We start from the raw sequence: 144,179 nt of genomic DNA on the forward strand, positions 1-144,179 counted from the left end.
GAATGACCTGTACAGAGTAGACTTAAAGATGATGTTTCCATTGGTAGGAGAGACTGGAACCCATGGGCATAGTGTCAGAGAACATAGGAGACCATTTTGAATAGAGATAAGGAGAACCTTCTGCAGCCAGAAAGTTTTGAATCCATTAAATTCATTACCACAAAAGGCTGTGGAGGCCAGTTCATTGTATATGTTTAAGATTCCGATAGTTGGTTCTCAGGTGTTATGGGGAGAAAACGGCAGAAAGGTTTTGAGAAATTCTTCCAACATGTTTGAATGGCGGAACAGACTCAACAGGTTAAATGACATAATTTCTGTTCCTGTGTCTTACGGTCTAACAGGCTTAAGTCACTTAAAGCAGAGTAGATTCAGGAGGAAGTGAACGCGACGGTGCAAGAAGATACCATCAAGCCGAGTGAAAGTGATTGGAGTTCGCCGATCGTGCTTGTTAACAACGTGAGTGATACTCAATGATTCTGTTGAGATTATCGGAAGGGAAATGCAGTGAACAAACCAGTCTTATACCCAATACCAAGGTTGCAGAATTGTTTGGAAAAATTATGATAAGCTACTTCCATCGCAACGTTGGAATTACTTTCCGGTTTCTGTTAAGTACTTTTGTTCGAGTGAACAAAATAACTTTCTGCTTTTGTAACCCCAAACGAGCCGCATCCATTTCGGGCAGGTCAGGCAAAATCCAAGGAACAGTAGAGTCGATGTTTCAGGCATAAGGACTTCAGCAGGAAAGTTTCGTATTTATGCCCAATATATCGACTTTCATTCTTCTCAGATTCTGCCTGACCTGCTTTGCACTTCCACCACCACACTTTTCCACTCTTACTCTCAAGCAGGTGTAGTCCTCACTTTATCCTGTATCATTATAAAGTAAGTCCTTTGGAACGAAAAATGCACCAGCTATTTTTCAAAGACTTATGAACACTGTTGTGGTAGGATTGACTTGCTGTGTTGTCTACATATATGACTGAATGTCCTTTAGCCATTTGTGGATACATGGAGTATATCACAGAGCTCTTTGGGAGACTACAGAAGACAATGTCGTTCATATACATCGCTGGAACGGAATTGACAAATGTGGAATCGACGTTCTCAGTTCACAATGTCAGACACGGATTGATGACACTGAGGATCGTGAATACGAAGACCATATAGGAATTTCCAAGACCATCACTAATGAAGGAAGTGCGAGAATGTTTGGGATGAAGAGGATTTTACCAGAAGTTTGTACCAAACTGTAGAAGCATGGTGGCACCACTGACGGACTAGTTTTAAGAAAAACACAGCGCAGTTACTTTGGATAGAACAATGACAGGAAGCATTTGAGAATGTGGAAGCACTGTTAGCCACTGCATCCGTTTTAGCCATGGCAATTTCTTGAAACCCTTTAAATTCGCAATCGACACAAGTGATTTTTGGGTTGGAGCTGTGTTGTTACAGAAGGATGAATGTGGTTTTGCAAGGCCAATAGATAAATATTGAAAACACCTCAACATTCAATAGAAATAAAAAAAACCTACCACTGAATAAAGTTGTTGAGTTCTAATGTCCTTTCATCATTTTAATATTTACTTTGCAAATAATGCACCAGCGATGGTCATGTACACTCATCATAAGCTTTTGACGTTTCTGGAATGATTGAAGAACAAGAACATCACATTATTCCATTGGAGTCTTACGCTACAGAATACAATTAACATATTGAATATGTTGCAGAAAATAATACTGCGCACACTTCAATCACTGCTTTAAACGAAAAGCAAAGGAGGTTTGCATGAGAAAGAAGTATTAGAGTTCAGTGTTAGATGTACATAGAATAAGCATAAAATGCGTAAATCTAGATTATGGATCTCGCAACAAATGTATTAAATTTAAATAAAAAATAAAATGAGCAATGTTTTCACAATAATGATACTATATTTAAAGAGGGGAATGTTGCGATGTTGCGTCGAGTACTTCTGGACTGGGTGGCAGGATGTTAGAATTTGGTGATTATAAAATATTGATGTTTTTAAATTGCTGAGTGGAAGCAGCGTGCTGCGCCTTTAAAAGATGAGGTGTTTTTTCGATCCTTAGTGATTCAGAAAGGATGTAGGTTTGAATGTGCACAGAGAAACAAAGACTGTATAGTTAGCAATGCAAGCCACAGTTTTGCATTTTTTTGGACGACATCACGTGTTGAATTTAGCCGATTGATTAAAACCAGGGGCATTGAGGCTAAAAACACATTAAATGTAGATCTGATAGATTTCACAATGTTGCACCAATCCTATGTATGTTATCAAGAGTATAAAAGAAAAGGGCAACTGGACAAAGACAGGAGAGCCATTGCCATCCGCGAAGTGAACAGCTTTCAGCTCTTAGAGAAAGACTAACCGAAGCCACAGGTCCCTATCAAATAGGCAGTTCATGTTTCTGACAAAATGATACGATGGAGAAGGTGTTCCTGTCAGAAAGATTCGACAAGAAAGGCACAGAACATGCTGCAAGACGTAGTCTGGCTGCAATTTAGAGAGATTAACTTCGCATTTTTACATTTATGTTGTAACTAATGAGTGGGACTTGCATTTATTGAAACAGTATACCATTAGATTAAATTACTTACAGTGTGGAAATAGGCCCTTAGGCCCAACAAGTCCACACCAAGCCGCCACAGCGCAACCGTCCTCGGCCCATTTCCCCACATTTATCCCTTCACCAAACGCTACCGGGAATTCCAATGGCTCATCCACCTAACCTGCACATTTTTGGACAGTGGGAGAAAACCGGAGTATTCGGAGGAAACCCACGCAGACACGGGGAGATTGTGCAAACTCCACACAATCAGTCGCCTGAGGCGGGAATTGAACCCGGGTCTCTGGCGCTGGGTGCTAATGACTGTGCCACCGTGTTTTAGTTGGGAGCATAGTTTGAAGGGATTTATTCGGTTTGTTAAGAGTTTAGTTATTTTGTTCTCTATTATAAATAAATGAAATTTATTTATCAAATGCAAAGTGTGTGTCGTGGTTTATTATAATTGCCAACTTCTTTCTGCCAGTTTGGGAACTGTTTCCATAGGTTTCAGGTTGAGGTGTTCCTCTCTGGGTGTTTCAGTTTTAGGCTTTTGTGAGGGAGAGGGTTTCGAACTGCGCTTTACAACAACATTTGAGAAAGTGACACTGATATGGAGAGTGTTTAAGGATCGCAGGAAGTTAGAGAGATTTCGAAATGCTTGCATTCAGGCGAGTTAAGAATGGTATACTCGCTGGAGGTGACAACAGAATTATGAAGGAATATACTGGCTGGAACAAGCATCACATATAGGAAGAAGTGTCGATGTTGGAGAACGATAGAGGAATATGTACCGCTATCGAGCTGCTGGAAGTTACAGAGACAGAAAGAGCCTGAACATTTACATTCATAGGGAGGTCTGGAATAGCCGGTGGAGTTCACAAAAGTCGGTGTGTCAGGGTTGCAAGATTTAAACAAAAGTTAGGGAAGGCTATAGGTACTGGAAGTATTTACAAAGATTTGAAACTTGTTGCAGGTGGATGACGTTACAAGATTAAAGTAAATTGTAGGGGCTGGAGAATATTATAGGCATCAGGAGGGCTGGAAGAGTGTTTGCGAGTTAGAGTAATACAAGGACAGTAAATGCGAGAAGAAGTTACAAAGATAGGAAGGAGATGTATGGGCGTGAGGAGGACACAGATTTAAAGATGGTGTAGGAGCTGGAGGAGTTTGTAGCGACAGGGAATGAGGTAGATTTTGCAGGAGGTATGGAAATAGGTCAGGATGTAGCTGCTGGTTAATGATACTGAGGTAAAGATAGGTGTACTTGCTGGAAGATGTCAGAGACATATGTAGCTGTAGTTGCTGGCAGAGGCTGCAGAGACAGGGAGGAGTTTCGGGTTTAGAGGAAGTTCCAGGAACATGGAAGTGGGTGGATGCTTGATACAATGACAACGATACAGACAGTACATCGGGGTTGAGATTAGAGATATAACAGGGGATATAACTGTTAGAGGAAGTTACAGAGGTAAATAGAGAGCAAATGGTGACGGACGATATAGAGGTATGGAGGGCTGTACATGTCAATGCATGTTGCGAAGGTGTGGGGTATAGGAGCAGCAGGAGATGATAGAAACAGTGATGTACAAGTGCAGGAGGAGGTTACAGAACGAGGGAGTTGTGTGGAGTCAGAAAATATCTGGAAGTATGGAGGAATGCAAAAATGTTTTGAAGATACGGAGATAGTGAGCTATGTCTCGGCTGGAGATCAATACAAAGTTGGAGAAGGTTATACGGTCTGGAATAGTTTCCGGGAGTAGGCAGTGCTGTTCAGACTGGAAAAGCCAGGAAGATATGGAGTGGTGAATGGGCTGGAGGAAGTTACAGAAATAGGGTTGGTGTACATGCTTATGGATATTGCAGAGGGAGCGAAGACTGTAAAACCTGCGAGAGTTGACAGCTATAGGGGTATGTATCTGCCTGCAAGATGTAACAACGTCACAGAATGCCGTATGATCTGGAAGAAGTTATGGAGATCAGGTGTATGGATCGGAGGAGGTGACAATGTTAGCGTGAGTGTCCAGACAGGAAGAGTTTACTGACGTGGAAATGCGACATGGACTCGAGACAGTAGAATAAATAGTGAGGCATGCAGATGATGGAGGAGGATAAAGAAATAGGATGTGGCTGGAAGAGTGTCCAGATGTAAAAAAGGGTATTGTTGATGGGGAAAGGATACAGAAATAGGGACGGGTCTAAGTTATTGCAGAGACTAGAGAGATAGGCATGGGTGTGGGGGAACATGAAGTTTACTGAGATCCGAAGGGGTGAAGGTGCTGGAGGGCATTTTAATGCATTCACCGAATATTGGCCTGGCCTGCTCGCGTCTATTCCCTACCACTAGCTGTTCCGTGAGAATGTAGTGGTGAGATTGATTCACTGCCGCCCTGCATTCTCCTCCCTCAAATGATGGACATTACAAGATCGATTGAAAAGTGTGACTTAGCAACAGCACAACTGATTGCGATATTTGGGTTCTGAAGGACATAGCAGCAGGACTGGGGCAGAAGTCAGAGGTAGGGGCAGGACAGCGCAGCAAGCGCTGTGGCTGGTATACTTATAAATGTGGCGAAGTTACCGAAGTGGCCTTCTGACACATCAGAAATCATAAGCAACAGAAGACAGATCGATGAAAGCGAACCCACAACTTAGGAATCTAACCTAATTGATGCATCCCTGTCCCATAGAGTCATGAATGTTGGTGGGCCATTAATCAACTTGCTGGAGGTGGTTCCATAAACATAGCTCTCCTCAATGATTGAAGAGCACAGGACAACAATATAAAAGATAAGGCTGAAACATTCATAACAACGTTTAGACAGAAGTTTCGAAAGGATGATTTAATTCAGGCTCATCCAAAGATCTCCTGCATGACAGACAGCAGTCTTCAACTCATTTGATTAATCTCGTGTGATATCTCCGAATGGCAGGAAGGATTGGACAATGCAAAGGCTGTGGGGCCTGACAACGTTGCATTCAAAGTATTCCTGCTGGGCTACAACACTAGTAACTGAGTGACAATGTGGAAAACCATCTGGATGTGTCCGATCCTTAAATACATGCATGCAAAGACACACACACACACACACGCACACACGCACACACACACACCCTTATAAATAATTACTGCTCCACCAGTCCATTGTAGCTCATTAAAAAAGTGGTGAAACATGTATCCTACAGTGTTATCAAACAGCACTTTCTTTACAACAATCTGATCACTAAAGCTCAGTTTGGACGCTACCAAGGCTACTGACCTCATTGAAGCCTTGGTTTCGAGATGGAGAACATGCAAAAAAACAAAGGTTCATTCTAGTGTTGTGGTCAGAACAATTGCAGTAGTCATTACAGATGCATTTGATCTAGTCTGGCATCGAGGAGCAATGTAAAACTGGAGCCAATGGCAAACAGGGAAATGTCTGAACTGCCTTAAATCACACGATGTTCAAACAATAATGTCGGTGATTAAATGAGAGCAGCCAGCTCAGCTCCAGGCCTGCCCTGCAGCTGTTCCTCAGGGAACGTGTTTGTTAGAAAATTGTGGATGAGAAATGAAAAGCTGAGGCACCATAGTCCTAGATGATGATGGGATCGATCTCTGGTTAGACAGAGACGAGTGGCGGTAGTTTCACTGGAGAGTCACGCCGCTTCATGCAAAGGAAGATTGTCAGATGGACACTCTTTTATATTCACCCCAGTTAGTGGAGGATGTGAACCCACGCCCTTGGCATTACTTTGTATTATCAACCATCCATCCAACTGACTGGGTTAATCAAGCCTGAGAGCAGCTACTTTCGGTCAATGATTTTCAATCTGTCCAGGGATGTTCTTGCGCACAATTGGAACAGGTGGAACTTGATTGTACATAGTGGACAATTGAAAAGTGGATATTACCAAAGGATGTCGAACATTCAATAATGACTTAGATTACTTTCAGTGTGGAAACAGGCCCTTCGGCCCAACAAGTCCACAGATCCATCAAAGCGCAACCCACCCAGACCTATTCCCCGACATTCACCCTTTACCCCAACACCACAAGCAATTTAGCATGGCCAATTCACCTAGCCTGCGCATCTCCGGACTGTGGGAGGAAACCCACGCAGACACGGGGAGAATGTGCAAACTCCACACAGACAGTTGCCCGAGGCTGGAATTAAATCTGGGACTCTGGTGCTGTGGGGCAGCAGTGCTAACCACTGAGCCACCGTGCCGTAATGGTACTTGACTGTTAATAGTTAGAGCGATTCTGAAAACATTAACAAAGAATTTTCCGTCTCGAGTCACAGCCATGGATGAGAATGGCGATCAATGCAGTTGGACAATCCTGCTTGAATACTGACGTTGTGGAGCTGGTATACAATTAATATAGTTTATGAAAGATTGAGTATAAGATGCTTTTGCTGCACGAGTCCATCAACGTTCTTCGAGCTTCTCTCAGGATCAGGTCCTAGGTGGAGAATTAAAAAGCTTATGTGGCATACCATAAGTCATCAGCAAAGATAAACGTATGACGCATGATTGTTGGGCGAATCATTTGTACAAATGTCCAATTGCATTTGGATCAGCCCTGAGCCCTCTGATCATCCATTGACCAGTTTTCCCCATGCATTCCCTACTCTTTCCGAGCTGATTACAACTGGACTGTTTTTAGTAATTGTGAGAATTACTGCTCAGGTCCAGTTTGAAAGCTCTCTTGCCAGGTTTTGGAAGTAGTGATGAGGTTTGGAGAACTATGTATGAATTCAGCCTTTTAAAAAAAGCTATTTTGAACAGATTTGATGACTGCAAGGCGGTGTGTTTACGGATGTGAACATAAATCAACTGTTTACGACAGTTGCTGAATTGTGTAATCGGCGTGTGCACCGCTCATGTAATCGTTGTTCACTTCAATTGTTTTCAGCTGAAAGGCAATGATGTTCAGTTTATTTTGAATATTTAAGAAATAAAGTGATAATAAGTTTTTATTGTGCAATATATAAATGTAACCTGCCATATTTTTCCAACAGACTAATCAAGCAAGAATCAGACACTTTCTGTAAAGCAGGTTTCTGTTCGCAGGACTGTGTCCCAGGCAACATCATTACCTTTCCTGGTAGGGTCCGATTGACAAGACAGAACTAGGAAGATGGGGAGGGGAGTTCCTTGGTAAATATTCAATACAGTGCTCGGGATTGACGTTGGATCCTGTGGTTGCTGGTCGGATCTGCGGCAGATTATGTGGGAATCAATGTGGGAATCAATAAAAATACCATTGAGTTTATCGTCGCCAATCCGCCTGCTGCAGATACACCTCTCCAGTTAATAGATCAGATAGAGTGCACACTGCACAGTTCTTGTGGGGAGGATGGGCCACCATCAAGCCAGCGGACAAAGGGGGCGCAGTGGTAGTCTGGCGCACTGACCTCTACATCGCTGAAGCCAAACGCCAACTCGAGGACACCTCTTCCTACCGCCCCCTTGACCATGACCCCACCCCCCATCACCAAACCATCGTCTCCCAGACCATACAGAACCTCATCACCTCAGGAGATCTCCCACCCACAGCTTCCAACCTCATAGTCCGGGAACCCCGCACTGCCCGGTTCTACCTCCTTCCCAAGATCCACAAGCCTGACCACCCTGGCCGACCCATTGTCTCAGCATGCTCCTGCCCCATTGAACTCATCTCTACCTACCTCGACACTGTCCTATCCCCCCTAGTCCAGGAACTCCCCACATACGTTCGAGACACCACCCACGCCCTCCACCTCCTCCAAGATTTCCGTTTCCCCGGCCCCCAACGCCTCATCTTCACCATGGATATCCAATCCCTCTACAACTCCATCCGCCATGACCAGGGCCTCCAAGCCCTCCGTTTTTTCCTCTCCAGACGTTCCCAACAGTACCCATCCACCGACACTCTCATTCGTTTGGCCGAACTGGTCCTCACCCTTAACAATTTCTCCTTTGAATCCTCCCACTTCCTCCAGACCAAAGGGGTAGCCATGGGCACACGTATGGGCCCCAGCTATGCCTGTCTCTTTGTTGCCTACGGAGAGCAGTTGATCTTCCGTAATTACCCCGGCACCACTCCCCACCTCTTCCTCCGCTACATTGATGACTGCATTGGCGCCACCTCGTGCTCCCGCGAGGAGGTTGAGCAATTCATCAACTTCACCAACACATTCCACCCTGACCTTAAATTTACCTGGACCATCTCTGACACCTCCCTCCCCTTCCTGGACCTCTCCATCTCCATCAGTAACGACCGACTTGACACTGACATCTTCTACAAACCCACCGACTCCCACAGCTACCTGGATTACACCTCTTCCCACCCTACCTCTTGCAAAAATGCCATCCCGTATTCCCAATTCCTCCGCCTCTGCCGTATCTGCTCCCAGGAGGAGCGGTTCCACCATAGAACACACCAGATGGCCTCCTTCTTTAGAGACCGCAATTTCCCTTCCCACGTAGTTAAACATGTCCTCCAACGCATCTCCTCCACATCCCGCACCTCCGCCCTCAGACCCAACCCCTCCAACCGCAACAAGGACAGAACGCCACTGGTGCTCACCTTCCACCCTACCAACCTTCGCATAAACCAAATCATCCGCCGACATTTCCGCCACCTCCAAACAGACCCCACCACCAGGGATATATTTCCCTCCCCACCCCTCTCCGCCTTCCGCAAACACCGTTCCCTCCGTGACTACCTGGTCAGGTCCACGCCCTCCTACGACCCACCCTCCCATCCTGGCACTTTCCCCTGCCACCGCAGGAACTGTAAAACCTGCGCCCACACCTCCTCCCTCACCTCTATCCAAGGCCCCAAAGGAGCTTGCCACATCCATCAAAGTTTTACCTGCACATCCACTAATATCATCTATTGTATCCGTTGCTCCCGATACGGTCTCCTCTACATTGGGGAGACTGGGCGCCTCCTAGCAGAGCGCTTTAGGGAACATCTACGAGACACCCGCACCAATCAACCAAATCGCCCAGTGTCTCAACATTTCAACTCCCCCTCCCACTCTGCCGAGGATATGGAGGTGCTGGGCCTCCTCCACCGCCGCTCCCTCACCACCAGACGCCTGGAGGAAGAACGCCTCATCTTCCGCCTCGGAACACTTCAACCCCAGGGCATCAATGTGGATTTCAACAGTTTCCTCATTTCCCCTTCCCCCACCTCATCCTAGCTTCTAACCTCCCGCAACTCGATCCCCTGACCTGTCCGGACTTGTCCGACCTGCCCAGCTCCTTTTACACCTATTCACTCCACCCTCTCCTCCCTGACCTATCACCTTCATCTCATTCCCCACTGACCTATTGTACTCTATGCCACTCTCTCCCCACCCCCACCCTCCTCTAGCTTATCTCTCCACGCTTCAGGCTCTCTGCCTTTATTCCTGATGAAGGGCTTTTGCCCGAAACGTCGATTTTGCCTGTCCTCGGATGCTGCCTGAATTTCTGTGCTCTTCCAGCACCACTGATCCAGAATCTGGTTTCCAGCATCTGCAGTCATTGTTTTTACCTCGTTGATTTTAACCCTACTGCGAATCCTCTTGCAAGGATGCCTGCCTTGAAGAAGTTTTCCTCCGCTCTCTACAAGAATCTCAGGGAGTCTCTCTCTCACTGCAACTCCCAGGTCATTTCCTCAGCCCTGAAGCTCTTCAACCATGTCCTGAAACAAACTCGCTATCACAGCCACATTTGCTTCCTCAGTGCCTGTCTCCGTAACCAACTCACCCCACACGGACTCCGGACCACCTTTAAACCAGCAGAGTTCGGACCCGAACAGGACAAACAGTACAGACTACAAATTCAAAAACACCAGCAACGGTTCTCCATCAAGATCCTCCGCTCCACGCTTGCAGCAATGCGCCGGTACCTAACCTCTCTACAGTCTGCCCTGCCTCAGCTGAGGGCCACACTCTCTCAGAATTGCAAAGGACCCACTCTGTACTACATCCTCAGGAGAATTCATACTCTCAACAAACAGTATTTCAATTCCATCTCAAACATCAAAAACTGTAAGTACAACAAACGTTTATCTACCCAGCTCCATAACCAGCGCTCCTTGAACATTCCAGAAGATTCCCTTGGCCTCGGAAACACCATTAGCCATGTGGCTGATGCAGCTACCACCCCCACGCTGATTGATGATGTCACTTCTGCCCCCATCATGGCCACTCCCACAGCCACTTCCGGCCCTCACATCATCACTGATGCCACACGCTCAGTGACTTCCACCACCCCTGCTGCCGTGTCTGCCACCACTTCCGCCCACACCAGCGCTACTCACCTGCATTCTACTGACACGCCCCCCACAGACCCCACTGTCACTATCCCCACCCCCCAGAACCCCGAGGGGAACACTACCCCTGCTCATGACTCTACCCCCATTCCCCCCACAATCACATCCACTCCAGGTACTGGCTCCGACCCCACTCCCAGCTCTACACCCACACCAGCTCCCAGCTCCCAGCCCTGCCGAGTTTTCACCATCCCCCCAGACCTCCCCCTCACTGAGGACGAACGATCAGTCCTCAGCAAAGGACTCACCTTCGTCCCCCTCCGTCCACGCATCAATGAATTTAATACACGCCGTGACATCGAACAATTCTTCCGTCGCCTCCGCCTCCGAGCTTACTTTCATAATCAGGACTCCCGCCCACCTTCCGAGGACCCATTCGCCTACCTCCAACACACTGCATCCGCCTGGACACCCCGCGCTGGCCTATTACCTGCCCTCGACCTCTTCATTTCCAACTGCCGTCGGGACATTAACCGCCTCAACCTGTCGACCCCCCTCCCCCACTCCAAATTCTCACCCTCACAACGCGCAGCCCTCCAATCCCTCTGCTCCAATCCTGACCTCACCATCAAGCCAGCGGACAAAGGGGGCGCAGTGGTAGTCTGGCGCACTGACCTCTACATCGCTGAAGCCAAACGCCAACTCGAGGACACCTCTTCCTACCGCCCCCTTGACCATGACCCCACCCCCCATCACCAAACCATCATCTCCCAGACCATACAGAACCTCATCACCTCAGGAGATCTCCCACCCACAGCTTCCAACCTCATAGTCCGGGAACCCCGCACTGCCCGGTTCTACCTCCTTCCCAAGATCCACAAGCCTGACCACCCTGGCCGACCCATTGTCTCAGCATGCTCCTGCCCCACTGAACTCATCTCTACCTACCTCGACACTGTCCTATCCCCCCTAGTCCAGGAACTCCCCACATACGTTCGAGACAACACCCACGCCCTCCACCTTCTCCAAGACTTCCGTTTCCCCGGCCCCCAACGCCTCATCTTCACCATGGATATCCAATCCCTCTACACCTCCATCCGCCATGGCCAGGGGCTCCAAGCCCTCCGTTTTTTTCCTCTCCAGACGTTCCCAACAGTACCCCTCCACCGACACTCTCATTCGTTTGGCCGAACTGGTCCTCACCCTTAACAATTTCTCCTTTGAATCCTCCCACTTCCTCCAGACCAAAGGGGTAGCCATGGGCACACGTATGGGCCCCAGCTATGCCTGTCTCTTTGTTGGCTACGTAGAGCAGTTGATCTTCCGTAATTACCACGGCACCACTCCCCACCTCTTCCTCCGCTACATTGATGACTGCATTGGCGCCACCTCGTGCTCCCGCGAGGAGGTTGAGCAATTCATCAACTTCACCAACACATTCCACCCTGACCTTAAATTTACCTGGACCATCTCTGACACCTCCCTCCCCTTCCTGGACCTCTCCATTTCCATCAGTGACGACCGACTTGACACTGACATCTTCTACAAACCCACCGACTCCCACAGCTACCTGGATTACACCTCTTCCCACCCTACCTCTTGCAAAAATGCCATCCCGTATTCCCAATTCCTCCGCCTCTGCCGTATCTGCTCCCAGGAGGAGCGGTTCCACCATAGAACACACCAGATGGCCTCCTTCTTTAGAGACCGCAATTTCCCTTCCCACGTGGTTAAAGATGCCATCCAACGCATCTCATCCACATCCCGCACCTCCGCCCTCAGACCCAACCCCTCTAACCGCAACAAGGACAGAACGCCCCTGGTGCTCACCTTCCACCCTACCAAACTTCGCATAAACCAAATCATCCGCCGACATTTCCGCCACCTCCAAACAGACCCCACCACCAGGGATATATTTCCCTCCCCACCCCTCTCCGCCTTCCGCAAAGACCGTTCCCTCCGTGACTACCTGGTCAGGTCCACGCCCCCCTACGACCCACCCTCCCATCCTGGCACTTTCCCCTGCCACCGCAGGAACTGTAAAAGCTGCGCCCACACCTCCTCCCTCACCTCTATCCAAGGCCCCAAAGGAGCTTGCCACATCCATCAAAGTTTTACCTGCACATCAACTAATATCATCTATTGTATCCGTTGCTCCCGATACGGTCTCCTCTACATTGGGGAGACTGGGCGCCTCCTAGCAGAGCGCTTTAGGGAACATCTCCGAGACACCCGCACCAATCAACCAAATCGCCCAGTGTCTCAACATTTCAACTCCCCCTCCCACTCTGCCAAGGATATGGAGGTGCCTGGCCTCCTCCACCGCCGCTCCCTCACCACCAGACGCCTGGAGGAAGAACGCCTCATCTTCCGCCTCGGAACACTTCAACCCCAGGGCATCCATGTGGATTTCAACAGTTTCCTCATTTCCCCTTCCCCCACCTCATCCTAGCTTCTAACCTCCCGCAACTCGATCCCCTGACCTGTCCGGACTTGTCCGACCTGCCCAGCTCCTTTTACACCTATTCACTCCACCCTCTCCTCCCTGACCTATCACCTTCATCTCATTCCCCACTGACCTATTGTACTCTATGCCACTCTCTCCCCACCCCCACCCTCCTCTAGCTTATCTCTCCACGCTTCAGGCTCTCTGCCTTTATTCCTGATGAAGGGCTTTTACCCGAAACATCGATTTTGCCTGTCTTCGGATGCTGCCTGAATTGCTGTGCTCTTCTAGCACCACTGATCCAGAATCTGGTTTCCAGCATCTGCAGTCATTGTTTTTACCTCATCTTCACGTTTTGGCGACGATGCATTATGTTATGTAGCAACTCTTGTGCTGAATGCAACAGATGTTAAACAGGCAGAGCAACGAATGACGAGGTGTCCATGAGGAGCAGTAAGCCATCATCAGCAGCAGAACCGTTCTCTGTATAATTCATGCAGTTTACAACCTCACGGCCGGACATATCTTCCACTTTACTGTAACTATCAATTCAAGGATCCAAACTGGTTCAATGCGGAATGCAGAAAATCATGTCAGGAGCAATATCAGACAGGCCGAGATATGAGGGGTCGGCGTGGAAAATCTTTTATTGCATTCAGCGACAAAACAGAATGACCCGCTCAGTAAACAGCATAAGTAGTAAGTGAGGAGAGCACACAGTGATCCTACAACGAATGGTTCAGAACTTTATCTCTCATCTTGTCACATGTAGCCAGAGAAAATGTTGGACAATTTCTGAGACAATTAGAGGAGGTTGCTGGGCAGCGGAAATTAAGTACAATTGATCAGAAGTTCATCTAGACTCACCATATAAATGCAATGCTTAAAGGAACAGGTTATTTCAGCGTGGAAATAGACAGTCTCTTTCTCTCCCACTCATAGACACATACCCTCACATGAGCAGGCACGTACACACACACTCACACACGCAGGCACTCACACATTCACATGCACACACACACACACTTTCACAGATGCACACTGTGACTACTCTGTCACAGACACATGCGCACACATGCACGCACGCACAAACTCTCTGATGTACACTGCCTCTCTTTCTCACACACACAGACACACATACACGCATACGCACACACAACATACATTCACAGAAACACAAAGTCTCACACACTGCTATGACATGGGGTAAATCCTCCTGCTTAATTTAACAGCAGCAAAGCAGAAATGCTTTATACCGTGCAGTAATCTGTAAAAAAATTCTGAGTGTCCAAGATGTATTTAAAATAATAATGATCAAATTTATTTCTTAAATTATAGCAGAGAATAACTAACGAACAACTATTCACAAGTCCTTAGTCTAACTTATCTTTTGGTTTCCCTACTATGACACGACTCTGAAAAGCTCCCTGTAAGATTTTAAAAAGAAAACGTCTTATCTCAAAACCAGGCAGCTTTTGTTTCTACTATTTGCATCTTCCTGTGACTTACTTTCTTTTTCTGAGGAATTCAACTTCACAGTTTACTGATTGATAAAGGTGCTTTGAAGAGAGATAGTTTTCAAACTGTTGCGCTTGATTTGAATTTTTTTTTGTTTTTTTCAGCTACTCCAGTATGTTAAGTTTTGTCTTATTGCGTGAACTTGGTTCTATCACTGTTAGCTTTTAACTTTCTTAAAAGGTATTATTTATTAACATATTCATAACACCGACCTCTTAAGAATCAAAAGAACCATCATAATGAAAAGAAAGCTTCATTTTGTTCTCTACTTTTTAAACATAACGATAAATTTAAGATAAGTTTGCCCATCTGCTTCCCACCTGCATATACATAAAATAAATAAAGACAGATTTCATCTAAACTGGATCAGTGAAATCTGCGATAACGCATCTGCAATTACATGATCGACAGCATGAATGATTTTTAAATTAAGAGTCTGCAACATCATACTCCAATGAAATAATATCATATTCTTATCTAAAGGCGTTCGAAGAATGTATGCAGATAGTGGTCAGTGTACACAACCGTGTCTGACACATTGTTCGTGACATACACATTAACGTGTTATGAGGCTAGTACCAAAGTCCATCGTTCTTTTTCGATTGTGGAGTATTTTCTCTGGTGGATGATGACCTTTTTCGAAAAGCAACCAACTGTCAGTTCAATCCCGTCCTCGTTTTCATGTCGTAGTAGGCTCCACCTCCATTGTCACTAGCATCGATGGCGACTTTAAAAGGTTCTGAACCATTTGGTACAGGTAAAAATGGTTTGGTAGTTAATATTGATTTCAAACGGTCGAATGCCACCTGACATGGTTCAGTCCATCAAAACTTTGTGTTGTTCTCAGCAAATCGGTTGACGGTTCCACTACACTGCTGAGGTTTGAAACAAACTTCCGATAGAATCCACTGAGTCTGAACAATTGTGCCACATCTTTCTATGAGGTTAATCGTGAACATTCCTCGATGGCCTTCGTCTTTGCCTTCCTTGGGGTCGACCTTCTTTGACAGGTCTGTTTTCAACTCTGTTTTCGTGAAATCTGTTTTATTTAAGGTTATCACCTGTTTTACTTATCGTTGTACTTCAAAGAGCTCTGCCAACTGCACCATTTCATTTTTCACGGACAGAGCAAAATCACTAAATTATCCAAATAGACAGCACTGGATGTCAACCCAGCCGCAACTTTGCTCATGAGTCTTTGGAACTTGTTGGGAACGATTTTCATTCCAAATATTTTCACTTGAATCTGATATGACCCGTTTGGGGTCACAAATGCAGAAATTTCATTCTCAGTCTCTGATAAACCTACGTACCAGTAACCTTACATGTAATCCAAATTGATGATATAACTGGCTTGTCCGACTTTCTCGATACAGTCCTGCAAACTCGGAATTGGATATGAGTCGGAATTTGTAACGGCATTGACCTTCCACTAATCCATGCAGAATTGTTGTGTCCCGTCCGGCTTGGGAACTAAGTCGATGAATGAACTTCACTTAATCTGACGTGGATCGATAATGTCCTCTTCAACCATGGCTTCCCGCTCCTTCTGGACCTTTCCGGTTTTGAAGTATAATCCCGATAGGGGTGGTATTTTATTGGAGCAATACATCCTTCGTCTACTTCATGTCCAATGGCATTAGTCCTCCCCACGTGATTTTTACATACGTGTTCTGCAGTGACAAATCTTTCAGCTACGTTCTATGCTCCTGTCACAGACAGCTTACTAACCTATCGCACTCGTCAAGAACTTCTTCATTTTATAAATCTATTTTGAAGCGCTGCAAAGTCCATGTCGTCTCAATTTGATTCCTCACGCTTCGGGGCAGTAACGAACACATGTTTCTTCAGTCCTTTCTCTCCAGTATAATATGGTTTCAACATGTTCTCATGACATGCTCAATAACTTTTTTTAAAATCTGGAATCTTTACTAAATCGTTCACCTGACTCATTTTATTCTCTACTTGATAGCGACCAGTTACCTGGTTTTGAAGGGATCTCCTATTACTTGTAACAGCATTAACATCTTAGCCCCTTGGCAAAAAGTCCGAGTCTCAGAGCTTTTATCTGCAACCTGCTTCATTCTACACTGTGACCTCCTCAGGTGCCGTTTAGCTAGCTCATCTACTCAATTTAATCACTCCCTCAACTCCATGTTAACATAAGTGTGAGATCTCTTGCTTTGGTCCTGTCAATTTTTCTTTCATTAATTTAAAAATGCCTCTCACTTCATGATCGAATATTCTCTCAAAGGGAGTAAACTGAATAGATTCGTATGGGGCACTTCTATTTGCAAACAATAATAAATGGGATGCCTGTATTCCAATGATTCGGGTAATCCAGACAGTATGCTATCAACAAGCGCGCAGCTCCAAGACCAAGGCCTCACTCTCTCAGCGGAGCAGATAAGGGTTGTTTGGCAGTGGCTGCTTGAAGGCTCGGTGATGTTTGTTTAACGGTTAAAACTTGAAAGTTTTTTTTAAAGGAAAGCGCAGAGCAGACCCGGAAGCTGGTGTAGCGGCAAGCTTACCTGGGTAGGTTTTTTTTTCCCTACAAAAGCGCGCAGCTCCAAGGCCTAGGCCTCACTCTCTCAGCGGAGCAGGTAAGGGCTCTTTGGCAGTGGCTGCTTGAAGGCTCGGTGACGTTTGTTGAACGGTTTAAATTCGAAAGATTTTTTTAAAAGGAAGCGTGGAGCGGACCCACAAGCTGGTGTAGCGCAAGCATATCGGGGTAGGATTTTTCCGTCCAAAAACGTGCAGGTTTCAGGGTTTAAAGGTTTTAGTAGGGTCAGAGGAGGGGGTAAAAGAGGGGAAGGTGTGACATTGCTTGTCAAAAATACTATTACAGCGGTGGAAAGGACGATGGATGAAGACTCGCCATCTGAGGTAGTTTGGGCTGAGGTTAGGAATAGGAAAGGTGAAATAACCTTGTTCGGAGTTTTCTACAGGCCTCTAAATATTCCGAGAGACGGAGAAGAAAGGATTGCGAGGATTATTCAGGAGAAGAGTGAAAGTAATAGGGTGGTTGTTATGGGGGACTTTAACTTTCCAGATATTGACTGGGAAAGCAATAGTTCGAGTTCGTTAGATGGGTCGGTGTTTGTCCAATGTGTGCAGGAGGGTTTCCTGACACAATATGTAGACAGGCCAACAAGTGGTGAGGCCATACTGGATTTGGTTCTGGGTAACGAACTAGGCCAGCTGTTAGAATTGGAGGTAGGCGACCACTTTGGTGACAGTGACCACAATTCGGTGACTTTTGCTCTAGTGATGGAGAGGGATAAGTGTGCACTGCAGGGCAAGAGTTATAGCTGGGGGCAGGGAGATTACGATCAGGTGAGGCACGACTTAGGATGCGTGGCTTGGAAAAGTAGGCTTCAAGGGAAGGGCGAAATTGAAATGTGGAGCTTGTTCAAGGAGCAACTATTGAGTGTCCTTGATAAGTATGTACCTGTCAGGCAGGGAGGAAAGGGTCGTGTGGGGGAGCCGTGGTTTAATAAGGAATTGGAATCCCTTGTTAAAGGGAAGAGGGCGGCATATGTAAAGATGAGGTACGAAGGTTCAATTGGGGCGATTGAGAGTTATAAGGTAGCCAGGAAGGATCTGAAGAGAGAGCTAAGAGCAGCAAGAAGGGGGCATGAAAAGTCCTTAGTTGGTAGGATTAGGGAAAACCCAAAGGCTTTCTATTGGTATGTCAGGAATAAAAGAATGACTAGGGTAGGAATAGGTCCAGTCAAGGATAGTAGTGGGAAGTAGCGTGTGGAGGCGGAAGAGATTGGGGAGACACTGAATGAATACTTTTCGTCATTATTCACTCAGGAACAGGACATTGTTGCCGATGTGAATACTGAGTCACAATTAATTAGAATGGACGGCTTGGAGGTATGTAGGGAAGAGTTGTTGGAAATTTTGGGAAGGGTGAAATTAGATATGTCCCCTGGGTCTGAAGGCATTTATCCTAGGATTCTCTGGGAAGCAAGGGAGGAGATTTCAGAGCCATTGGCCTTGATTTTTATGTCTTCGTTGTCTACAGGAATAGTGCCAGAAGACTGGAGGATAGCAAATGTGGTTCCCTTCTTCAAGAAGGGGAGTAGGGATAACCCTAGTAACTATAGGCCGGTGAGTTTCACTTCTGTTGTGGGCAAAGTCTTAGAGAGAATTGTGTGGGATAGGATTTATGAACATCTGGATAGGAATACTGTGATCAAGGATAGTCAGCAGGGTTTCGTGAAGGGCAGGTGGTGCCTCACAAACCTTGTTGAATTCTTTGAGAAGGTGACTGAGGAGGTGGACGAGGGTAAAGCGGTAGATGTGGTGTATATGGATTTTAGTAACGCGTTTGATAAGGTTCCCCATGGTCGGCTACTGCAAGAAATACGGAGGTATGGCATTGAGGGTGAGTTAGAGGTTTGGATTAGGAATTGGCTGGCTGGAAGAAGACAGAAGGTAGTAGTTGATGGTAAAGGTTCATCTTGGAGTGCAGTAACGAGCGGTGTTCCACAAGGATCTGTTTTGGGACCATTGCTGTTTGTCATTTTTATAAATGACCTGGAGGACGGACGAGAAAGTTGGGTGAGCAAGTTTGCGGATGGTACGAAAGTCGGTGGAGTTGTTGACAGTACGGAAGGATGTATCAGGTTATAGCGGGACATTGATAAGCTGCAGAGCTGTGCAGAAAGGTGGCAAATGGAGTTCAATGTAGGTAAGTGTGAGGTGATTCACTTTGGTAAGAGTAACAAGACGATAGGGTACTGAGCTAATGGTAGTGTGGATGAGCAGAGGGATCTTGGTGTCCATGTACACAGATCTCTGAAAATTGACACCCAGGTAAATAGTGCTGTGAAGAAGGCATATGGCATACTGGCATTTATTGGTAGAGGAATTGAGTTCCGGAGTCCTGTTGTCATATTGCAGTTGTATAAGACTCTGGTGCGACCGCATTGGAGTATTGTGTGCAGTTTTGGTCGCCATACTAGAGGAAGGATGTGGAGGCACTGGAACGGGTGCAGAGGAGACTTACCAGGATGTTGCCTGGTATGGTAGGAAGATCGTATAAGGAAAGGCTGAGGCACTTGGGGCTCTTTTCATTGGAGAAAAGAAGGTTTAGGGGTGACTTGATAGAGGTGTACAAGATGATTAGGGGTTTAGATAGGGTTGACCTTGAGAACCTTTTTCCACGGATGGAGTCAGCTATTACGAGGGTGCATAGCTTTCAATTCAGGAGTGGTAGGTATAGGACAGATGTTAGGGGTAGATTCCTTACTCAGAGTCGTGAGTTCATGGAATGCCCTTCCAGTAGCAGTGGTGGACTCTCCCTCTTTATGCCCATTTAAACAGGCATTGGATAGGCTTATGGAGGATAGTGGGCTAGTGTAGGTTAGGTGGGCTTGGATCGGGGCAACATCGAGGGTCAAAGGGCCTGTACTGCGCTGTATTTTTCTGTGTTCTATGTAGCATGGTCTTCAAGTTCTGATGCCACATTTCTGAAGCTCCCTGGGGTTCCGGATGATTCCACAGTGGAGTTAAAGCATTGTATAACTAAGCTATCCATAACCTCCTTACACATCCAAGCAGAAGAAAATGTTCATTGGTCCGACTGAAAATTTCTGAGTAGCCCATACCCTCGTGAAGAAAGTTGCGAACTCCACCACCAGCTTTTTCACTTTGATACTCCGTTATGTTACAGTTAACAAGTTAACAACGTTCAGTTCTGGGGAGAGGACCAACACAATACATTATAAATCGAGTGAAAAGTTCTTCAAGTCCAGAAACTGGCTACAAATGTATTGGGTTTATTACCATTCCTTACCATTTGGCATGTCTCAACCTTACAACAAAATTCAAACAAGGTTGTGCAGTCTCGGCCAAAAAAAATATTTTTGTACACTAGTCTGTATATTTCGCACCCTTATGTGATTTCCTACATGTAGTTCATATGCTACCCGTAATACCTCCTGTCTGCATTCTACCAGCAACACAATCTGGTGCACTTCGGCCCATTTCTCCTCTGCACTAATCTGCCGTGGTCTCAAGTTCAGACTTGGGATCTTACCTTTTAGAAAATAACCCTCCAGACTACACTCTGCCTCCTTTTCGAAGTACACATCCGCATTATATCTTTTCTCATCTCGTCTTGCTGTTGCAAGTCTGTTAGCATTTCAGGACTAAACACTTCTGTCTGAACATCTGCCTGTTCACGTTTTTCCTGCGCCATTTCGTCAAAGAGGTATTGCACTAACTGAACCTCAACACCTCCCTCTTTATCTTTAATTTTCGCCTTGTTCTGTCACTTCTGATAGTGCAATCTATTAACTGCACAATCTGATTTATATCTGCAGTTTTATTTATCCGTCTTCATTGGGATTCTCCATAATAAGGGGAGTCACTCCCATCTTGCATCCTGACAAATCATTCCTAAGAACAAACTAAATTCCTGGAACTGACACTGTCTCATTCGCTCCCACAGTAACTTCCCCAGTATTGAGCTGGCACTCCAAATTGAGCTGACATAAGGTACTGCTAAATTTCTTTCCATTTATCCCACAAATTACCAGACTCTCAGGTAACAGGTGAAAAAGTGTGCATATTCAATCATCACTTATTATCAGCGACTGGTTAGATTTTGTCTCTCAAAATTATAACTTCTTGCCCTTCTCCCACTGTTCTTTCTGAACAAACGTTTCACACAAGTGCGAATTCTTTTAGAAATCAGGGACGAATTCCAAAAGCCCCTGCCTGGACTGTGGCACTTTCCTGCTGCACCTGGGCTATTCTTGGGGTCTCTTTTACGACCTAAACTAATGGGCACTGTCTTTGCTACCGTTAGCACATCTTTTCCAAATATCACTTTCTTTAACGACCTTCTGAAATCAGCAACACTGTAATTTCATGTGAAAACAGGAAATAACACCACGAAAGGAAATGACATCACTAACCCAAAGAAACCCAAACACATAAATAGAAAGCAGGAATTTTCACTGAATATATGATAGTAAGGTAACGAAACGTCTGGAAATGAACCTTTCAGCTCAGCGAGAAAACCAACACCCAAACGTCAACCTGAGCTATAAATCTTCTCAAAACTCTCTTTATGTGTAAACACCTGAAGCCTTTCACCGCCTGTCCATACTCTTCGGCTTTTTGTCATTTTGTGCTTAAATCTGATCAGTGCTTCGACTCTTGATTTCATAGTGTAGAAACTGCCCTTCTCCCAACTTCTATCCCTCATAGGACAACATTCTGTCCAGAAGCCTGTCTTATGCGCCAACATATACTCACCTGCTAATTCTGCTACCCTTCTTACTCGCTGAACTTTCTGTTCCTCCATGTGAATCTTACCCGCGCTGAAAGTGAGATTTTTAATTCGTCCAGCAGAATTATTTCTCTTCGAGCCTCAAACGATTTCCCTGTTTTCAAAGCACGCACGCATCGATCAAATTAAATATGTTTAATTCTTTTGAACTCAGCATATGTCTGAGCTGCTTACTTCTTTGTGTTTCTGAACCGCTATTATTTGTTTCCGGTGCCAATTCATAAGCATTTAAAATACCTTGACTACCCTCTTCATCACCGCTTGCAACTGCATCTGACAATGCGTTAAGTGGCTCACTAGCTGTGCCTATCATTTTAGTCTGAACTAGCAGCACCCATAAATCCTCGAACCACTCCATCTTCCTAGCCAAATTTTCAAATGGAACAATGAAGGCTTCAGCATCTTTCTCATCGAAATGTGGCAGCGTTTTGACATACTTCATTATATCAGTGCCTTCACTTTTAATCTACATCCTGTTAACTTTACTTTGCTGTCAAAGTCGCAACTTCCCAAGTTCAAATCGTCTCTCGTAATGCACAGCTAACAACTTTTTATCTATTTCTTTTTCCTCTCGCTCTCTTTCTCTCTCTCTCTTTCCTCTGTCTCTCTTCCTCCCTCTTTCTTCTCTCTCTCTTTGCTCAGCCAAGAACCTCCCCTCTCTGTCCTTTCTCCTCACTATTACTCTCTTCTCTCGTTCCTTCTCTATCAGTTTCTTCTCCCTCTCTCTCTCTCTCTCTCTCCCTCCCTCACCTCCCCGCCCCCCCCCCCCCATCTATCTCTCCCCAACCCACTATTCCTCTCTTTGTTTATGCTCTAACACGATTTTACCTCAACTGAAATTTAAGTTTTTTCTACCTCGGCTGCACTCGTCTCTTTCTCAGACACACTTAAGTGTTTGAGTTACAGCTTTGCAATTTCAACTTTATTTTTGTCCTTGCTTACACGCAAATCTAACTTATTGCTGATTCTAAAAATAATGGCCGTTTTCTTTCCTTCTAAAGTTTCATGGCAGATTTCAGATTCATCTTCAAATCGCAGAACATATTTTTAGCAATTTTAATTTAATCAACCACAAGTCACCAAAATTAAACAAACTTTCTCCCATACATTTTATTTGAAGATCAAGGACACCAACATGCAATTGTTTAAATCTCCTCCGATTTTTCGGACTCCCAAATCTAATCAACTCTGACTTAACCAGTTCAAATCACGGACGTGAACTCCCAAAGCTCTTACAACACGGAGTAACCCTCCTTCTTAATTTAAAACCAGCAATGGAAAAAAGATATATCCCATGCGGAAATCTGTGAAAAATCGATTGGTCATGAACTATTTAATATGAAATTTTCCACGTTATTTCTTAAATGATAACAGGGAATAAATAACTAACAATTATTTATAAGTCCTTACTCTAACCTATGTCTGACATTCCCTTCGATAATACCATTCTGAGAAGACTACAATTAAGTTTTACAAAACAAAACTTCTGTCTCAAAAACAGATAGCTTTCAGTTCATCTATTTGGAATTTCCTGTGCCTTCTTTTCTTCTTAGCGATTCTGCTTCTTAGCTTCCTGATCTATAAAGGTATTTTTAAGCGAACGATTTTTCAGGCAGTCTTTTGCATGATGGGAGCTGGGCAGTTCCCCTCCCAATGTTAAGTTTTTATTTTTAACCTGGCCATATACCACACAGCATCCGATTGTGTCATTGGTTTTTAAATGACTGTAATTCCACTCTAATTCTTACAGAATTGGGAGAGAGATTGAGGGACAGAACCAGAATGTGTGAGAGAAGAACATTGCAGACAGATCGGACATAGGTAGAGAGATATACGAGAAAGGCAGAAGGAAAACAGGCAAGGAGAGAAATTGAAAGTCTGAGTGAGACGCAACGGAGGAGGGAGAGAGTTGGAAAGGACCACAGATTGAAAAGCCCTGACCCTGAGACAAAGGTTCGCAGAAGGACTGAGAACGTCGGTAGGGAATAATGCAGAGACAGCACCACAGTCAGATACGAGAAAGACCAAGAGAGAGACGCACAGAGACCGAGGGCAAGTTAGAAAGCGAGAGAGAGAGGGAGATTCACACGGACATAGACAGAAACAGACAACGAGAACAGGAGTCGCAGACAGAGACAGAGGGACAGTCAGAGAGGGAGAGAGGCGGAAAGAGAGACACACAGACAAAGGCAGTCAAGAGATTAGCAAAGAGGCAGAGACAGATGAAAGGTCAAAGGGGAGCTGGCGCGAAGGAGAGAGAGTGCGACAAACATACTTGCAGAGACAGAGGGAGAGCAGCAGAGAGCACAGGGGACAGTCAGATATGGAGTTGGAGAGAGAGATGCAAACACGAAGAGACAGAGGTATCGTCAAAAGGGACACACACACACACTCGGAAAGGGACAGTCAGACAGGGAGAGAGACAAAGACAAACCTGGAGATAGTCAGAACAGAAGAAGTAGCCTTCGAGAAGGGGAAAAAATAAGAGACAGCTTTATGTATTGAGAGACAGCAAGAAATCAAGCTTGAGTGGAGTCGAGGTAAGAGAGTGCTGAAATAGAGACGCAGGCAAAGATAACATAACGTAAAGTCAGTCAGTCACAGAAACAGAAGGGAACAAAGAATGAGGGAAATGGAGGCAATGTGGAAGAGAGAGAGAGAAATAACGATAAATAAAGACGAATTTAATTTGACAAAAACAAACAATTCAAAGACGATAAAATAACTGGCAGAAGAGCAGAGTGAGAGACACCATGAGAGAGTGGGGATCAGACAAACAGAAGAAGATGGACAGGTACAGAGGGAGAGTGGCAGAGGAAAGCGTGGAATAGTTATTCCTCTAAATCACTGCCAGAATATGACACTATCCACACAACCCAGGACACAGTAACTTTCCAGAGATTCATCTATTTCTGTCACAGTGGTTTGATTTCTGTAGCCTTTTGTGGAGGGGAATTCCACAACATCATCATGCTCTCAGTGAAGACAGTTTGCATCTCAGTTTTACATGGTCATACCTAGACAAGACTTACAAGGCTCCTGCCGAAAGATCGTGCATTGCCTATGATTATGAAATGCTTTTGGTGTTTAAGGTTTACGTTCTCAAACAACTCCAGGAATTCTCAACCTGACACTCCATTCAACACAAATTTGGAGAATAAGGCACTGTGTTAACTGAACTTCTAGTCTTTGGATGGTTGCTCAAGCCTATGTACTCAATTTGTTAATTCCAACAAATTCTTCCTTTTTTGTGTGTTCTGCTCCTTGTCTCTTCACCATTTGAAATACAAAACCACAGAAAATCGGGGCAGAGGTAAGTCATTCGGAGCTTCCAGTCTGCAGCACCATTCAACATGCTCATGGCTGATCATCCAACTCAGTTCCCTGTTCCCACTTTCCCCCAAATCACTTGTAACCAAAAGATCAACATTTCACACGATCTTGAAAACATTCAATATTTTGGTTTCAGCGACCTTCCGTGGCAGAAACTTCCACAGTTTCCCACTCTCTGGATGAAGATATTTCTGCTCATCTCTGTCCTAATTGGCCCACCATCTATCTTTATCCTGTGACTGGCTAGTGTATCCTCCATAGTTATCCATAACATCCTTACTGAACTTATCCTGTCTACTCGTGTTAGAATTTTACAGTTTTCCATGAAATACCTCACCATCAATTAAATCCATTGAATACAATCCTAAAAGATCCAATCTCATTTCATACATCTGCGCTGCCATTCCAATAATTCGTCCATTAAAACTTTTCTGTTCTCCGTCCATCATCAGAACATCCTTCCACAGAAAAATAGACCACAGCTGCATACAATATTCCAGGTTTGGTCTCGAAAAGACCCTGCACAATTGTAGCAATTTATCCCTTGTCCTGTAGTAGAATTCCCTTGCTATGAAGACCAAAACACCGTTTACCTTTTCGTCATCTCCTTGTTTACTTGCAGGAAGAGGTGCACAAAGACATCAGGTCTTGTAGTGCCTACTGCTTGTCGGTCAACAACTGATATTTTACTGGACTCGTCACTCTCTTATATTCCCAGGGCAAGAGTCATACAACAAGAAAACAGTCCCTTTTGTCCATCTCGTTCATACTGACACTCCAGTGTTGGACTCCCTGCCCTGGAAAAAGTATCTTGGCTATTCACTTTATCCGTGCCACTCTGACTGTATCAATTCTATAATGCTACCACTCCTCTGACACTGTCCAGAAAAAGAAGTCGCTACTTATCCAACGTCTCCATATAACTCAAACCTTCCAGTTCCAAGAACATACTTGTAAATTTGATCTCCAATCTTTCTCGGAAAACAACATTCGTCCGAAAGCAAAAGGACCAGAAATATAAAGCAGTATTCTAAACGTGGTCCCCCCAATGTCCACCACAAGCACAAAATGTTGTCCCAAAGCCTTAAGTCAATACTCTGACCAATGAAGGCAAGCATGCAACATTGCCTTCTTTTCTACGATATCTACTTCTGATTCCACTTTCAATGAACTGTGCACTTGCACCCCAAGGCCCATCTGTTCAACAACACTCCCCAGAGTCATACTATCTTGCAACAATGGGGCATGTCCTGCACTATTAATAATCGTGAAGTCCCAACACATGGTACTCCAAAACTGAGTAGTGCTGATTGCAGTTTCCGGACATATTTCCAATTATCTGACAATCACCTCTGCTCTTTGCAGTTTTTCCTCTCTATTGGGTACAGCTTCTGCTCCTGCACTTGAACTAAGTGATCTGAGAGGATGGTGTCTTCAGCAGTCGCATCCAGCTTCAATTTAATAGGATGTTGCCGGACCATGAACAGACTTTGGGAAATCAGGTTCTCACATACGTTCTCTGATTAATAGACAGTGAGAGATTGAAAGGTCAACGAGTAAGTGAGACAGGGACAGAGAAAGTTAAATGGATAAGATAAAACAGGGTTTAGGAAGGGTGCGTAAAATATTCAGACACTTGAGGAATAAGACAAGGACAGACTTACAGGAAAATGGCGAGAAACGGAGAAAATGGAAGGATGTACACGTAGGGAATGAGAACGTGGGACTGATATATAAATTTAGATATGCAGAGGAAGACAAAAAATGAAAGAACAGAGGGTAAGTGTAAGTGAAAAAGAGAAGGAAACAGATAACAGAGGGACATGGCCGTGGAAACGATTGGGATTGAGTTGGGGTGCATCATGTTTTTCAGGGCATTCCGCGTTGATGTCTGTTTACTTGTTCTCGAGAGGAAGGTGGGAGACACATTCAGGTTCAGGATATGAGGTCATTCCAACTTGAGTCTGCAGGAGACAGCTATTTGATGGTGCAAGGATCCGTGACCATGCGTCAGGATCTAGTCACACTATTGACTGCATCATGGGCCGGGGAGAAAGCACTCAGGACAGAATGACCAATGAAGATTCTAATAATGCGACACAATTCAGGTGATGTTGTCCAACAGAGAGATCTCATATAGAATACACTTACAATAGAGGGGCATCGCTCAGAACACATTGACCACTAGAGCGACATCGCATAGGAAGGATTGACGAACAGAGATTTAATTCAGGAGTGACTGAACTATAGCGAAGCATTGCACAGGCTGTGACAGCAGCATTGACCATCTATCTGGTTGTGTACGATTCACTGAGCGGTGAAATCAAGGAAGAGCCTGAACGAAGATATGGAGAAACTCAGGGATCGCCGTGCAACTTGTCATGGATCCAGCATGGCAGTGCAGGACAGCTTTGGGAGAATACACACAGGGGCCAACACAGCGCTCTCTGCTTGGTGCTCCAGCAGGCTCTTCTGTCAGTACAGAGTAGTTCGCTATATGCACACAACGAACTTGCTCAGAACACTCTCAACCTTAGTATCGCCTCTGGAAAAGTTGAGGACCAGAGGTTTCTGGCACCTTCTTCATAAACATCATGGCTTCTTCCATGGAGTTGATGTTGATGATTGGCTGAATTTGAATGAAACCCTTCTGCTGCATCACTGCATCCGAATCATTTGCATCTATCAGGTCTGTTGGAGTGGGGAACAGAAGATGCAGTATCAGTTGGAACCCAAATGGCAGGGGAAACAAGCATGGTTTATGAAATTGTAAAGTGTATAGTAAAGAATATCACAACATTGTGGAAACAGGATGTGAACAAGGAATGTAGACGCAGAAATAAATGACAACGGAGCCATTCAGACCATTGACTCTCTCCCTCCATCCAATATGATCATGTTGCTCGACTTATTTCCCTTAACGTTGCATCTTCCCCAGCATCAATAATCGAACAAACTTGATTATGAAAACACTCACAGCCTAACAATAAAATTTCTGTCAGAGCATTACAAAAATTCAGACTCACTGAGTAAGAAGACTGTTCGTCCATCATTCTCGATTCCAACGTCATAGAAACATCTTTGCACTTAATGGTGTTCATAGGTTAATCCTAACATTGGATAGGAATTGGAAAAATAAAACATAGAATCCTGACAGTGTGGAAATAGACCATTCAACTCAACAAGTCCGCAGTGACCCTCCAAGAGTATCTGATTCAAAACCATCCCTCCTTCCCTGTCATCCAATCCAAAACCAACCCGCCACCCTATCATGTGCGCTTTCCCATGGCTAGCACAACTAACCCCAACTATCCCGTATTTGCAAATTAGCAAGGTCAATCGAATTAGCTTACACATCATTGGATAGTGGGAGGAAAAATGTTGTGTTGGAAACGCACAGCAGTTTAGGCAGCATCCAAGGAACTGTATTCCTGATGAAGGGCTTTTGCCCAAAACGTCGACTTTCCTGCTCCTCGGATGCTGCCTGAACTGCTGTGATTTTCCAGCACCACTATAATCTAGAATCTGGTTTCCAGCATCTGCAGTCATTGTTTTACCGAGCATCCAAGGAGAGCAGAATCAATGTTTCTGGCATAAGTGCTTCATTAGTAATGAAACTTGTAGGCTGGAGAGCAAAGCTTCTAACTTGGCACCGTCATGTTGACTTGTCTGTTCACCCTCATTCCTCCTGTCCGACCTGTCAATTTCTCCCGAAACTTCATCTATATATTGCATTCTCAACTACGTTCTCTCCAGCACCACCCACCTCCCATTTGCTTTTCTCTTAGAACCAACAACCCCACCCCCTCCCCGTCCGAGAAGCCTCATTCCTGGCAATGGGATTTTGCCCGAAACATAGATTCTCCTTCTCCTCGGATGCTGCCTGACCTGGTGTGCTTCACCAGCGTCAGGGTCTCGACTCTGATCTCGAGCATCTGCAGTCTTCACTTTCACCTTGTGCGTGGAAGCCGGAGCACCCAACGGAAGTGCACATAGACACGGGGAAAAAGTGAAGACTGCATTCAGGCTGTCACCAGAGGCTTGAATCAAAGCCACGTCTCTTGTGTAATGAAGCACCAGTGCTTGTAACTGAGTCATACTGAGTCAGTGCTTCAATGTTGGAACGTCAATACAGAGACAATGATGCACTGTTGGAGGGTCAATAATAACGAAACGCCACATGTTGGACATTCAGTACTAAGGGAGTGAAGAACTGCTGCAGGGTCGGTACTGAGCGAATGCTGCACTGTCGCATGTTCTGGACTGAGGCAGTACTGCATTGACAAAGGGCAAGTATTGAGGGAGTATTGCACTATTGGAGGGTCGCACTGAGTAGCGCTGCACTATCAAAATGTCAGTCATGAATGATTGCCGTACTGGCAGAGGGTCAGTACTGAGGGATCAGTGCACTGTCGGTGGCTTAGCACTGAGTGAACTGATGGACAGTCAAACTAAAAGGGAGGTCAGTGATGCATCTGGATTGACATTCACAGTTTCCACATCTGCATTTTCGAAACGATGTGCACTTTGTGGAGGTGCTGCTTGATTATGGGTGTGTATCTGTATGATATTAAGGTTTGGTTCAGACGTTTTTTCTTAGAACGATTGTAAGAATCTGTTGCAGAATGGATGTGTTCGTCGGATGACCTTCCTTTGTTCTAGAATTTATATCATGCGATGTGTTTCTGTTTATTTTAAATGATGACATGACTCTGACTTCGATTAAATGCAGAAAAAGAATCCGTTAACGTTTTCGAAGTAGTGAAGGGTGCTAAATTACTTTACAGATAAAATATAGCATTGCTAGCTGTGTGGAGAGTGGCATTGTCGTATTATCTTTACGTTATTTTCTTGTTAGGTCGAGGCTAGTGTTCTGTCGGTGTGGGTTCAAATCCACCACAACAGGTGCTGACATTCAAATTCCAATCTGCTTTAAATACAAAAGTCTCATCCATGTTTCCATTGTTGGTAACCCATCACGTGCAGTGCGTCCTCTTCCCTCAGGATAGACAGTATGTTCGCTTCACTTGTCCCTTCATTTGATTCTAGATTCTGGGAAATTGGCGATGGGAAATAAGTGTTGACCACGGCAGCAAAGCACACAATCATTGTGTGAGAAGAAGCACATTTCAATCAGTGAATGAAATGTCCTTGCTTGAAAAGGGCAGCTCCTCCCTGAGTGTACAGATGGACAGATCTGAGACATACTTTCAAACTTCTAATAAACTGCACAGATGCAGCATCGGTAGAAATAATTTCTGGTCGGAATAGGGCTCATGGTGTTTGCGTGGACTATGTTGTCGCTGGCAGATTCCAAATAATATTTTTGTTAGTTCATCATGATATATGAACAGTTACATTCTTTTGTAATTGTGATTAAGGTTGTTATTGTACTAAATTTGTTGATTGACAGCAATTTGAAAATAAAAGTAACAAAACTGAGAACTTTTGTTACCTCGATCTCCCCAAGGAGCTTCCACACAGTATAATGCGACGTCTCTGGGAATACATCAGCTCAGTGTTTCAAACATGGAGCTTCTAAGCTGCCTGCAGGAACAGATCACCGCGCACAGAAAAATGCACCTGCCAATTCAACACGTGGAGAAGGTGTTCTATACCATCCTTGCTTTTATTGGCCTTCCTTGTATGGCATTATGGCAAATGAAGTTGTATTAAACTGCCAATGATCTGCTCTCTTTTTTTTAGCTTTTCAACAATAATGTCTCCATGTACTGGCTGGTCAGTCTTATACAAGCACCAGAACAGTGACAGCAATTCACGCAGCAGCATTCTCAATACAACGACGACTCCCAGCTTCAGTGATACTGCGGCATTTTCTGATTTCAGTGTTCTGTCATCGGTTCCGTTATCATACGGTTTGAAGGTATGAGGACAGATCATGCAAATTAGCTCTGCAGAATGGTCACTGGTACAGAAGCGTTAACTCTGCTTTCTCTCCCGTGGATGCTGCGGATCTGCTGGGAAATTTCCAAGTTTGATATAAAAGTTAGGCCTGTTTTCTCTAGAATTTTGATGAGAACGATATCGTACAATTATTGAAAGGAAATAACAGGAAAACGTGAACTGTTTCCATTGGTTGTGCATTATAGAATGAGGGAGCTTAGTGTGCTAATTAGGTTCAGAACGACCAAGAGAGATGATAGGAAGCACTTCTGCAGGGAAAGGATGGTTAGATTTGGAACTCTATTAAATCCTGGCATAAGATACTGGATCAGTTATGAATTTTAAAATGGATCACACATTTTTGTTAAATAATAGGAATCGGGGCAACGGCGCTATTTTGATTTTTAAAGCTTCATCTAACTACCATTCCTTCCGAAAATTCTCTCCTCCCTACCGTCCATGATAAGTAGATTATAGTCTTGTCAGAATAACCTCCTGAATTTATATAGAGATGTATGTCATTGTCAGATGTGTAGGTTTACAACGTAAATGTCACAGCAGTGCTAACACTCATACATTGTCACGAAGGGAGCCCCTGCATCATCAGTTATGATGTCCTTGTGTAAAACAAATTGAACAGTCTTGTTTAAGATGCTGTGCAGATTTTGATGACCTGTTTCCTAGTCCTATTGAGACTCGGATCGGGATTTGGCCCAATGAACAGGGAATGACCTGATCTAAAGAGAGAGAAGTATTAGTTTCAATGATGTTTCAATCACCTGGTCGATGACTCAGTTGCGTGCGAGATTCCTAATGGGTTCAGCATCTGAAGGACTTGGAGCTGAAAACTGTCAGAATCGACTATACTCATTGGAATGTACTTTTGAGAGTAGACAAAGAATTGAGATGGAAAATAATGTACAGCAGGTCATGCAGCATCAGAGGAGGAGGGAAGTCGACGTTTCAGTTTGAAATATTTCAGCAGGACTCAATGGGGTAAGGGGACACAGAAATAAATGGGTGGTGTGCGGCTGGTGGAAAGATATGTGGGGTGGCAATATGTGGAAGCAAGTAGGAGGGGTCTGTGATTGGTCAGTGATAAGACTGGAATGTATGGGTGGTGAGGAAGATGGACAAATCGAGTCAGGTCAAGGCAGTGAGATGGAGAAGGAGGGTTGGGTCTGGGATGAGGTGAGTTGTTGGAAGATTTGGAAGCTGCTAAATTCTATTTAAAGGCCATAAAATCTTAGTGTTGCTGTCTGGAGCAGGCAGAGTGAATTTATGATCAGTAATTCAACGCTTCTGTTACCATTTGTCTTCCATAGTTAATTTGCTGGCAATTGCAACTCTTTCCGGGGTAAACTGCGGTGTTTCTCCATATACTACCTGCTACCTGGTAGTTATGGCATCTTCTGATCTGATGGTCATTATCACGAATGTTTTCCTGTTGAGATTTCGTTCTTATTATGATGGACGAACTTTCCTGGACATCATTCCTGTGTGTAATGTTATTGGTTCCTTGTGTCGTGTCGCCACTGATTGCTCTGTCTGGTTCACTATCTCTTTCTCCTTTGACCGATTTGTTACCATTTGTTGTCAGAATCTGAGAACAAAATATAGTACTGAGAAAACTGCAACTCACGTTCTATCAGCAATCTGCACTTTGTTTTGTTTGAAAAACATTCCCTATTATGAACCATTAAGGATAATCAATTTTGTGCCATTCTATTGTAGCACAAGGTCAGGCTACTTTACTGAGACTTGGTGGGTAGCATTCGATTGGATTGATACGGTTTTAACACCTTTACTGCCATTCGTTTTAATTCTGTAAATTAATGCTGTGACAGTCAGACATATTATATTGACCAGTCGTGTCCGGAAGAGGCTGAAGGGTGAGAGCAAAGGAAAGAATCGCAGTGATCCAGAGATGTCAAGCAGAAGGAGGTCTGTGATATTACTCTTCACCATATCTGGGACCTTCATCCTCCTGTGGTTAATCAGTGTTGTAAAATTCTTCTATTATGCAATTCAAAAATTCAATCCTACCGATTTTCCGCCTTTTCTATCTGACTTCAGGAGAGCTGGTTATATGCTGCGGAACCTGAGTTGTTGTATAAACACGTTTATTTATTTAGCAGCATTGTCTAGGTTCAGCACGACGATTAGTTACGCAGTAAAATACCCGATTACACGAATTTCTTGCTTTTTAAATAATAAATAAGACTAAATATCACAAATGGTGTCATTACTTTTTTTTAAGCATTACCTGGCCCATTACCTGCTACTCCAATGCAGTCAAAAGAAGAAATTTCCTGTCATGCATTGAAAAGTCACAATTGGTTGATTTATTGTCATGTGTAACGATGTACAAAGAAAAGTTATTTTTACGAATAGTACTGTCAGATTATGGTAAGTTAAACTGTGAAGATCAAAAGACTTAAACCGAGACATACAGGTTACATTGCAGACAGCATGCACTCTGTGACATCAACGTTAGCAAGATAAGTATTACTTGAGGCTGGAGTGCGAATATTGCTGCAAAGCTCCCTCGTGTTGAAAGTGATACAATGCCACTCTCTGCTGGCCTCCCCGCGCCACTTTATAGGTCAAGGATTCAGTTGTAGAAGGAAAGAGGGAGGGTAGCCGTTCACAGCATTAAAAGACCATCATCAGATCCGGACATACTTCGATTTAAACTTCGACTCAGCAGTCTTAGGTCAGAAAGTAAATTGGAAGGGGGACAAAGCACAGGATGTTACTCTACTCGCTCTGCCAACATTTAGGAAAACAAGTGCCCCCAGGTTTAAATAGGGCTTGACATGGGATAAAGAGGAAAAGGTAACACATTATTGGAAGTTTGCTTTGAAAATCAGTTTTACTCTGGGATGTATTCATTTTACTGAACACAATTCCAAATCATGTACATTGTTTTAACGTGTTGAAGTCATAAATTCGACTGCTTAAGATTCTCCTCGCCTCCCTACTTTGATAAACACTCCACTCTCTTTGCCCCATTCAAAGAAAATATTAATATCGTTTTATCGTTTCATAGTCGTTCTGGTTACAATGCTACCTGTATAGCACGAACTGATCCATTAAGAAAACGTCGGAGTGCAGATGCCGGAGAGGCAGTCAAAGAGTGTGGCACTGGAAAAGCACAGTAGTTCAGACAGCATCCGAGGAACAGGCGAGTCGACGTTTCGGGTGTAATCTCTTTAACAAAAATGCAGAGGGTCAAGTGGTATTAGAGATAAAATAGGTGTGGAGTGGGGCTTGTGGGTAAGATAAGATATTTCGAAAGCCGATAGTTGGATGCAGGTAAGGACAACTATGATAGGTCTGCGAGCATGGTTAAGTGAACGGGTAGGAAGGAAAATAGACAGGTAGGAGAGTTCCAGATATCTGTGCCAAGTTAGAGGGTTAGATATGGGATGAGACAGTGGAACGGGACATTAGACAGCTGGTGAACTTAAGTTTGATTACATGATGTTGGAGAGATCTGAGGCGGGACATAAGGTGTTTTCCTCCACTTGGAGGGTTGATTTGACTTGGTAGTGGACGGGGCCCATGACCTGCATTTCCTTGGGGAAATGGGAGGGAGATTTGCTGTGGCTGGCACTGGGCTGTAATGTTGGTTGCTGCATGCATCCACAGATGTCCTCTGAACGTGGCATCCTGTCTCCAAGATATAGTGGCAACCACAGTGAGAGCAACAGATACAGGAGATGAGGTCGGTGGATATGCGAGAAAATCTCCGCCGAATTAGAAATAACCCTTCACGGCCTTGAAGAAAGGTGAATGGGGTCTCTTTTAGGACGATCGGCTGTAGGTTCATAAAGTGCGGGGAAGCAATTGTTTACCATTGTTTCTCTAAACAGTCACTTTAACAGATCCAATCTCCAATTTTTCACCTGGTCAGTAATCTAGGTCTTCAAGCCAGTTCCTGAACATCCACCCTTCGACGCCAACGGTCATTTTGAGTGCGAGTAGCAGCAGAGTGTAAAGGAACCCGGAAGGCTACAGCTGAGGTGAGACAGTTTGTTTTAAAATTACTTACCGGTAGCGGGCAGCGGTGGGGTTTTTTCCTCTTCACAGAAAGAGCGGGAGTAGCAGGGGGAAGTGACAAAGACCAGAGGGGAAGCCGGGTAGGTATTTTCCCTATAAAAGCGCGCAGGAGAAGAACCCGAGGCACTGCAGTGGTAGTGCCTCCTACCCTCCCTCCTCCTCTAACCTAATAATAAGTCCCGTTGTGGTAAGTAGGTAAGTGCTGCATTTTGCTTGTTCTATTCTTTAGACCCAGTTTTCTAAAAAAGGTTACTTTTAGAGGAATTGCAGTGAAGGCAGTGCAATGTTCCTCTTGCAACATGTTTGAGGTGAGGGATGCCATGGACGTTCCAGCTGATTACACTTGCAGGAAGTGCACCCATCTCCAGGTCCTCCAAGACCGTGTTAGGGAACTGAGCTGGAGTTGAATGAATTTAGGATCATTCGGGAGGCAGAGGGGGTCATAGATCGAAGCTTTAGCGAAGTAGTAACTCCAAAGATTGCAGACAGATGGGTGACAGTGTGGGGGACTGGGAGGAAGCAGCCAGTGCAGGGACCCCCTGCGGCCGTTCCCCTCAAAAACAAGTATAACTTTTTGGATACTTGTGGGAGGGGGACTTACCAGGGGTAAGTAATGGGGCTCAGGCCTCTGGCACGGAGCCTGTCCCGGTTGCTCAGAAGGGAAGGATGGAAAAGAGCAGAACAATAGTAATTGGGGACTCGATAGTTCCGGGCACAGATAGGCGGTTTTGTGGGGGCGAGAGAGACTCACGTTTGGTATGTTGCTTCCCAGGTGCAAGGGTACGTGATGTCTCTGATCGTGTTATCCGGGTCTTTAAAGGGGAGGGGGAGCAGCCCGAAGTCGTGGTCCACATTGGCACCAACGACATAGATAAGAAGAGGGCTGAGGATGTTAGACAGGCTTTCAGGGAGCTCGGTTGGAAGCTCAGAGTTAGAACAAACGGAGTTGTTGTCTCTGGTTGTTACCCGTGCCACGCGATAGAGAGTCGAGGAATAGATAGAGAGAACAGTTAAATGCGTGGCTACAGGGATGGTGTAGGAGGGAGGGATGCCAGTATCTGGATAACTGGGGTTCTTTCGGAGGAAGGTGTGACCTCTATAAACAGGATGGTCTACACCTGAACCTGAGGGGCACCAGTATCCGTGCGGGGAGGTTTGCTAGTGCTCTTGCGGGGGGGGGGGGGGGGGGGGTTGTTTAAACTAACTCTGTAGGGGCATGGGAACCTAGACTGTAACTTTAGGATGCAGGACCTGGAGTGTAGGGAGGTTAGGAACATTGCATCAATCTAAAAGAAGGATGCCTGTAAACAGAAAAGTGGCTTGAAGTGTGTATAATTCAATGCAAGAAGTATACGAAATAAGGTAGGTGAACTTGCAGCGTGGGTTGGTACCTGGGATTTCGATGTTGTGGCTTTTACGGAGACATGGGTAGAACTGGGACAGGATTGGCTGTTGCAGATTCCAGGGTTTAAATGTTTTAGTAGGGTCAGAGGTGGGGGTAAAAGAGGGGGAGGTGTGGCATTGCTTGTCAAAGATAGTATTACAGCGGTGGAAAGGACAATGCATGAAGACTCGCCACCTGAGGTAGTTTGGGCTGGGGTTAAGAATAGGAAAGGTGAGGTCACCCTGTTAGGAGTTTTGTACAGGCCTCCTAATAGTCCGAGAGACGTAGAAGAAAGGATTGCGAGGATAATTCAGAAGAAGTATGAAAGTAATAGGTTGGTTGCTATGGCGGACCTTAACTTTCCAGATATTGACTGGGAAAGCTATAGCTCGAGTTCGTTAGATGGGTCGGTGTTTGTCCAATGTGTGCAGGAGGGTTTCCTGACACAATATTTAGACAGGCCAAGAAGAGGTGAGGCCATACTGGATTTGGTTCTGGGTAACAAACCAGGCCAGGTGTTAGAATTGAAGGTAGGTGAGCACTTTAGGGACAGTGAACATACCTCGGTGACTTTTACTCCAGTGATGGAGAGGGATAAGTGTGGACTGCAGGGCAAGAGTTATATCTGGGGGCAGGGAAATTATGATGCGGTGAGGCACGACCTAGGATGCGTGGCTTGGAAAAGTAAGCTTCAATGGAAGGGCGCAATTGATATGTGGAGCTTGTTCAAGGAGCAACTATTGAGTCTCCTTGATAAGTATGTACCTGTCAGGCAGGGAGGAAAGGGTGGTGTGAGGTAGCCGTGGTTTAATAAGGAATTGGAATCCCTTGTTAAAGGGAACAGGACGGTCTAAGTAAAGATGAGGCACGAAGGTTCAATTCGGGCGATGGAGAGTTATAAGGTAGCCAGGAAGGATCTGAAGAGAGAGCTAAGAGAAGCAAGGAGTGGACATGAAAAGTCCTTAGTCGTAGGATTAGGGAAAACTCAAAGGCTTCCTATCGGTATGTCAGGAATAAAAGAATGACCAGGGTAGGAATCGCTCCAGTCAAGGATAGTAGTGGGAAGTTGCGTGTGGAGGCTGAAGAGATTGGGGAGACACTGAAGGAATACTTTTCGTCAGTATTAACTCAGGAACAGGACATTGTTGCCGATGTGAATACTGAGTCACAATTAATTAGAATGGACGGCTTTGAGGTATGCAGGGAAGCAGTGTTGGAAATTCTGGAAAGGGTGAAAATAGATAAGTCCCCTGGGCCTGATGGCAATTATCCTAGGATTCTCTGGGAAGCAAGGGAGGAGATTGCAGAGCCATTGGCCTTGATTTTTATGTCCTCGTTGTCTACAGGAATAGTGCCAGAAGACTGGAGGATAGCAAATGTGGTTCCCTTGTTCAAGAAGGGAAGTAGGGATAACCCTAGTAACTATAGGCCGGTGAGTATCACTTCTGTTGTGGGCAAAGTCTTAGAGAGAATTGTAAGGGATAGGATTTATGAACATCTGGATAGGAATAATGTGATCAAGGATAGTCAGCATGGTTTTGTGAAGGGCAGGTCGTGCCTCACAAATCTTAATGAATTCTTTGAGAAGGTGACTAAGGAGGTGGACGAGGGTAAATCAGTAGATGCGGTGTATATGGATTTTAGTAACGCGTTTGATAACGTTCCCCATGGTAGGCTACTGCAAACATACGGAGACATGGCATTGAGTGTGAGTTGGAGGTTTGGATTAGGAATTGGCTGGCTGATAGAAGACAGAGGGTAGTAGTTGATGGTCAAGGTTCATCTTGGAGTGCAGTTACTAGCGGTATTCCGCAAGGATCTGTTTTGGGACCATTGCTGTTTGTCATTTTTATAAATGACCTGGAGGAGGGACGAGAAGGTTGGGTGAGCAAGTTGGTGGAAGATACGAAAGTCGGTGGAGTTGTTGACAGTTAAGAAGGATGTGTCAGGTTACAGCGGGATATAGATAAGCTGCAGAGCTGTGCAGAAAGCAGGCAATTGTAGTTCAATGTAGGTAAGTGTGAGGTGATTCACTTTGGGAAGAGTATCACAAAGATAGGGTACTGGGCTAATGGGCGGATACTTGGTAGTGTGGATGAGCAGAGGGATCTTGGTGTCCATGAACACAGATCTCTGAAATTAGCAAACCCAGGGAAATAGTGCAGTGAAGAAGGCATATGGCCTACTGGCTTTTTTTGGTAGAGGAATTGAGTTCCGGAGTTCTGAGGTTAAGTTGCAGTTGTATAAGATTCTGGTGCGGCCGCATCTGGAGTATTGTGTGCAGTTTTGGTCGCGATACTATAGCAAGGATGTGGAGGCACTGGAACCGGTGCAGAGGAGGTTTACCAGGATGTTGCCTGGTATGGTAGGAAGATCGTATGAGGGAAGGCTGAGGCACTTGGAGCTGTTTTCATTGGAGAAAAGTAGGCTTAGGGGTGACTTGATAGAGATGTACAAGATGATTAGGGGTTTAGATAGGGTTGACCAAAAGAACCTTTTTCCACATATGGAGTCAGCTATTCCGAGGGGGCATAGCTTTAAATGAAGTGGTGATAGGTATAGGACAGATGTTACGTGTAGATTCTTTACTCAGCGAGTCGTGAGTTCATGTAATGCCCTGCCAGTAGCAGTGGTGGACTCTTCCTCTTTATGGGCATTTAAACGGGCATTGGATAGACAGATGTAGGATCGTGTGCTCGTGTAGGTTAGGTGACCTTGGATCGGCGCAACATCGAGGGCCAAAGGGCCTGTACTGCGCTGTATTTTTCTATGTTTCTATGTTTATATATACTCAATTGTTTTTCCCGGAGTAATAGAGGACATTTAGTACATTCCATAGTGATGTAATTGCTCCTTTTTAGTTTGTTTTTATTTACTTTTAATTGGATAATTTCACTTGAGGAAATTCCTCATGTTTTAGCATTCTGTACACGTGGAAATTTATCACTGATCGATATTATGACTTGCTCTCGGATTTTTACTGCTTCTCTGTATCGCTTGCAGCCTGTACATTCTGGAAAATTGACCTACCCATCCATCTGCTTGCCTTCAGTGACATTAATGACTTCAATCCCTGTCTCTTAACTTGTGATATCAAATCCTTCGTCCTTGTTCTTCAGACCCCTTGCTTGAAAATATGCATCAGTCAATCTTAACAATTTCAATTCCGCTTCACCGTTTCTGGCTTTCTACTTATTAGAACCTCCTAATGTATTTCCGGACTGTCTTTTCTCGATCTTACTCTGTATCTCCCCCTTATGACTCATCCCTCAGGATATCTCCCCCCCTTCAATCTTAGTTTAATCCTGCCCCAACAGAATGAGCAATCATTACCGGACGGATTCAGTTCTCATTCTGCTTAAGGTACAACCAGTATGGCTTTGTTACTACCTGACTAACAATTGTCACAATATCCCAGAAAGCAAATTCATCAAGATAAATTTCATGCAGACTAAAAACAAAAGTATGGTTTATTCTTATCGAGGTTTGCAAAACAATTTAAGAGAAATATAAATAAAATCCATGAGTGGTACTAAGAAATGCAAAGGACTTGAGAGATAAGAGGGGGTTTAATGAGAATGGTCGGGGGAATATTCATCCTCGGAGAGAATAAACCAACTGGAGAATCCTTATAAAGATGATTCTTGAATGAGCATCAGAAAAACCATAACATTCAAGTTTGTGGATCACATGCTCAAAAGTGGGAAGAGTTGATAGACTCTAGTTTTGGCAGAGTAGCCTCGATGGTCCAAAGGCCTTATTATTTAGTGGGTGATTCGATAATTATGTGCAGTATGACACGAGGTAACCCTCCCCCACCCCTCCGCCCCGCTAACGTAAACGAGCAAGACAGATAAGATTTACCCCATGCAGTAATATGAAAATTTGAGATGCAAAGAACTATCCCAAAAGTCACTATTTAAAGTAAAAATTAGCATATTTTTAAAAGTCTATCAGGGAATATTAACTAACAACTGATTACAACTCATTTATCTAACCCTATCGATTACCTTCCCCTCTACAATACTGGATGATAAAACACCTGATTAAGGTTTGCTGAAAAATTCAAAATTTCAAAAAACAGCCACTGTTGAATCTTCTCTTGGCATCTTCCTCTGTAGGTTTGCTCTCCAGGTCGGTGTCGATCTTCTTTTACTGTGCAAACTCCTTCTCCAGACAGGTGACTCTCAGAGAGTTCTGATGAGCAGCCTACATTTATTATTATTTTGGCAATTCTCTCTCAACTGATCAAGTTATTTTTTCTCCTGGTTTTATACCACAAAACCTTGATCACTTCATGGTTTTGATATTGTCAAAATACCAAATTCAAATTTGATTAGAATGTGGTGTCTTGGGGCACAATGTAAACTGACTGGTTGAATTTGCATTTGCTTTTGTCTCACAGCAGCTCAGCCAGTACTAGCTGTTCTGACCAAGCATCACATTGTAATCTTGTTCTGGGCTCTGTGTCTCTCAATTTTTTGCTAGCTTTCAACTGTCTTAAAGTTACAGCACCCCTTACGTCATTAATGATTGCAAAAGGATAAAACTCGTTACAAGTCAACTATTTTTTCAGAAATGTGGAAAACCACAATATTACTCGCTGACATCACAGAAACCCAAGCTCACATGGAAGTTATGTATCATACATCATATTTAATATAGCACATAATTTATTCAACATGTAATACATTTCACACAGTTTACATTACAACATCTTGCAAAGGTGGCCAGCACACTGGCCAGCATCTTGGAACAGCACACTCCGTTTCAGTGATGTTGTGAATAAAACATATCAAGTTACATTTCAGCTTGATGAATCCCCATTAGAACTGATTGAGATGTCCCTTTTTAAAATGTGGAAATGGACGCACGAAGAAACTAGTAGAACAAAGGCAAGAAAAGGGCACAAGACTCTGGTAGGAAGAATGTTGCTGGTGATTATGTGTGGTGAGGGATGAAAACACAACAAAAATATCTGGACAAAGTAATATTTTCTGGAATAGATCAAATTTGCAGGATTCTTTCCTGGAACTACTAAAGGGTGAAGTGAAATTTGTTATGTCTAGTGATCATCTGTGTCATAGGGGAACTTGTCTCGTAAGATTTGTCTTATCGAGAAAATGGCATTGTATACATCATTACATCTGTATCATTGATGCACATCAGAATTGAAGTATGCATACAGTGTGCCTTATGAGACTTGACAATCCAAAAATCCAGTTTCAAAAACACATTTTTCATAACCTTTGGTTTTTTACAAATACCATGTAGTCACTTGGCAATAATTCCTCTTTGGTCAACATAGAGCGCCGTTTCATCAAAGGTTTCGTCATTTCTTTCCCCCCAAAATTTCGAAGTTCTGAAACAAAACAACAGATTCATGGCCTATTCCACAGGAGAATATAAAGCTTAGAACTTGAGCTGGCATGATGGGTCAGGGCTTAGCATTGCTACGTCACAGTGCCAGACAGCTGGGTTCAATTCCCGTCTCGGGAGACTATTTGTGTAGAGTGAACACATTCTTCCTGAGCCTGCAAGGGTTTCCTCCCGAAATCCAAAAGATGGGCAGACCAGATGAATTGTCCATGCTAAATTACCCATGGTGTGAGGTGCATTATTCAGGATTAAATGAAGGGAAATGGGTCTGGGTAGGTTTCTTTCTGGAGGATTGGTGTGGGTTGTTGGGATAAATGGCCTATTTCCACACTAATGTACAAAAATACATGAAGGCCCTTCAGCCCACTGTGTGCGTGTTGTCCATGTCGTCGTAATAAACATACACCATTTGTCTGCACATGGTCCATTTGTCAATTCGTTGTCTTTTCATGCATCTTTCTGAATGCTTCTTTGGTGTCTCTATCGTATCCATTTACCCTGGCAGCATACTCCAGGCCTTGTTCACGTGCTGTTTAAAAAGAATTTTTTGTTGCAAATCCCCCTTAAACTCTTTACCCCCCCCACCCCTAGCCCCAACTAACATCAAGCTATGCAGCCTGTTATGTGACATTTCCACCCCGGGATAAAGGCTCTGACTATCGAATCTGTTAATTCATCCCACCACTTTGCAATTCTATCAGGTTTTCCCTTGGCCTCTGAACCCTCTTGAGGTCATTGATCCAAGTACATCCCTCTTCTGCTGATACCAAATGGATTCCGATCCATGAAATATCCAGGTAAACCTCTTTTGCACGCTTTACAAAGACGTAATATCCTTTCCTATATTTGCAAACAGAACTGCACGCAATACTCCAATGTGACTCAAATTTAACATGATTACAATATGACTGGCCAACTATCGCAGTGAAGGATCATACCGATGTTAAAAAGCGTAGCATTTTCCTTCTTTACCACCTTTTGCACTTTTGTTGTCACTTTCGGGTGCAAATGGTATTTATCCCATTTAATACTTCATCGAAAATGAAAAAGAGATCTGAAGTAAGTTTGGAAAGCGAGAAATTGAATTCAATAAAATCTACAATTAAGTTTATATTTAATTAAAATTAAATTAGTTTTATGGATATCGTGTAACTATTTAAACAGCTGAAAATAATATCTAGTTTACGAACATGCTTCTTCGAAGGAAATTAGCCTGTATTACTGGGCGTAGTCTATATGTTATTAAAAGATATAAACAATCCGGTTGATTCTGAAATGTTCTTTGAAGCAGATTCGGAAGCCAGTCACGCATGGAGATAAAATCGCGAAGTAAAATAGGTTTTGAATTACTCATTGAGAATTACATTATTCATTTCTCTTGTGTGGTAATGTATACATATCACCTACGCATATAAACATAAAAATCAATGTATTTCTCGGTCACAGTTAATTGTCAGAATCAACATAGTGGGATGATTAACCATCGTAGCCCCAACTTATTTTCAATAGTATTTCGAGCATTATTGGCTTCGTCGGAATGAATTATTTTCTGACACTTTTGTCGTGTGAAATTCATTTGAAAATGATCACTTCTAATCTGGAAATTGTGCAGCTCATTAAGCACGTGGACATGGTTGATTAGGGTTCTGAGATGTCACTAATATCGTACAACCTTTGAACATCATTGGTCGAGATGGACAAATGTGGTAATTCCACATTTATTAAGATGTAATGCATCACTTGGTATGGTTGGACTGAGCACATTGGGCTGAGGAACATCTGAATTGGCAAGGTGTGATAATTGTAATCCCTATCAAGCATAACAATCTTGTATGATTCCTGCTTTGACAGTCCTGAGACTTCTCGCTGGCTGCAATTGATTTCAGATGCATTTGGATTCTTCGATGTTGTGATTATTCAATAACTTACTCCAGGTCATGGGTAGTTAGCCATAGTATGTGCATTTCCTGATCTCGCTCATCCATATGAGCCAAATGGAACAGAATTTGTTCCTTTCAACAGATTCTGCAGAAATTGAGCATAGTTGAGAGGATGGTACGTCAAATCAGTTTTGCTGAGACCTCCTGTCAATGTTACTAATTGGAAACAATTGGACAAACTGATCTTGTCACGTTCTTTGTCAAGGAATTGTCATCTTTCCCCAACAATGCACTGGTGCAGACTTGGTCAGGATGCAAGTCACCCTGAACAATACTTTAGACAATGGGATTGATTCAAGTTTCTGCTGTCAGGTCTAACGCAATTGGAAGATTGATCTCTGCATTGGATGACATGCCTGCACTATTTATAACGTCTGGATTTGCACAAGCTGTTCGGAGGACTGGGTTTGTTGACGGCCATATGTCTGTTGAACATTATCCCATTGTTGGAATTTATACATCACAGATTCATGTCAGCTGGATGTGAAGGTGGTTCAATTTCAGTTTCTTTGCTGAATAGTTTGTATCATTGAAGAACCTCTATTGTTTGGTGAATCATTCCAGATTGGGGGATCTGTGGAGTTGAACATCATGCACTGGTTGGAGAATGTCTGTTTTTTGGATGATATTACTCAATATATATTAGATTGGGGGAATGGGCATTCAACTTACAATATTATCTATTGGGGTCATTTGTGTTAATTGTACTTATTTCAAAAGTCGAATAGGCTGTATTGTTTGCAACATGTGCTTCTTGAAACTGAAGTTCATTTGAAATGTTTTATTGCCTCGAACCTCCGTCGAATCCCTACACTGTGGAAACGGGTCATTTGGCCCAACACATCCATAACGACCGTCTGGAGGGTATTCCACTCAAACCCATTTCCCAACCCCATTTATGTACATTTCCTCTAAAGCACCTCACCTACACATCCTGAACATTATGGGAAATTAATCTGATCTGCACATCTTTGTGTTGTGGTAGGAGATTGGAGCACATAGAGGATATCTATACAAACACAGGGAGTCTGGTCCCTTGAGCTGTGAGGCAGCAGTGCTCACGACTGAGGCTCCATGCTGCACGAGGTAGAGATACTGAATGAGTTGAAGTCATAGAAGTAGATTCAGATTTTCAATTGAGTGTCTGTTTCTGTGTGTGCATATGGAGAGTGTTGTTTTGTGTGGTTGCAATTGTCTTGCACAGTTGTGAAAATTGCTGCCTCAGAGGACAAATTGCTGGAATGAACAGAACTTGACAGGCCTGGAGACAGTGTTTCAATCTAGGTTTGTGAAATTGCGAAATAATTCCACCCGTCCACACAAATTGTGAAGGTAGGCTGATTGTAAATATATTCATATCAAAGAGGAGGCTGAAATGTACTTTATAAATCTGGGATATGAAGCAGGCTTCAGTAATATTGATGACAATGGTATTATGGAATAAAAATCGATTTTACAAACTGTGGATGCTGTGAATCAGAAACAAGAAGCACAGATATTGCTGGAAAGGCTCAGCAGATCTGGCAGCATTTGTGGAGAGAAATCAGGTTTTACATTTCGTGTCGACTGACGCTTCCTCAGAACTGTTGACTCCTAGGTCAGCTTAGATGCAGAAGATAGTCTGAGGGAGGGGGTAAGGAGTAAGGGAATATAATCCGAAGAAAGTGAAGGAATGTTCAACAAATTGATATGGCCCAGGAATGTGACTGGCAAATTTACAAACCTGCCTCGCCAGGTCAATCAAGCAATTCTGATAGATGTTGAAAATGTTCTTTGCTTGTGTGATTAATGATCATCAGATCGTCCATGTACACCAGACAACCGAGTAATCCAGAAACAACTTCCTTGGCAAGTCTTTAAATTGTGGCTGATGCAATTTTCATGCCAGATGGTATGTCTTTAGATTGGTATAGTCCGTTATATGCCACAAATGCCAAATTGTCTTTTCTCTTTAAGATGAAGGTACCTGACAGTACCCACTGAGTATGTCCAGATTTTGTTGCTGATAGAATGAAGAGAGGAAGTATTGCGAATTAAATGTCGTTCGTCATCTAGGATTAAGGAAGATTCAGGCCAAGAAATAGAAGCATTTTATTGTTTTGGATTGTGCAAAGACGCCGTTGAATTTTTCTGTACCTTCATTATGTACCAAGAAAGCCATAGGTAGAAATAAAATCATAGCCTTTGATGTCAATTCCCACATGTCAATAATCTTTAGACGGGTTATAATATATTATGCACGTCCACAAACTAAAAACAAATGTGGGAACCAATATTTCCTAATTGTAATGGGTGTGTCTACTAGGTTTCCAGGGACAATTCCATGATAAAATGTCAGGGCATAAAGGTTGTGACGGAGCTGCTTGCTTTTCATAGGAAGATTCAGTCAGACAAAAAGGTTCAATTTTACTGCCGAATTATTCAAGGAGGTTATGGACAGTTCAGGCATCAGTCACTTTACGTCAAGTGTGCACCATCCTGAATCTCAGGGAGTATTGTAAAGATGGCAGCAGGCCCTAAAGCTCACTTGAGCACTTACTGCCAGGATTACCAAATGATCCTATTTATATGATTTACTATGAGGGATGCTTCACATGAAGGGACTCCGTTTACACCACTCGAATTGGCATTCAGACAGAAGCAAGAGGGCATTTAAAATTAATTATGGAAAAGTTGGCAGGTCCGTAGTCAGATAGCGTGAGGTTGGATTAAATTTCTGAGGTGAGAGAAAGATTCAAAACAGTAGATGAATTAGCGAGACAACATTGGACGGTGGCACAGCACCGAATGAAGCACGAAGCAGAGAACAAATCTAAAATCCGTATGTTTGACGATGAAGATAAATAATTTGTGCTGTTAGCAGTGGTAGGAGATTCTTTCAGAGCAAGATTTAATTATCCCTATCAGATTGAGAAGAATTTAACTCAGATGAATTATCTGGTAAAGATACCAAATAGGAAAAAAGACTTTCAAGGATATTGTTTGAGCATGGTGGAATTGTACTATGGTTGGGAAAAGGAATCAAGGAAGCAGGTATTGTTTCCTGCACTCAATGTGAGTAATCAAGTAGTGATGATTTGGATTTTGATGTGCCACAGAACAAGGCTGAAGGATGAAGAAGTCCTGAGGGAATTGGATAGGGTAGAGCTCTATCTGTCCCAGGAGAACTATATTGAATGATTTTTGATACCGTGCTATGGGCACCTATGCAGAAATGGAAGAGGGAGGACTATGGCCATAGTCGATGAGGCTGACAAAGGGATAAAACAACATCCGTACAGGTTCAATCTTTTGAAATAAACGCAGCTTCAGAAGGAAGTGGAAATTCATTGAAAGGAATTAAAGCAAATGCAGTTTGCCAAACCTGTTGACGAAATTTGAAGTTACTGAACTATTCTAGAATGACTATCTGTAGATCAACGCTATGACTAAATTTGACTCACAATCAATTCCCAAACTGAAGATTTGTGTGGAGAAATCTGGACATGACATCACAAAGTTAGACTTCTTTTGTGATTAGGGTCAACGTCAGAGAGAACAAAAGATGTTTCTGCTTTTGTGATCCCAAACGGGCTATGTTCCTTTAAAGTAATGCCCTTTGAAATTAAAACTGCAACAGCTACTTTTCAAAGTCTTGTGAACAGACGTGTTGTAGAGTTGACCAATTGTGCTGACTTTGTAATATTTAGCCATTCGTGGAAATACAACATAGAAAATTTAGTCGAGTTCTTTGAAAGACTATGGCAGGGGACGTTGCTCATAAACTTGCAAAACGAGGAATTGTGAAGGTGGAAATGGCATTCTTCGGGCACAGCAACGGAAGTGGGTGATAACACTGAGCAACATGAAAGTGAAGGCCATCGAGGAATTCCCAAAACCATCCTCAAAGAAGGAAGTACTACGAGTTTTAAAATTGAGCGGATTCGACAGGAAAGTTGTTCCAAACATTCCTAAACTTTTAGTTCGTAGTTACGGGGACAACCTCCACTTCACAATAACGTGGATTTCACTCCTGCATACATTACATCATCTGTGACATAGCTACCGTTGAATAGAGCTGCAGCATCACTTTCGCGCTCTTATTAACAAAGGCAAGTATACCATATGCCTTCTTAACGAGGTCACCCACTTGTGATCACAGACTTCTTATGCAGCACCATTCAAATCAACGACGTTGACAATCTGGTAGCATAAGGGCTGTCTCACGTTGAAACACTACTCTCTACAATTTCCCCACCACGCCAATATCTAAAACTTCAGTTATTCTCTTGAATTGTTTCCTGTGTTCTGATTTGGTCTACCTTTGCTTGCAGTTGGGTTACTGGTTCATCATCATGCTTTGGTATACATGGTGAACTGTAAACTTATGCTGGACCAGATAGCCTTATATTTATCTGTACAGTCACTGCAGAAGACAAGTTGGATTGATTCATGTGCTAATCCATGTTTGTACTGGTCCAGGTTCTAATTAGCAAAATAGAACGACTATACGAATTCCTCAGAGAAAGTTGGCAATACTTGTTTAATTGACTGCCAAGACTTTATACGTAATATTAAGTAGTTATTTATTTTGCATTTGAAGAAGATAATCTCATTTCAGACACACAAGAATGCAAGCTCTCTTTCTCAGAACCACTGTCTCACACACACAAGTATGCACATGCACACATGTTTTCACACATACTCTCACACAAATTTTTCAAACATTCTCATTGTATCAAATACACTAACTCAAAGTCACACACGCAGTCTCTCTCGTTCTGTCTCACTCTCACACACAAATGTCGTCACATGCGTGCACTATCAGACATGCAGAAAAACCCGCTCACTCTCTCCCACATACAGTCACTGACGCACAAGAGCAATTCCTGCCTCGCATACATACGCTGGTCTTTATCCAGGAGTTCGTGTTTTCATTTTAATACTTATATTTTGACGGTTCATGAAGACTTAGGTGCAGCTACAGGTCTTTAAATAAGTCTTTGCGGTTCCAGGCATCTGGTCTGCTCTCCGTGTCGAACGAAGTCCAATTGATCAGTGAATTGAGACAATTTGTGCACTCAATGTGCAATTCAATGACAATTTTCTGGAATAACGGGACTTTCATTTTCAAAGTTTCTCCCTCTGACGGGTAACGCTACAGTAAAGTGAGGATTGTGGATATCGTGGCTGTTCGGGCCATGTGTCCTATCAGCAGAGTCTTCAAATCTCTACCCTCAATCCTTCAATTCTGGGCTTATTAGTTGAATTTACTTTCGCACAATTTGACAAAATATTTAATTTGTATGTTGATTCCCAGAATAGTGAGGGCCTTGTGGGACATCATTGCAATTTGAGAAAACAAATGGTATGTCTACGTCATTTGAAGCCCAATGAATGCAAATATAACCTGGTGCAAAGTAGGTTAACAGGTGAAGCACATAAATTATATCCTTCACTCTCAGAAGAGTTTTTCGGTGCTGAAAACAGTGCAAATTATAATGACTTGTCAGTGAATGCCTCAAGGCATAGAGGGAAAGGAGAGAACCAGGGCAAACCTATATCAATTCTAGACAGGTTAAGTAAACTAATAATGACAGGTGAATATGCGAAGCCAGTGCAACACCAGAAGCTCTTCGACTTCTGAGAGAGGTTTACACCCTTGATGAAAGTCAAATCTCACCACCTGGAAAAGTATTCAAAGCTGATGCATTTGTAACTGCTCAGCAGGAGAGTAACCCCCTGCTGGTTATGAGTTATTCTCTGAAACTAAATGCTTCAGTTTCATGTCCAGCTCATAAATTGGAAACGAAACTGTGTACATACAGTGAATGATTGGCAGTTGGCTTAACTGCAATACGAACAAAGGAACGTTGTAGTTAGAAGCGGGAGTAGGGAATTCCTCCCTCTGCCATTCCTCTGCTCGCTCTGCCATTTAATATCTTATCCTGACCTAACCTCCACTATCCTACCAAATGCCTATAGCCCTTTATGACACATTTAATCAGAAACGCATCTATTTCTTTCTTGAATCTGTTGATTGAGTCTGTCTCCACTTAACTCTGGGGCAGTAAGTTCCATATTCACAAACCCCTGAAAAAGTAGTTTCTCCACATCTCAGTGTTGAAGGTGCCTCCTCTAAATCTATCTCTATCACCTCATTTTCGAGACTCTATCACATGGGGGAAAATCTGATCAACATATCCAGCTTATAAATGCCCTTTAGTATTTTAAATACCCCAATCAAATCGGCTCAATTTATTCTGAACTGATGGGGTACAAGCCCGAGCTATTTAAACCCTCATCGTTTCACAGCCCTTCCATCCCTGGGAAATAACCGGATGAACCTCCTCCGAACGGCATCCAATACCACCACATCCTTCCTCAAGCGAGGAAACTCATTTCTGAGTTGATCATTATTAATGATATCGGAAGGTCCAATATTTGCTTCCACTATTCACTTCCTGTTTATACGCTTATAGAGGCTTTTGGTATCAGTGCTTATGTTTTCTGCTAACTTAGCTTTTCTTAGCTCGATTGATTCTGCTCTGATTGAATCTTTGCTGACGTTGAGAATACTCCCACTGCTCCAGAGCTTCACTAACCTTCACAGCATGAAATGTTTAGTGTTTATGATCTCATTGACTTCCTGGATGATTTTGAACTATTTTACAATTCATATACTTCAATTGAGATATATTTAGTACCTCCCGCAGCATTTGCCACTGTTCTTCAGCTCTTCCAGAGCTTCATTTTTTCCCCAAGCTACTCCGACCAACTCCTGCCTTAGCCCTGCATAACTGCTTTTTTCCCCAACACTAAAACTCTCATATAGGAGTCTGTCTTCACTCGAGTATGACGCAGTCACTCCCTCCAAGTGGATTGTAAACGACAAGTTCATTTACCAATGTTTCATCGTTTCATAATATCAAATCAAAAAGTGCCAATTCTCTGGTTGGCTCCGTGACTGGTTGCTTTAAGAAATAGCACCTTACACTCTGAACAGGCCTTTGAGGCTCCCCTCACCACGTTAATTAATCCTATCAATACCTATGTTTAAGTCGCTCATAACGGCCATTGTGCCTTTCTCACAAGCCCTCCTTTTTTTCCTGGTTTATGGCATGCCTTATTTCATACGTACTCTTCAGGATTCTGTAAATTATTCCGATCAAGGTGTAGGAGTACCTTGCTTTTTTATTTCCATACAGACAGATCAACCATTTTTGTCCCTCATGTCAATATCAAATCTCAATACAAACTTGATCATATCCTTCATCAATAAATCAACTCCCCCTTATTTTTTCTTGCCTATCCTTTCAGAATGTTGAATATCCTTGGATATTTAACTGCCAGTCCTGATCAGCCTGTCACCATTTTTCACTAATCCCAACGAGGTCGTACCGAGTTGTCTCTATTCGTCTCGTCAGCACAAATGTCTCCTTCTGTGCTGCATAAACAAAGCCCTGGGTAGTTGCCGCTTGGTGTACTGTGATTAGATGTGGTCAGTACATCTTGGGAAGGACATATCGAACTTGCAGGGAGTACAATATACACGTTTCAGTCAAAACTAACCATGTAACTATTCAAATCCCGTGTGCTCATCCATTGGCCCCCAGTCTTGGCATTGTAAGTGCACATCTGAATACTTCCTCAATGTTGTGTCGTTCAGACATCTTAGAAGGAGTATAGCATAGACTTATGACGATGTTTCTTAAACTGCATGGATCAAGCTATTTCAGGAAAGCATATCGAAATTTTATCCTTTCCCTGCGAGTTTGAAAAGATATGTTGTGATAGATGTGCTGTAAAGTTTCAAGATATAATACGGAAAAGACTGGGAATTTAGAGATAGAACATCTCCACATGTTGGTGATTCTCGAACTAGGGAGCATGGTCTGAGATTTCGCGCCAGACAATTCTGGGGAGACATGAGAAAATGCATTTACAAACAAAAGGTGGTAGTTGTTCGCAACTCAATTCCACAAATGGAAGGGAATAGAATATAGAACATAGGAAAATACAGTGTAGAACAGGGATTTTGGCCCTCGATGATGCGTCAACCTGTGAGCAAATCTCAGCCAATCCCCCTACACTATCCCATCATCATCCACATGCTTATCAAAGGACTGTTTAAATGCACCTAATGTCACTGAGTTAGCTGCATTGGCAGGCCGGGAATTCCATGCCCTTATCACATTCTGAGTCAATACCTGCCTCTGCGTCTGTCTTAAATATATCCCACTTCAATTTGCAGCTATGGCCCCTCGAACAAGCTGACACCATCATCCTAAGAAAAAGACTGTCACTGTCCATCCTGTCTCATCCTCTGAGCATCTTGTATGTCTCTTTTAAATCAAATCTTAGCCTTCTTTTCTCCAAAGAGAACAGAACCAATTTCCTCAGCTTTCCCTCATAAAACCTTCCCTCCAGCCCAAGCAACATCCTGGCAAATCTCCTCTGCACTTTTTTCAATGCCTCCACGTCCTATCTGGAATGGGGCGACCAGAACTGTACACAATGTTACAAGTGATGCCACAACAGCATTTTGTACAGTTGCAGCATTACATCATGGCTCTGGAACTCAATCCCTCTCACAACCTAACACACCGTATGCCTCTTAACAGCGCTATCAACCTGGGTGGCAATTTTCAGAGATTTATGTATTTGGACACCAAGATCCTTCTGCACATCCACACTACCATGAATATTTCCATTGACCCAGTATTCTGCCTTCCTGTTATTCTTCCCAAAGTGAGTCATTTATCTGCATTGAATTTCATATCTACATTGAAATCCATGGCGTTGGAGATTATTGAACTTGATTTTGAATCCTGAAGACGTGAGTCTCCAAGAGGAAGGCTTTGCAGATGTACCAGCACTATGGACTATAGAATGTTGGATAAGTTGTTAATATTAAATCTGAGAGAAGGATTCAAATATTGTTCAAAGTTTAAAGGGGTTGCAGACAAAGACACTTGCCTTTGGCATATGGAGTTAGAGCAAAATGCTGAAGAAACACTTTAGGTATGTCAACACCTCTAGAGAGACAACAGAGTTAACATTTTGAGTGCAGTGATGCTTCTTCAGAACTAGAAGCAGCTTGACAAATGAGGAATTTCTGCTGCTGATGCGTCATTGGATGCGGGTCTGGTGGGTGGGAAAAGGAGCGATCAGATGAGTAGTGAGGGAGCCGAGAGAGAGAGAGAGAGAGAGAGAGCGAAATCAAACGACAGGTCGGCCAAGGCAATTTTGATGGTAAGCCAGGCAAGAAGACAAGATGTACTGGTTACTTTAAGCTCTCTGAGTTGGTAACAATGAGTTGGTACCAATGAATGTAACTCATTTCATGAGAGGGTGCGTAGTTTTATTCTACAAAGGAATGGAGCATTAGCACTTTGATATTATTGAACTCGATTTTGAATCCTGAAGTCTTCAGGGTCTCCAAGTGGACGGTTGTTTGCAGCTGTACCGGCACTATAGACGATTAAGAAAATTAGCTTTGACAGAAATAGGTTTTATAGAGCGGTTCTCTGATTGTTTCCTGGTTGGTTGACATCTTGTTGGTGTGCACGGTGTAGGAAAAGCCTCTTGAAACAATGATGTTGCACTAGTCGAGAGCAAATACTGAAGTATTCTCATCCCATATTACACCAATTTTATCCCTGTCCATTGCCGCCATTACTTCAGCTGAAAACTCAATTAAGTTGTCAGATACGACCTGCTCTAAACAAAGCCATCTCTACGATCTGGTAATAACTTACCATTTTTCCAAGTGGATATTGTTTACCTTGGTATCTGAAGTCACATCTAAATGCTTCTTAACTGTTTAAAGGGTTTCTGCCTCAATCACCCTCACAATCACTGCCATGGTATTACAGAAGTAAGTAGGTCAGACGAGGTCCTTCGACCCAAATCTACTAAACTGTCAAGAAATACTGACAACAAATGTAGCCCTTGGGCTACACAAAACTTCATTCTCAAAACAAAATGTGTAAGTCGACACTTGCCCAACTTTCATGCACTAGGCCGATAATTGTGAAGTTTGTGACATTTCAAGTCTTCATCTGAAATACTTTTTAAAAGGTTTTGTGATTTGCATTTTCAACTACCCTGCCGGACAGTGCATTTCTGACCGCCAAATAACCCTACATATTTTGTAACATCTACTGTCATTCAAGTTCACCTGATGCTCCCTGGTGCAATTTATCTCCACCACTTTCCCAGGTAGTCCATTCCAAATTCTGATAACTCATTGTGTAAAAGCGTTTTGCTATTACGATGGGGTATAGCTTTAAATTAAGGGGTGGTAGGTATAGGATAGATGTTATGGGTAGGTTCTTTACTCAGCGAATCGTGAGTTCATGGAAAGCCCTGCCAGTAGCAGTGGTGGACTCTCCCTATTTATGGGCATTTAAGCGGGCATTGGATAGGCTTATGGAGGATAGTGGGCTCGTGTAGGCTAGGTGGGCTTGGATCGGCGCAACATCGAGGGCCAAAGGGCCTGTACTGCGCTGAATTCTTCTATGTTCTATGTTCTATGTTTCTCATCAACTGGCTTATGCTGACAGACTTCATATTGTTATCAGCAAGTTACTAATTATAATTGGAAAACGATATCACTCTTTACACTGTCAAAATTGATCATAGGTTTAAGCATCTCCTTGTTCTCTGCCTCAAGGAGAAAATGACTATTCACTCTATCCTTTCATTGGATCCAGAATTCCTCCATAATTCTTCTAAAACTCCCTTTCACTCTCTCCTGGGCATGAAGATGTTCCATACTGAAGCTGCCCACAGCTGAATATAAAACTCCAAATGCGTCTTCCAGATAGTTTTTCGAGGTCTGGACTGCTTCTTTCCTTTATCTTCCACGCCTCTGTGTAAAAACCGTAGTATTCTATTCCTTTCTCAATAACTGTTTCACAGTGCCTCGCAGCACCAGGTACCCAGGTTCGATTCCAGCCTTGGGCGACTGTCTGTGTGGAGTTGGCACATTCCCCTCCTGTCAACGTGGGTTTCCTCCATGTGCCCCGGTTTCCTCTCACAATCTAAATATTAGGTGAATTAGCCATGCTAAAGTGTTCAGGGATATTTAGATTAGGTGCATTACTCAGGAGTAAATATAAGATAATGGAGTAATGGGAATGGGTATGGGGGGATTTGTGTTTCGAGGGTCAGTGTGGACTAGTGGGGCTGAAAACCCTGTTTCCAAATTGTAGCGATTTCATGATATTCTATGATGTTTCAACTTCCCTGGCAACCGTCTGAAATGCAAGCACATTAACCCTGAAGTCTGTCTGCTACTATACGTCCAGTGAAGTTGTATCATTCAGTCTGTATTGCCTCTCTGTTCTGTCTATCAAAAAGCATCGTCACCTGTACCTATTTATTGCAATTTATCTGCCAGGTGTCTGCCGATTCTGCCAACATACGAATATTCATTCGAAGATGATCAGTGTCATCCTCATTACTCACTATTCCACAAACCACCTTATCATTTGCGAATCCATATTCGAGTATTATCCTCTCTGTTGCGTTTGAGATTCTCTTCCTGATTCTGACAGCTATTATTATCGTGGCATGCATCACATGTCATTCATTTCCATCCTTATTTTCTCATCAGTATCCTTCGTCATCCAGATTCTTACCATTTTGGATGCCTCAAATTTATTTCTGATGGGCAGGTAGTAAGCATGCACACTATGCAACTATATTTCAACTATATTATCCCATTTTTCATGCATTGTTTCTTATCAACGTGCTCCAATTTAGATTTTAGACCCATAACATCGTTCATTTTCCAGATGTAATATTAATCATTGAGTGATGTTTATATACTTTGAACTGAATATCGAAAATGATTAAGTTGTTATCGCTATTGCCGAACTGCTTCTCCACTCTGATGCTCCGCACTTGGCCTGTCTCAGTTTGTAGGATCAGATACAGTACTGCCCCGTTCTTTGTAGGACTAGAAATGCTCAGTTCTTGGAAGTTCTCCCGCATACTATACAGAATTTCACCCCTTCTGACAGCGCACACCCCTGTAATCTATCAGCCTCCAAAACAGCCATCCAATCAGATGGAATGCCGGCTGGCGCCAGTGCACGAACTCGTTGCTCCTCACTCCCGCAGCAAGTTGGTCCACAGCAGAAGACAGTTTATTGATCCTTCACATCCTCAACATTACTATCCAAAACATCACCTGCACTAAAACGTAGAGAGACTTCCAGACCGACCACTTGAGAACCCATAATGGTACCTACGCTATTTTTGGCCACAAAGCCTACCCATCATTTTCTGACCCAGGAGCTGTTATGTTGTATATGCGGTGCAGTCCCATTTGCATATCATTTCCAGTCTGTCCCTTTACGACGCCACCATATCACAGGAAGCGAAGCCTCACCAATCTTGACCTGGTTCTCTCTATCCTTTCACCCAAATATGCAACCACTCGTTCTAAATAAAAACTCATCAGCTGGCCTCCCCCTTGGAGGAGGTAACCAACGACCAGCTGACTGCCAAAACTGTTGGCATCCCCAATGTGACCCAGCAAAACTGGATGATCCAGGATTATCTGCTGTTCGAGAAAGTGGGCGCATGCACCTTCATCGTTTCCGATTGCTGCACTTACAAACCTAACCCCAGTGAGGACATCAGTCACCCAGCCTGGCATATCCAATGCGCTACCGCAGTACTGCTCAACCAAAAACCAAAATGGGATCTATGGAACTGGGCAAGAACTGTGGCAGTTTTCCTGAGGCACAGCCTTGCTACAGAGATTCATATTCGTCATTACTATCATCGTTGATACCGCAATCCTTGTATGGCTCTTAAAATGTGTTTAACTCGCCAGCGTTTGTGCTTCAAGGTGCTACCCCCGTCCCCTTACTATGCATCAATGAAGGCCCACTCGAACAATAAATTTGCAACCGACACGGAATAGGCAGCTTTGGACTCGGACTCCAAATACTACCCAACTGATGCTGGCCCGACCGCGTCAGATAACATCCTGGTTCTTGCGACACACCCCCTTCACCTCAAACCCAGTTCTCAGACAAAAACAAAAAAAGGAGGAATTGTCGGAGAAAAAAATCTACTCTGCCTGCCCACTACTTGTTTGCAGAAGACATGTAGGTTATTAACTAAACACAACATACGCAAAATGCCTCAACTTGACCACAATCAGCTCAGTAACAAAACAGCAAAACAAGCCATTTTCTAAACAGCATCCTGACTCAATGAATACACTCCTTAGATGATCTGACAACAGTATTCCTAGCTCACAATAGCATCATCTCTTTCGAAGTGATGCAAGGACATCCCCAGTCTCCTCAAGTACTGAACCACACAAAGCCTACCTAGACTGAGTGACACCAGATTCGACTGAAGATTGCACACCAAACTGCAGAAGCATTGAAACGAGGATACTTGAGATGAGCACCTGCACGAGACGAGGAACGGACACCCCTGTTACAATTACATTCTTTTCTCCATTCAATATAATTTAATTCATATTTTCTTGGAATTAACAATGCACGACTGGAACACGGATGTAACACTATGCACATTATTTGTATCTACAACACGGGATAGAGAATCCTGGAATTATCTGTGCAGTATGTCCATGCTGTACCATTCCTAGCAATTTCTCTTGCCCATGATATCGTCAGAAATAAACCAGTATTCGTCTATTTCACAGATCTGTGTATGACCTCTTTTTGTCATTGACGGTTCTCCACCAGTATTGCTTTGCCATACTTAAAATACTCCGTTTACCAGTTTTTCTGTTCAGTGCCAATCAATAGATGAAATTACATATTCGCATTTGTCTGAACTGAATTTCATCGGGACACTCCCAGTCTCCAGTCTGGCCAGCTTAACCTGTTTCCAGGAGGGTTTCTGCTTAGACTCTGTTCAATTAAGCCTTATTGTCCTCAACAACCGCATTGTATTTATTCAGCAGCTGTGCTAGTGTCAAAAAACATAGACTCTTCAAATTTTCTGTGCATTTGTCTACAACGTGGTTTGACAATATATTTCATAGCAGACAAGACAATTCGTTAGGCACAAAGACAAATACGTTCATTTGGAACCAGCGAGCTCTGAAAATGATTGCTGGCAGCCTTTATTATATTGTTAGACATCAGCAGTACATGCAGATTATTGTCTTCTACAAGGTGGAGAATGTATTCATTATATCATTTACAGTGGCTATATGTATCAATCAGACAATGCCATTGGTTTTATATGAAGCGATAGAAATGTGCAAAAATCGTTATTCTTTCACTTTTTAAATTTGCAGCAGACAATTAAAACAATGTCTTTGAATGAGTCAGCATTAACAGAAATAGTCCGGTTTATTATTCAGCTGGGATTGATGAAGCTCTGCCTTATCAGTTGGCTCATTACACGACAGGGTACCGCACAAAACTGGCAATTCCACAGTGATTCCCTCTATCCTCAGCAATTTTGATGTACCCGTCTTCACCCCAGTCTGTTCCCCAGCTGGAAAATAAGAAAATCCATTGGTGTTGGAATCAAAACGCTAATAAACGAGACATGTTTGGAGAAGCATCTGTTTTAACTCTGGTATACAATTGGAATTATTTTAGGGACTGAATTCTGGAATTACTGAGCTAGATAATGAGTTGTAAAGAATAAGTTGCATCAGGCTGGAAAGAGTCAATTGTTTTCTTTTACATCAATTGCTGATCTGTACAGTACGTATGGACTCACTACACAATTTAAAATGGCATGAGGTGAGATCCTTATCAGGGATAGGTCTGCAACTGGAGTAGATATGAAGGGGAAAGTGAATAGGGACGAGTGAGAGCTTTATAGATGGCCTCCTGGAGATTTCCTTCTTGCCGTATGGAGGAGGAGATTTTCTCAGAGTTTTTTTTACCATCATCGTTCTGAGATTGCCTGCCACAGGATATAGTCTGTGCAGAGCATGAGTTGATTTGGGCACAGGTTACCCAGTGTCTCCTGAACTGCAACGACACCTCGGCCTTAAAATTTGTTCCATATCCGGTTACCCTGCCCAACTCACATTTCCAGCTTTACCAAACAATTCCAGCACCCATTACACTGTAATACTATCTACCTTATTAAACAACAATGTCTATGTTTTTATAAGCCACCCACATACTTTTTCCTCTGGGAAATCGTGTAGAAATGTGTGTATGTGTCAGTGTTGTGTGTCTGTGTCTGTGTGTGTGTGTCTCTGTGTGTGTATATTCACCCGAACCATAGGACTTATTTAATCAAACATTTTGTATCCAATCTCGCCCTGAAGATGTGATTGCTTCTTCCAAGCCTGACTGCCGCGATTGTAATAACGACAGCCAGCGACGCCTCATGGAATAAATCACTGAAAGGAGACAGAAGGTAGTAGTTGATGAAAAATATTCATTCTCGAGTTCAGTTACTAATGAAGTCCTACAAGTATCAGTTTTGGATCCACTTTTTTTCAGTCGATTTTTATATAACTGAACTGAATGAGAGCACAGAAGGATGGTGGATTAATATGCGGATGACATTAAGTTCGTTAGAGTTGTGGACAGTTACTAAGGATGTATGGATTGCAAAGATAAGTAGATAAGCTGAAGAGCTATGACGAAAGGTGGCGAATGCAGTTTAACGCGGAAAAGTGTGAGGTGATTCGGTTTGGAAGGAATCCAATGTAATGGGCGAATAGTCAGATTCGTGCTTGTGTAGATGAGCACAGAGATTTCGGTGTCGAGGTACATCGATGTTTGAATGTTGCCTCCCAGGTTGATAGGGTTATTGAGATGGCATATGGTGTGTTAGCTTTGAGTGACAGGGGGATTCAGTTTCGGAAATAGGAGATCATGCTTCAAGCCGGACTAAACTCTGTTGCAACCACACTCTGGGTAATGTGCACAGTTCTGGACACCATATTACAGGAAGAATGTGCATGCTTTGGAACGGGTTCAGATGAGATTTACTGGGAAATCGCCAGGTGTGGAGGGAGATATTAAAAGGAAAAGCTGAGGGGGTTAAGGCTGTTTTCGTTGGGAAAAAGTTTGAGAGGTGAATTAATTGAGACACAAAAATTAATTAAAATATTTGATAGGTTAGATAGTGAGTGGCTTTTATCCTTGAATGTCGATGGCTGGCAGCAGGGCTTTAAAATCAACAGTGATAGATATTGGACAAATGTCAGTGGTCGTTTCTTTCCTCAGATTGTTATAGGGGCTTGGAACTCTGCCTGCAACAGTAGAGGTATTGCCACATTTCAGAGTATTTAAATGGTTATTGGTCAGGCATATGGACGAGAATGGAATAGTGTTTGTTACATGGGCTTCAGATTGGTTCCACAGGTCGGCACAACATCGAGTGTTAAAAGGCATGTACTGGGCTGTAAAGTTCTATGTTCTACGTTCCAAAATTGGGGCTGTTAATCTGATCCCATCAGTGCTCTAGTGACGAGTGATTCGAGCTTTGTCATTGTTTCCCTGTGAACAAGTTGTACAGTTGGGTTTGGGATCTGACTTTTCCGCCCATTTCCCCAGTAAATTGTCTTTTGTTGTGTATAGCTGTTAATTTTAACCGTATGTTTGTAATTTGTACTGGTAAGTTTAAAAAATGGTTGTGATTCAGGGATAATGACACTCTGATGCCTGCCTCTGTATGAAGCAATCCTTCAGTCAAGAACCGTACACTTGTAAGTGCAGCGTTACTTGGTGATGGGATACCTGCCTCAGACGTGTTTTTCGATATCATCTCAGACAGCGCAACCATTAAGCATTCACTTCCAGATAAACACAGTGTTACGTGCTCGCTGAACAGATACAGAGTTTGCAGCACAGAGACAGGAAATTCATTCCATGTCACTGTCCCTTCTCCATCTATGATCAGGTGTTTATTATTTCATACAGTACGGACCTGTTTTTAACCAGCCAATAGTTCATTCCATCCTCAATTCCAAAACCAACCACCAGCACTTCATCGGTTACATATCCATTGCAATTTTCATCATAGTAAACTCCTGTAAGGAGACACATATTAAATGGTTTATCTGTGAAATATTCAATTCGTGTTAATTTAGCTTTGATTAATGAACACTGACATGTCTGTTTTTACTAACTGTCTTCAAATTGATCGTCCTCACTCCGCACCATTACATCTGTTGACTTTAATCAATGTTTCCCAATGACATCGCCTCTGCCATTCTCACTTCCTCTCGGCACATCCTTCAGAGTCATAGAGTTTTATAGCGTAGAAATGCTTCGATCCTTCGATCGAAATCGTCCATGCTGAGCACATAACCTCAACCAATCTAGTCCTATTTTCCAGCACTTGGCCAATATCCATGTAAACCATTCCTGTTCATGTACCCATCCAGATGCGTTTTCTAATCTTGTATTTGTATCACTCTCCACCACTTCCTCTGGTATTTCATTCCAGACACGTACCATGCTCTGTGTGCAAACATTGCTCCTCAGATAACTTTTAAATCTTTCCTTTCTCACCTTAAACATATGGTCTCTCGTTTTGGACTCTCCTTCTCTTTATTCGTCCCATACCCATTATTGTTTATGAACCTCCACAAGCTCACCCTTCAGTCTCTGTCTTACCAGCGAACAAGGCTGCAGCCTTCTCAGCCTCGGGCAAAAGTGAGGACTGCAGATGCTGGAGGTCAGAGTCCAGATTAGACTTATGCTGGAAATGCCAATGTCCTGTGCAGCTGGAACATGACATCCCAAAGCATATACGCAATGCACTGACGAATGCTGCTTTCACTACCCTGTCTCCGTGTGACTCCAAAATCATGGAACTATGCACGCGGGCCCCGAGGTCTTTTTTTTAAAATAACACTCCCTCAGGCCCTGAAACTTACTGCATACATTTCTTTACTTTCATTAATTGTCTCCATTCCATTCCTGCTGGCACTGGACCACCATCCCTTTTCTTATTTAATTTCCTTGTTCCACCCAATCACAGACTCTCAGTTTTTCAATTGAAGGTCCGACCTTGATTACAATCTTCCATTTTTTATAATTTTTGCTGTTGTTTTTATATCGATAATTGATATAGTATCTTGCTGAGATTACTTTCGATGTCGAAATAATTTACCAGACATTTGCAGAACACACTGACCATGGTATCTGACCGTGTGAAACATCGGTTTGCTGCCATGTGTGTTAACACATTCTGTTAACTGACAAAATCCTACACCCGGAGTAATGAAGGAGCTCCACTCTGCAATCAGTATTTTCCAGTTTGTCTCCAATTGTGGGTTGTACAGTAGAAGTGCTTTGTGATTTGAAATGTTGATGAAGTCAATAGGGAATAGTCCTGCACATGGAGACGACCTGTGTCATAATCAAAAGGAAGCTATGCAGGCGTCCACCTCCCTGTTCAGACCACCGTCTTTGCAAGTCATCTCGCGTTGCCACACGAGAGGACATCAAGAACAGAATAGAAACAGCTGCTGAGAGAGGAGGTGGAGCAGAGAGTGAAGGACTCTCAGCAGGACGCGAAGAGATTTCAAGTCGAAGGTCTCGCCCTTCCTCTTAATCCAGATACAGTGAGTGTAGCGTCTTCAGATTACAATTAATAAAACGCTGACTTGTGCAGACAGTCAGCAACACATCAGGACAGTTACACCTCACTATCAGTTCTCTTAGCTATAGCACAACGTTTTGAGCTATTTGCATTACTCTGAATGGAAGCAGGTCCATTTCTCATTACCATTCATGAGCTCAACTTGTAGCATGGTCGAGCTTTAACTCGATGATATCTGACAGAACTGGACGGCATGTAACAGGGGGGGAGTGTAGGCAGGAACAAGGCTAAGGTTCATGGTCCATGGTGAACCTTGCATTAATATTAATACCAAAATAGTGACAGTAAATGTGTCTGTAGATGTATGATTTCTAATACCTTTTCTTGAACAGTCGATAATCTGATTCAAAGACATCATCCAGTGCTCTGCGACTTACCTCCTTTATAATGTTGAAAGGATTTCAGACTTGCATTAATCACAACAGACATCGGTCCTATCTCTCTCACTGCTTGTTCCAATGCTGCCTCGCCTCCCCAAACCCATTTGCGGTCAGTGATTTTAGCAGGAATTTTATCTGGCTGAAATTTGCAGTAGCGTCCATGCTATAATTTAAATAAAATGTTCAAAATGAATACTCATTAAGATCATAACAAACTATTTTTTCTTTGCTTGACACTTTACTGCATTCCGACTTTGGCTGCCAATTTATTTTCCCAAACCTGTGCGATATTTGTTCACTATTTGTTTAGAAAAAGGCACATTTTGCGCGACTTCGCACGAAACAAACCGTCTGTTCCAACTCGTCCACGCCGGTCACATATCCTGACGTATTGTCGTCCCATTTTCGACCACTTGGCCCTGAACATTTCCAATCCATATACCCATCGCCGTACCTTTATAATTTTGTAATTGTACCAGCCTCCACTACTTCTTCAGGCAGGTCATTCCATACATACGTGATCCTCGGTGTGAGACAGTTACAACTCAGATCATTTTTAGGGTTTTCTTGAGTCAAACGTAATATTTATTGCTCAATGTATTCGAAACATTCTACAGTGAGACCAAGCAATGGTATTACAAATGACTTGAAATGTGAGAAAATAAAAAAAAGTACTTTGTCTTGACAACTCAATATCCCAATCAAGCTCACCATCTAGTTAGCTCATACCGAAACTACATTAGAAAGAGTTGAGCCTCTTCACAGTTTTCAGTCGATTCATCTGAAACTTGTGATCATACAGTAGTGAATTAAATTCTTCACATGCAGATAAACGTTTCCCAAACCGTCAATAATTACACCATTAGAGTCATTGGATTACAACTAATTAGTATTAGTCTCATTACCTATTCAAATATTTCCCCATTCATCTTCAGGCTCTGCTTTCTAGGTTTGGACTCTGATCCCATGGCTAAAACATTTTGCTATTCACCCGCTTCATGTATTTCATGATTTTATAAACCTTGATAATGTCACCCCTCAGCATCTGTTCCTCCGCTTGGAGAAAAGCCCCAGACTATTCAGTCTCTCCCGATAACTGAAACCCAATCCCAGCAACATCCTTGCCAATATTTTCTGCATCCTGTGAAAGTTAACAACATTGTCCCTTTAACAGAGCAACCAAACGTGTGTACAGTTTTACAAAAGTGTCCTCACCAATGTCCTGTACAGCTGCAATATGACGTCCCAATACCTGTACCAATGTTTTGAACAATAAAGGTAACTGTGCCAAATGCCTCCTTCACCATCCTATCTGTCCTCGGCTCCACTTCCAAGGAATTATACACCTGCACCCCTCGGCCTTTCTGTAAATTCTTGCATGTTGGAAGTGATGGAGTATATTGATTGTCTAAAGTATGGCCTCGATACCCGTGTTTAAACGAAAATTGGAAAATTATAAATGTGGTGACTTTGCTACTCTCTGATGGTCAATAATTTTCAATTACTTCTCACCAATGTTGCAGTTACTTCAGTTTCAGGACACAGGGCAGAACATGACGCTAACTCTGGAGTGAGATTGATACTGGGAGTGATATCGAAATGAGTGGGTGTGTGTAGCAGGAGGAAGTGCCACAAACACCGAGATTTAATTCCAAAATGGATTAAAATGTAGTTGTGGCAGACTGTGTCAGCGTTCATTCAAACTTGGCTTGGAGAAGGTGTGATGAGCTGCCTTCCAGAACATTTGCAGAAATTTTGATCGGTACTGTTCTGTCGAGAGGGAGTTCAAGGCTTTTGACCCAAAGTCGGTTATGGAATGACAATAAATTTCTGAGCAGGAATGGTGAGTGATTTGAGGGGATGTTGCAGGGAGTGGTGTTAACTGTACCTACTACGGTCCTTAGCAGAAGTGGCCTTCGGTTTGAAAGGTTCTGTCTACAGTCCATCGGTCAACTTCACAGCTGTAGCTCGTGGATTGTATAGACTGCTATCCCTTTGTGATGATATTGGAGGGAATTAATATTTGTGGATTTGATGCCAGACAAATGCAGTGAATGTCCTGGATGGTGTCAAATCTACTCAGTGTCAAACATAGAACATTGAACAGTGCAGCACAGTGCAGGCCCTTCGGACCCCAATGTTGTGCCAAACATTTATCTTAATCTAAGATCAACCTAAATACACACCTCTAAAATTGCTGCCGTGCATGTGCTTGACCGGCAGCCGCCTAAATCTTCTTAATGTCTCTAACTTTACGACCAAAGCTAGCAGTGCAGTCCACGCATCAAAATCTCTTTGCAGAAATAACCAACCTTTGATATCTTCCCTTTACTTTCTCCAGTGACCATAAACAAATGACCTCTCCTGACAGCCGTTTTCCTGGGTAAACGTCTCTGGTTACTTTCCACTTCTTTATCCAACCCAATTATAAAAAAAACAACAATCCTTAATCAAAAATCTTTATCCAAACAATCCAAAGTCCTATATCTGCGAACATTTTTCAGTACCTTGCTGACCACAGACGTAAACCTAGCTAGACAATAATTTCCAGGTTTTTTCCCTATTTACTTCCCTGAAGAGAAGTACAATATATGCCTCCCTCCAAATATGAAGAACTACCATGGAGAGGTTGGATTCAAAGATCATTGCCAGAGGTGCAGCAATCTCATTCCTCACTTCTCGTAGGAAATGTGAATATATCTGATCCGGCCCTCGAGATTGAATCATACTCATGCTTTCCAGAATTTACACCATATCCACATTCTTAATATGAATCTGCTCAAGCCTATTAAGCTCTTCCCCAGTATTCTCTCTAACATCAAGATCCCTCTCTCTCATGAATACAATAGCAAAAAACTCATTTTGCTCCTTCTCTATCTCGCCACGCTCAGTGCTTAAGTTTATCCACTGGCTTGGATCCAGCTTACGCTCTCTCAGATCATTCTCTTATTCCTAATGTACGCGAGCAAAACATTTGGATTTTTCCAAATCCTATCGCCAATGCTTTTTCATGCCCCCAACCAGCTTTCCTCAATCCATTTTTGAGTTCTTTCCTTTCGACCCTGGAATCTTCAAAATTTGCGCCAGATCCCGCTCTTCTGCTCTTGTCATCCAGGGCTCCTTTCCTTTACAATTCCACACCGGTCTCATTGGGACAAAGTTATTCAACACAGCAAAAAGATGCTCCACATTTCTGTTGTGCATTTCCGTAAAGCAATTATTCTTAATTTACACTCCACAGGTCCTGTCTAAGAGCAGTAAAACATCCCGTCCCCAGAAAAAATTCCCCCTCATCCAGTCAGTTCCTATTCCTCCCCATGGTGACCGCAAATTTGAGGCATTTATGCTCTCTGTCACCAAAATGCTCGCCACCGAGATATCTGACACCTGGCCTGGCGAATTGCCTCGCACCAAATCCAATATGGCCTCCCCCAGTCGGCATATCTACTTATTGCGTCAGGAATACTTCCTGGAAACACCTAACAAAATCATCTCCATCCAGATAATCTGCACCACGGATGTTCCAATTAATATTGGGGAATTTCAAATCACCCTTATCAGCAATTCTGTTATATCTGCTCGTTTCCAAGATCTACTGCCCAATCTGTCCAATGTCTATAGCAGACAACCAATAAAATAACTGTTTCTTTCTTTGTTGTCGGAGCTGCAGTCATCCAGGGAAGTGGAAGTATTTCACCATATCCTTGGCTTTTGTTTAGTTGATGGAAAGGCTTCAGAGATGTTGATAGTGTGCGATTCAGTAATGGTTAAATTCTCTCCCATGTTGGATTATGTCATTGTCTGGCACTTGTCTGGTGAGAATGTTATTTGTCATTTATCTTCGCAAGTGGAGATATTGTCCACACTTTGCCACATTGGACACATATTTCATCAAAATGTGATGAATTCAAATGGTGCTGACAATCGTGTAGATATTCCCTCTGCGTACCTTTTGGATAGAAGGCCAGTGACGAAGCAGCTGAAGATGGCTGTACCAAGAAGGCTACACTGAGGAACTCCAATCGACATGTCCTGAGCAGAAAGATATCAAATAACTGCAAACACCTTCCAGTGTGTTCGATATAATTACAACTAAAGGAACCTTTTCTTCCAATTGTCATTCACTCCAGATTTTCTTGGGCACCTTGACGTCACGTCATGCCTTGATGGAAAGGGGTGTCATTCTCACTTTAACACTTGAGATCATGTCGTTTCCCCAACTGTGGAGTGTAAATTAGGGACTAAAGGTTTAATGAATCACAAGCCGAGTATTCGTGCTGGATTCCAAACTGAGGCTGCCAAATTGGCAATTTATAATACTGAGCAGTTCTGATCCCAATGCCAATATAATTCATTCAGGGGTGAGTGAGGTGCTCAACATGAGAGGACAACGATATGCAAATGTGTTCAGCATTGTTTGTAGATTTAGGGGTCGGGAAATATCAAGTACCAGTTGAGGAAGGGTACACCTGCTGATATGTGTCCTTACTGCACCACACCCCACCCCAGCCAAACACACCCCTACACAAAGCTGTGTTGTGATCGTCACCTCCCCTCCTCTCACTTAATCACTGACTGTTGGTCTGTTACCCAAGATCAATACCAGCCCTCAGGTTGTTGTTGTACTGAATGTTACTGCCTTCCTGTTGTGCAGGGCCACTGGCATCTGGCTGGTAATGACCATTCCTTGGGGCTGTCATTTGTGCAAAGCCCTTCTCTTGTCCAGCTCAGTGCCCGAGTGACAATACGTACATTGGGGCTTCATGAAAAGAGGAGACTCTGTTAATGTTGACTCGCCAGCCAGTGAGTGAGAGGCCATCAGCTCCATAAAACATAGCCAGAGAATAGGTTTAGTTTAGAGTAATGCCCAGTCACCAGATCATGTACGCCTGTCACATGAAGAGAGTATTTTTTTCATTCAGTTGTTTATTTGGCCAATGAAACGCTGGATTTTGGAGAGCAGAGTGGATGGGCAGACAATGAACTTAAAGTCTGCGTGGCCTTAGATTACCACAGGAAGAAGTAAACAATGTTGACACAAACCCAAAACAAAAGCAACAGCTGTCCTGGATAATAACGCACAAGTAATCTACAATAAGTCCAGACATGAGAGTGTGGAAGAGCTGGGGTAAGGATTTGAAGAATGAACTGAAGAACAAGCTGAAACTGTGTGGCACTGAGACAAAGAGCTGGGATTTGCAAGCAAGAGGCTGATCCCAATCAAATTCAATACTCGGGGCAATTGTGACGTGTAGAAAGACAACAACAGCTTCTGGAGGAACAACATCAACTGTAAAGCAACTTACGCAAAAAAGTCTCCTGAGGAAAGATTCAAGCCAAGTTTCTCAATTACACACAATATGCCAAATGTCAACCCAGCAAGTTGCACGGTAAATGACATTCCTAAAGAGTATACACCCCTCTTAACAGAGGACCATATTTACACACAGACCTACCAACGACATGAGCACATAATTCGAAGATTTCTCATCAAACGTTTATAACTTCTTATAGCTCACACTCCAAACGTAAATTGTTCCTTTTCATGTAAAATTGCAGCTTATATTAGAGTGACTGACCAGCCCGATGGGGCATATGGGAGAAGCAGACAGACTAAAATAATTACCTTTATTCCTGACTCTTCAGATCTGTCCTTCGCTGTGTTTGTATGTTAACTGTTATAGTGGATGGTGCACGTACCCGTCTGAAGGACAGAACATGCTCAATGTTCCGTTGATTCAGCTGAACGTCACATCCACATGCTAACTCACAGTATCAGAGAATCCCCAGAGTGTAGAAACTGCCCATTCGGCCCTACCTTATCCCTGTAATTCTGCGTCTCCCATGGCTTGCACACCTAACCTATAATTCCCTGCGCACTATGGTTAGCTTAACATAGACAATCCCCTAACCACCACATCTTTGAACTCTGGGAATAGTGAACATTAATTCACAGAAATGGAAGTACTCTTAACTCCTCAGACCGATTGTCTGAGGGTACGAGGTGTTGTGTCAAGATGTAGGAGAGCATTCCAAGATAAGATTGAGATGACTGGGAGTGCTGAAAGATTATATAGTCCTTGCTAAGTGCTCCATCATGGACATGCTGGTTAGGCATGTGTCCCGTTCTCTCTCACCGTCGGAATGAATGTCGCCCAATCTTTGGCAGCATCTTGACTCCGCTAATGCCTTGGTCACAAAGAGGTCTTGATGGACCTCAGCAAAGTAGATGCCACTGATGCTGCTGGGCATGACATTGGTCCAAACTCGATTCTGTTGTTACCACGAGGCTGCTTTAGATATCGCTTACTGATGCAGTCACTGCAGTTGATGTCGGATCTTGTACTGGGCCTAAGCTCCATTGCTGTCTCCATGAATCTGTGATGGCGACGTGCACTGACAGGAACCCAAACTCATCTTCTCCCAATCTCCATGAATCTGTGCTTGATACAGATCATGACAGGAACCCGAAAAAACCTTTCCCCTCTCTCCATGAATCTACGCTGGATAGCGATACTGACAGAACCCAAACCAGTCTTCACTCTGCCTCGATTAATCTATGATGGATGCAGTAATGACAGGAAACCAAACTCACCTTTTCTGCCTCCATGAATCAGAGCTGGATACATATACTGATAGGAAACAAAACTCACCTCCGCTTTGCCTCCATGAACCTCTGCTGGATACAGACACTGACAGAAAACTGACCCATTTGCACCCTACCTCCATGAATCTGTGCTGGATGCAGATGCTGCCAAAATCCCAGACTCACCTGCACAGCTAATTTTGTGAATCTATGATAGATACAGATATTGTCATGAACAAAAACAGAGCTCATCTGCTGCCTGCACGAAACTGTACTGGATATGGACACTGCCAGGGACCTAGACTCATCACCGCCTGAGCAGCCATGAATTAGCGTCAGGACAGGAGCCATCAGGAACCCAAACTCTCTCGGCTATCTCCGTTGTGAGTCCATGCTGCTCGACACACTCACAGGTTTCGCTGCTCTTCACCAAGAGGTAATTAAATTAAAAACCCAAGAAAACTTACAAGCGAACGCAGACAGGAGAGAAGAAATAAAATAAAACGAAATGAGAATGAATCCCGACTCCACCACAACCTTACTAGAAGTCTTGGGGATTTACCTTTCCTATGTAAGTGTAAGTTACAGCAGAGTTGATGCCTTGAAGTTGAATCACTAGTTCAAAGGCGATCAATGCGTTTGAACCAGAGCATTTAGGAGGTCCGTCTCTACAATCAATCAGATTCTGTTCACTGAGAGAAACCAGTTTTCCATGCCTTTTTGCCCACTGTCCTTCTATGGCACCAGTTGCACTGAAAGCCCAGGAAGAAGGACATTGACCCTAGTGTTGACAGAAATATAACCACATTAAATCATATTGATCTAAAAACGATATCGAGTTTGCATCGACATTCATATGGAACACAGTCTCACACTAATGCTCTTAGTCTAAATGTTTGTTCAAGTTTCTCAGAATTACACAGAATCTGTGAATATCGGTGTGCCTAGGTTCGGATTTGATTTGATTTATGTATTGTCACGTGTCGCGAACAACAGTGAAACCCTTTGTTTATGAGCAATATAGGCACGAGGATGAAGTATGCGAGGATGAAGAGATCAAAAAATACTTGGAAAATGATACATTGTAGAGAGTGGGCACAAGGCAAATTCAAAGTCAGCAAGATCAGTATGATTTGAACAAGAGAGTCTCATAACCGTCTAATAACAGCTGGGGAAAAGCTGTTCCTGCACCTGCTGGTGGATGTGTTCAAGCTTCAGTGTCTTCTACCTGACGGAATGCATGTAAGGAGTACATTACCAGTGGCATTTCCAGTGCGAGCAGCAGCGAAGGTAAGACCGTTTGGTTTTAAAAGTACTTCCCGGTAGCGGGCAGCGGTGTTTTTTTTTCTCTTTCACTCTCTCTTCACAGAAAGAGCGGGAGCACCAGGGGGAAGTGACGACGACCAGAGGGGCAGCCGGGAAGGAAAGCGGTGAGTATTTATACTCACCCTTCGAAGCTGTCGGTCATTTCCAGTGCGAGCAGCAGCGAAGGTAAGACCGTTTGGTTTTAAAAGTACTTACCGGTAGCGGGCAGCGGTGTTTTTTTTTTCTCTTTCACTCTCTCTTCACAGAAAGAGCGGGAGCACCAGGGGGAAGTGACGACGACCAGAGGGGCAGCCGAGACCCGGAAGCAGTTAGTGTAAGCTAACCTGGGTAGGTTTTTTCCCCCTTTAAAAGCGCGAAGGAGAGGAACCCGAGGCACTAACCGGGTAGTGCCTCCCACCCGCCCTCCTCCTCTAAGCTAATAATAACATCTGTTGTGGTAAGTAGGTAAGTGCTGAATTTTGCTTGTTGTATTCTTTAGACCCAGTTTTTTTTTAAATAAAAGTTAGCTTTAGAGGGATGGCAGTGAAGGCAGTGCAATGTTCCTCCTGCAACATGTATGAGGTGAGGGATGCCATCGACGTCCCTGCCGATTACACTTGCTGGAAGTGCACCCATCTCCAGCTCCTCCAAGACCGTGTTAGGGAACTGGAGCTGGAGTTGGATGAACTTCGGATCATTCGGGAGGCAGAGGGGGTCATAGATCAGAGTTATAGGGAAGTCGTAACTCCAAAGATGGCAGATAGATGGGTGACAGTGAGGGGGACTGGGAGGAAGCAGCCAGTGCAGGGACCCCCTGCGGCCGTTCCCCTCAAGAACAAGTATACCGTTTTGGATACTTGTGGGGGGGATGACTTACCAGGGGTAAGTAACGGGGCTCAGGTCTCTGGCACGGAGCCTGTCCCCGTTACTCAGAAGGGAAGGGTGAAGAAGAGCAGAGCAGTAGTAATTGGGGACTCGATAGTTCGGGGCACAGATAGGCGGTTTTGTGGGAACGAGGGAGACTCACGTTTGGTATGTTGCCTCCCAGGTGCAAGGGTACGTGATGTCTCTGATCGTGTTTTCCGGGTCCTGGAGGGGGAGGGGGAGCAGCCGAAGTCGTGGTCCATATTGGCACCAACGACATAGGTAGGAGGAGTGCCGAGGATGTTAGACAGGTTTTCAGGGAGCTAGGTTGGAAGCTCAGAGTTAGAACGAACAGAGTTGTTGTCTCTGGTTTGTTACCCGTGCCACGTGATAGAGATTCGAGGAATAGGGAAAGACAACACTTAAATGCGTGGCTACAGGGATGGTGCATGAGGGAGGGATTCCGGTTTTTGGATAACTGGGGTTCTTTCTGGGGACGGTGGGACCTCTATAAACAGGATGGTCTACACCTGAACCTGAGGGGCACCAGTATCCTTGGGGGGAGGTTTGCTAGTGCTCTTGGGGGGGGGGGGTTTAAACTAACTCTGCAGGGGCATGGGAACCCAGATTGTAGCTTCAGGGTGCAGGGCCTGGAGTGTAGGGAGGTTAGGAACATGGCATCAATTTCAAAGGAGGGTGCCTGTAAACAGGAAAGTGGCTTGAAGTGTGTATACTTCAATGCAAGAAGTATACGAAATAAGGTAGGTGAACTTGCAGCGTGGGTTGGTACCTGGGACTTCGATGTTGTGGCTATTACGGAGACATGGCTAAAACAGGGACAGGATTGGCTGTTGCAGGTTCCAGGATTTAAATGTTTTAGTAGGGTCAGAGGTGGGGGTAAAAGTGGGGGAGGTGTGGCATTGCTTGTCAAAGATAGTATTACAGTGGTGGAAAGGACGATGGATGAGGACTTGCCATCTGAGGTAGTTTGGGCTGAGGTTAGGAATAGGAAAGGTGAGGTCACCCTGTTAGGAGTCTTTTACAGGCCTCCTAATAGTCCTAGAATCATCGAAGAAAGGATAGGGAAGGTGATTCAGGAGATGAGTGACAGTAATAGGGTGGTTATTATGGGGGACTTTAACTTCCCTGATATTGATTGGGAAAGCTATAGCTCAAGTTCGTTAGATGGGTCAGTGTTTGTTCAATGTGTGTAGGAGAGTTTCCTGACACAATATGTAGACAGGCCAACAAGAGGTGAGGCCATACTGGTTTTGGTTCTGGGTAACGAACCAGGCCAGGTGTTAGAATTAGAGGTAGGTGAGCACTTTGGGGATAGTGACCATAATTCGGTGATTTTTACTCTCGTGATGGAGAGGGATAAGTGTGTATTACAGGGCAAGAGTTATAGCTGGGGTCAGGGAAATTATGATGCGGTGAGGCATGACTTAGGATGTGTGGCTTGGAAAAGTAGACTCCAAGGCAAGAGTGTAAATGATATGTGGAGCTTGTTCAAGGAGCAACTATTGAGTGTCCTTGATAATTATGTACCTGTCAGGCAGGGAGGATAGGGTCGTGCGAGGGAGCCGTGGTTTAATAAGGAATTGGAATCCCTTGTTAAATGGAAGAGGGCGGCCTATCTCAAGATGAGACGTGAAGGTTCAATTGAGACGATTGAGAGTTATAGGGTAGCCAGGAAGGACCTGAAGAGAGAGCTAAGAGCAGCAAGGAGGGGACATGAAAGGTCCTTAGTCGGTAGGATTAGGGAAAACCCTAAGGCTTTCTATAGGTATGTTAGGAATAAAAGAATGACTAGGGTAGGAATAGGTCCTGTCAAGGATAGTAGTGGGAAGTTGCGTGTGGAGGCGGAAGAGATTGGGGAGACACTGAATGAATACTTTTCTTCAGTATTTACTCAGGAACAGGGCATTGTCGTCGATGTGAATACTGAGTCACAAATAAGTAGAATGGATGGCTTTGAGGTATGCAGAGAAGAGGTGTTGGAAATCCTGGAAAAGGTGAAAATAGATAAGTCCCCTGGGCCTGATGGCATTTATCCTAGGATTCTCTGTGAAGCAAGGGAGGAGATTGCAGAGCCATTGGCCTTGATTTCTATGTCCTCTTTGTCGACAGGAGTAGTGCCAGAAGACTGGAGGATAGCAAATGTGGTTCCCTTGTTCAAAAAGGGGAGTAGGGATAACCTTAGTAACTATAGGCCGGTGAGTCTCACTTCTGTTGTGGGCAAAGTCTTAGAGAGAATTGTAAGGGATAGGATTTATGCACATCTGGATAGGAATAATGTGATCAAGGATAGTCAGCATGTTTTTGTGAAGGGCAGGTCGTGCCTCACAAACCTTATTGAATTCTTTGAAAAGGTGACGAAGGAGGTTGATGAGGGGAAAGCGGTAGATGTGGTAGATATGGATTTTAGTAAGGCGTTTGATAAGGTTCCCCATGGTCGGCCAATGCAGAAAATACGGAGATATGGCATTGAGGTTGAGTTGGAGGTTTGGATTAGGAGTTGGCTGGCTGGAAGAAGACAGAGGGTAGTAGTTGATGGCAAAGTTTCTTCATGGAGAGCCGTCACTATCGGTGTTCCGCAAGGATCTGTTTTGGGACCATTGCTGTTTGTCATTTTTATAAATGACCTGGAAGAGGGGTTAGAAGGTTGGGTGAGCAAGTTTGCGGATGATACGAAAGTTGGAGGAGTTGTTGACAGTGAGGAAGGATGTGGCAGGTTACAGCAGGATATAGAGAAGCTGCAGAGCTGGGCAGAAAGGTGGCAAATGGAATTCAATGTAGCTAAGTGTGAGGTGATTCACTTTGGGAAGAATAACAAAAAGATGGGGTACTGGGCTAATGGTCGGATACTTGGCAGTGTGGATGAGCAGAGGGATCTTGGTGTCCATGTACACAGATCTCTGAAAGTTGCCACCCAGGTAAATAGTGCGGTGAGGAAGGCATTTGGTGTACTGGCTTTTATTGGTAGAGGAATTGAGTTCCGGAGTCCTGAGGTCATGATGCAGTTGTATAAGACTCTGGTGCGGCCGCATCTGGAATATTGTGTGCAGTTTTGGTCGCCATACTATAGGAAGGATGTGGAGGCACTGGAACGGGTGCAGAGGAGGTTTACCAGGATGTTGCCTGGTATGGAAGGAAGATCGTATGAGGAAAGACTGAGACACTTGGGGCTGTTTTCATTAGATAAAAGAAGGTTTAGGGGTGACTTGATTGAGGTGTACAAGTTTATTAGGGGGTTAGATAGGGTTGACAGTGTGAACCTTTTCCCGCGTATGGAGTCGGGTATTACAAGGGGGCATAGCTTTAAATTAAGCGGGGGTAGATATAGGACTGAAGTTAGGGGTAGGTTCTTCACTCAGCGAGTCGTAAGTTCATGGAATGCCCTGCCAGTAGCAGTGGTGGACTCTCCCTCTTTATGGGCATTTAAGCGGGCAGTGGATAGGTATATGGAGGATAGTGGGTTAGTATAGGTCAGGTGGGCTTGGATCGGCGCAACATCGAGGGCCAAAGGGCCTGTACTGCGCTGTATTCTTCTATGTTCTATGTTCTATTACCGGCGTGAGTTAGGTCCTTGGTGATGTTGCCTGCCATTTCGTGGCAGCGAGATGTGTAAGTGGAGTTCATTGATAGAGTATTCGATTCCATAATGGCCTGGGCTGCGCACACAACCTTTAGTAGTTTGTTATGATCCTGAGCTTCGCAGTTGCCATACATGGCCTTCTGGACCCAGACAGTATGCGCTCAAAGGTGCAACTGTCGAAGTTAGTGAGGGTCCTTATGCACATGCCAAAATTCCTGAGCTCTCGGAGGAAGAAGGGGCGTTGTTGTATATTTTCCAATGGCACAAACACATGGTATTTCCCGGAAAGATTGTCCATTATGGTCAGTCTTGGAAATTTGATATTTTCCATTCTCTCAACCTCATTCCCATTGATGTAGATTGAAGCGTGTTGTTCTCCTTTCCTTCTGAAGTCAATTATGTGTTATTTAATTTTACCAAAATTGAGAGAGAGAGAGACGCTATTCTCATTGCACCACGTCAATGATCTCTCTGTCTCCCTTTTGTCTTTTCATTCATCGTTGTCAAATTTCCCTCCTGTTACAGTGCTGTCGTCAGTGAATGTATGGATGGTGTTCGTTCGGGATTCGTAGATGTAAAGGGAGTACAGTAACTGGTTGAGCACTCATTATTTGGGCACGCAAGTGGTGAAGGTTATTCGGGAGAAGGTGCAGTTGCCTATCTTCAATGACTGGTATCTGTGGGTCAGACAGCTGCGGATCCAGTTGAAGAGGATAAAATCATGACCAATGTCACAGGGTTTTGAGTTCAATGTAGAGAGGATAAGAGTGTTGAAGGCAGAGGGTTAGTCAATGAGCAGGAGTCTGACAAAAGTGTCCTTGTCCAGATGTTCAAGGGGTGCAGGGCGAGAGATATTTCATCCACTATGGACCTGTTACTTTAAAAGGCAAATGTTAAGTGATATAGGCAGGCTGGGAGAATGGAGTTGATGTGGACCCTCACCAGCTTCTCGAAGCACTTCATGATTATTGTGCTCAGGCCACTGGTCGGTCGTCATTAAGGAAAAATGCATGAGTTTTGTTTCCTCACTTACGAAGATGATGGTGGTCTTCTTGAAGCAGGTTGGGACTTCAGCTTGTAGAAGAGAGAGTTTGAAGATGTCGGAGAATTTTCCGCTAGCTGGTCCACACTGGAGCTGAGTGCCTGGCGGGGATAGTGTTTAGACCAAGCAGCGTCCTTAGGGTTATTCCCATGAGGACTAATCTGATTTCTACAGCAGTGACTAACAACTTGAAGCATTGACATGTAAGAGGATTATTTGATGATGTAAAGTCTCCTTACTCGCAAAACTTGTCTCATTATTCAATTTCCCCTCTTGAGAAATTCACAAAATGCATTGGCTATCTAGGGAACGTGGCATGGCTCTCAGAGAGGAACAGGATGAACGCTGTTTCCGATTGGTTACAAACGACCATGGTGTTCCATTAGACCAAATAGCATCTCAGGGCAAGATGCACAGGCTCCTGTTGTATGGGCCTTGCCCATGAACTTTGGCATCTGACATTTGCTGGTCCCCAGTCCAGGGATCGACCATAGTCTGGTGCGGGGGCGGGGTGGGGGGGAGGTGTGAGGTGGGGAGTTTTATTTGCGTCTGCAATCCAGAGACTTGGTTTCAACAGTCCTTTGGCTACAAAGTGACCAGTTCGGGGATTGGGAACTTTTGTCACAGGAAGAAGAGTTTGCAATTCTTCACCTCTGAGGGCTGTGCGTTGAGAGGTCTGGGAGATTACAGTTGTGAGCGAGGATGGGTGATAACACTATATGCAATGGTGAATAAAATGAATCTTGGATGGGAAGGGATTGCATAAAGTTGTTGGATGAGGTGTGACGGTGTTAGCAGCACACCCTTCCCTCTGCAAACTTTGTTCCTCTTCCTTCCACATGCGACACCAGGCTGTCAGTACACACATTGATCCTATGTGACCATGTCGTTCGGAATCATGGTGCTGCAGTTATATTAAACCTTCTCTCCACCGAGAGAGAAACAGCCAAGTGGAAGGTCAAGCTGATACCACTTATCGAAAAGGATCAAATAACGTACGAGGTTTGTCACGCTTGCCACTAAACCCCCCTTTCCTTCATTGTCTCAGATTTAATGAATACCGGTTACTGGGTTAGGCAGGAAGGATCGGACTCATTGTTGCTGCCTGTTAGCCCTGCAGTGGTTTGTTCAGTCAGCCTCGCAGCATTTCTGTCTGGCGGGGGTGAGGGAGCTCTGACAATGCTGAGCAGAACTGGGCAGCAGTTTGCAGGTGGATGCTCAGCCACTTCTATGATATCTTGAGTCTGGGTCTTCGGAGAGACCTGTGTGTGCTTCCTCCTCCAGCAGGGCACTGCCCCTATTACTTGTGATTAGAAGGTGGCACCTGGACTACAGGCCTGTGGAGCAGTGGGCGTTGCGGTTCAGCTTTGTGGCCATGGCCAGCAGACGCTGAGGGTGCTGGGTCTGCTTCTCCATGGAGGTTAGAAGATTCATTGATTGGGATATCTGGGTCCCCACAGTATATCTGCATCCCTGTCGTCTTTCAAGTGTACATCCCTGTCTGCTGCATCTGCTGTTCCCTGGTACATGTGGATGTTTGCCGACAACACGGTCTCTTCTGCCCATACCGGGTCGCTGGCAGCCCTCCGAGTGCTGTGGGAAATGACACAGTGAGGGGCTTACCAAACTGTGCTCCCACACCCTCAATAGCTCACATTCCCAGGGAGCTGGTGGTGTGTGCTGGACGCAGTCTTACTGATATTTCCTCTGAGGCCGCAACACTTTCATGCTCAGAGAACGAGGAGGTGTCTTCTTTCCCTGCGGAGCGAGAGTAGATGCTGACGGAACCGACAGAACACGAGAGACAGAAGTTTGTGGGACCAATGCAAAGACACGCTGAAGAATTAATGAGACTGACAGAGTGCTAACAAAGGAGTGATGAGTGGTATTTACTAGCTTAGTGGAATGAGAGTGTATCATGTTTTCTTGTGAGAAACAGGAATCCCTCCTCACAGGTTGAGGAATCTGGTGTCAGACACCTCTCCACCAATCCAAGAGCTTTCTGTCCTCCAGTGTTCTTTCATCTCCTGGAATGACAGAAAGGGAAGGATTGAGTGAGAGATTTAAGTTTTGCATGGCTGTTAGTGTTGGTACATGCGGGAGGTATTCCGAGGTAGTGAAGTGGCAAAGCCGATGCGATGTTGGTTTTGAAGATGAGGAAGACGTCAGTGAAAGAATGATTCTGGGTAGGAGGGGGTTCTGGGGCTGGGATAGAGTTAGTCGGAGGGAGAAGTTGGGTGGTCACAGAGATTCTGACACATAGCATTCTTATGGCAATGTTGGTTGTTTCTCTGTACCATTCTCTGGCATGTTCGAAAGCATTCCTATCTGAGCAGGACAAGGTTACCATGCTCGTGCTCATGTGGGTTCACAGCATGATGGCTCAGCTCCCAGGATATCGGGCACTAATCATGAATGTATTGAATTGTTCCAGGAAGAATGTGTGGGAATATTAGACTCGGAGCGGATATGCGGGATGTTATAGCTGCATTGACGTAGCTAATGAGATGGTTATGATAACGATAGTGAGAAATCTCACTGAGCCTCGTGGTGTTATCCCACCCAAACATTCAATGCAACTGACACTTAGTGAATTACAGTATAATCCGATCTTTTACAACTCCCATTTGTACACAATAATTCATATACTTACCAGCAGGCTCTGCTCTCCTGTCGATCAGCCTTGTCCAGTTGGAAAGAATGATTGAGAGAGGTACAAGGCCCAACAGAAGTGAACTGTAAATGTGGTTTTAAAAGTTGGGGTGTCGAGCATCTGATCGAATATTCTTTGAATAAGACTGGACATGGTATCAGAAGGAAGCTTGGCACTGCAGCTTGCAACATTACCATTGTTACGTTGTGCCAATTTACATCTGAACTTATATTTATTACATCAGAATTGTACTGATAGACTTCAATTTTACAATTTAATCTAACCATTGAATTTGATTTTGAAGTAAAAATTCTCTAGCTATTCTGAGTAAAAGCACGAACATTACAATTGATACATATGCCATGCTCCCTTGCCTGACCATAACCAATACCAGGAAACAAATGCAACAAGAAAGCAGGAGAAGCAATTTAGATTAAAAATGATCTACTGAAACGTAGCCTTTCCTAACAATTCCTACAAGCTGATCATAACGTCCAATCCTGTTGAGAAGTTCATGTCTGCACTTAATAAACTTGAGAGCTTTTTCTGATTTTTACCTGGTTTTTCACTGGAGTAACTAATCCTTCTCTACGCCAGTCAACAGTTGCATTTCTCAATTCAATGTGATTTTCTTCAGATTCACTACTTTCATCTCTTTCAGCAGTTTCAATTTCAGTCATGTTAACAGTTTCGATTCGGAGAAGTCCATTCATGAAGTTATTGAACTCTTCATTGGTCTGAAAATTCAAATACATTAGTGAAATGATTGACTTTTAGTGGTGATTATGTAGGAGAAGTGTCAAAAACGTAAGAGAGCTACATTCTACATATTCACTGACTTTAGCATGAAGTGCGGGGAAAGCAATGAGGGCACTCGCTCCTCGTGTTTAATCTTTGACTGATTAAATGAGCAACAGGCAAATAAGTGGCCATCCATTTCGTCCCAATCCAATATAAAGCTGTGTGAGAAACCTCGAGCAGCTCAAATATCTCTGCTCCATCGTTCAATTACAAAATGGCAGGAGCTTTATACATGTGTTTCATTTTGCAAGAATCAGTTCGATAGTCGTCTCTGATCATTTTGTGGCCGGCACGGTGGCACAGTGGTTAGCTTTGCTGCCTCAGAGCGCCAGAGACCCGTGTTCAGTTCCCGCCTCTGGCGACTGACTGTGTGGAGTTTGCACGTTCTCCCCGTGTCTGCGTGGGTTTCCTCCGGGTGCTCCGGTTTCCTCCCACAGTCCAAAGATGTGCAGGTCAGGTGAATTGGCCATGCTAAATAATCCGTAGTGTTAGGTAAGGGGTATATGTAGGGGTATGGGTGGGTTGCGCTTACAGCGGGTCGGTGTGGACTTGTTGGGCCGAAGGGCCTGTTTCCACACTGTAATCTAAACTAAATCTAATCTAAAAACCTGACAGTTCAATTTCACCATGGAAGGATAGGTTACGTCACCTCTGATTGGTGGGGTTTCTTGGTGTTTGAGATGAACCTTCCCAATCAGTAGGATTTCAAATTCCATCACCGGCTGACCTGATTTCCGGATAACACGTTGGTCTTGAGTTAGCCTCATGGCCCTTGAACCATTAGATTTAGATGCGAAACTCAGATTGTTCATTTTCATGAAGATACTGGATTGGAATGGTTAGAAAAGGACCAGATTTGATGCTATCCATCATCACATGACTTATCATCCGGAACTGTGGATATCTGCATATCAAACTGAGATTGCAGACTGGTATTGAATCATCTGATGTCTCTTTTTGATGGGTAGGGAGGGGTACATGTCGGTTTGAAAGGGGATTGAATATGTCCCAGCCTCTGAGAAATAAGCTGGGCCCGAGGTACATGAAAACGTCCGAGTTGCAGCTGCCTTTTTGCAGACTATATGGAGCACGCCTTGTTCCAGTCCTACTCTGACCCCTGTCAAAGTTCTGTCTCTGATCCATTGATTGTTGCTTCCTACTCTCACCCAGAATTAGAAATACTCATCAATTTTACTTCGAATTTCCACCCTTGCCCCAACTTCACCTGAAATCTCTGAAAATCTTCCTTTCCTTTCTTGATGTTAATGTTTCCATTTAAGGGCTAGACCATCTACTGTCTCCCACAGTTACGTTGAACTACGTCTCCTCACACTCTGCTATCTGCAAAGATTCCATTCCATTTTCCAGGCTCTCCACCTGTACTGCATGTTCATTGGTGTCACCACCCACTGGGGTGTTTATCCTTACCTAAGGACTCCTCTCAATGCCGTTGACAGGCTGTCTTACTCAGTTTGCGCAATTGTTTCCTCACCCATAAGAACACAGGAAATAGCAACATGAGTAGACTAGTGGCCCCTCCACCTTGCTCCATCATTCCATTATGATTGACCCAAAATTGCCGATGTTCCCGTTCCTTCATTTTCATTGTAACACTTGATTCCCCTACCGCTTAAGAATCTCTCTCAGATTAGGCATACAGAGAGGCCTCGTGTCATAGAGATGTACAGTATGGAAACAGACCCTTCGGTCCAACCTGTCCATGCTGACAAGATATCCGAACCCAATCAAGTCACACCTGCCAGCACCCACACCGTATCACTCCAAACCCTTCCTATTCATATACACATTGCAAATGCCCTTCAAATGTTGCAATTGTGCCAGCCTCCACCACATGGTCTGGAAGCTTGATCCATCCACGTACCACCCACTGTGTGAAAAAGTTGCCCCTTATGTCTCTTTTATATCATTTCCCTATCGCCCTCAACCTATGCCCTCTAGTTCTGGATTCCCGATCCCAGGGAAAAGAACTACTTTGTCTAATTATCCTATGCATGCACCTCATAAGTTTGCACTCCTTACCCTCTTACGCTGCAGAGAACACAACTTCAACTTGTTCAGCCTCTCCCTATCGCTCAAATCATCCAGTTCAGCCAAAATACTTGTAAATCTTTTCTGAACCCTTTCAAGTTTCACAACATCTTTCCGAGTGGATTGAGATCAGACTTGCACGCAATATACCAACAGTGGCCTAACCAATGTCCTCACAACAGCAACATGACATCCCCTCACCTGTATTCAATAACATTACAAATATAGGGGAGCATAACAAACGCTTTCTTCACTATCCTATCTTCCTGCAAAGACATTCAGGCCTCAGAGAGAAGGAATTCCTCCACATCTCGATTTCAAAACGCTGTTGTTGTGATTCGATGATGACAATTCCGAGCCTCTCTCATTCGCGTCAACATCATCTGTGCACTCACCCTGTCAAACCCAGTGACATATAAATTTTCAAGTGATCACCTGTCATTCTTATAAACCCCATTCAGTAAAGTCCCGACCTGATTAGTCTTTACTCGCTAGACAATCTTTGGTGCAGTTGTTCCCCACCATCCCAGAAGAAAAACAGGATTATTTCTGTCTTCACTTTCCACCATCCCATTCTCTGTTTTTTTTTTAGCGAACAAATCCTCTACCAATGCCAATATGTTACGCACTAAACCATAAGCTGTTATTTTGTTTAGCAACAGCTGATGTGGCACTGCATGACATGTCTTTTAAAATTGAAGTGCACACAATACATCGGCTTTCCTGTGGTTAAAAAAAAAGTTTTGTCTCTTTGGTTACTTATTAACATTCGTATGCACATAGCTCCAGCAAGTTATTAAAGAGGCAAAACAAATATTTGTCTTTAATGCAGAGAAAAGACTGTATCAAAGTGAGGAAGTCTTGTTGCGACTGGACAAACACAGAAGGAACTGTGATGAGCATTGATTTCACTCGTTACGGAGGAATATTTGGAAGGAAATTTAAAGCAGGTTAATTAAAACTATTCCTACGAAGAAGACGGTTATCACAAGAGAAACATTTTGACAGACTGGGCCCACTCCACAATCAAGTTGAGGAGAATGAGTGCTGATCATACTGAAACAAATAAGATTCGAGGGAGATTGACAGGGCTCATGGTGAGAGGATGATTTTCTTGATGGGAAAGGTGAGTATAGAACCAAGGCCTGACGTCGTCATTGTCGCTATTATTTACTTATCTATGCGACTTAACTCTGTGATCTGCCTGTATTGTTCGCAAGACAAAGCTTTTCACTGTGCCTCAGTATACGTCACATTAATTTCAATTCGATTCAATTCAATTCAATTCAGATCAGTTCAGTTCAGTTCAGTTCAGTTCAGTTCAGTTCAGTTCAGTTCAGTTCAGTTCAATTCAATTCAATTCCATTAATTTATTTTCAATTCATGGAATGCTAGTGTATTTTTTGAGATAACAAGAATAAGGGAAATGACCAACTGTCCTGAGGAGCAATAATACAGAGAGCAGGATCATGTACTTCAATTTGTTTGGAATGCAGGTTAGTTTAATGGCTGTGGGATAAAGTTTAGTCAACGATAGGGAGGGCGGAGCCAGAGATACAGCAGACTCAAGAAGAATATTGCTGCTGAAAGGAGCAGCTTCCACAGTACAGAATGCAACTCCGGCTTCCAGACGTCATAATGGACAGCATCTGTGAAGACTCAACAACATAGAGGTGTATCCATAGTGTGACTGCTGTCCATGGAGGGAGCTCAAGCCAGCCAGTGTTGTTTAATGCAATTTAGTTGTACAGAATCTGATCGTGCAAGTGAGCAGAAATTATCGAATCAGGGTATTGTTCGTCATTTGAGTTCTCTTCCGCAGAGAGAAATGGAGACTTGAGTCATTGAATATATACAAATTTGAGAGAGATGTTGTTGATTTCCAGAGGAGTTACGGGTTATGTAAATCTGGAATGAGAAGGAAGGAATCAATAATTTGGAGTAAAGTGAGATCAGTCATTGAGTGTACTGAATGAGTGAGTCAGCTTGGAGGACCAAATGTCCAAGTGCTGCTCCTGTAGCTGAATATAACTTCACAATTATATAGCTTCACAATTTCACAATGACCAGCATCAAATAGATCCCAGACCATACATCCTGTACACACCAGAGCTGCAAATTTGTTCATTCCCACTTTAGATGCGCGTTTTCCCAATGAGTGTTCGATGTTGTGTTGTTCGATGTATCTTACATTGTCCTCCCATATCATTCTCCTGTAGCTCTCCTCATCCTGAATAAAGAGATTAATATAGTCAGCCTGCAGCATCTTTCATTTATAAAATTATACAGAAGCATTAAAAATCCGCTTGTGAAACCTGAAATAACATTTTGCTGTTAAGGTCCATCCTCCCACCCAGATCTGAAAGTTATTAATCAGGTTCCCCTCACCCAACTCAAAATAACGCACCCGTAGCAAAACCTGTCGAGCTGCCAGTCTGAGAGATTCATGCTGAAAGTGAATTAAGAATAAAATAGCGGAACAAGAGGATGGTTTAATCGAACGTCATGAATGACGTTGACAATGGATACGTTCTCCCTACTACCACCTGTACCTGTCTAGAGTAAGATTAAGCCTGTGGCAGGCAGGGAATTCAATAAGCCACGTCCTTGCGAAAAATCAGAGGCCATTATATGGGCAATTACTGTGCATCTATATACCTTCTTAACCTGTTGTGTGAGATTCCTGCCTTAAGCTGCCAGCATAGTAAAGTCGGTGTCAGCAAAGAGACGCTTCATTGAATGGGCCGCTTGGGATGATCAGACGGCTTCCCCATCCCTCTGTCTCCAAGTTGCCAACTTACAATTGCCTCTTCAACACCAAGAATGGATCTTAATCTTCTAGAGGCAGGTTTGTAGTCTTTGTAGTAAATCCATCAGGACTACAGCGGGATCCTAGTAAATTAAGATGCACCAAGTCGCTACTGATTCACTTTGTGTTTGATCAGTTCTCTAATGAAGTTAGAAACTTGGAGAATACCCATTGAATTTCAAGATTAATGTTTTCTCAATGTCACTTCACTCAACAGGTACCTGTCATTGACTGCAACTACATATTCTCAATCTCTGCCAATTATGTGCATATCATTCCTATTCTGAGTGAGCTTAACATTACAGACTCTCCTTTTACCTTGGTGTACTGGTTCCCATGTTGTGATTTCCAATTTTTCCAGTCTTCAACCAATTTCGAATCAAATGTGCCTGTTGAGGCTGCAGCCAGAATAGATACCGCCACACTGCCCAGAAAGAGCCAGATTTTCATGATTGACAACCTAATAGGCAAAACAAGTGGGCTTTAGACAGGGAGTGGGTAATTTTCAAGTTAGCTGTTTCCTTATTCTGAGAAGGAACAATATAAATTGTACTAATAATACAAACAATAAAATTCCAACAATTTATCCAATGCTGAAAGTTTAATGTAATTCACCTACATGAGGCATCGTCAGTGGATTGGAACCTTCCAGCACGAGATTGATCAAATTAATGACGTTTCAAATTTAAAACCAATTATTGGAATGAACACGGTAAAATGAAATCATACTTTTCCATAAATTGCCTTCTTGTGATGAAAGTTATTTGACTCATGATCCACAGGTTTAATCAGTCAACAGCTCATGTCGTAATGATTACATTGCATTCAACCTTACATTGAGCAATGAGTCCTTAGAAGGTATGACTGTAGGATTAGCAACAGGAAATAAAGAACAGGTGGACATATTATATCGTTATCTTCTGTCACTTTAGAAAATTCAAAAAAAAAAATCTGCAGACGACATGTAAATCGCGAGTTGAAAGGGAAGGAAGAAATTGAACCAATGCAATCAAAATGAAAAGATACAGGGAAAAAATCAAACTGAAAAAACTCGTATGTCCTCAGTAAAAAGATAGAATTAATGATAGAATTCCGAAATTGAATGTGTGCAGCATTTTTAAAATGTTGATGTAAAAAGTCACAGAACAATGGGTATGATATGAAAGTTGTTTCAGAGGAGTGGTTCCAAAATGGTCTCGGAAGGGACCATTCAACTGAGTATTCAAGAATCCTTCATGTTTAAGAAGTAAACGAACAAGGCAGAGGGAATTTGGCCAGCTAGTTTGATAAGCTTCAATGTGAAAAGGGAAAGTTGAAACGAGAGGCAAGCATTTGTGTTGTTTTTTTTACACAGAGGCTGGCATGTGCCTTGGAAATGCTGCCAGTTGAGGTGATAGAAGTAGATGCAATGTCGAAATTAAGAGAAATTTAGACAGACACATGAACAGGCAGGATATGGAGGGTCACGGAACATGTGAAATCAGATGAGATTAAATTAGAAAAGCATCATGGTAGGCGCAACCATGGTGGCCTGTAGGGCTAGTTTTTTTGCTGCACAGTCTCATGTTTAAAACCATCGGATATCAGTGAAATAGTTAGAAATGGTTTTCTGGATGACTATGTATGTTGATGAGAAAGGAAAATAAGTCTCTGCTGGGTCTTATTCCTGTATTTTTTAAGAGCGTAGATGGAGAGCACAACCCAAGGAATAGTGGGATTTTGTCAGAAAGGTATCGAATAAGTCACTACAATTTCAAATTTCACGTTGATTGGATGAATCAAATTGACAAATACAGCCTTGTGGTTGAATTCATGGGGTGTAATTATAAGATTCTTTCGAAGAATACGTGATGGAATCAATTGGAGAACAAGCTATTTTCGTCCTGGAATGTATGAAACGAGACAGGATCATCAATAATAATCCAGTAAATGATTCGTTCAACAAAAGTGGTCACAGCTTTCCGGAATTTCATATGCAATGTAAAATAGAAAATCTTGGATATCAAGCTAGTGCCTGAAACTGAAAGAATATCAAGCACAAGAAGATGATGACAGCGTTTACATCAGTGGGAGATGGAAAGAAATGTGAGGTCAGAGATTGGATAAACAGTGGGATACAGTTAAGGTAATATTTAGGTATTCTTATCAAGGAACTATTCAATGGTGTAGATTGTAAGAGAAGAATGTACCATTTATGGCTAAATATCAAATTCACGTCTAGTCTAAAGAAATTGATCATCATTTGTGCAAACATCGATTAAGAGATTTAAAAAAATAGAAACTGACAAATGACAAATATTGATGAAGAGAACAAGAATATGAATGTTAATGACAAACAAAAAAACGAAAGTGAAAGCAAGGATTTTAATACTTATTTAAAGGAAGAAACTAGCTGAAATATTGATTATTTCGATGGTGAGATTTGCCCATGAATAATGGAAAAGACGAATGTAGCAGGGAGTTTGAACAAATATCCAGTTTCATGTTAAAAACAACAAAACAAAAAGATTCAGAATCAAGAAGTAAATGGAGGGAATTACCTTGATCACTGAAGGAACAATTACTCAGAAAGCAAATGAGATTAAAGTCTGACATTCACTTGGATCTGACTGATTAGATCTGAACGTTTTAAATATAGTTCCTGCAGTGATAATGGGTACAATAGTGGCAATATCATTGCGGTTCAGGAATAGTTTTCGTTGATGGAAATCTGCAAATAGGGCAATTCACAAAAAGGAGAAGAATAGAAATTTGGAAGATTTATGCAAGTTAGGAAATATGATGCCTAAAATAGAACGAAGAGTAACGACTGTTATCGCACAACAACAGGCCTATCGGCCCTACAAGCCTGTCTTGACACATATTGCCCGTCACCAATGAATTGTCTTCACTTAGAGGAACCATGACCCTCAACCTCCGATCCTATTCTTGTTTTCGACCAGGTACGTCTTGAATACTGCCATTGTGTCTGCTTCCACCAACTCTTTCAGAAAACGCTCTCGGCACTCATCACTTTGTGTGAAATGTTTGCCTCTTTTAAAATGCACGCCCACTACGCATGTTTCCCTTAGTACTGACCCCTCCAGCCTGGTAAAAAGGTCTCCTACTTACTATTCGATCCATGCCATTCTTGTCCTATTATCTGACAGGTCACCCCAAAAAGCAAACCCAGTCTCCGTGATAATGAACATAACACATAGAAAATTACAGCACAGCACGGACCCTTCGGCCCTCGTTGCACTGACCTCCAGAACAAAAGTAAAGCACATCTCCATTACACAATAACAAATTCATCCGTACGTTTTCCAAATGACCATTTAAATGCCCTTAACCCTGGCGGGTCAGCTGCTGTTTCAAGTAGTGCGTTCCACAGCCTTTCTACTCTCTCAGGAAAAAAAAACTACCTCTCACATTCGTCCTATGTCTATAGCTCCACAATTTAAAGATGTCCCGTCGTGCTAGCCATTTGAGGAATAAAGGCTGTCAGTCTCCACCCTGTCTACCTCTCTGATTATCTCTTATGTCTCAATTAAGTCACCTCTCAACCTTCTTCTCTCTGACCAAAACAGAATCAAGTGCCTCAAATTTTCCTAATAATACCTTCCATCCATAATGCAATCTAATCTAATCTAAAAATCAGGCAACATTCACGTAAATCATGACTGAACCCTCTCCAAAGCAGAAACATTTTTCCTCCAATTCGGTGAGCAGAACTGTACGCAATATTCGAAATGTGGCCACACCACAGTTTTGTACAGCTGCTATGTTACCTCGTGGCTCCGAAACTCAATCCATCTGCCAATAAAACATAACACAGCCGTATGCCTCACAAAGAAATTTCTTAACCTGGATAGCTATTTTCACGGATCTCTGTACATGGACACCGAGATCTCTCTGCTCATCTACACTAGCAAGAATCTTACCATTCGCCGAGTAACCTTTATTCCTGTTGCCCCCTCCAAAGTGCGCGTTACTTTTGCGCGTTAACCTACACTTGGCACCGCAGCCCAGCTCTGCAGATTATCTTTCTCCCTCTGTACCTTGTAACATGCATGAGCACTATCCACAACTCCACCGAACATAATTTCAACCGCAAATTTACTATCATATGCTTGTCCGCCCTCATCCATATTATGTATAAAAATAACAAACAGCAGTGGCCCTAAAACAGAGCCTTGCATTACACCATTACTACATGAATCCCAGTATACACATTTCCCGTCAACCGCCTCCCTCTGTCTTCTTTTAGCGAGCCAATCTCTGATCTAAACCACGAAATCATTCTGAATCCCATGCCTTCTTACTTTGTGGAATAACCTACCATGGGGAACCTTATCAAAAGCCTTACTGAAATCCATGTACACCGTATAATTTCTTTTACCTCATCCAACTCGTTGGTCACCATCTTATAGAACTCAATAATGATTGTGCGGAATGGGCCTCCCCTGCGCAAAACCGTGTTGAGTATCCCTAATCAATGGATTCTTCTCCAGATGATCATAAATCCTGTCGCTTATACCCTGTCCCAACACTTCACTCACAACCAAGGTAAGGTTCACCGGTCTATAATTATCAGAGTTGTCTCTAGTCACCTTTTGAACAAGGCGAGAACATTTGCGATCCTTCAGTCTTCTGGCACTATTCCCGTAGCCAATGTCAACATAACGAAAAAAGCCAAAGTGTCTGAAATCTCCTCCTTATTTCCCAGGAAATCCGAAGATAAATCCCATCCAGTCCAGGGGACGTATTTATTTTCAGACTTTCCAGAATTGCTACATCTCCTACGTGTGAACCTCAGTCCTGTCTCGTCACTTAACTTGCATTTCAGTATTCTCGACAGCCTCTCGCCAGAGCCAAAGTGTCCCCCATACCAGGCAACATGATGGTAAGCCTTTTCTGTACAGTCTCTATGGCATTGACATCCTTCTGATAGTGTGGCGAACAGAACTGTGAACAATATGCTGAGTATGGCCTGAAAGAGAGTTCGGTAAAGCTGAAGCATAGTCTCTCCACCCTTACATTTTCTGCAATTTCAATGAAGCCAAGCATGCGAAACGCATTTCTTTAATTACATATCTACCTACGCTGCTGCCTTCCATGATCTGCGGATCCAGAAACCCAGATCTCTCTCCATACTAACTCTCCTAATGATTCTTCCATTCACTATATAATTTTCATCTGTACTTGACCTTCCTTAATGCATCAACTGACTTTCTTTCGAGCTCAACTCCCCCTGCCATTTTTCTGCCCATGCAGTGACTCATTTATATCCTGCTATCTCCTCCGAAGGTCATCCTCACTGTCCACAAAACCACCAATCCTTGTCGTCCATAAACTTACTAATTTGCCCAGCCATGTTTTCCTCCAAATCAGTTATGTAGATCACAAGCGACAGATGTCAAACCACTGAATCCTGTGGAATTCCACTTGTCAGAACCCACCATTTTGAAATAAATTGTGAATAATCCACAAAAACCCTCGTTCTTCTACAACGAAGCAAGGTCTGTTTCTATCTTGCCAGTTCACCCCTGAGACAGTGTGACTTTACCTTTTGTACCAATCTGCCTTGAGGGACCTTATCAAAGCTTTTACTGAAGTCCATGTCGACAGAATCAACTTTTATTCCCTTGTCTATTATTTTTCTCAACCACTAAAAAAATCGATCAAGTTCGTGAAGTGTGACCTTCCCCACATAAATATATTGAGTCTATCCCACAGAAGTCCATTTGCTTCTAAATGCCTGCAGATATTGTCTCTGAGAATCTTTTCCCATCATTTCTCTACAACCAGTGTGAGGCTCACAGGCCTGCAATTACTATACATATCACTGTGACCTTCCTTAAACAATGGGATAACAATGGCTACTCTCAGCTCCGTAAGATCCTCACATGTGGTTTCCGCTGGTGGAATCCATTACAGCACAAATATTAAGTAAGGTCACAAAATGCCAGAGGACCATAGGTTTCCTCTCTCTCAGTGGACACAGACGGTTTGTTATGGTTAACCATAGGGGTCACCTCAGGAAAGGGCAGAGGTCGAGAATGTCGGAATTTCAAGGTAACCGTATGCGATATGGAAAATAAAGAATAACAGCACCTTTAAATATTACACGATAAGCAAGGTGGATCAACATAGTTTTCTGAAAGGAAATTGCATTTGTTCAAACGATTTTGAGGATATATCTACAGATTAGAACTCGTAGGAAGTAGGATAATATTGTGTTTAGGTATCTAAAAATTTTCAAAATTGTGAGAGATGAAAGACACAAGAGCTCACACTGATGGAGTTGTACATCAGCGGAAGTAGAGAGCTAGCGAAATAATAGGAAATAGGGAGTCTATAGGGAGCTATAGCGGTGACATAATGAATGAAGAGAGCCTTTTTCAGTCAAATCTACGGATATATTGATTATTAGATTACGTTACAGTGTGGAAAAAGGCCCTTCAGCCCAACAAGTCCATACCAACCCGCCAAAGCGCAACCCACCCATACCCCTACATTTACCCCCGACCTAACATTTAGCATGGCCAATTCACCTGACCTGCACATCTTTGGACTGTGGGAGGAAACCGGAGCACCCGGGGAAAACCCACACAGACACGGGGAGAACGTGCAAACTCCACACAGTCAGTCGCCTCAGGCGGGAATTGAACCCTGGTCTCCAGCGTTGTCAGGCAGCAGTACTAACCACTGTGCCACCGTGACGCCCACAATTGAACCCGGGTCTCCGGCGCTGTGAGGCAGCAGTGCTAACCACTGTGCCACCGTGCTGCCCACAATTGAACCCGGGTCTCCGGCGCTGTCAGGCAGCAGTGCTAACCACTGTGCCACCGTGCAGCCCACAATATTGTTTGCAATATAAATTGGGAAGAGGACACAAACTGCTTTCAAAGGCACGGAGATAATTTCGCGGGAGGCAGATATTTAGCAGGTGGAATAAAATATGACAAAGTGGTTGATTCTCCATTTCGTTGGGTAAGCAGGAAAGCAGAATGTTATTAAATGGAGAGTAGAATGTAGTTGGACTAAGTGATGTAGGACAGCCCCAAATAAATTCTGAAAAAATTCTAAAAGTCTGACACAATCTCTGGAGTGAGAAACAGAGTTAAAGTTTTGAGTCTGGTTTGACATTTTCAGAACTGAAAAGGGCTGGATCTCCATGCCATGCAACAAAACATGCAGTCACAGAATTATGTGTATTGAACTTAATTTGATAATTGTTTATCTATTTTCCACATTTTGTTTAAAAAGTTCACCTAATTTACTGTTGCATACTTCGAAGCTGTCCTCAAATTTAGAAGTTGTGCTTTTAATTCCAAAGTACAATCTGTTAAACCAAAGCTTGACTGAAATGGCAATAACTTTAATTCCTATGTCCTGAAGAAGATCTTCATTTCACGCACAGATCTCTGAATCAATCATTCTGCAGAATATATTTTCAATCAGAGCTTATTATCACTGTACAAGACTACGGTGGAAGTCTTAGTCATGCCCCTTTCTGTCTCACTTGTTCTGCTTCCTTGTATTTTCAGAGATACAGAGAGCAGGGGTATATACAATGTGTGCGTGAAGTGTTCTCGTGGCATGTTATGCGGGGCTAGAGAGGCACGTCAGGTGGAAGCTGGGTTTGAGGAATTGGATCGCTGATGGATTAGAGATCGGTGGGGATGGTTAAGAGTAAAGAGTGTCAAGGGTTGAAAGTCAGTCTGAAAATGACGAGAAAACCTGGGAACTGCAGCATTTGCTGGTTATTGAGGGTTTAGGATTGTGACTTCAGAGGGTCAGTTGCCTCACAGGGAGGTGTTGTGTCAGTGTTTGAGATGGGGCGGGTGTTGCTGCGATTAGCTGCAGGAAGGATCGTTCTGTTGGGTTGGGTGGTGTTCTAACTTGGTAGAATTATGCCCGCCTGCATTCACTGGATAATGCATGAAGGTGAAATGCCTCGCTGATGTGTATAGAATTATGAAAGGACTCAGGATGCAATGATGATGTTTCCTCTGGCCTGGGAGTCCACAGAAAGGGGGCAGGGTCTCAGGATACACAGGGGACACCATTTCCGACTGGGATGCTGAGAAATGTCTTCACTCAGGCAATGGTGACCATCTGGAGACGTTCTCCACACAGGGCTCTGGAGGCAAAGTCATTGTGTTTTTTTTTAAAGAAAGAAACATGTAGATTTCCAGAATCTAAAAGTGTCAGTGGGTCTGAGAGAAAAAAAACAGGTTTGGGACTTCGTGATAAAGGGTCAGCCAGGATCATATCGGAAGGTGGAGCAGCGCTGATGGGAACGTCACTCTTTCTCCCATCGCCCATTCTCTCCTATTCTTAGCATTTATTATCACATATTCAGTTTCGTATCTGCCCGCCCAGTTCATATATTATGGAACAGTCCAAACTCTCTAAAAACTATCAAGGACATAGCCTAGACCCTAACCTGAGTGTTAGGTGTTGCATTGCAAATGTGGTTCGATTGGTCAATCTACTCGGATTTAAGCAATAGACACTTTATTCTTACCCCACAGTTAGAAAACACGGAAAACAATAAAGGTTGTATTGGAACAGTTACCTATTTGAAGTTACTGTATGGGGTCTGTTAATGTGTTCCATAGTTAGTTTATTTTAAATTTCGCTTTCTTTAGTTCGTGTTTCAATTGTAGTGTTTAATTAACTTCTGTTCTACTTAAAGCCGCATGGTTTGACCAATTGCATTAAACCGGGAATATCCACCTTACATCTGCCTTTCAAATGGGAAGACGTTAGAGTCTCGGCTACCTTCTTAAAACATTTTGAGGGGTTCTGGCCCAGTCCATAACAAAAAAAAAGCTACATAATCTGCTTCTTCTTGAGAACACATCTCTTTGAAGAGAAACAGAACAGAACCAATCCCTCTTAAAGGCGCATATTATCACACACAGCTCTCTCTCTCTCTCTCTTTCTCTCTGCTCCATCTCCACCTATCCGCTCAACTCTAACCTTCACCCACACCACACTCCACATACTCCTTATTCTCTGCTACTATAAGTTGTGATGAAGGGGAAACAGACTCAAAGCATTAAATCTGGTTTCTTCCCACAGTTGCTGCCAGTGATTCGCGGTTCACCATATTCATTCCAAAGATAGTTAGGGATGGATAATGGTGGTTGTTCTAGCCAGTGAATACACCAGCGTGTGAAAGCTGAGGCTTTTGCACTGCGAACTCGGAGGCTCGAAAACTGCACTCCCCTGCAGACACCATACTGTCTCTGAGCACAGATACTCCAAAACTGCAAATCAAGCTTAGGTTTATGCCTCCTGGAACACAATTTTCAGATAATCACCCCCTTAATGATACATAAGAATGAACAAATTTCAGGCTCCATTACATTAGCACTGAGCTGTTGTTCCTTGACCTGCAGGCATTTATCTGTGTGTTGTTGGTATGGATCACGCAGGTATGTACCAACCTACCCACAGTAAGGCTGGAAAATATCATTTACCATCCATCCAAATAATATTGTTACTGAAGAATTAGAATTCATCGGATTAAGCAGGACCGGGGGCGGCACAGTGTTTCAGTGGTTAGCACTGCTGCCTCAGCGCCAGGGACCCAAGTTCCATTCGAGCCTCTGGCGACTGTCTGTGTGGAGTTTGCACGTTCCTCCGGGTGCTCCGGTTTCCTCTCACAATTCAAAGATATGCAGGTAATGTGAATTGGCCAAACTAAATTGCCCATAGTGTTAGATGCATTAGTCAGAGTAAATGTGGGAAATGTATGTGGGTGTGTTACTCTTCAAAGGGTCGGTGTGGACTTGTTGGGCCGATATGCTTGTTTCCACACTGTAGGAAACCTAGTCACCTTGTGAAATCTGGTATTTGGAAATATACCGTTCTGACTTCAACTACATGTTTCAGACAGAGAGAGACAAGCTGACAAAAAAACAGTGTGAAAGAGAAAAACAGACGCATAGAGAAACAGTGAGAGAAGGAGACGCAGAGAAAATGAGACAGAAAGACAGTTTGTGGGTGTGTGTGAGAGAGAGATGGAGAGACAGAGGCAAGGAGTAACACAGAGAGTAAGAGACAGAGAGAGACAATCAGACGTGCAGAGTGGGATAGAGTGAGAAAGGAGGACAGACAGAGATGACAGTGACAGAGAGAAAACGACAGAGAGTGAGAGGCAGAGAGGGAAAGAGCGACAAAGAGATGGAGAATGAGGCAGCAGGGAGACAGAGAGACATACATGGGGAAGAACAAGAAAGAAGGACAGAGAGAGAACGGCAGTGAGAGATCGAAAGTGACAGATGGTGCGAAAGAAAGACACTGTGAAGGACACGGACAGACAGTGAATGAGGGAGAGTCAGAGACAGTAGAAACAGAGAGATACACAAAGAGAGAGAGAGATCGATGGAGACAGAGACATGGAGGGGGGAAGATCAAAAAGAGGAAAAGAAACAGTCAGTGAGAAAGAACGTTACTGTGTGTGTGAACAAGAGATACTGCGGGGGAGTGAGGAAAACAGTGAGATACACTGAAAGAGAGAGTGAGTGGGAGACAGTGGGAGAGGAAGGCTCAAAGGGACAGAGGTGCTGAGACAGAACTAGTGAGAGGGAAAGACAGTGAGAGAGGTAGGGAGATGTATAAAGAAAGGAAACTGGGATCGAGGGAGAATGAGACAGACAATGGGAAACAGGAATAGAGGAGACATTGAGAGAGAAAGGGAGAGTTACAGAGAAAGAAAGACAGAGTGACAGAGAATGTGTGTGCACGTGAGAGGGAGAAAGAGAGATACCATTAAGGACAGCGATCGAGAGAGATAGAGTGAGAGAACGAGCAAGTCAGAGACAGAATAGAAACAGAGAGACGCACGAGGAGAGACAGAGATAGTGAGAAAGACATGGGGAGCAAGAAAGAGGAACAGAACAAGTCAGTGAGAGAAAGAGAGGCAACATGTCTGTGAAAGAGAGATACTGTGAGTGAGAAAGCAAGGCAGAGGGGGTTGACAGATACAGTGAGATGTACAGAAAGAGAGAAAGTGGGAGACAGAGAGAGATAGTGGGAGAGAGAGATACAGTGGGGTGTGGAGAAAGAAGGACAGACAGAATGAGAGTGTGAGTCAGTTAGACCGAGAGATGGAGAGGTACTGTGACAGAAAGAGAGAGAGGGAGAGACAGTGACAGAGAGAGAGAGAGAGAGAGAGAGAGAGAGAGAGAGAGAGAGACTATAAGAGAGACATAGGGAAAGATTGATAAAGATGGATAGAGAGAGATCGATAGTGAGAGAGGGTCAGTTTGAGAGAGTGAGACGAGATACAAAGACACTGTGAAGGATAGAGAGAGAAAAAGTCAGAGAGAGAGGAATTCAGAAACAGAGGAGACACACAGAGACACAAGGAAGGGATGGGAAAGAGAGAGAGATAGACATGAGTGGGAGGAACGAGCAAGAAAAAGGAACAGGGAGAGTCATTGAGCGAGAGAGTTGTTGAGGGAGACAACAAGACAGTGAGAAAGAAAAGAATAATGACACAGACAGTAGATGAGAAAAAGAGAGAGTGCGATAGAGGGAGAATCAGGGAGAGAGAAAGAGACAGAAGGAGAGAGGCACTGAGATGAGAAAGTGGGAGACAGTGAGTTACAGAGGGAGAGAGAGAGAGAGATTGAACCAAATGAAGACAAACAGAGAGAGGCATAAAAAGATTCACCAACCTGAATCACCTCTTCTCTGAACGAGTTAAAGAGTCTGCCCTTCAGCCGTCAATTTATGTCACTGTCCCTGTTGGGCCACTCCTTCTTTTCATTCAGACATTTACATCTTGCAAAACATACTCTTGGCCAAACGAACCACAGCACGTCCATCCAGTTTAACAGGGATAGAATGTAAAGTGTAAAAACAATTTGATGTCATTTGCATGTTCCTTTGCTTCAAACCAATTTAATGCCAATACTCCGGTGGCTGTTTTCAAACTCTCCTCAAGGTGAGACATTTATTCAGCAACCAACAATTCAATGTGTATGTTTAATTAAATACACTCTACAAAAGTATTGCATGCAATACTTACTGTCAGAAGCAAGTACTTCATCTGAAGAAATACTTTTATATTGAACTCTCCACTGAAACCTACCCTTCCCTCATAAGATCAGCGGCAATGTGCAATTTACTTAAACAAGCTGACATCTGGCAAGTGGACAACCTGACAGTGAAGCATTGCCTCACCACTGCTCCTGATAATGCGACAGTCTGTATACTCTGTAGTTTAGTTTGCATCCATTTAAATCAAAGATTTTAAATATTTCATCGTTTGTAACAAATTTGAGTTCCAATCATGAGCAAAAGCTCAACACGATTTCATCATTGAATCCAGGGGAAGGAAAAGATTGTTGTCAATAAAAGGAAGCGGTGCGTAAAGCTGACGTTGGGTGGGAGGGGCATCATGTAGTTCAGTGGGAATGAACAGGTTTCTTTAAAACATGCTGATGTTAAACCCCAGGCCTGGGGATTCAGAACAACTTTTTGAATTCAGGACAGTAGGACTATAAAAAAATGAATTAAGAGAGAAAACAACATGAAATTAAACCAGTGAGAGAGATGAAAGTGTTTGAAAAAACTTTCTACAGATAAAGCGAAAGCTGATTAGAAAAGACAAATATGTACGAGAGTGGCAGCGAACGATCATGATCACTGCAACTAATATTCTGAGTATTTCGAAAGTTGATCTTCAGATGTTGGGATTGTATTAATTTTCAGTACGACTTCTGTTCACTAATGACCAATTCATGGATTTGCTCATTTTTACTAGGACATTGCTTCTGTTGTATTATTGAGAAGTGGAGTGAATGTTCCTCTCAGAAGATAGACCCAAAATATCATTTTTATTCTCAGTTTTTCACAGCGTTCCAACTGCAAGTTTTCCCTGCCTCTGCCAGTTGTCGGTGCACAACTGTCTTTTCTGATGACCTTTTGCTTTATCTCTAGAAACCTATTTCAAATACTTGTTTAGGTCTCACGCCAGTTTAATTTCATATTGTTTTCGCTTACTGCATTAATTTGTTAATCCGGAAATAATGAATACAAAAGTGTTCCTAAGCACCAGGCGGAGGGCTTAACGTCTGCTTTATATATGTATATTCTTTTAAAAAATAACTTTTTTTGAAAAAATCAACCTGTTCTGAGATGTTAATGCACAGCTCTGGAGCATGTGTAGGGACACTACCACTGTACTACAAGATACCTCTTCCACCCAACATCAGCTTTACGCTCGTCTTCATTTAATTAACAACAATCTTTACCTTCCCATGGATTCCATGATCAGATCCTGTTGAGCTTTTGCTCATGATTGAAACTCAAATTTTTTACAAATGGTGAAACCGTTAAAACCTTTGATTTAATTGCATGTGAACCAAACTACAGACTATCACATTATCAGGAGCAGTGGGGAGGCAAGGCTTAACTGTCAGGTTGTCCACTTGACAGATGTCAGCTGGGTTGTGTCTTTGAGTAAAGTGCACATTCTCGCTGATTTTGTGAGGGAAGGTTATGCTTCCAGTGGAGAGATCAGTATAAAAGTATTCCTTCAGATGAAGTACTCGATTCCGACAGTAGAATTGGACCCAAAACCCTATTTTCCTCATTAAAAAAAGAGTAGTGTTTATTTAATTACACAGACAGGAGTGTTCCCTCCCAATGGGGAATACTTCAGCGGTCCAGGACATTCAACCTCAGACATTTGGATAACCATCCTCCAAGCCGGACTTCGGGACAGGCAGCAGCGAATAGTGGCCGAGAAGAGGCTGATAGTTTAGTTCGGTACCCATAGTGATGGCCTCAACCGGGAACTTGTGTTCATGGCACACTACAGATGTCCACTATTGAACTAAACACACACACACACTCCTATATACGCACACATAGACACGGACACACGTGGGAAGCTAGGGAAGTAATTTCTAGGCCAGTTGCTGAGATATTCGTATCATCGATAGCAACAGGTGAGGAGCCGGAAGACTGGGGTTTGGTTAACATGGATGGGAAAGATGGGAAGGAAAACCCAGGGAACTATAGACCGGTGAGTCTGACATCAGGGGTGGGAAGGTTGTTGGAGTGAATCCTGATGGAAAGAACTTCCATGTATTTGGATAAGCAAGGAATGATTCGGGATAGGCAATATGGTTTTGTGCATGGGAATTCGTGTCAACATTGACTTGATGTTTTGAAAAATGTTTGAAGATGATTGATAGGAAGGCATTTGGTATGCTTTCCTTCATTGGCCAAAGCATGTAGTATAGGAGTTGCGAGAACATATTGCGGCTGTTCAGGACTTTGGTTAGGCCGCTTTTGGAATATTATGTGCAATTCTGGTCTCCCTCCTATTGGAAGGATGTTCTGAAACTTGAAAGCATTCAGAAAAGATTTAAAAGGATGTTGCCAGGGTTGGGGGATTTGAGCTACAGGGAGAGGCAGAATCGGTTTTCCCTGGAGTGTCAGAGGCTGGAGGCTGACGTTGCTAAACTTTATATAATCATGAAGAGAATGGATAGGATAAATAGACAAGGTCTTTTCCCTGGGGTGGGAGAGTCCAGAACTAGAGGGGATAGGAGGATGCGAGGAGAATGATATAACAGTGACCGAAGGGACAGCTTTTTCTCGCAAAGGATGGTGTGTGTATGGAATGAGAGTCCAGAGTAAGTGGTGGATGCTGGTACAATCACAGCATTTAAAAGGCATCTGGATGGGTACATGACTAGGAAGTGTTTGGAGGGATATGGGCCGGGTGCTGGCAGGTGGGACTAGATTGAGTTGGGATATCTGGTCGGCCTGGACGGGTTGGACCGAAGGGTCTGTTTCCATGCTATACATCTACATGAATCTGTGAAAGAAAAGCAGTGGACGTGATCTACATGGAATTCAGTGAGGCACTTGAAAAGGTTCCTCATGGTAAACTGTTTAGCAAAGTAAGATCATGTGGAATACCGGGAGAACTAGCCATTTCACTGTAGAATTGGCTCAAAGGGAGGAGACAGAGTGTGTTGGTGGATGGTTATTTTTCTGTCTGGAGGCCTATGACCAGTGGTGTCGCACAAGGATCGGTGCTGGGTCCACAGTGTTCAATCAGTTACATAAATGACTTGGATGCGAAGATAAGAGGCACAGTTCCGAACTGGAAGATGATTAAAGTTGGAGGTGCAGTCGACAGCGAAGATGCTTACCTCAGAGTACAACAGGATCTTGATCAGATGGGCCTCTGGGCTAAGGAGGGGAAGATGGATTTTAATTTCGATAAATGTGAAGTGCTGCATTTTGGGAAGGCAAATTAGGGCAGGACTTGTACACTTTATGGAATGGTCCTATGGAGTCTTGCTGAACAAAGGGACGTTGGAGTGCAGGTTCATAGTTCCTTGATAGTGGAGTTGGAGGTAGAAAGGATAGTGAAGAAGGCATTTGGTATACTTTATTGTGTTGGTCAGAACATTGAGTATAGGAGTTGGAAGGTCATGTTATGGCTGCACAGGACATTGGTTAGGCCACGTTTAGAATGCTGTGTTCACTTCTGGTCTTCCTGATGAAGGAACGATGCTGTGAAATTTGAAAGTGTTCTGAAAAGATTTAAGAGGATGTTGCCAGTGTTGGAGGGTTTGAGCTGTTGGGAAAGACTGAATCGACTGGGGCTATTTCCCCTGGAGCATCGGAGGCTGAGGGCTGACGTTACAGATATTTTTAAAATTAAGAGGGGCACGGAGAGGGTGAAGAGCTATAGAATTTTCCCCTGTGTGGGGGATTCCAGAACTGGAGGCATAGGTTTAAGGAGAGGGAAAACATTAGGGAGTGATCTAAGGGGGAAACTGTTCATGCAGATGGTGGTGTGTGTATGAAATGCGCTGCCAGAGGAGGTGGTGGAAGCGTTTGGAAGGAAATGGGCGAAATGCGAGCAAATGAAACTGGATTAATTGAGGATATTTGGTCTTAATAGAGGAGTGGGACCGAAGGGTACTGATCAGCTCCATGACTCCTTGATTCTACTTGGAGCGTTGCATGGCAACGAGGCCAGTCCCATCCTTCACAACACCGGGAACTGGTAGAATCTCAGTACGGAGTGACACTTGGTGTTTGTGTACCGAGGGGCTATGCACAACTTGATGCAACCCCACACAAAGGAGGGGGGGGGGGGTACATCGTGTTGAGGGCGATGTTGGGTATGTTGGCACACTACATTCGCTTGGCGCCTGCCCCATCCATTGTGCCGTCGCCACGTTGTGACCACTTCCAAAAACCCAAAACTTGATTCTGCACCAATTCACACGCCGCTGCCCTCACACGCTCCTGGACACTTTCCCCAATTCGAACCACTCCACCCCCAACCCACCCCCACAAGAGGACTACCGTTGGAATGATAATTTAAACTTATCCTGCAGTTAGAAACCAGGGGCTCTCGAGTTTGAGACACTGTTACCGCCACCTTTGTGTGGCATTGTATCTGTCTCTCTGTTCCTGTCTCTGTTTCTCTTTCCCTGACCCTCACCCCACGACTCTCTCTTTAGTGGGTGTTAGTGGATCGTTCTGGAGGCTTATAAACAGCGGTGTCCCACAAGGATCGGTGCTGGGTCCACTGTGTTTTCTCAGCTACATAAATTATTTGGATGTGAACACAGGAGGCACAGTACCTTAGCTGCAGATTTCACTAAAATTGGAGGTGCAGTGGATAGCGAAGAAGCTTCCCTAGAGATAGGGGGGATATGGGTGCAATGCAAGCAAATGGGACTGTATTAATTGAGGATACTTGGTCTTAATGGTGAGTTGGACGGAAGGGTCTGTTTCTGCACTGAACAACTCCATGACTCTGTTCTCCTATTTGAAGCGTTGCAAGGCAACGAGGCCAATCCCATCCTTCCCAGAATCGGGGACAGGTAGAACCATCACTACGGAGTGACACTTGGTATTTGTGTGCACACAGCTTGATGCAGCCACATACAAAGGGGGACATCAGAGTGAGGGCGGTGTTGGGTATGTTCATCCCCCCCCCCACCCTTACCGACGGTTTTGTACTTGGACTCCCTGCAGACACAGTCTATCTTAGGCTGCCGGATGAAGTGGATGTTGCCTCGGGTGACTGAAACAGTGCAGTTTTGGGGATGGGCCAGATCAGCGCCATGTCCAAGAACAGAGAGTGCATCACACCTGGTAACCAGGTTTTTACTCATAAATGGGGCGGGAGTGGTACTCCTAAAAGACCAGTGTCTGCTTCACTTTGGCCGTGCACTCCTGCCTAGATTTTATGCACACCCCAACCCCTCTGAGCTATTTTGCCAGCACCTTCAGGTAATCTGTCCTGACAGTTGAGGGAATGAAGGATCAGTCAGCCTAGTTCCCACAGAACATGGCCTCACTCTTGCCTCAATTTCCCTTGGTTCCCAAAGCCAGTTGGAACTGATCCCAGATGCTCATGAGTCTGTGCACTGACAGCGGGTCCCAGCAGAAAACGGCGTCAAAATCCGTGTACAGGGAGGCGTTGACCAGCAGGCCTATACTGCCTGGAATAGTCTCCCTTGTCAGGGTCACATCCATCCTGATGGACTCAGCAAAGGGCTCTATACAACACACAAACAAGGCCGGTGAAAGTGGGTAGCCTTGCCTAAGTCTGGATCTGACGGGGAAGCTTCCAGATCCCACCCGTTGATTGAGACTGCGCGAACGATGTTGTTGTGGTGCAGTCGGATCCAATTGCAGACTCCCTCCCCAAAGCCAATTTTGGAGAGTAGGTCCCACATGGAGGTGTGTGTGATATTCTGTCAAAAGCCTTCTCCTGGCCCAGGCTGATGAATTCAGTTTATTGAGGACATGACAAAGATGGTTAGTGAGACAAAAGTGGACGATATTGACTTCAGTCCTCCTCATGACAGACTGGTACAAAAGCTTGTTATCAGGGATGGGATGGCAAGATGTATACAGAACTGGAGTAGTAGGAAGACAGGGGGGCAGTGAATGAATGGTTTAAGGAATGGAGACTTGTGATTATTGGTGTTCTGCAGGGATCAGTGCTGGCAGCTCTGCTGTTTATGGTCGATTTGGAGGAAAACGTGGTTGGTTATTTAACAGGTTTGCATATTATACAAATATTGGTGGAATTGCAGATAGTGAGGAAGATTGTCAGAGGATACAGCAGTTGGAGTTGAGATTACTTACAGTGTGGAAACAGGCCATTTGGCCCAACAAGTCCACACCGCCACGCCAAAGCGCGACCCACCAATACCCCTACATTTACCCCTTAGCTAACACTACGGGCAATTTAGTACGGGGAGAATGTGCAAACTCCACACAGTCAGTCGTCTGAGGCGAGAATTGAACCCAGGTCTCTGGCGCTGTGAGGCAGCAGTGCTAACCATGTGCCATCGATCCGCCCAACAGAAGGGAGGTGATCCATTTTCAAAGGTCAAGTGTAGATTTAATCGTTAATGGTAGAACCCTTAGGAGTATTAACATGCAGAGCGCTGTGTGTGTGCAGGTTTACAGATCATTGAAGGTGGCAGCTCAGGCTTTTAAGGGAGTGAAAAAGGCCTTCACCGGAAGGGGCATTGAGGATATGGATAGACGAGTTATGCTGGAGCATCATAGAACTTTAACAAGGCCACACTTGTGATACTGTGTGCAGTTCTGGTCACCAGAAGGATGGGGATGCTTTGGAGAGGGGACAGAAAATGTTTACCCAGATGTTGTCTTGTATTGGGAAGTTAAGCTGTGAAGAAAGGTTGGATATAATGGGTGTGTTCTCAATAGAATGCAGGAGGTTGAGGGAGCTGATCGAGGTTTATAAGATTGTTACTGGCGTGGACAGTGTGGACAATATGAGGCTTTTTCCCAAGGTTGAAGGGGTACAGGGGCCGCAGGTTCAAGGTGCGATTGACGGAGGAAGGGAGAAGTTTAAAAGAGCTGTGAGTGACAGGTTTTTCACAGAAAGGCTGCTGAGTGCCTGCAATGTGCTGCCAGAGGAAGTGGTGGAAACAGACACGACAACAGCTTTCAAGCAACACCTGGACGAATACATGAATAGGAAGGGAAGAGAGCAATAGGAATCCTGTAAGTGAAGACAGTTGTAGAAAGTAAGTACAAAATGACTTGTCACAGGCTTGGAGGGCCGAAGGGCCTGTCGCTGTGCTGCGTTGTTCTTAGTTCTCTTCTTCTCTGTGTTCTACGATCTAAGACCTGAGCAAGCCGCAGCTCCATGAGAGCTATTTGAGATTGTGAAACAGCAGTAATTTTAGTTTCTGGCATTACAGCAAATAATCAACACTTGACCAGCATTGCAGAGTAGAAAGGAATCATGATTTAGCTACTGCTACATTGCTCAATATGGGATCTTGCTGTACATCAATTGTCATCATGCCATCTTTGCACGCAGTGAGATTTCTCATCAGCCAACTCCTCGTTTTGGAAAGGTTTCAAAAACGTCTGACCTGAAAATCAACTTCCGGCTGACATGTTTAATGTTTGATGTTGGTGAGAGAGACAATCCCTGGGATCTTGCTGTGCCATCTCTAAAAAAGAAATCCCTGTCTTTTAATTGATCCCGTTTCTTTTATCGCAGGGAATTATTATTCGCTTGGGAAATCCAAAGAGAGAGAGAGAGAGTTTGGGCAACGTGAAATTTGAAAAGAGCATCCTCCAAGAGGAGAACACAATCCTGAGGCCTATTCCACAGGCCGCACTCCGTGGGGCCCCACTTCAGTTGTGTCCCTTTATTTTGCCAAAGACTGGTTTCATCTGTTGGACCCCAGTTTTTTTGACAGTCCTCTGGTTAACCGGGTCCTGTCAGATTATGGGCCTATCATTTTAAAACAGGTTTGAAGCCTGGGGTTAAAGAAACCAAGGTCTTCAGATTTGACACAAAGCTTTTAACCCCCACGTCCCCACCCACAGCGAGTGTCCGACTGACAGAACTTCCCAAAGAGGAAAGTAAAATCCTAAATGTCAAAGACTTAAAGACTTGTTATAATGTCAAAGTAATAATGTGTGAATCTTCACATTGAGAGTGAGAGAGAGACTTGTAAATGGGAGAGAGGCAGGAGAAAGACAGACAGGGTGGGTGTGATGGAGAGACATTTGAGATTATGAAGTAGCAGTTTTGTCAGTGCCTGTAGTTGCAACAAATAATGAACGTTCAAGCAGCCCCCATCAGAAATATCGAGCTGATCTTGCTGCTGACAGGTTTCTGCCTGTGAGATCTTGCTGTGCTCTGACAGCCTGCGGCAATGCCATCGAAGCAACGAGCGTTTCAATAAACCAATAGCTTTAATGCTGCCCGGTGGGTCTGTAATTGAAATCTCTGAACTTTTTTCCTAATTTGATTGTGCTTGGGTTTGCTGAGGAATGTTTTGTGTGAAGGAAAACCTCTTGCTGTGTAATTTGTTTGAAAACCAAGCCGCCTTTCCAGTTCCAATAACCTTTTTCTCTCCCTCTCACTCCACCCAATCCTTGCAGGAATTGCTATTTTGAAACTATGACAGGACTAGAAATCCTTCCCTTGGATAGAAGCTTCCTCCGGAGGGGAATGTCGGACATCAGCCTGAGGCCTATTCGACAGGCCGCATCCCATGGGGTCCGTGTAAGTTGTGTCTATTTGTTAGCCTGAGGTTTGATTTCCTCTGGGATGCCCTCGATTTTTAAAGGTCTCTTGTTAACTGAGATTGATTGTGGCTCTGTCATTTTAATGCAAGTTTAAAGCCTGTGGTTAAAATAAACAGGGCCTTGGGATTTGACACAAGCATGTTAATTATCTGACACACAGGACTCCAAAAAGAGGAAATTAAAACCCTGAATGTGAAACTCTCCTTAAAAACTTGGTATAATGTCAGAGTAATGTGTGGTGTGTGGGCAGGATGGACGAGACAGGATAAAGACAGAGAGAGAGAGGGGTAGAGAGAGAGAGTTATAGTTGGCAGTCACACTGACATCAGGAAAATCCCAAGAGGGAACCTCAGCAAATATCCCCACGGTCTGCCCAGTTCTTCGAGGCTACTGAGGTGTCATTGTTTACTGTTTTCAAACTGCACAGCTAACCATTAGAAAGCATAAAAATGTTTAAATGTTTAAAAGGAAAGAAGGAATGATCAAGCTTTCCTGTGCGAGAGTTAACATGACAATGTTCACGGAGATCCTTCGAAGTTTAATCCTGACATTAACATCTCAACAGGACAGGCAGCTCCCTGGGAGGGGATTGAGAGACATTGCAATGTGTCTGACACTCTGGGGTGGAGACAGTAAACCCCTCATCGAGAATAAATCTGCAGAAGAATATGTCAAATTAATTCTCATGTTATTTCTCTCTCTGTCGAGAGAGAGAGCCGCTCTCTCTGTCTGGTAGAGATTGTCTGTAGTGGGGGTGTGAGCCGGGGTGGGGGTGGGAGCGAGAGGGACAGACAGATTGATGTACATGTGTGTGTAGAGAGAGGGATAGACAGAGAGAGATTATTTGGTATCTGCAGCAACAGTTGACACTGAAACAGCTTCACACAGGAGAAAGGAATTAGATTCCCGGTCCAGCTGCTGCTGTGGTGCTGGGCAGGGTACAATGTCAGCTGGGTTGTGTCTTTGAGTAAAGTGGACATTATCGCTGATCTTATGAGGGAAGGATATGCTTCCAGTGGAGAGATCAACATAAAAGTATTTCTTCAGGTGAAGTACTCGCTTCTGACAGTCGCATTGGACACAAAACCCTGTTTACCTCATTTAAAAAAAGAGCAGAGTTTATTTAATTAAACATACGCACATTGAATTGTTGGATGCTGAATAAATGTCTCGCCAAGAGGAGCGTCTGGAATCAGCCACGAGAATGTAGTCATCAAATGGGTCCGAAGCAAAGGACATGCAAATGGAATCAAATTGTATTTGCACTTTGCATTTACCACTGTTGACCTAAGAAATGGGTGAATGTGCTGTGGTTCGTTTGGCCATGAGATTGTTTTGCAAGTTGTACTAAATTGGAGGAAGGCAAATTTTGATGGTACTTGCCAAGAACATTCAATAGCTGATTGGCAGCAGATACTCGCAGGTAAAGGAACAGCTAAAAAAATGGGAAGCCGTCAAAAATGAGATAATCAGAGTACAGAAGTAAGGTGTAATACAGGGCGGGTTGGTGTAAGGTGGAGTAAACATTCCATTAGACACCCTGGACTGAAACCCTCAGAAATTGGGACATGAGATGGGGAATTCACATTTAAACGAAGAGTCAGTGAGCTCTCTGGCTGACACAGACGAGGCAATATGCAAGCTCAGGGGCAGCAGTCTGGATCAGGGGTAAGATAAAGGGACGCCCCACAAATGCCTCAGCTAAAAGACAGTGAAGGAGCAAGTGAGGGCTGCAGATGCTGGCGATCAGAGTGGAAAAATGTGGCGCTGGAAAACCACAGCAGGTTAGGAAACATCCGAGAAGCAGGAGACTCAGCATTTCGGCCAACAGTCCATTATCAGGAATGTGGGGCGGGAGAAAGGGAGCTGAAAGATAAACTGGGGGGGTTGGTGGTGGGGTTGGGGAAGGTAGCTGGGAAGGTGATGGGTAAATGCAGGTGGGGAGAGGGTGATAGGTCGGAGGGGAGTGTGGAGCGGATTGTTGGGAAGGAAGATGGACAGTTAGGACACGTCAAGTGGCCGTTGCTGAGTTGGAGGTTTGGTTCTGGGATGAAGTGCGGATGGGGGAGATGAGGAAACTGGTGAAGTCGATGTTAATTTCGCGTGGTCGGAGGGTCCCAAGGTGGAATATGAGGCGTTCCTCCTCCAGACATTGGGTGGCTTGGATTTGGCAGTGGTGGCGTCCCAGCCCTTGCATGCCCTTGGGACTGTCAGAGTGGGAGTTGAAGTGTTCAGCCACAGGGTAGTCGGGTTTGTTTGGTGCCCGTGTCCCAGAGATGTTTCCTGAAACAATCCACAAGACGGTATCCTGTCTCCAAATGTAGAAGAGACCACTTCGGGTGCAATGGACACAATAGATGAGTTGTTAGGATGCACAGAAATATCTCTGCCAGATGTGGAAGGATCCTTTGGGGCCTTTGTCAGAGGTAAGGGGGGAGGTGTGGATGCAGGTTTTACACAGCTTGCAGCGATAAGGGAAGATGTCGAAGTGGAAGGTGGGTTGGTGAGGTGTGTGGAACTAACCAGGCAATTACTTTTGGAATAATCTCTGTGGACTGCTTCCACATTTACTCCGTGACTCCCTGGTGAGGTCCACGCCCCCCCCCCCCCCCCCCCCCCCCACACAGCACCAACCGACCCGTCACTCCCTGCACCTTCATCTGCCACCGCATGAAGTGTAAATCTTGCACCCACGCCTTCCTGCTCACCCCTGTCCAAGGCCCCAAAGGATCCTTCCACATCTGGCAACGATTGTTTTGTGCATCTAAAGACCTCATCTGCTGTGTCTTTTGCTCTTGGTGGTGTCTCCTGCACATTGGCGAGACAGGACGACAACCGATTCGGGACAGAAAATATGGCTTTGTGCATGCGATTTCGTGTCTGACTGAGTTGATGTTTTGAAGAGGATTGATGAGAAGGCGTTTGGTATGCTTTCCTTCATTGGACAGAGTATTAGGTATAGGAGTGGGTGATCATAATGCAGCTGTACAGGACATTGGTTAGGCCACACTTGGAATACTTTGTGCAATTCTGGTCTCCCTTCTATTGGAAGGATGTTCAGAAACCTGAAAGGGATCAGAAACGTTTTACAAGGATGTTGCCAGGGCTGGAAGATTTGAGCGACAGGGAGAGGCTGAATAGGCTGGGGCTGTTTTCCCTGGAGTGTCAGAGGCTGAGGGGTGACCGCGTAGAATTTTATAAAATCATGAGGTGAATGGATAGGAGAAATAGACAAGGTATTTTCCTTGGTGTGGGGGAGCCCAGAACTAGAGGGGAAAGGTTTAGGGTGAGAGGTGAAAGATATAAAAGTGACCGAAGGGGCAACTTTTTCTCACAGAGGGTGTTGTGTGTATGGAATGAGCGGCCAGAGTAAGTGGTGGATGCTGTTAAAATTACAGCATTTAAAAGGCATCTGGATGGGTACATGAATAGGAGTGGGGGTTTGGAGGGATATGGGCCGGGTGCTGGCAGGGGGGACGAGATTGGGTTCGGATGTATGGTCGGCAGGGACGGGTTGGACCGAAGAGTCTGTTTCCATGCTGTACATCTCTATGAATCTATGAAAGCAGAGCAGTGGATGTGATCTATATGGACTTCAGTGAGGCACTTGACAAGGTTCCTCATGGTAAACTGTTTAGCAAATTAAGATCATGTGGAATATCGGGAGGACTAGGCATTTCACTGTAGAATTGGCTCAAAGTGGGTGGATGGTTATTTTTCAGACTGGAGGCCCATGACCAGCGGTGTCGCACAAGGATCGGTGCTGGGTCCACTGTGTTCTGTCAGTTACATAAATGACTTGGATGTGTGTATAAGAGGCATAGTTCCTAACTGGAAGATGGTAATAAAGTTGGAGGTGCAGTCGACAGCGAAGAAGCTAACCTCGGAGTACAACAGGATCTTGATCAGATGGGCCACTGGGCTGAGGAGTGGCAGACGGATTTTAATTTAGATAAATGTGAAGTGCTGCATTTTGGGAAGGCAAATTAGGGCAGGACTTGTACACTTTATGGAATGGACCCGTGGATATTGCTGAACAAAGAGACTTTGGAGTACAGGTTCATAGTCCTTGATAATGGAATTGCAGGGAGACAGGATAGTGAAGTAGACATTTGGTATACTTTCCTGTATTGATCAGAAGGTCATGTTTTGGCTGCACAGGACATTGGTTTGGCCACGTTTAGAATGCTGTTTTCACTTCTGGTCTTCCTGCTGTAGGAATGATGCTGTGAGATTTGAAAGGGTTCTGACAAGATTTATAAATATGTTGCCAGTGTTGGAGAGTTTCAGCTATAGATAGAAGCTGAATCGAGTGGGGCTATTTCCCCTGGAGCATCGGAGGCTGAGGGGTGACCTTACAGAAATTTATAAAATTATGAGGGGCATGGATAGGATGAAGAAGTAAAGACTTTTCCCCGGTGCAGGGGATTCCAGAACTGGAGGGTATAGGTTTAAGGAGAGGGGAAAGAATTGGAAGAGATCTAAGGGGCAAACTATTCACGAAGATGGTGGGGTGTGTCAGAAATATGCTGCCAAAGAAAGTGGTGGATGTGTGCACTGGAACACTTAAAAGACACCTGGATGGGTATTTCAATAGGAAGGGTTTGGGAGCAAATTGGCGAAATGCGAGCAAATGGAACTGGATTAATTGAGGATATTTGGTCTTAATAGACGAGTGGGACTGAAGGGTCTGTTTCTGTACTGAACGGCTCCGTGACTCTGTGACTCTATTTGGTGCGTTTAACCCTCTCTCTCTCAACGCACGTATAATTCTATTTAGCTCTGTCTGTATCTCTCTCTCTGTCTCCCCCCACACAGACAATCTCAACCAGAGGGAGCTGCTGTCCCTTACGACAGTGAGTGAAATTACATGCGTTGACAATTACATTGTCTTATTCTACTGAAGATTTATTCTCCTTGAGGGGTTCACTGTCTCCACCCCAGTGAGCAGGATACATTGCAATGTCTCTCAGTCCCCTCCCAGAAAGCTGTCTGTCCCATTGAGATGTCAGTGTCAGGACATGAACTTCGTTGGATCTCGCTCAACATTGTCATGTTAATTCTAGCACAGGAAAGCTTGATCATTCCCTGTTTGCTTTTAAGGCTTTTTAAAGCTTTGTAATGTATATCAGTGCAGTTTGAAAATATTAAACATTGACCCCTCAGGAGCCTCGAAGATTCTCTGTCCCTAAATCTACACCAAACACAAAACTGGCCGGACCAGGGGGATATTTGCTGAGGTTCGTTCTTGGAATTTTCCCTGTGACTCCCAGATATAAGACTCTCTCTCTCTCTCTATCCCTCTCTCTCTATGTCTTTATCCGTATCTCGTCCATCCTTGGACACACATCACCTATTACTCTGACATTACACCAAGCCTTTGAGGAGAATTTCACATTCAGGGTTTTAATTTCCTCCTGTGTGTCAGACACTTAACATGGTTGTGTCAAATCCCAAGGCCCTGGTTATTTTAACCTCAGGCTTTAAACTTGCTTTAAAATGGCAGAGCCACAATCAATCTCAGTTAACAAGAGACCCTTAAAAATCCAGGGTGTCCCAGAGGAAATTAAACCTCGGGCTAACAAATAGACATAACTCACACGGCACCATGTGGTTTAGCCTGTCGAATAGGCCTCAGGCTGATGTCCGCCCCTCCCCTCTCGAGGAAGCTTCTGTCTAAAGGAAGGATTTCTTGTCCTGTTGTAGTCTTAAAATAGCAATTCCTGCAAGGGGTGCGTGGAGCGAGTGAGAGAGAAAAAGATTATAGGAACTGGAAAAGGGGGGGGGTGGTGATTTTCAAATAAAATACACAGCAAGATGTCATTCCTTCACATAAAACACCCCTCAGCAAACCCAAGTATGATCAAATTGGGAGAAAAGTTTGGGGATTTCAATCCAAGAACCATCGGGCAGCCTTAAAACGTTTAGTTTATCAAAACGGTATCAGAGCACAACAGGATCTCACAGGCAGCAACATGTCAGCAGCAAGATTAGCTCGATATTTCTGATAGGGGCTGCTTAAAAGTTCAATATTTGTTGCAACTATACGCACTGACATAATTGTTATTTAACAATTTCAAATGCCTCTCCCTCCATCCCTCTCTCTCTTTCTCCTTCCTCTCTCTCTTTCAGAAGTCTCTTTCTCACTTCCACTGTCAATTTGAACATTCACACATCAATACTTTAGAAAAAGTCTTTAAGAGTCAGTTTGAAATTTAGCGTTTTAATTTCCTCTTTGGGAAGTTCTGTCTCTCAGACACCCGCTGCGGGTGGGGACATGGGGGTAACAAGTTTGTGTCAAATCCGAAGACCTTGGTTACTTTAACCCCAGGCTTCAAACTTGTTTTAAAATGCCAGGACCTCAAACTGACAGGACCCAGTTAACCAGAGGTCTGTTAAAAAAACAGGGTCCAGCAGATTAAACCAGTCTTTGGGGAATAAAGAGACACAACTGAGGTGGGGTCCCACAGAGTGCGGCCTGTGGAATAGGCCTCAGGACCAATCTTGGAGGATGCTCTTGTTCAAAGTTCACCTTGTCCCAAACTCTCCCTCTCTCTCTTTGGATGTTCCAAGCGAATAATAATTCCCTGGGATAAAAGAGACAGGGTCAATTAAAAGACGGAGAAAAAAACGCTCAGAGAGATGGCACAGCAAGATTCCAGCGATTTCCTCTCCTAGAAACATCCAAGCATTAAACATGTCAGATGAAAGTTGAATTTTCAGGCAAGACAATTTTGAAACCGTTACACTATGAAGTTTTAGCTGATGAGAAGACTCACTGCCTCTAAAGGTAGCCTGGTGTCAGTTGATGCACAGCCAGATCCCATATGGAAGCATGTAGCAGTAGCCACATCATCTGATTCTTTTCTCCTCTGCAATGCTGAGCAAGTGTTAATTATTTGCTCTAATGCCAGAATCTAACATTACTGCTATTTCACAATCTCAAATAGCTCTCCCTCTCTCTCCTGCTGTGGAAGGGATATTGACATTCACTCTGTGGACAAATTACAGAGCAAACTCATGGAGCTGCAGATTGCTCAGGCCTTGGATTCGAGAACACAGAACAACACAGCACAGGAACTTGCACTTCCACCCTCCAAGCCTGCGCCAAATCTTTTTGTCATTATTTTCTAAAAGTATCTTCTAAAATTGTTTTATTTTCCTCCAGACGTCGGGTGGCTTGGATTTGATCGTGGAGGTGGCCGAGTACTTGCATGTCTTTGGCGGAGTGTTAGGGGGAAATGATGTGCTCAGCTGCAGGGCGTTGGGGTTGGTGGTGCGTGTGTCCAAGAGATGTTCACTGAAATATTCCTCAAGTTAGCGTCCTGCGTCCACAATGTAGGGGAGACACCAGCAAGAGCAACAGACAGTAGATGAGGTGGTTGGATGTGCAGGAAAATCTCTGCCAGATGGGAAAGGGTCCTTTGGGGCCTTGTACAGGGAGGTGTGGCTGCAGGTTTTACACTTTGTTCGGTGACAGGGCAAGGTGCCAGGAGTGGAGGAGGGGGTTAGTGGGGACGTGGACCTCACCAGGGAGTCATGGAGACAATGTGGAAGCAGTCTGCAGAGTCTGTTCCCTCTGTGACTCACTGATTTTTAGTTCACGCTCCCCTCCAACACATACTCTATTCCTAGTACATTCCCCTGCCGCCGCAAGAGGTTAAAACCTGCGCCCACACCTCCCCGCTCACGTCCGACCAAGGCCTCAAAGGATCGTTCCACATCCGGCAGAGATTTTTCTGCGCATCCAAACACCTCATCTATTGTGTCCGTTCCACCCGATGTGGTTACTGCGACATTCGGAGAATGGACACCGTCTTGCAGATTGTTTCAGGGAACCTCTCTGGGACACACGCACCAAACAAACCCCACTGCCCCATAGCTGAACACGTTAACTCCCCCTCCCACTCTCCCAAGGACATACAGGCCGATTCCGCCCATCCCTTCTGGAGGAAAGGTTTGTCCAAGGGAAGGATTTCTTATCCTGTCGTAGCTTCAAAACAGCAATTTCTGAAAGGGTTGGGTGCAGAGAGTGGGAGAGAAAGAGATGATTGGAACTGGAAAAGTGTGGAGATTTTCAAACAAATTACACAGCAAGCGGTCATTCCTTCATACAAAACATCCCTCAGCAAACCCAAGTGCGAACAAATTGTGAAAAAATCTCGGGAATTTCAATCCCAGATCCATCGGGCAGACTTAAAGCTATGGGTTTATCAGAACAGTTGTTGCTTCGATCGCATTGCCACAGGCTGTCAGAGCACAGCTGGATTTCACAGGCAGCAACATGTCAGCAGCAAGATCAGCTCCATTTTTCTGATGGCAGCTGTTTAAAAGTTCAATCTTTGTTGCAACTACAGGCACTGACATAACTGCTATTTCACAATCTCAAATGTCTCTCCCTCCATTTCACCTGCCTGTCTCACGTTTACAAGTCTCTCTCTCTCACACTCCCAATGTCATTGTGAACATTCACACATTATTACTCTGACATTATAAAAAGTCTTTCAGAGACAAGTCGACATTTAGGGTTTCAATTTCCTCTTTGGGATATCCTGTCTCTCAGACACTTGCTGCGGGTGGGGACTTGGGGTGTTAACAAGTTTGTGTCAAATTCTAAGCCCTTTTTCCTTGCACCCCAGGCTTCAAACCTGTATTAAAATGACAAGGCCACAATCTTACAGGACCCAGTTAACCAGAGGCCTGTTAAAAAAAAGGGACCAACAGGGGCACCCACTCTTTGGGGAAATAAAGAGATACAACTGAGGTGGGGCCCCACGGGGTGCGGCCTGTGGAATAGGCCTCAGGACTGTGTGTCCTCTTGGAGGATGCTCTTGTTCAAGTTGACCTTGCCCCAAACTCTCTCTATCTTTGGATTTTCCAAGTGAATATTAATTCCCTGGGATAACAGAGATGGGATCAATTAAAAGACAGTGCAAGACATTTTTAGAGTTAGCACAACAAGATCCCAGAGGTTGTCTCTCTCAGCAACATCCAAACATTAAACATGTTAGCTGGAAGTTGATTTTCAGGCCAGACATTTTAGAAACCTTTCCATAATGAGGAGTTCTGGAATTCCCCCAACACCGGGGAAAAGTCTTTAGCTCTTCACCCTAAGCATGCCCCTCATAATTTTATTATCTTTTGTAAGGTCATCCATCAGCGTCCGATACTCCAGGGAAAAAAGCCCTAGACAATTCTGCCTCTCCTAATAGCTCAAACACTCCAACCCTGGAAATGTCCTTGGAAATCTTTTCTGAATGCTTTCAAGTTGCATGACATCCTTCCTACAGCAGGAAGACCAGAAATGAACACAGTATTCCAAACATAGTCTAACCTATGTCCGATACAGCCGCAGCACAACGCCCACCTCCCTTACTCAATTTTCTGGCCAACAAAGGAAGGCATACCAAATGGCTTCTTCACTATCCTGAGTACCTGCAACGCCACTATCAAGGAACTGCACTCCAAAGTCTCTATGCTCAGTAACACCTCCCAGGACCTTACCCTACAATGTCTAAGTCCTGCTTTGATTTGCCTTCACAAAGTGCAGCACCTTACATTTTCCTAAATTAAACTCCATCTGCCACTCCTGAGCCCATTGGCCCATCTGATCAAGCTCCTGTTGTACTCTAAGGTAAGCTTCTTCGCTATCCACTGCACCTCCAATTTTGGTGAAATCTGCGACTTAGTAACTGTGCCTCCTATGTTCACATCCAAGTCATTTATATAACTGAGAAAACACATTGGACCCAGCACCGATCCTTGTCGGTCACCGCTGTTTATAGACCTCCAGACCGATCCACTAACACCCTCTGTCTCTTCTCTTTCAGCCAATTCTACATCGAAGTGACTAGTTCACCCATTATTTCACGTTATCCAACCTTGTTAAACAGTCTACCATGAGGAACCTTGTCAAGTGCCTTATTGAAGTCCATATAGTTCACGACCACCACTCTGCTTTCATCAATCCTCTTCAAAAAATCTTCAAAAGACCAAGTCAGTGCGACACGAATTCCCATGCACAACGCCATATTGCCTATCCAGAACCAGTCCTTGCGTTTCCCAATGCATGTAAGTGCTGTCCATCAGGATTCACTCAAATAACCTTTCCACGACTGATATCAGACTCAGTGTCTATAGTTCCCCTTGGTTTTCCAGTCTTTCCCATCCACGTTAGCCAACCTCCAGTCTTCCACCACCTCATCTATGGCTATCGACAATACAAATATCTCAGCAAATTGCCCAGAAATTACTTCACAGCTTCCCATAGAGTTCTAGGGTACACCTGATCACGTCCCGGGTGCTCATCATCGTTTCCGTGATTTAAAACATCCAGCACCGTCTCCATCTGTCATGTGGACATTATTCAAGATGTCGCCATTTATTTTTCCAAATCTCTAGTTTTTCATATCCTTTTCCAAAGTGAACACTGAGGCAAAATATTCATTTATTATCTCCCCATCTCCTGCAATTCTACACATAGACTGATCTTAGAGTGGCCCTATTCTCTCTCTCATTACCTCTATCTTCTCAATGTATTTGTAAAATTCCTTTGCATTCTCTTAAACCCTATTGCCAAAGTTATCCCATGTCCCCTTTTGGCCCTCCAGAATTCCCTCTTAAATATACTTGTACTGCCTTTATACTCTCAAGGCATACACACAATCCCTGCTGTCTATTCCTGACGTATGTTGCCTTCTTTAACATGACTAAAACCATACCTTCTCCAGTCCCCCAGCACTCCCTGCACCTATGCAGGGAGAGAGGGTCAGTTTATTATCCAGTAGCTCCTTGGTTCTGACACTGGGCTTATGTGGTGAGATGTGGTGTGGTGAAAAACACAGGAGGGAGATGCTTCAGAGGCAGAGGGAAACTCCAATTGTATTAAAACATTGACAAGAAAATAAATATTCAGAAAAACCAGTGCGAGGCATCAAGTGAATTGAGACTTGTCTCACAGCTGTTAACTCCCAAGTTCACCCTTAAGGCTCTAACTTGGTACAGTGGATTTTGACTTACAGAGAGCTGTTAATTACTGGGTGACAGGGGAAAGGAGAGAGAGAGAGAGAATAAACACGAATCCTGGGGTCCTCTCGGGTTTCCTTTCCCTGGGCCCTGCCCTACACCGTCAGCCCTAGAGCCCACCCTTCCTCCCCTCTTATACTGACCTGGGACAGAGGGTCTTGATTACCTTCTTCCCATCCCCAGAGTGGTTTCTGTTGGTTTGGAGAGTGGTGGATGTCCCTGGCACTACCCCAAGTTGGTCTCTCGGCTCTCCAGTCACATCTCACCAGTACATGGAGGGTTGTGGATGTGAAGATTGCTCGCTCTCCTTTTCCTGAGTCTGTGACTGGCTGTAGCCGATTTCCTTGATGCTGGTCAGACCACGTACTCAACAAACTCCAGAGATCGGGGTTCCCCAGTTATGCTGGCTGGAGGTTTCCCCAATCTCCCGCCAAATCTGGATTGGATCATTGAGCTATTGTCACTCCTTTCGGGGCTGAATGAGCTTCCTGAGTATTCGATGAGTGTGAATGGTTCTCCAATTAAAGTCAGTGGGTGGACCATAGTTTTAAATGTCCATTATTTCTCTTCGATGTGTGTAGGTTAAGATGTTGTGGATAGTTTGATGGCCTTCCCATTTAAGACAAACAGATTTGCATGTCGTACAAAAGCGTGGAGTTCTCAGTATCTCTGCATCCAAGCAAATGATTAAAAGTTGAATAGTTGTGTAATTTTGCAAGCTGCAGAATGTCTCTGTTGTTTGCTCTTCAGGCTGGTGCTTATTGTCTTGAAGAGTGTGGTGCTGGGAAGGCACAGCAAGTCAGGCAGCATCCGAAGAGCAGGAGAGTCGATATTCCAGGCATAATCCCTTCATCAGGAATAGGGGGCTGGGGGAAGGGTGCTGAGAGATAAATAGGAGGGTGAGAGTGGGGTTGTGTGAAGGTAGCTGGAAAGGTGATTGGTAGATAATGGCGGGGTGATGATGGTGATAGTTCGGAGCAAAGGGTGGAGTGAAATGTGGGAAGAAAGATGAACATGTAGGACAGTTCAGGAGGGTGGTGCTGATTTGAAGGGTGAGATCAGGGATGATGTGGGGTGGAGGGCAAATGAGGAAACTAGTGAAGTTGATGTTGATGCCATGTGGTTGGAGGGTCGTAAGGTAGAAGATTAAGTGTTCTGCTTCCAGACGTCGGGGTCTTGGATTTGGCAGTGGAGGAGGACCAGGACTTGGCCACAGGGCAGTGGGGTTGTTTGGTGCGTGTGTCCCAGGGATTTTCCCTGAAACTTTCCTCAAGTTAGTGTCCTGTCTCCTCAATGGAGAAGGGATACCATCAAGAGCAACAGACACAGTAGATTAGGTGGTTGGATGTGCAGACAAATCTCTGCCAGATGTGGTAGGTTGCTTTGGGGCCTTGGCCAGAGGTGAGCAGGGAAGTGTGGGTGCATGTTTTACACTTCGTGCGGTGGCAGGGGAAGCTGCAGGGTGATGGTGGGGTGGGGGGCTGGTGGCGTGGATATCACCAGGGAGTCACAGAGCGGATATGGAAGCAGATATTGTTCCCTCTGTGACTCCCTGGTTATGTCCACACTTCCCACCAATCCACACTATACTCCCGGCACGTTCCCTTCTGACCGCAAGAGGTGTAAAACCTGCACCCACACCTCCCCCTCACCTCTGACCAAGGTCCGAAAGGATCCTTCCATATCTGGCCGAGATTTTCCTGCGCATCTGAACAACTCATCTATTGTGTCCGTTGCACCTGATGTGGTCTCCTCGACATTGAGAGATAGGACACTAACACGCAGACCATTTCAGGGAACATCGCTGGGGCACATGCACGAAACAAACCCAATGCCCTGTGACTGAACACTTCAACTCCCCCTCCCTCTCCGCTATGAACATGCAGGTCTTGAGCCTCCTCCACTACTAAATCCAAGTGTCTCAACGTCTGGAAGAAGAACGCCTTATCTTCCAACTTAGGACCCTCCGACCACATGGCATCAACATCGAATTCAGCAGTCTCCTCATCGCCCCTCCACCCAACCTCACCCCAGAACCAACCCTACAATTTGGAACCGTCTTCTTGAGGTGTCCTATCTGTCCATCTTCCTTCCCAACTATGCACTGCACCCTCCACTCCGACCTAACACCCTCTCCTCCATCTGCATCTACCTATCACCTTCCCAGATACCACCCCCAGCCTCGCCACCAAACACCCCGTTTATTTTTCAGCTCCCTTCCCCCCGTCCCACATTCCTGATGATGGGCATATGGCCGAAACGTCGACTCTCCTGTTTCTCGGATCTTGCCTGAACTGCTGTGCTTTTCCAGCACCAAACATTTCGACTCTGATCTCACTTGCTCCTTCACTGTCTTTTAGCTGAGACATTTGTGGAGGCCTTCCTTTATCTTACCCCTGTTCCAAACTGCTGCCCCTAGGCTTGCTTATTGCCTACTCTGTCTTAGCCAGAGAACTCAGTGACTCTTCGTTTAAATGTAAATTCCACAAACCCATGTTCAAGTCTGGAGTGTTTTAGTCCAAGGTGTCTAATGGGAATTTTTACCCCACCTAACACCTACCAGCCCTGTATTTTATCTTGGTTCTGTATTCTGATTATCTCATGTTTGGCAGCTTCCCATTTTTAGCTGTTCCTTCACCTGCGAGTAACTGCTATCAATCAACTTTTGAATATTCTTGCCAAATACCATCAAAATTTGCCTTCCTCCAATTTAGTACAACTTGAAAAACACTCTCTTGGCAAAATGAACCACAGCACATTCATCCATCTCTTCAGTCAATAGGGATAGTATGCAAAGTGTAAAAGCAATTAGATTCTATATGCATGTTCCGTTGCTTCTGACCCATTTGATGACGACATTCTCGTGGCTGGTTCCAGACTCTTCTCGAGGCGAGACATTTATGCAGCATCCAACAATTCAATGTGAGTGTTTCATTAAATAAAGTCTACTCTTTTTTTTAATGACGGAAATAGGGTTTTGTGTGCAATGCTGCTGTCAGAAGCCTGGACTTCATCTGAGGAAATACTTTCATGCTGATCACTCCACTGGAAGCATTACCTTCCCTCACAATATCAGCGATAAGGTGCACTTTACTCAAAGACAAAAAGCAGCTGGCATCTTGCAAGTGGACAACCTGACAGTGAAGCATTTCCTCCCCAGTGCTCCTGATAATGTGACAGTCTGTATACTCTGTAGTCTGGTTTGCTTGCATTTAAATCAAAGACTTTAACTGTTGCATCATTTGTAACAAATTTAAGTTCCAGTCAGGAGCAATAGCTCAACACGATCTGATCATGGAATCCAGGGGAGGGTAAAAATTGTTGTTAATTAAAGGAAGACGTGTATAAAGCTGATGTTGGGTGGGAGGGGCGAATTGTGGTACAGTGGAAGTGTCACAACCCGTGCTCCAGAGGTGTGTGTTAACATCTCCGAAGAGGTTGATTAGAAAAAAAGGTTAGTTTTTCTAAAAAGCTGACGTTAAACCCTGCTTCTGGGGATTCGGAACACTTTCGAATTCAGTAAAGCACGTTTAATCAAAATAATGCATTAAGAGGAGAGAAACAACATGAAAATAAGCTAGTGAGAGACAAAAACAAGTGTTTTAACAACTTTCTCAAGATAAACTAAAAGGTAATCATAAAAGACAGATATCTGCCGACAACTGGCAGAGGCAAGGAAACCTGCAATTGTGACGGTATGAATAACAGAGAAATAAGGATGATATTTTGGGTCTGTCTTCAGAGTGGAACAATCACTCCACTTCTCAATAATAGAAGAGAAGCAATGTCTTAGTGAAAATGAGCAGATCGATGAATTGGTCATTAGTGAACAGAAGTAGTACTGGGAAATTAATATAATCCTAGAATCTGAAGATCAACATTCGGAATCCTCAGAATATTGGTTGCAGTGATCATGATCTTTCGCTGCCACACTGGTACATATTTGTCTTTTCTGATCAGCTTTTGCTTTTTCTGTATAAAGCTTTTTCAAACAATTTCATCTCTATCACTGGTTTAATTTCATGTTGTTTTCTTTCTTAATGTATTTTTATCGTCCAACTGTACTGAATTTAAAAATGTGTTCTGAATCCCCAGGCCTGGGGTTTAACACCAGCATTTATAAACCAACCTGTTCATTCCCACTGCACCACAAGACACCCATCCCACCCAACATCAGCTTTATACACTACTCTCATTAATTAACGACAATATTTACCTTCCCCTGGATTCCATGATTAAATTTTGTTGAGCTTTTGCTCATGATTGGAACTTAAATTTGTTTCAAATGATGAAACAGTTACAATCTTTGATTTAATTGCTAACAAAGCAGACAACAGATTCCCCCACCTTACCCCAGTTCCAACATTCCAGCTCAGCAGTGTCCTCATGACCTGTCCTACCTGTCAATCTCCCTTCCCACCTACCGCTCCACACTCCACTCTGAATCGTGGCAAGTAACATTCCTGCCACACAGATGACAGGTTATACCCATTTCCAGTAAGATACAATCTAATCACTTTTTTATTTATTTACCATGTTTTTATCTCTCCATCCTGGAGCCTCCATGCCTGCATTCCTGATGAAGGGCTTTTGCCCGAAACGTCGATTTTCCTGCTCCTCCGATGCTGCCTGACATGCTGTGGTTTTCCAGCATCACTCTGATCTCTACTCTGGTTTGAACTCCCGGTCGTTGGTTGTTCAGCGCCGTGGAGCTCGTGAGTGCTTGTCAGACCTACAACTCCCATCAGGCAACGCGATCCAAGCTTGGGGAAACCAAAGTAGCCGGCCCTTACTGCGCAGGCGCTGGCTACAAGGGCTGCACGGGTAATGTAGTCCACACAGTGTGTGCTGCGGAAAATGAATGGCTGAGGAATGTTGTGTGGAGAGAGAAACAGTTAGTGCCGAAAGTCTGAACTGGAAGGAGATGCTCGAAAATTCTGGGCTTTGTGTTGTAGACCGAGGGAACAGATGGTGAGAGTGCCCAGAGATAAAGAATGTGCCTTTTTGTTGTATATTTGAGGCTGTTCCTTCGCATGTTTGTCCCTGATCATTTGCAGCCAGACATTTCACTGTTTCCCTGTTTATCTCGGGTAGTGCTCCCTCTCAGACTCAATACATGGCAATCTGTTTCTGGTGCCCAGTTATTGTTTGTCATTTATGGGGATCAATTTAAAACTATATCATGCCTTTGAATTTCACCTTATTCCCAATTTGCTGGAGGATCTCAGACTGTGCCATGACTCATTCAATCAGCTTCATGATGCAGCTTCATGATGCAATGCTGGATCTGAAACAGGTACATCCTCAGTCATTGCACAATGTCGTTGTTCAAACACACACTGACAAAAACATTCTACAAACTCCGCTTCAGGATCACTCTTGCAAATGCGATTGATTCGACTACATGAAGATTGAAGACCCCCACAATTATTATTTTGTGTTTTTATAAATTCCTGTAATTTCTTGCTTTATACAATGCTGTTCGGCAGGCTAGAAACTGTTCTCCCACTTGCATTTCCGGGCACATCATCTTTCCAAATTGCTTTCATGATCTGAGGGTGAATAATTCGGCAGTCTTAATTTTGTTATCTCCAGCTAACAGGTTCCTCCTCTCTGCATTCCAGTCTGCAAAACTGAGGAATCTCAAATATTCATGTCCCATTTTTGTTCATAATAACCAAGTCTGACTTGTGATTAGATCAAAGGCATTCACTTCTTTATGTCCATATGCCTTCTTGCAGATACTTTGTGCATTGAAATAAAGAACACATAAATTACATTTTAATGACTACTTCCTGTCGCAAATTAACTGAACAATGTACACTTAAATTATACTTGTCCCTTCGTGTTCCTTTCTCCTTATCTTCAATCACATTGTCATGCTTATTCCATGTTAAAAAATTTGTCTTTGTATTTGAAAATATCCTTTCACTCGTACCTTGCTCCTGCCTCACTTTTGTCAGTTTAAACCACTGTCCAAAATTATATTCGTATGTTTGGCCGTGACACTGGTCCCCACACAGTTCCCATGTAATCCATCACAATGGAATACCCCACTTTTCCTGAGTAATGACGCAAGTGTTCCATGAATCAAAACCACTCCTTGCTCCGCTCGAATCGTCGACTTTCCTGCTCCTCCGAGGCTGTCTGACCCGCTGGGCTGCTCCAGCTGCACTTCTATTGAATCTTTTTACACCATTGTTCGAATGTGCGATTTTCCTGCACTCTGGTGATATCGCTCAGGATCGTTGCATGTGGTATTCATCACTGTGTGGTGCAGCTGCTACTTTCCGTTGTAATTACTCTTAGATCCTGAGCCAACAAAATTCTCCACTCTCGAGAGAAGAGCAGAGCCATGATGTTGCATAGGCCAGGAATGGATACGGAGGTATTGTAGATCTCCCAGAGTCTCAGTACCATTCTAAATGTGTAATCATTAGTATATGAATTTCCTTGCTGCGTCTGCCTATTTCTGTGTCTCCTGTAGCTCCATGGAGTTCTTGATGGAACAGAATTCCCATCTCATTTATCATCCAGTACCACACTGAAGACAGTCAACCAGCCAGAATGAAGAAAGACAGTGAGATCCAAATATGAATTGTCACACTAAATTGTTCAAGGTGTTAGGTGCATCAGTCGGAGAGGGTTGGGTTGCTCTTCTGAGGCTCGGAGTGGACTTGTTAGGAGAAAGTGAGGAACATAGAACATAGAAGAATACAGCGCAGTACAGGCCATTCGGCCCTCGATGTTGCGCCGATCCAAGCCCACCTAACCTACACTAGCCCACTATCCTCCATATGCCTATCCAATGCCCGCTTAAATGCCCATAATGAGGGAGAGTCCACCACTGCTACTGGCAGAGCATTCCACGAACTCACGACTCGCTGAGTAAAGAACCTACCCCTAACATATGTCCTATACCTACCTCCCCTTAATTTAAAGCTATGCCCCCATGTAATAGCTGACTCCATATGTGGAAAAAGATTCTCACTGTCAACCCTATCTAAACCCCTAATCATCTTGTACACCTCTATCAAGTCACCCCTAAACCTTCTTTTCTCCAATGAAAACCACCCCAAGTGCCTCAGCCTTTCCTCATACGATCTTTCTACCATACCAGGCAACATCCTGGTAAACCTCCTCTGCACCCGTTCCAGTGCCTCTACATCCTTCCTATAGTATGGCGACCAAAACTGCACACAATACTCCAGATGCTTCCGCACAAGAGTCTTATACAACTGCAACATGACCTCAGTACTCCGGAACTCAATTCCTCTACCAATAAAAGCCAGTACGCCATATGCCTTCTTCACTGCACTATTTACCTGGGTGGCAACTTTCAAAGATTTGTGTACATGGACACTAAGATCCCTCTGCTCATCCACACTACCAAGTATCCGACCGTTAGCCCAGTACCCCATCTTTTTGTTACTCTTACCAAAGTGAATCACCTCACACTTAGCTACATTGAACTCCATTTGCCACCTTTCTGTCCAGTTCTGCAGCTTATCTATATCCCGCTGTCACCTGCCACATCCTTCCTCACTGCCTACAACTCCTCCGACTGCAGATGCAGGACTGCAGATGCTGGCGATCAGAGCTGAAAAATGTGTTGCTGGAACAGCGCAGCAGGTGAGGCAGCATCCAAGGAGCAGGAGAATCGACGCTTCGGGCATAAGCCCTTCTTCAGGAATGAGGAAGGGCTTATGCCCGCAACGTCGATTCTCCTGCTCCTTGGATGCTGCATGGACTTGTTAGGTCAAAGGGCCTGTTTCCACACTGTAGGGAACCTAAGCTAACCTACAGCATTCAATAAATCCTGCAGGGAAGGTAACTCATATTGGATAATGCGGGAGATGAATGAGAGAGCTCAATGCTGTAGGCCCACAAACATATCCATCCATCTGCCACTCAAATGTTGCAATTGTACGAGCCTCCACTGCTTCCTCTGGAAACTAATTCCATACATTTACCACCCTCTGAGTGAAACAGTTGCCCTTAGGTCTCATTTATACATTTCCGCTCTCACACTAAACCTATGCCTTCTAGTTCTGCACTCCCCCAACACAGGGAAAATACTTATGCTATCCCTGCCCCTCATGATATTATAAAGCTCGGGTCACCCGTCAGCCTCCGACACTCCAGAGAAAACAGCCCCAGCCTGTTCAACCTCTCCCTATAGATCAAATTTTCCAACCCTGACAACATCCTTGACAATCTTTTCTGAACCCTGTGAAGTTTCACAACATCTTTCTGATAGAAAGGAGATCAGAATCGCACACAATATTGCAGAAGTGGCCTAACCAATGTCCTGTAAAGCCGCAACATGGCCTCGCAACGCCTGTACTCAATACTCTGACCAATAAATGAAAGCGTACCAAACGCCTTCTTCACTATCTTATCTACGTGTGACTCCACTTTCAAGGAGCTATGAGCCTACACTTCAAGGTCTCCTTGTTTAGAAACAATCCTGAGGACCGTACCATTAAGTGTATAAGACCTGCTCTGATTTGCTTTCCCAAAATGCAGCACCTCACATTTATTTTGATTAAACTCCATCTGCCACTTCTCAGCCCATTGTCCCATCTGGACAAGATCTCGTTGAAATATAAGGTGACCTTCTTCGTTTTCCACTACACCTCAAATTTTAATGTCATCTGCAAACTTACTAACTGTACCTCTGATGCTCGCAACCAAATTATTTATATAAATGATGAAAAGTAGTGGACCCAGCAACGATCGTTGTGGCACTCTACTGGTCACAGGCTCCATCACCACCCTCTGTCTTCTTCCTTTGAGCCATTTCTGTATCCAAATGGCGAGTTATCCCTGTATTCCATGAGATCAAAATTTGCTCACCAGTCTCTCATGGGGAACTTTGTCGAGTGCCTTACCGAAGTCCACATAGATCACATCTACCGCTCTGCCCTCATTAATCATCTTTGTCACTTCTTCAGAAAACGCAATCAAGTTTGTGATACATGACTTCCCACGCACAAAGCCATGTTGAGTATCCCTAAGCAGTCCTTGCCTTTCCAAACACATGTACATCCTGTCCCTCAGGATTCCCTCCAACAAATTGCTCATCACAGTCGTCAGATTCACTGGTCGAGAGTTCCCTGACTTGTCCTTACCACTCTTCTTAAACAGTGGTACCACGTTAGCCAACCTCCAGTCTTCTGGCACCTCACTTGTTAGTATCGATGATATAAATATCACAGGAGGAGGCCCAACAATCACTTCCCTAACTTCCCACAGAGTTCTAGGTTACACCTGGCCAGGTCCTATGGATATATTCACTTTTAACCAGCACTTCCTTCTCTGTAATACGAACATTTTGCAAAATGTCACCATTTATTTCCCTACAGTCCTTATCTTCTATGTCCTTTTCCACAGTAAATAATGATGCAAAATACTCGTTTAGTAATTGCCCTGTTTTCTGTGGCTACATACAAAGGCTGCCTGGCTGCTCTTTGAGGGGCCCTATTCTCTCCCTAGTTACCTTTTTGTCCTTAGGGTATTTGTAAAACCTATTTGGATTCTCCTTAATTCTATTTGCCAAAGCTATTTCATGTCCCATTTTTGCCCTCCTGATTTCCCTCTTAAGTTTATTCCTACTGTCTTTATACTTTTCTAAGAATTCACTCAGTCAATCTTGCCTATACCTGACATATGCTTCCTTCTTTTTCTTAACCAAACCCGCAATTTCTTTCTTTGTAACTTGTTCCAGTCTCTACAGCATGCTTTATATCAGCAATCTCGATGTCCAGTCACTGTCATAGTCACTATCTCTATCATCTTCTCCAGTGTCTGGAAACCTCCTCCAATACCTCAAACCCTCCCCATCTGCACATCCTCCTGCAACTCGGCTTCCTCCCTTCAACAACAATGCACAATCTCTGTAATCTCCTACTGTTCATACAAATCTCCCTAACTGCTTAAAGTTGTCCAGTGGCTACAGCTTTCCCTTCCCGTGTAACCTGCTCCAGTCTGTGCCACCTGGCTATTTGTGTGAACCTCTTAAGTCACTTTGACCCTCGTCATATATGTTACCTCCTCCAGTCTCTACAACCTTCTCTCTCTCTGACCTCCTCCAATTGCAAAAATGCTTCCTCTCTCTCCTTCCTCCAGCCACTCTTAGGCTTCCTAACGCTGTAATCTCCTCCAGCAGCTAAAACTATGCATGTCCTTGTAACATTTTCTTGATTGATGTAACCACCTCCAGTCCCTACAGTTGTCTCTTTGAAACCTCCTTCAGTCCGACGAACAATTTCTATCGGTGTCAACTCGCCCAGTGTCCACAACCTTCAGTATCACTAACCTCATCCAGTCGGTAACCACTACAATATTTTTAATCACTTGAAACATCTGCATTGTTGTAAGCTTAATCCATCTTTCCAACAAACACTACTTAATTAAGCTCCTTCTACACTACATACTATTTCTGCTTCCTTCTCCTGTTCCTGCACCGTTGTGAACTCTGTTACCTCATCCAATCTTCGTGTCATACTGCATAGAAACAGGCCTTTCACCCGACCATGTATCTGCAGACAACAAACAGTAAATTACATTGAGCTCCTTTCCCGGCACTTGGTCCATAGTCTACCATGTCCTGGTATTTTACGTATTCATGCAGAGGCTTCTTCAATATTCTGAGAGTATCTCTCTCCACACCCTCTCAGACAGCGCGTTCCAACTATCTACCACCCTCTGTGTTTAAAAAAAGCTTCTTTCTCAAATCTCCTCCAATTCACTTGCTCCTCACTATGGGGAAGAGATTCTCATGATCTACTTTGTCTATACCTCCCATAATTTTGTGTACATCAGTCACATCCCTCTCTCAGCCTCCTCTGATCCAACGAAACCAGACTCAGCATTTAAGTCTCCCCTCTCAAATGAGCTTTATCATCCCAGGTGACATCCTGGTGCATCTTTTTTTTCACCCTCTCCAGTGCAATTACTTTTTTTTTTAACAAACAAAACTGCACACAGTATTCCAGATGTTGTCTCACCAATGTTTTCAGAAGCTTGCTCACTCACGCATTCATATCTCTGATAATGAAGTCAAGCATCCTGGATGTCAGCTTTCTCAACCTGTCTACCTGCACTTACCCCTTTATGGATGTACAGACTTGTACATCAGGTCCTTTAAATACTCCCCAGGATTTGGGCATTCATTGTGTATGACCCTAATTTCACTCTACCATTGTTCAACCCAATTTATCAGCTGATCAATATCAGACTGGGACCATTCTCCTGTCTGTGAACAGCACCACCAATTTTTGTGCCATCAGCAAACTTGCTAATTCTATCTTCTACATTTACGCCCAAGTAATTTTTTATAAATATCAAACACCAAGAGTCCTAGTACTGAACAATTTGGTACACTGCTGATCACATGTTTCAAGTTACTAAGACAACCCTCCACCATCACCCTTTGCCTCATCTTTGCAAGGCAATTTCGAATCCAGTTTATCAACTTGCTTTGGATCCCCTGGGCCCTTATCTTCTGTACCAGCCTTCAATATGGAACCTTGTCTAAGATCTTATGTCCATTTCAACTACATAAACTGCACTACCATAATGAATGTATTTTGAAGTCTTTTCTAAAAAAAAGTAATTAAATTAATCTCCCTCTGGTCCTGTCATCCGACTCTCTTTCACTTGGCCGAGGCCATCCTCCCCACATTCTCTCTGTAAATTGTACAATCCCTAAAATCACCTTGTTAATGCAATCTTCTCCGTTCCTTGCAACACTCCATATGACTGCAATTTATTCCCATTCCGAAAGTACCTAATGACTAACATTCGCCATTCATTACCACACTTCCCATCACTGTTACCCCCTCAAACTTCTCCAACTGTCCCTATCTCTGTAAACTCACCTAACTTGTTCAACTCTCCCTTTGACGGTAACCTTCTCCCCAGTCCCTACAAAATTCTCTTTCTCAAAAATGTTATCATTTCTCTCGACCCTCATGATCATTGTAAACTGCCCCCATGACAATATGATTACCTCTGTCATCTCATCCCAACTCTCCAAACTTTGCTCTGTCTGTACCCTTCTCTAGCTGAAAATGTGTTGCTGGAAAAGCGCAACAGGTCAGGCAGCATCCAAGGAGCAGGAGAATCGACGTTTCGGGCATGAGCCTTTCTTCAGGAATGAGGAAAGTGTGTCCAGCAGGCTAAGATAAAAGGTAGGGTGGAGGGCCTTGGGAGGGGCTTTGGAAATGCGATAGGTGGAAGGATGTCAAAGTGATGGTGATAGGCCAGAGTGTGGTGGGGGCGGAGAGGTCAGGAAGAGGATTGCAGGTTCGGAAGGCGGTGCTGAGTTCGAGGGATTTGACTGAGACAAGGTGGGGAGAGGGGAAATGAGGAAACTGGAGAAATCTGAGTTTATCCCTTGTGGTTGGAGTGTTCCTAGGTGGAAGATGAGGCGTTCTTCCTCCAACCGTCGTTTTGCTGTGGTCTGGCGATGGAGGAGTCCAAGGACCTACATGTCCTTGGTGGAGTGGGAGAGGGAGTTGAAGTGTTGAGCCACGGGGTGGTTGGGTTGGTTGGTCCGGGTGTCCCAGAGGTGTTCTCTGAAAAGTTCCACAAGTCGGTGGCCTGTCTCCTCAATTTAGAGGAGGCCACATCGGGTGCACCGGATGCAATAAATGATGTGTGTGGAGGTGCTGGTGACTTTGTGGCGGAATTTCCACAGTGTAAGTAATTAAATCTAAGTACTAACTAACTCATGTCCTAAACTCACACGCATGGCTGATTTTTGATGGGCCCTATTCGCTCCTTAGTTACCATTTCGCACTTTTGTTGAATCCATTTCGGTTCTCCTCAACCCTATTTGCCAAATCTATTGCATGCCCCCTTTTTGCCATCCTGAATTCCCTCTTAAGTATTGCCATCATAGGCTTCTCATTCACGCAATCTCAAATGTATTTCCCTTACATATACCTTCCTATTTTAACTAAAACAACGATTTGTGTAGTCATCTAGCATTCCCTACACCTACCAGCCTTGATGTTCACTCTAACAGGAGCATGCCACCTGTGCATTCTCGTCATCTCATTTTTGAAGGCTTTCCATTATCCAGCCATCCCTTTACCTGCAAACATCCGCCTCCCAATCAACATTTAGAAGTTCTTGCCAAATAATGTCAAACCTGGCTTTCCTCCAATTTAAAACTTTACATTTTAGATACGGTGTGTGCTTTTATATCACTGTTTTAAAACTAATGTAGCTTGATATGCACCTGTACAGAACCAAAATGTTTCTGTGACAATGTACAAAATGTGATTTTGTGTGAATAAAGTATATTTTTGAAATTAAAACAAAAGGCAGACTCAATGTTAGGCGATTGCATCCCTGAAGACCGTGAGACTCCCAGAGATGGCCCTGTCCGGTACAACACACATACCTGTCTCGCTTGGCGATAACCTGAGCCAGGAATTTGCAGTCTACATTGGTCGCCAATTTCTAATTTCCTCCCTCTCCGTCTTCCGTTTGTCGATGAAGGAGATGTTACCTTTCCTCATGGAGTTGCTTATTGTACCTGTCAGAAGCATACTGTCGTACACCTCTAGCATGTCCTGTCCAATCACTTCCCACTGAACCGAATACAGATCAGCATTTTAGGCGTTGGTTCCAGGAGCATCATTCTTTTCTAAGGACGAGAGGGCCTTTGTCAGCCCATCCAGAGATAACAGCTGGTCCAGTCTCTCCCGCATGCTGCTGTCTAAGACCTCCGTGACAGAGGACAGGAACGATTGGGAGCCAGCACTGTCTCTGATCTTAGTGTCAAAGAGACTGGCATCAAAGGATTTGCTGATCATCAGGATGTCAGACTGAGATGATGTTACTGAGCCATTATCTTCTTTCAAGCTGCTGAGCACAGAGCTCTCCTTGTGCATCTTCGGGAAGAAGAAACGCCAGCATGGCTCATCTTGCTCCATTGTTGTGAATCTGGCCCGGAAGATTATCTTCAAAGGCTCCGAGGTAAAGAGCGAGACTTGCTGACACATTACCTCGGTGACATCGACCCCAATTGTCGACAGCAGCAGTAGGTTCTGCATGGTTTTCTGGGATTTGGATAGTCTTGCCCGGCTCTACTCCACCTTCTGAAACCTTTTAATGATAAAACACCTTAGGATGTCCCCATTGACTGTTTTCCAGCAGTCCGCTTTGGACTTACATATGCGCTTCACGGTTCTCCAACCCGTATAATCCCACTTCGTCTCAACATTTTCTGGGGTCAGTAGTTTCATGTTCAACTTTCACGTTCCCTTGCCAGCCCCCGGTCGTCCTGCAGGTGACAGTGAGCCAGCAAGAGCCAGTGGTCAGTGAAGAGCACCCGTTGACGTCAATGGATCTGACCCAGAATGGGTGGGACACAAACAGGAAATCTATCCTTGAGCGGATAGACCCAGCTGGTTGTGACCAGGTGTATCTATGTTGCTGAAGTTCTGATATGTTGATAGTCCTGAAGATATCGTGCAGCTTGGTGACTTTAACTGTTTCCAGCTGGAATCTGACCATGGAGTCCAGTTCGCTCTCAGCCCCTCCGGATGGTCCATCCACATCGATGATGCAGTTGAACACTCTGGCCAGAACGACCGGCCTGGAGGTTGCCAGCAGCAGTGGGATCTGCTGCCGGATGGCAAACCTCTCACTTTTTTACTCCCCCCCGGGGCGTCCATGGTAACTTGTCTCAGTGGGGCATTGCTGTATGTGAGCCTGCTCTCATCTGCATACCTCCCAGTAACTATATGGTGATTATTAACAGTCTGACAGTGAGCTTGAATTGTTCACACTCCTCCCTCTAACTTCCCAATATCTCTTCCCTGTTTCACAGCCAGCCTAGCCTGATCCTGTGAGTCACTCTTTTTGTCCTCTTCCATTTAGCTGCTGTCTTTAAGATTGTAGCCAGAGATCTCTCCAGGCCGCATTTCATTCTCCTCACTGCCTTGTCGCTCCCCCGTACACCACGAGTCTCTCCCTTTCCCTCCAGAATAGTTCTTGTGACACCCCCACCCACCTCCCTGACCCCACCATCTAGCTGCAGTGTTGGAGAATCCCCACCATGGGCACTGCCATTTCTTTTCCAACTCATTCATATTTCTTCACAAAACAGAAACACGACTCAGCGACAGTAATCGATGGCAGGTGAATGAGAGAGAGCATACATCTGAAAGGAGATTACAGTTGAATTGTGCGATTAACTTTATTTTATATGTATATAATAGAAGCAGAAATATTACGTGTAGTTATACATGGAACTCATTTCACTGAATTCAACTGTGCAAAGAAATGATTTCTCTGCTGTTCAAATCATTCCAACAGTACAACATTGGATCGAGAACATTTGGAAATGATGCACAAAGTGTAGGTCATTTAAGGGGAAACTGAAGACATGCTCTGCATCCAAACTCTTAAACCATTTCACAAATCTGTCTTCCTCATTCTTTACTGGACTCCTTCCCATTCGATTTTCTGACATTCTCTGGGTCACCCAAAATGTGTCGCTCCCTTTCCTTCCCAGCATGACCTTATGCCTTCCTTACCCCGGGTCTGTAACTGTTTATCTTTAGCGTGTGCTTTATTTCCAGGGGACATACTGCTGTGATTGTGACCAGGACAGCCAGCTGGACATCAGAGAGTATAGGTTGAAGGGACCCGGGTTCAATTTCAGCCTCGGGTAATTATCTGTGTGGAGTTTGCACATTCTCCCAGTGTCAGCGTGGGTTTCCTCCGGGTGCTCCGGTTTCCTCCCAAAGTCCAAAGATATGCAGGTTAGGTGAATTTGCCACGCTAAAATTGCCCGTAGTGTTAGGTGCATTAGTCAGGGGTGAATGTAGGCGAATGGGTCTGGGTAGGTTGTTGTTCGGAGGTTCGGTGTGGACGTGTTGGGTCTGTTTCCACACTGTAGTGAATCTAATCTAATATGAGTTCCCTGATTGGGACTGCTAATCTGGACCAAGTAGGGAGACTTGGCTGACAGATAAGAAGGGTCAGTGTCAGAGATGCAGTCTCTGAATGAGGCAGTAATAAATTCAAGGACAGTTCATGTGACTGAAGAAGGGTGACTTGGAGAAGTAAACCAGCCTTTGTGCAGTTATTTCACGTGCATCTCCAGCACTGGGTTTGAAAGTTACTGCGTATCTTTCCTGTTAGAGTCACAGTCAGAGAGTCATACAGAGTTCCAGAACAGAAACAGAACGTTAAGTCCAAAGCGACCATGGCAACCAGATATCGAAATAAATTTAGTCCCATTTCCAGCATTTGGCCCATATTCCTCAGAACCCTTCCTATTCATATACCCATCCAAATGGTTTTTACCAGTGGTGGATGTGATCTGGATCGACTTCAGTAAGGCATTTGCAAAGGTTCCTCATGGGAAGCTGGTTATCAAGGTTAGATCACATGGAATACAGTCCATTCAGCCTCTCCTGATAGCTCAAACCCCATTAACCCTGGCAACATCCTTGGAAAACTTTTCTGAAACCATTCGATTATGGTTGTCACACAGCTCAGTTTCAGTAAAGCTTTTGATAATGTTCTGCATGGTAGGTTATTGCAGAAAGTACAGAAGCATGGGATTGAGTGTAATTTGGCTGTGTATATCAGAAATTGGCGAGCTGAAAAAAGACTGAACGCTGAAAGCTGAAAGGTGGTGGTTCATGGGAATTATTCATCCTGGAGCTAGTGATGTACCACAAGGATCTGATTTCGGGCCGCTGCTGTTTGTCATTCTTATGAATTACCTGGAGAAGAGCGTAGAATGATGGTTAGTAAATTTGCGAATGACACTAAAGTCGGTGGAGTTGTGGACAGTGCTGAAGGATGTTACAGGTACAGAAGGGCATAAATAAGCTGCAGAGCTGCGCTGAGAGGTGAAAAATGGTTTTAATGTGGAAATCTAACCTTGACTTTAGAAGGAATAACAGCAATATAGAGCACTGGGCCAACTGCAAGATTCTTGGTAGTGTGGATGAGCAGAGATCTCAGTGTCCATGTTAGAGCCCTAAAAGATTCCACCCAGGTTGAAGGGCTGTTATGATGGCATGCAGTGTGTTAACTTTTATTAGCAGAGCATTGCTTTTTGGAGCCATGAGGTCAGATTGCAGCTGTACAGAACACTGGTGTGTCGCGCTTGGAGGATTGCGCACAGTTCTGGTCACCCCATTATCAGAAGGATATGGAAGCTTTGGAAACGGTGCAGTGGAGATTTACCAGGATGTTGCCTGGTACGGAGAGAAGGTCTTATGAAGAAACCTGAGGGACTTAATTCTGTTTTCCTTCGAGAGAAGAAGGTTAAAGGGTGATTTAACAGAGGCACACAAGATGATCAGAGGAATAGACAGGGCAGGCAGTGAGAGCCTTTTTCGTCGGATGGAGATTGCTAGCACGCAGGGGCATAGTTTAAACTGAGGGACGATGCATATAGGACAGATATCAGAGATAGATTCTTTACTCAGAGAGTAGGAAGGGCGTGGAATATCCTGCCTGCATCAGTAGAGGATTCACTAAATTCAAGGGCATTTAAATGGTCACTGGATAAACATATGGATGATAACAGAACAGCGTAGGTTAGTTGGGCTTCAGATTGATTTCACAGGTCGGCACAATATCGAAGGCCGAAGAGCCTGTACTGCGCTGTGTTGTTTTATGTACTAACACACCCTATCTTTGTAAGCTAGTTCGATCTCTCAAACATTCTGCATCTATGTTCTATCTCTCGTTGTAAGACTGAGACTGAGAATGTGAGTCCAGTATTGGGTTGCACTTGCAGATGCGTTGATGGACGGGAAAGCAAGGTTGTGAATGGAATTGATTTTGATTGTGAGGGATTCTTGAATTTATTGAGTTGAGAACGGACTTTTTTTCTCTGATGACATCTACTACCGATCAGTAGAAACAATATCAATGTATGTTAGTAATTTTCTTTCACGGAAGTGAAATATGATAGATGTATTTGAATAGGCACGGCACCCATTTACAGAAATTCCGAGATCCCTTAACATGTTAAATCAATTCTTGGAGCCTGTTCGATGCAGTATTCTGGAGCGGAGCATTCTCTACACCTGATTGGGTATTCCGCATCACACCTTCTGACATGAAACCCGGTATTCTCCATTGCAGCCAGCTTTTCCCGATTTCCTAGTGTCAGCTCTGATCCGCATCATGTGCAAATATTTTACTGAAGACAAAATACTTGTTAATGTCTGGTTCATTCCATATGTCCCGATATGGGGACCATTGCAAGGCAGGGATGATCTCACAATTCCCTGTGTTACTGAAACAGTGATCTAGACATGGGCTGTAGGTGGTGTAGAGAATGATACAGCCCACTGGCTGGTTATTGTGCTGGGTTGTGTTATTCAGCAGAGTTTGTAAAAGCTGAGCCGCGGTGCGATTCCCGTTGATCTGGGCGATGTTCAGCAATTTACTTTCTGGGCAATGACTGCCGCTGTTCGGGAAGACAGCGAGGTCATTTCCACCTAGTTGGTTCAGGGAAATGTTCACATCGGAGATAATAAAACATGTCTTGATATGCGGGAGTTCAGCTCTACATCTAAGTTCGTCTTTCTGCACTGGAAAGCAGGTAAAGCCAGCAGAAAGGTGAAACGCCCTCTCCCATAATGAGACGCCCGGTGCCCAGCCACCATGCAGAAACTGAAAGGGGCAAATTCAGGGTGCGAGTCAGGGAATGGACTTTGGGTGAAACATTCTCTGCCCAGTGTCAGTCGGCCCAGCTTGAGATGTGTTACTTGGAACAACGACCATCATATTAGAGACATCGGGAAAGTCAATAATTCACATTTCAAATTCATTCGTGGGAAGGTCAGTGTTGCTTCACTTTGTATCACTATCCCAGTGTTGTAGTAAATTCTGGGATCAGCGAGGGGTTTAAAGAGAGAATCCGGGTAATGTGACAGAGGGCAGAACAATGTTACTTATTTTTGTACAAATCCTCCTGCAATGAATGAAACACCTGGCAAAATGCAACTACATCCTTGAGTAATGCAGGCCAGTATAAAAGTCATTGTATTTTAGCCGGTGTTTTCCTCAAGTGGTAGCGCATGCAGCACTAGCAGCACCTCCTTTCTATACCCAACTGGCAAAACGATTTGATGAATGTCTGTCTATTATCATTTGCTTTAATGCATGATTGTCTGCATTTCCTCTTTAAGATATCATATTTTAAGTAAAAGCAGACATGAATGCATTCATTTTCTTTCTCGGTAAATGCGCTTTGATATAAGTGTTCTAACTATGCAAATTGCTGCTGTAATTCAATCAGCTTGGTAAAGCAAAAATGCTTGCAAGTTAACTGGTTTGTTCCTTCTCTATTCAACTTTAGTGATCAAAACAGGTTTTGGATAACAAGATGTCAGTTTGCTTATTTGTGCCTTTTGAACCCTCCTGCTTCAACTTATGCCTCTGTGATCTGTGATCACGCAATCAGGAAAAAAATCCTGGATAAACACTCTCCAGGTCTTCAGTTGCCTGCATCGCCACTGGCTTTTCAATGAGAATAGGCATCACACCTACTGGGGAATCCGTTTTATCATTTGCAAGGACAAATTGTATTCCTAGAAATGAGAACTTTTCCAGTACTCCTACCTCAAATTTTCCACTCTTCTCTCGATTCTCTGGCCTCACTTCTCATAATTCAGCGCTTTATGTCTCACCATGAATTCCACTTCCCAATATCTTTTCTGGCAATAATCATTCAGGGCTTAGGATCTTTTCGTTCTTCAGTATTACAGAGTGAGAGGATCATTTTTCTCTTCATGTTGTAACCTCCTTACCTGCTGCTCCTGGCCTATGCGAAAAAAAACACGACACTTGCATGTATATTTCGAGCAGATCTGACACTTCGTCCTTCATCAACCTCTGATCATCCTGTACACTCTGACGCAGTTGTTTAACTTCCCTTGTGCTTTTCGGTACTAGTCCAACAAAACTTCCAGTCTGTTTGATTTTCTGACATTTGACTTAATCCTACCCAACCAACACTTAATCGTACCCAACCACTTTATTGAAATAAAAACACCAGAGCCTTTTACGTTCTTTATCCCATTCAATCGTTTAATTTGTACCCTGTGATAAGTTATCATTATGATCTTCACTGAGATCTACATTTCCTTTTCCACCTGAGGATTTCTCTTCACCCCAGTTACTGTCCCTCATGGACTAAAATTGATTCTGGAAGCCAAACCGTGTTTTATGGACCAGCTCATAATCATCAGCACTTCCGCTGCTAACCTTGCTATTTTAACTGTTTGCTCTTCCACATGAGTTCACGCTTTTCAGGCAGTGAATTTTTTGAATTCCTCCAAAATGATTACTTCTCCAAGGGCATCATAGGTTTGCTCTATTTTTAAAGCTCTAATCCATTTCTTGAAATTCGTATGACCCATCCTGTCAAACTCAGTATAGGTTTGTCCAGAGACTTTCCTTAGATTCCTGAAACGTTGTCTATAGGCTTCTGGTGCAAGCTGATACGTACTTTAAAAGGCCTTTTCCACCTGCTCATACTCGCCAGATGCATCGTCTGATCGCAATGCGAACACCTCATTAACACGATCTATATGTATTGTTTGGATCAACAAAACCCACGTGGTCACTGTCCGCTGCATTTGCTTCGCCATTCTTTCAAATCAGATGAAATAGGCTTCTACATCCTTCCCATCAAATGTACGCAATGATTGAACACACATAAACAGTTTCCCATCAGGTTTTTGGCACCATGGATTTGCTGAGCCCCACTCTCTTCCTCACTAGAGTTGCCTTCAATCTTCTTCTCAATATTTTTAAGCGCATTTTCCTTTCGAAGCGTCAGTTTTTGAAGTTCAAAGTTCCTCTCTTTTTCTTTCTCTTCTGCGAAAGCTCTTTGTTGTTTTTCTTTCTCTTCTGCTCTTAACCGTCACTCAAACTGTTTGTTTTCTGCGGCCGTTTCCTTCTCTCTCGCTCTAACTCAAACTGCTTTATTTGCAGTTGAATTCTTGCCATCTCTACATTTGCTGATGGTGTTTGAAGCAAAGTTAAATTCTGAGCTACTGCTGGAATCATCTAATCTTTCCTCACATTAGGTTTTGAACAGATAAAATTTTATTCACAAAATTACGGAATGAAACATAAAGAACAGTTTAAAGAACAGTTTCTTTCCAAACGAGACTTAATTATGCTGTTCCTAAAATACACAACAGTCCAAAAAACAAACCCGCTTAAACCACAAAGTCGAAATGAAGCAAAGACTTCCATTCAAAGTTAGAAAGGGAGAAGGAGAGTGAGAGTCTCCCAGCGTGATTTCACAAAGCTCCATTGCTGAACTAACTGAAATAAGACTTCAGCTTTTAGGACTGACCACTCCCCTCTCATTCATCCGTTCACATATAAACAAAAAGGCACCTCATTAAACCGTTCCATCTCTGTTCCAAATCAGTCATTTTGAAGCCCGAACATTATAAACGACACCAGGAAAAACATCGAGGACACTGTTTCTGTCAGAAAGGGAACAGCTTTTAGAAAAAAAGGACCAGCTTTGTGACAATGAACCGAAAAGGTTAGAGAAAAGGGAGGGAGTGGGGTGTCGGGGCTAGAGGTTTCAGAGAAGGGGAGGGGTGTAGAGGTTCGAGGTTACAGAGATAGAGAGGGGGTGCAGGGGCTGAAGGGGGTTACAGAGATAGGGAGCAGTGTAGGAGCTGGAGGAAGTTATAGCGATAGGGCGGGGGTGTGGGGGCTGGAGGGAGTTATAGAGATGGGTGGTGTGGTGGCTGCAAGGAGTTTCAGAGATAGAGAGGTGGTGTGGGGGCTTGAGTGGGTTGCAGACATAGCTAAATAGTGGAGGGACTGGAGGAGGATGCGAGATAGTGAGGAAGTTAAGGGGCTGGAGGAGCTTAAAGAGATAGGGAATGGGTGACGGTGCTCGAGGGTTTTACAGAGATTGGTCGGGGAGTAGGGGCTGGAGGCGGTTCGTGAAAGGGAGGGTGTCGGAGTTGAAAGGGTTCACAGAGATAAGGAGAGGATGCAAAGGCTCGCGGAGCTTGCGGAGATCGTGAGAAGGTATAGTGGATGGAGGGGTTATGGAGGAAGGGAAAGGCTGTAAGGGTCGGTGGTGGTTACAGAGAAAATGAGGGTTGTAGGGAATGGAGTTTACTGAGTTAAAAAGGGGGGTGTACTGGCTGGAAGAGGTGACAATGATCCAGAGGGAGTATATGGGCGAGACGTTCAACAGCTGGGGAATGGTGTAGGGGCTGGAAAGGTTGACAGAGACAGGGAGGAAATGAGAGAGATATGGAGTGTTTTAGGGGCTGGAAAAGTGACAGACGTGGCTTGGAAGTGAGAGAGATAGGGAGTAATGTAGGTGCTGGAAAAGCTGAAAGAGATAGGAAGGAGGTGAGAGAGACAGGTATGAGTGTAGGGACTTGTGAAGCTGACAGAAAGGGATAGGGATTGGTGTAGTAGCTGAAGGAAGTGACACAGGGAGGCAGGCCTGTCGGACCTGGAGGAGGTCCGCCTTGAAGGAATTTGTGCATCGTGAGTGTCATAGTAGATGGCAGAGGTTACAGAGATAGGGAGGGTTGTGGAGCCTCTAAGAGGTGACAGAGATAGGGAGAAATGGAAGGGCAGGAACGAGTTTAATGAGATAGCGATGGGTGTAGGAGCTGGAGGATGTGACGTAAATAGGGAGAGGTTTCGTGTCTGGAAGCTGTGGCAGAGATTGGGAGAGATGTAGGGCCTGAAGGTTGTTAGAAAGGTAGGGAAGGCGAAAGGGGCCTGAGGGTGTCAGAGAGATGTAAGTGGTAAAGGGATTGGAGGAAGTTTGGAAGACATGAAAGACTGCAACACCAGGGTGGTAGGAAGAGATTTAGTGAAGAGTGTAAATGTTGGAGGAATTTTCGAAAATCGATAGGTCTGGGATAGACGATGAATATTGTGGAGGTAAGTTGGGTTGCTGAGGTAGAGATGGATATAACCGCTGGTGGCAATGGCAAGCAAAGATACAGATGGCCAGGTAGGCAGCTTCAAAATAGAATTCCACAATGACTCAATGAAGAAAAAATTGTAGGAATCTGTAGGGACTGTACGTAACTGAAAGAGGGTCCAATCACAAGAGTCATAGAGTCAATGTCACACAGCACAGGCGAGGCCATTCAGTTAAAGTAAAAAGTAAAAAGCCGTTTCTCCACCACAAAGCGCTCCTTCCTAACGTCTGTGTGCTCGGGCCAGAATTGGGAGAGCTGCCTGACAGACTGTTCAAGCAACAGTGTGACTTAAGGAAGCCTCATTTTTTCAGATCAAACTCTGACATGGAAACATCCCCCTGACTCCTCTCCCTCAGCCTCATGGCGTCAGGTCAAACACTGACCTGGAAACCTCTTGGTAACCCCTCTCCTTCAATCCCATGGTGTCAGAGGAAACACTCACATGGAGACCTCCTGCTGACTCCCCTCCCTCAGCCTCTTGGTGTCAGATTAAACACTGACACGAAAACCTCCAGCTGACTCCCTTCCCTCAGCCTCTTGTCATCAGATCAAACACTGACGCGGAAACCTCTTGGTAACCCCTCTCCCTCAGTCACATGGTGTCAGATCAAACGCTGACACGGAGACATCCTGCCGCCCCGCCTCCCTCAGCCTCTTGTTGTCAGATCAATCACGAACATGGAAACCTCCTTCTGACTCACCTCCCTCACCATTATGGTGTAAGATCAAGCACTAACACGGAAACCTCCTGATGACTCCCCTCCCTGAGCCTCATGCTGCCAGATAAAACATCGGCACGGGGACCTACTGCTGATGTGCCTCCCTTAACCACAAGGGGTCAAATCAAACACTGACAGAGAAACCTGCTGCTCACTCCCTTCCGTCAGTCTCACGATGTCAGATCAAACACTGACATGGGAACCTCCTGCTGACTCACCTCCCTCACCATTATGGTGTAAGATCAAGCACTGACACGGAGACCTCCTGCTGTCTCCCCTCCCTGAGCCTCACGGTGCCAGATGAAACACCGACACGGGTGCCTACTGCTGATTTGCCTCCCTTAGCCTCACGGGGTCAAATCAAACACTGACAGAGAAACCTGCTGCTCACTCCCTTCCGTCAGCCTCACGATGTCAGATCAAACACTGACACATAAATCTCCTTCTGACTCCCCTCACTCAGCTTCAAGGTTTCAGATCAAACAGCGACACAGAAACTCTTGCTGACTCCCCTCCCTCAACTGAACGATCAGTGTTCCTCCATATTGAAAAACACTTACAGGAAGCACTGAGAGAGTAGCGAAAATGGAAACTGTATACTGGGTTGGCCATTTCAAAACCACCACCAAGAGGTGATCAGCCTTTTGCCCAAAACGTCGATTTTACTGCTCCTCGGATGCTGCCTGAACTGCTGTGCTTTTCCAGCTCCACTCTAATCTAGAATCTGGTTTCCAGCATCTGCAGTCATTGTTTTTACCTGCTGGATGGGGAGGAAGCGACAAAGGGGAGGGAACATCTTTGACCTCAATCTACCAGCTGCAGACACATTGTTCAGTGACCATATTGATAACAGTGACTACCGCATACAGCAATTGTAGAGACAAAGTCCCACTTTGACATTGTAAATACCCTCTGTCATTGTGTAACACTTTCACTGTGCTGAATGGGGCAGATTTCGAATAGATCTAGTAACTCAACTCTTGGCTGTATTTGATGATTCGGGTCAGTACCAACAGCAGCAGATTTTGGCTCCAGCACAATTTTGACTATCACTGCCTGGCATATGCTGCACTTTACACTGACCATTTAGCGAGTGCATTAACCCTTGCTCAATGGAGAATACAGGAGCGCCTGACAAGAGCAGTACCAGGTACACCTAAAAATGAGGTGAATTTACCAAACAATACTGCATACTCACCAAATCGCGTAAACTGCAAGTGATACAAAGATTTAGCCAATGAATCACACCTAATGTCTGTAATCCTGTCACATGCAGTCAGGTGAACAGTAGCAGACAATCAAACAACTCATTCGAGGAAGTGGATCCGCAAATATTGCCTTCCTCAATGGTGAAAGAGACCAGCACAACATTAGAAAACAAAATACTGAAACATTCACAAATATGTTCAGACAGAAGTGTCGATGCAATTACCTATATTAGTCTCCTGCAGATGACAGTCTTCAGCTGAATTGATTCCTTTTTGCATGGTATCTGCAAGCGGTTGCAGAGATTGGAGAATGCAAAGGCTCTGGGCCCTCAAAACATTCCATTCAAGCTGTTCTTGCTCGAATTCAGCACTGGCACCTTCGTGACAATGTTGGGAAACTGGACACACAGAGACACAACATCAGACCATCAATGACTGCCCCATTGGTTTAGAACAAATAACATAGAGCAATACAGTACAGAACACGCCCTTCGGCCCTCGATATTGCGCCAATCTGTGAAGTATTCTCAGCTCACTCCCCCTCCACTCTATCCCAAAATCATCCATGTGCTTATATAAGGATTGTTTAAATCACCCTAATGTGGTTGAGTTGACTACATTAGAAGGTTGGGCATTCTACGCCTTTACCACTCTCTGCGTATAGAACCTGCCTCTGATATCTGTCTTAAATCTATCACCCCACAATTTGTAGTTATGCCGTCTCGTACAAGCTGACGTCATCATCCTAGGAAAGAGCCTTCCACTGTCTCCCTTATCGAATCCTCTGATCATCTTGTATGTCTCTGTCAAATGCCCACTTAGCCTTCTTCTTTCCAATGAGAATAGACCCAAGTCTCTCAGCCTTTCCTCATAAGACCTTCCCTCCAGACCAGACAACATCTTGGTAAATCACCTCTGCACCTTTTCCAATGCTTCCACATCCTTAATGTAATGGGACAACCAGAACCGTACACAATATTCCAAGTGTGGCCGCACCAACGTTTTGTACAGTTGCAGCGTGATATTGCGGTTCCGGAACTCAATCCCTCTTCCAATGAAACCTAACACACCATATGCCTTCTTAACAGCACTATCCACCTGGGTAGCAACTTTCAGGGATCTATGCACATGGACTCCAAGATCCCTCTACACATTCACACTTCCAAGAATCTTTCCATTGACCCAGTACTCTGCCTTCCTGTTATTCTTCCCAAAGTGCATCACCTCACATTTAGCTGCATTAAACTCAATTTGCCACCTCTCAGCTCAATTCTGCAGTTGATACAACTCCCCCTGCAACCTATAACATTCTTCCAAACTGTCCACTACTCCACCGACTTTAGTGTCGTCTGCAAATTTACTAATCCATCCACCTATGCCTGCGTCTAACCAATTTATAAAAATGACAAGCAGCAGTGGTCCCAAAACAGATCCTTGTGGCTCACCACTAGTAACTGGACTTCAGACCGAATATTTTCCATCAACCACCACTTACTGCCTTCTTTCAGAAAGCCAGTTTCTAATCCAAACTGCTAAATTACTCTCGATTCCATGTCTCTGCATTTTCTACAACAGCCTACCGTGTATACCACGTCAACTGCCCTACCTCATCCACATTCATAAACTGATGGAAGATGTCATCTACAGTGGCGTCATCAGCAACTCCTCATCGCTAACCTGCTCACTGAAGCGCAGTGTGTGTTCTGCCAGGGCCACTCATCCTGTGACCTCATTGAAGCTTTGATTTAAAGACAGACAACAAGAAAACACACAGCTGCATTCTAGAGGTGAGGCAAGAGTCACTGCACTTAACATCATCATACTTGCATTTGACCACCTGTGGCATCAAGGATTAAGAGCAAATGGGAATACAGAGAAACCTCTGCACTGGTTGAAGATATACGTTGCACAAAAGAAGGTGTTAGGATTTGGTGGGTTTGGGAAATGGAAAAGTAAGGCAACATACTCTTCAGGGTTGATTGGGTTGTTCTTTCGTTTGACAGAGACCTCTGGTGGCAGTGGAACTGGATAGTCATCATGCCTCAAGTAAGGGAAAGGTTATTTCGGACTTTCCTTATAGTTATCTCAGTTCATGCTGGAATTGAACTCACACTCTTGGCATTAACCTGTAAGATAAACTAGACATCCACCTGATTGAGCTAACCAAGTCCCCACTAAGCTCCTTCGGGTAGATATTTGAATATTAATCTTTTTAGTAATGCTATTACACAGCTTTGGAGCAGACTGAATATGAAGCAAGGACGATGTCTCAGTGGTTAGCCCTGCCGCCACACAGCACCAGGGAACCGGGTTCGCTCCCAGCCTCGGACGACTGTCTGTGTGGAGTTTGCACATTCTCCCCGTTTCTACGTGGGTTTCCTCTGGGTGCTCCAGTTTCCTCCCACAGTCCAAAGATGTGCAGCTTAGGTGTATTGGCATGCTAAATTGCCCATGGTGTTAGGTGCATTAGTCAGAAGGAAATGAGTCTGGATGGGTTACTCTTCGGAGGGGCAGTGTGGACTTGTTGGGCCAAAGGGCCTATTTCCACACTATAGGGAAACTAAAAAAAAGCTTCCCAGATTTGATGGAGTGACACTATCAGTGAGATTTTAGAGTGCCCCCTGTCCTCGACCCAGCAGTTTTTAATTGCTTCATAAATAGCCATCCATCTACCATAAACTCACAAGTGTGGGTGTTCGCCAATGATTGCACAATGATCACGATTTGACAATGTTCGCGTTTATGCATGTATGCAAAACGTGCAAGCGTGTGCACAAAAGTGACAAGTGACATCTTCATTACACACGATACAGAACTGAACCATCATCCACTACCAATACCCCGGGGATTAATGTTAACCAGAACTGGACTGACTAGATGAACTAATTCTCCATGTCTGTGAAGG

The 144,179-nt window shown here is 44.0% G+C and overlaps 2 protein-coding genes across 2 annotated transcripts; both read right to left on the minus strand.

Annotated features, from left to right (window-relative positions):
* Positions 1 to 58,450: 58,450 nt before the first annotated feature.
* LOC148142436 (testin-2-like) lies at positions 58,451 to 63,473 on the minus strand. Its single transcript, XM_087976577.1, has 4 exons — positions 63,384 to 63,473; positions 63,033 to 63,198; positions 60,973 to 61,075; positions 58,451 to 58,566 (listed from the first exon to the last, which is right to left on the minus strand). Exons 1-4 carry the CDS (start codon positions 63,471 to 63,473, stop codon positions 58,467 to 58,469), a joined length of 459 nt encoding a protein of 152 aa, XP_087832703.1. The 3' UTR covers positions 58,451 to 58,466.
* Positions 63,474 to 64,110: 637 nt separating this feature from the next.
* LOC148142437 (procathepsin L-like) lies at positions 64,111 to 108,199 on the minus strand. Its single transcript, XM_087976578.1, has 7 exons — positions 107,966 to 108,199; positions 106,711 to 106,766; positions 85,061 to 85,223; positions 84,041 to 84,163; positions 79,641 to 79,820; positions 70,184 to 70,402; positions 64,111 to 64,176 (listed from the first exon to the last, which is right to left on the minus strand). The coding sequence occupies exons 1-7, from the start codon at positions 108,197 to 108,199 to the stop codon at positions 64,111 to 64,113; spliced, it is 1,041 nt and encodes a 346-aa protein (XP_087832704.1).
* Between the last annotated feature and the right edge of the window lie 35,980 nt (positions 108,200 to 144,179).

This window comes from Chiloscyllium plagiosum, unplaced genomic scaffold (assembly GCF_037043375.1).
Source record: "Chiloscyllium plagiosum isolate Xiang-an unplaced genomic scaffold, Cpla_swu_hap1 HiC_scaffold_29, whole genome shotgun sequence".
Taxonomy (NCBI): domain Eukaryota; kingdom Metazoa; phylum Chordata; class Chondrichthyes; order Orectolobiformes; family Hemiscylliidae; genus Chiloscyllium; species Chiloscyllium plagiosum.

Coding starts and splice junctions, on each gene's coding strand:
- LOC148142436 (XM_087976577.1), bottom strand. CDS start 63,473: ATGGATTGGAAATGTTCAGGGCCAAGTGGTCGAAAATGGGACGACAAT. Junction 63,199..63,383: donor TGGACGAGTTGGAACAGACG/GTTTGTTTCGTG, acceptor TTTAAATTATAG/CATGGACGCTACTGCAAATT. Junction 61,076..63,032: donor CTTTCAACATTATAAAGGAG/GTAAGTCGCAGA, acceptor GTCTCCTTACAG/GAGTTTACTATGATGAAAAT.
- LOC148142437 (XM_087976578.1), bottom strand. CDS start 108,199: ATGCACAAAGCCATATTTTCTGTCCCGAATCGGTTGTCGTCCTGTCTC. Junction 79,821..84,040: donor TGAACAAATTTGCAGCTCTG/GTGTGTACAGGA, acceptor TTGAATTTTCAG/ACCAATGAAGAGTTCAATAA. Junction 70,403..79,640: donor TTACTCCAGTGAAAAACCAG/GTAAAAATCAGA, acceptor TGTCAACACTAG/GGTCAATGTCCTTCTTCCTG.